This window comes from Astatotilapia calliptera, chromosome 18 (assembly GCF_900246225.1).
Source record: "Astatotilapia calliptera chromosome 18, fAstCal1.2, whole genome shotgun sequence".
Lineage (NCBI taxonomy): Eukaryota > Metazoa > Chordata > Actinopteri > Cichliformes > Cichlidae > Astatotilapia > Astatotilapia calliptera.
The window spans coordinates 5,627,528-5,740,428 of NC_039319.1; the positions used below are offsets into that span (position 1 = coordinate 5,627,528).

Consider the following 112,901-nt stretch of genomic DNA (forward strand, 5'->3'; position numbering starts at 1 on the left):
CACTCAATCTACAGCAGGCGGTGCTGGACCAAGGCCAGGAAGATCGTGAAGGACCTCAGCCATCCCAACAACAGACTGTTCTCTCTGTTGAGGTCAGGAAAGCGATTCCGCTCCCTGAAGACCAACACAGAGAGACTGAGGAGGAGCTTCTTCCCGCAGGCGATACGGTCTCTCAATCACACCACCACACAGTACTGACCCACACATATGGTTCTTACACACACACTGGACTTTCTGGACTTTGGTTTTGCACAACACTGGTCACTATATTCTTCATTTCCGGTTAATACTTGTACAGCTGCTGTTATTGTGTATATATTTATTTATATTTAGATTTCTTCATACATTCTTATATAGTTCTATATTGTGTATTGTGTATTTTGTTGTACAGTTATTTTATTTTCAACTTTAATTTATATATTTATCTTTATCTTATTCTTCCCAGTTAAATTTACCCTTCATTCTAATTTGTGTTGTACAGTTATTTCATTTTTAACCTTAATTTATATTTTATTCCTTCCTAGTTAAATTTACCCTTTTTAATTTTTCATATTTATTTCCTATCTTATTCATAGCCTTTTCCTTTTTTGTTCTCTTTAGGTCACGAGCAGTTGTCCAAGCATTTCACTACATATTGTACTGTGTATGACTGTGTACGTGACAAATAAAATTTGAATTTGAATTTGAAACAAAGGAAAACTCGCACTCCAAGTGCAGTGACGTCTGGTCTGTGTCGTACCGAGGCCTTCCTACAACAACAAACCTGTTATATGCTTACGTATTGACTGCTATGCCGGTCCAGCTTGGTTGCTGTGATGTGTAAAAGGAGCTCCTCCTCTTAGTCATGGAGAACATTCTTGTTATCCGGTCTAGAAGACTGGCAAGCACAACAGAACACACACACATTCCCCTCCGCCACTGAAAGTCCAGTTTACAGCCAGTCACAGAGCTGGACTTCCTAATTAGTTTATTCATTCTGTTGGTGTTTCCTGCTCTGCTGCTGTTCTCCCAGCAGACCACAGCTAAGTACACTGCACCTGCCACAGCTGACTGATAGAAACTCTCCATCATTCTGCTGCTGAAGCTGAAGGATCTCAGCTTCCTTAGGAAAGCTGAGCCCCTCCTTGTATACTGCCTCTGTGTTGATCCACTTCAGTTCAGCCTGTACTGTAGTGTCTGTGGGTACTTGTACTCCTTCACACCACCAACATCCTCCCTCAGGAGACACATGGGCCGTGTAGCTGTACTTCTTGAAGTCAGTCGCTCTCTCAGGTCTTTCTCACATTCAGAAGGAAATGATTTCTCCCACACCACTCCACAAAATTAACCATTAGTGCTCTGTTCTCCTCCTGCCCATCACTAATACATCAAACTGCAGAATCATCAGAGTATTTCTGTAGTTGCTATAACCTGACATACTAGGAGGCAGACAGACATGGAGACGGAGTAGATTTTAAGCCCAGTTGCATGATGGGAGACAGAATTAACTTTTGATTTTGAGCCAGATATTTTATACATAATGGAACCGAAAGAGTTAAATGCTGATAAGTTAGCTGCATGATATTTTATATATTTCCTAAAATAGCTCCTGTTTTGTAACCATTTTTACAAATTGGTCCAGTCCATGCACGAGTCCTGACAGAATCACAAAGTTCGGCTTTTATTGTAATTCCAGCCGGAATCAACACACTAGTTTTGTTTCGTCCTCACTTTTTTCCACTGCACATAACATTTACTGAAAGTGTGTTTAAAGGTCAACTTTAAAGGGGAACTGTCATGCATTCAGCTAAAGTGTGGCTTCAAACCTCTACGTCTGGATTCAGTGGGGATTACCAGAACCCCCCCCAATCCTCCATTATACATGCACTCACAGCTGTGTACATGGTTTCTACCTTGTATAGTGAGCTAATGAAAGCAGAGCCAGGATGAAGTGGCACATATTTACACAAAGCCGGGGACCATCGGGAGCTCTGCTGTGAGCAAAAGTATCAACAGTGCATTACAACCAGCAGGCACAAAAATGTAAAACAGCCATCCAGCTGCTTCAGCTGCTTTATGGCTTGTGTATAATCCAGATATTAAACAGTTTGGCTTCACAAAATGTGCCTTCCTGATACAGATGTGAGGGAATGCATCATTCTGTCTTTTAATTTATTGTTTCTTTTCTCTTTTTTTCTTTTTTTTACTTTTAAAAGCCTCTCTCCTCCTCTTGAAGATTTTAGGCCAAGGTTCAGTGGAGCTCACCAAAAAAATGATGTGATGTAATGATAAAAACTGATTAAAATGACAGTGGAATTGAAAGATTTGCTCACATAAACTGTTTTTAATGTAACAGGATTTGATTAAAAGATAAGATTATTTCAGGCATGTTATTTAATGAAAATAGGCTTAATTTAATCAATCATTCATGTCAGTTATGAACTTTGCATTGATGTCACGATGCAAGAGAAGGACTGAAGGACAAAACTTCATAAATCAGAAGTTTTAAATTCATGAACAGCCATGCTTATCTGTTATGACCCACTACCTGCATTCCACTGTATCACATCAAATCATCTACTAACTAGTTTCTTGAATTCAACAAGGAGTTCACTGTGCTCAAATGGCCTCCTCAGTCAGCAGATCTCAGTCTAATAAAGCACCTTTGGGAGCTGATGGAACAGATTCACATCATACATGTACAGCCAACAAGTCTGCAGTAACTGCGTGAAGTCATCATATCCATATGGACCAAAAATTCCGAGGAATGTTTCCAGCATCTTATTGAATCTATGGCACACAAAAAAACGAGGCAGTTCTGAAGGCAAAAGGAGGTCTGACCCAGTGTTACATAGGGACACAGAGCTTACATGCATTAGTTTTCTGTGTGAGTTCACAGAGCGCGTGAATGTGCAATCTGGTTTGGAGTGTGCATAATTTTCTCATTACTGAAAACAGCACAGAGGGTTGTTATCTGAAAACAGACACCGGTTTTGCATTTAAATGCAATGATATATATTCTGTATGTGTGAGATGAAGGCTTAAAAATAAGAAAGAAAAACACATTTTTCCCTTCAAGCTAATGGAACAGTTTCCAAAATTAGAAATTTTGTGCAAGCACTGCTAAACAATAACATGTAGCACTATTCTTGGAGATAACAGTGTCCAACGCTCCATACGCCCAAACACCCAGACACAGGTATCTACCAAGTCAACATAATGTTTCAGCCTCCAGGCACTGCTTTCAGCAAATTCCCAATCACGTGTTTATGTTTCAAGCGATAAAACTCTGTACCAGAGAAAGGAATTATGGTTCCAGCAAGAGTAGAGGAACAGGCTCTGTGACAGTTTTATAACACAAGAATGTAGGCAGAAAGAAAACAACTCTGGAGACCTTTGATAATTTACCATCTCCTTCCAACAACCAATATTTTGTTTCTTTTAACCATAACAGCAATTATTCCTTAACCTTTAAGAAAGCTTTTTTTTTTCTTTTTTTTTTGGCAGCATTGGACCAAAATGGAAAAATCTTCATAGGAAGAAAAAGGTCACATGCTGCTGCTGTTCTCCTACTGTTCTTTTCTTTAATTAAGAACTGCCACACGGGGTATTGATCATGAATTCTTTTTGGGTCACAAACATTTTTATTCGTATTCCTTTTTTGTGCTGATAATACAGTGGTAATATCGCTGTGTTTGGCAGAGCATATCGAGGGTTCCAATCCGGGTCTGGACTTGCTTACAATAAGAAGACCAGGTGATTGATAGATGTATTTTTTGTCTGCTTATTTTGTTGTTTTTTGTTTTTTGCCCTTTATCCCCGTCCCTCTTCCCCGCTGTTTGTCTTTCCGTCTTGCTTTCTCCCCTTTCTTTTTCCCTTTCTTAGCAAGTGAAAATAAAATAAAATAAAATAAAATAAACAATAAAAGGTGAATCAAATGGACCATTACGGCAAGGCTGGGATGGTCCATTTGGTAAAGTAAATCCGTTGGGCATCTTTCTTCACCTTTAGACAATAATTCTGATGGCAAAGGAGCCAAACGGGACAGGCAAAAAAAAAAAAAAAGAAGACCTTATTGATCCAACCAAAAGGTCGCACAGCAATTATTCATAGAAAATATTCTGTGAGTACAGCTGTGTGCGTGTGGACTGCTACCTAAAGCTAACTTTAAACTTAACCCAATCTTAAATAAATGATGTTTTTGAAATTCACCGAGAAATTCTGCCATCTTTAGTATTGTTATTATTATTCAAAACAGACTATTTCTGCAGTACCTATTTTTTCTCAAGGGGAACTTGGCTTTGAGCTTGAGCTCCTTTCCTGCCTCTTACCACTTTTCTTTCTCCAAACCTGAACGGTGCACACAAACAGGATGTGTATTGCTTTGCTTCAGTGGAGTTGCAAATTGCTTGTTTCCCACCTTCATTTTGAGAAGCACATTGTTCTGCCTCGTTTTCATCATCCGTGTCTGCCATCACTCCGGCAGCAGTCGAGAAAATGAAATGAGAATAATGACAATAACGGCATATATACCTTTTTTTCATGGAACGAAAAATGCTCGTTGTAATGTCTCAGTTTACTTTGGTCTGCAGTGACCTAAACTGAAGAGTGGATCTTGACCCAAACTAAAAGGGGTCTTTGCTGAGGTATCCAAACATCAGAGTGCACGTGGGAGATGGACTGTGAGACACAACATAATCTATTTTATTTATATGGATTTCGTTGTAAGAAAACAGTGGAGGTCATAAAATGTCGACAGAAAACTCAGGATAGTGTATCATTAACCTTCTGATGGAAAAACACTTATGTGGGTTGTTCTTCTGAGGCTTGAAAACAAGCCCAAGACTAGGTGCGTGTATACTGCCTATAATAAGGATGTTCACTTGGCCAACATGCACATCAAGTTGTCAGATCTAGTTACAGCCCAGTGGCAAAACTAATCTCATTACCAATATTGGCTGAGAGAGGTTGGACTCAGAGACTTTGTAATAAATATATAAACTCATGTATTGGTATCAGATTAGTGGTGGGGACAATTTCAGGTAATCACGAATTATGCCCAGTCCTGAAAAAGACACCAGAGCATGACATTGTCAAAAAATAGCGATAGTCTGTGGATCTGCGTCACCTCCGGGTTGACGTTTTGTACAAAGTGTCACTCACATTCAGCTTACCTACACCTTATTCAAAAAATATCCTTTTGTTTCAGCCAAATGTGATTCAGTTCAGTTCAGTTTTATTTATATGGTGCCAAATCACATCAATAGTATCTTTCATTTATATTTCTCTCTACGATAAAAGAGAAAACTTATTTTGTTGGTATTTCTTTTCTTTCCTTTTCTTTATTTATATCTATTTACTAACCTTTTCTACTTTCTGAGCATTTACATATTGTTTCTTTATTCTTATTACTTTTTTTTTTTACTTTTTTTTAATCTCCTCTAATATCCCTGCAGACACAAACACCTACACTTGTGAGTAAATGGAACGTCTAATTAAAACCCACTTCTTTCTGTTTGTTTATCCTGCCGCATTTACATGTTCTTTCTCCTTCTTCACGTCTCTCCCACTGGACTTTATGACTGTCATGCATAATTTAATACACCTTAATAATGTATATATCATTAATGCCATATAATCAAGAAATAATTGATTTATTCATTACGAATTATGAATGCAACATAAATGTTGGGCCTGTATTACGTTAATGTGAGAGATTAAATGAGATTTTGTTCGTATTTCTCTGACTGATTTAACAGACTTTTTGGGATGAGCAGTTCTTAGTTAATAGAAATTAGATGACATTTAAACCTTTTCTCATTTAATGCTACACACACACACACACACACACACACACACACACACACACACACACACACACACACACACACACTTCCAGTTACAGATGGATGGGCAATAGCTAACCATGGTTTAAATATATATAGTATAGTATATAGTATATATTTCTGGTTTATATACATACAAGCAGAGACAAACAAAGGAAGAAGGTCATAGTGATAGATGTAGCTATAGAGAGTGAAAGCAACATCAGGAAGAAGGAACACGAGAAGTTCAAGAAACACCAAGGGCTGAAAGAGGAGTCAGAGAAGATGTGGAGATTGAAGTTAAAAGTGGTCGTTGTGGTTATCAGAGCACTTGGGGAGTCAGACCTGCCCCTGGATTCCTGGGATCCAGCAGATTCCAGAAACGACAGCCAAGATCTTTGTGCATCCTTTGTGAAGAGCGCAGTCGTAGGAACAGGAGATCTAGCAACCCTCAAGCTCCCTGACCTCTTACTAAGGACCTCAGCTTGAAGGACAAAGACTCCCCACAGCGCGAGTGGGGTGTTTGTTTGTTTGTTTGTTTTATATTATATTCAAAACACAATCATATGCAGACTCAACTTTATGGAATGTCCTCCAAGTGGCTTTAACCTGGTTTTACTGTTTCATGTTAAATGTTCATGTCTGGGGTGGCTGTAGCTCAGACAGTAGAGCAGGTTGTTTATTGATCGGAAGGTTGGTGGTTCGATTCTTGGCTGTCTGGTATCTTGGCCAAATATCCTTGGGCAAGATACTAACCCCAAATTGCTCTTCGATACATCCATCAGAGTATGAATCTGTGTGTGAATGTTAGTTAGAAAATGTGCTTGGGTGAATGCACAAGTTGTATAAAGCACTTTGAGTGCTCAGAAGAGTAGAAAAGTGCTATATAAGAACCAGTCCATTTACCATAAACATTTAAACTAATCATTTTCAGGAACACTAGATAAGGATGGCAGGAGATGAATATTGTTCCTACTTTTCTTTCTTTTCTTTTTTTTTTTTTTTTTTTACAAAATCTATGATATGTATCTTTTTTTAATAAGCTTTCTTCCTAATTTATGATCATACAAAAAAAAAATCCAATAAAAGTGATTAGCTGATTTCCCATGTTGAGTACAGTTTGTTTTTAGTAAATGACATGACAACATTTTTATTTAACTTTATGATTTTCTTTTCTATGTAACTTGTGTTGTAGGATAATCTGGAAATTTCACTAACTGAAGATTGACACTGAAAAATGCTAATTCTTAAGATAAGAAAAGAAAAGTGAATTTAACTTTTTATCACCTGATACCAGATTGTCTACACGTGTCTCTACAGTAGCTGTGATGCTTCAGTTTACAACACTTTCATGACCTCTAGTGGAGAAATGGTTTCTGTCTGCTGTAGTAGGCACTGAGAGCAGCGACGAACTGTACAGGTAAATTTCTTCCACTACACCTCATAATGCTGCTAAAACTATCTTCATTTATCTGGGCAGTTTTCTTACCTGCTCTAAATAATGCTGACTAGTGATGGTTAACATGGGTTTAGACTATAAGATTACTATAAGGGATTGCCTGCTGGAAGATGAGCACATCTGCTATTTTAGTGTCGCATCTGGTTCATAGGAAAAAAAATACATACAAAAATATATCAATGAATTATAAGAGAAAACATAGTTTACATCCTTTTATTATGGAAATTGTGTTTGCTTCCATGCAAAGGTTAGGGTGACTAAATACATTTTTTTTAGATCACTTGTGCTTATCTCGAAGTTGGAATACTGGAAAAAGACATCTTAATGGTTTAGATAGCAAACAAAATTGTTATGTTTTTCTATTTTTTATGGATTAACACAAAGATATTTTAAAATTCATCCATCGATACATCCATTGTGTGAGCAGCAGTCTAAGCAGTGACACCACTGACAACAAGGTAATCCTAAGGCACAAGGATGCCAATCAGTTTGATGAATTTCCACCTTATTGTAGGGGAGAGCTTTATGCACCTGGATAATCCCAGGAACCATATTGTTGTGGGCAATTTACACCTGATTGGTGCGCCCAGCCAAATTGGCCCTGGAAGAGAAACCAAAACAAAGAGTGTCAACAATATGGCTTGTGGTATAAGTCTGCAACACCAGATTTTTGCTTGGAATATCAAGTTTCAGAGTGCATTATTTACTTAATTTTTATTTACATATCTATGATTCTCATGGCATAAAAAGCTTAAAAATGATATCTCAGCTTTGTAACACTTGTAACACTTCGTAACGCTCTTCATCCTTCTCACCACCCTAAGGAAGTTTAGTGTTCATGTTCTCTTCACTGCCATCATGCCATTAATGATTGTAAATAATGCAGTTATCTTGATCATTTTGAAAGCGTCTAAATCCATTTTCTATTAGTGTTCATTTGATGTCATCAAAGGGAAAGGTTGTCTTATAAGGAAGTCCAATGGTCTTGTGGATATATACAGTTATTAAATAGTACCATGCTGTCTGATTGCATCCATAGCCGTATAAATGATTATCTACAACAGGGGTCGGCAATCCTGGGCACGCGAAGGGTTAAGTGATGGCACGAGCATAGCTGGACTGGCCATCGGGCATACCGGGCATTTGCTCGGTGGCCGCCGGTCCGAGTGTCAGGTGAACTGAACTTCAGGTAAGAAGTTATGACCTGCAGTCTATCTGGGTCAGATATAAACCAAGTTTAGGTGGAGTTTGTTTTCCTTGTGCTGACTTTTTACAGTCAGTTACAATAACTCATACTGCGTACTAGCTAGCATGACGGAGTGTCTATACAGCTGGGTGGGTGCTATGATCTTACTAATAGTGAACTTTATTTAATTCATAAGGTTAGTTAGTAGAGTTGCCAACCGTCCTGTAAAAAGACGGAATTGTCTCGTATTCAGAGAAAATATTACGCGTTTGGTGTTGAGCTGAAAAGGGACGCAGTTTGTTCCGTACTTCAGCTAGAATGGAAAAAGACACAAAGGTGGATTTATTCTGTTACACTGCACAGCTGCCTTTTCTCTCATTCTTTCCCCTCTCTCTCCTGTTGCTACTTCAATCTTGAAACTGATCAATGATCAGCTGATCGGCTTTTCTCTCTTGTTTGTTTATTGCCCACTTTGCGCCAGAAAGAGGAAACCGCCGGATGTCCCGCTAAACAACAGCAGCATGTTTAAGCTTGATCAGCTGTTGTTAGAATTTATTTAATAACCTGCTGGTCATGATATCTGGTGATATCAGGACATCTGGTGAGAGGGAAACATGGAGATGAAACCAGGAGATGTCCTTACTGAATCATCAGAGCTGAACAGGTGATGGAGAAACAGGTTTACCTTTTAGGTGACATGGGTGAGAGGGATTGTAATGAATGAGCTCTCCCCCTTTTAGTGTCTGGAGTTGGGAAGGAGCAGTGTGTGTGGTGTGGGGGTATACCTGGAAAGCTGGCTTCCTGGTTGAACACAAGGTGTCGAAGCAGTGGGAAACGCTGTGGGTCAAAATAAAAGAACTGCAACTGACAATTGAACACTGTGTGGGTCCTGATCATTTCACAGTCAGGTTACTAGAAGGCTGAAGTGTTAAAATAGTGTTTCAGTAAGTTATAACGTAGACCTTTGAAGTGTAATTCAAGTAGAACATCCACATGGATGGAATGACTCAAGGTTTCCCATGAAAACATTGCCTGAAGCATCACACTGTCTCCTCTGGCTTGCATAGTAAATCATAGTCTCAGATGTTCCTCAGTAAAGAAAACACACCACCATCCACGTGGTATAAAAAAAAAGGTCAAACCAGACCTTCTTCCTTTGCTCCGTGTTCCAGTTCTGATATGCTCACATCATTGTGGCACTTTGGTCTGTGGACGGGGATCAGCATGGGCACCCTGACTGGTCCACGGCTATGCCCCATACACAACAAACTACGATGCATTGTGTATTCTGACACTAGGGGGTATCCCACAAGGATGCCTTCCCCTTACCCAGTATTGACAAGTCCCTTGATGCTTTGTCAGGTGTCATCCTGTTTTCAACTTTGGACCTTGCAGCAGGTTATAGCCAAGTCCCCTTCTGTATTCCATTTAGGTTGTTTGAGTGGAATAGACCCTGTGCACGAGAAAATGCTAACTTCCTGGTTTGAGACCGGATGTAGGGTTGTACATTTCCGGTAGCTTTACCTTGCGGTCAATCGCTACTGCGAAGATATACTCCAAAATCATGTCCAAAACTCGAAAACGGAAAGATCGCGTTAAGTTACAAAGAGCAGAAGGTGGGAACACTCACCACTGTTGTGTCATAAAAAAATCTAATGATCAATTTTGACGTTTAAACAGTTTAGATCGATCAGTTGTTTACATCACTCAACACAAGCAGAACTGCATTACTGCAGCAGAAGACACATCATCCACATTCAGAAGCACATCTCTGTATAGTGACTGGTCTTATGATTTAAACGGGCAAATGTTCAGCATTCAAACTACAGGTGAAGAATAGTCAAACCAGATGTTTCCCCTTTATGTCGATATCAGCTAGTCAGGTACACACCTACACAGCATGTTAACAAACCGTGAAAAAAGCCACACAAAAAGTTAATGATTGCTGGTAAGGGTTTCTATACATTAGCATTTATGAAGGGTATGTTGTGACTTACCTTCAAAACTACAGTGGTCCCTCGCGGTTCACCTTTCACCTCACTGTTTCGCAGATTTTTTTTAGTGCAAGTTTGCATGCCTTTTTTTTTTACATCACATTGTGTCCTGCGTCCTGATCGTTGCTCCTCCTTGATGTCTCTCCTGTACAGTACAGAATCGCTGCATGGCTAGCAGTGTGACTCTGAAGTGCAGTACTATATGTCCACGATGTCCACGAAACGTTTTGCACAGTCAAAAAATAAAATTGGCTCCTTGATTTCACCTATCGCTGGTTATTTTTAGAACATAACACCCGCGATAAACGAGGGGCCGCTGTTTACAGATACTAAGAAATATAAAATTTGAATCCCTTTTCTCTTTTGCTCTGAGGCGCAGGGGAAAAATATCGACAAGTCGATGAAAATCATTTACAGATATATTGGGTAAATGCCCAAGACATCTATAGAAATGTAAATCGCCGCTCGATTCATTCATTTGCTTAACTTGTTTTGGACCGTAAACAAGGCGCGAATAGGACACCGGAAACAAAGCTCCCCACAGGAGTTTCCACACCGGAAGTAGCATATGCTAACGCGCACATAGTCTATAATGCCCTTTTAAGTTGTGTAATGCCCCGAGTACATTTCAGAAATTAAGGGACAGCATATTTGGGGACCAGCAGTCATTACTGCTCTACTTGGAAGATGTCATTGTGTTCTTTCTACAGTGGAGGAGCATGTGAGTTGTTCTGGGCCATCTTCAGTAAGAAGGTCTCAAAGTAAAGTTGGAACAGTGTTCCTTTTTTCAAGCTATTTGTGTGTGCCTACAGACACTAATAAAATAGAAACCGTTTCTAAGTGGATTTGAGTTCCTTCTTTGGCTCTGCAAGCTACTATTGCTGTTTTGTTGAAAGATTTGCCTAGTTGGCTGCTCCTTTGCATTGCTTAATAGCTGAGCTGACTGGTACTAAGTCTAGGAAACTCAAGAAGGGTTTTGTCTGCAGTATGTTGGGGGAGATTAAGCACTTTTGGTGAGGTTTCCTCTTATGCATTTGAGGGTAAACACCGGAATATGAGCATAAAACCCCATTTAAGTTGCAGCGAGAACTGCAGTGCGAATCTCGGGTATCTGGTAGCACCCCTTGGGCACTCCTCCCTGGCCTCTCCGAGTTGCCTGTCTTTAACTGCATTAATCAATTAATTTTGTTGTTTTTAAGCAATATCTGGTGTTTTAATTAAATGTCTTGTAGTCTGCTACTTAATTTTCAGTTATTTTTGTTTAATGAGTGATTGCCGCGCCTCTGTCTTTGTCAATAACAAACCTGTGTGCCTTCGCAAAAACTTTTGCACTAGTTAATATTTCCTGGGGTGAATCCCACCCCCAGGTGGCGTTGTCGGCACCTTTTAGTTGCCTTTTCAGTTTTCTCCTCCTTGCAGCCACGTAACGTTATACCTGATGGTTTGATATATGAGTTGGACTTAGACCGGGGAGGAAATGCCAAGGAGGGCTTTAAATCTAGATTAGGCATGTGACACTTTAATAGTCACTATTTTATACAATCACTTTTCTCTATATATACAATGATAAACCAGCGTTGAACTGACAAAAAAATCGCATCACTTTATCTGTGAGCACTGTATTTATAAAAATAGAGAAAGTAAAATGAATCAGAATCAGAATACTTTATTGATCCCTGGGGGAAATTATTTAATTAAAATGGTCAGTTCAACATGCTAAACTAAATCTGTTTAAATTTTATTTTCTAAACTTGAATCTTATCATTTAAAACTAGTTTTCTTTCGATGTCTGTGGTGGATTTTCCGCCACCGGGTGGCACCCGTGTCTGCTGCTGTGCTGTGCAGTTTGAAGCTCCCTCCCTGAAGGAGGCTGACCTCTTTCCCGCGATGACAGTTTCCTGCAGGCTTGCTGAGGCGGACTGCTCGCCCTCACAGTAGGATGTGCTGACGGGGAGCAGGGTTAGAAAGAGTTGAGCTGCTCGGCATGCAGTGGACGAAGCGGACAAAGTGATTATTAGTTCATTTTTCAAGGAGCAGCGAATGTCGCAGGTGGATACCGGTGAGTGTGACGCTTCCTTGGCGGTAAGGGAAGAAAAAGAAGTTGTTTTTCGTTGGTGTTTGATGCACGTATTACTGGTAGGTGAAGTCCTAGCCCTAATACGTGTCACTCTGGGGCGTCAGACTCCATCTAAGAAATGAGGATTTAAGACTTGCACTTTTTAACAGTCAAGTTATGTGCGTTTTTATGAATCGTGTAACTACACTCTGATTTAATCATTGATGCTCTTTTATTCGGCTTGCATATAGCCACATAAAATAACACATTTAGCAGTAAAGAGTGTACTTTAATGACGCCTTCACACTTGTCGGTGCTAGCCACTGCACTGTGTTTTGGCAGCGCAAGGCTGAAGCGAGGACGGGTGAGGCACTTTTCAAAGTTGAAGTACTCTCGTAGAAATGCGAGGGGATGCAATGAATATATGCCGAATTAAAGAGTGACTCTAATTGTTTTGCCACAGGTAATGAATTCGTTTCTATCTAAAGCGTACTCTCCCCCTGTTCCTCAGAGACAAAAAAAATGGCATTTTTGTAAGGGAGTTTTGTGCAAGAGAAAAAGATAAACGACAGCTTAGCCTGTAGTCTGTATTGATTTACACTGCAGGCCAAGAAGAAGATTTTCTTGTCTTGTACAGATTTGTTTAACGGGGATTAGTTTGCAGCTTTAATGTATTTTTCTGTCATTTGCATCCAGGCTACTACAGCCTGCTTGTTGAAGGGGAATTAAGACAACATGGATCCTCTGGAGAAGGCCCATTACTACTAAATTGGGCATTTTTATATATATACCAGCGCTTTACATCAAAATAAATGTTACTCTTTTTATACTTGGTCCGAAAACCTTCTAGTGTTTACTTTTGAACATAGAAATCGTGGTTGTTATTACTGGATTCTTTTCTTTCACCATCATTTCTCATCCAGTTCTAAATACTAAAGTCAATTCTTAATTAAAAGAGATGACTACATAGCAATCTTGGTGTTCATTTGAGGGAATCATTTCTCAGTTTCATGTAACACTGTCAAGCTTAAAGTTGTTTTATTCCTTTGGGCATAACTGTGTCTCCATTCATCTCTTATAATTTGGTTTATGGAGATGGAAATCTTGCAGCCACAAGGCCTTTTCTTTGTAGTATTGTAGTAAAAAAAAACAGTTGGAGCTTTGTCTGCTTCTGCCTCTGTAGCGTGTGAATAAGCACTAACATTTTCTTGTAATTTACTGTTTTTCCAGAGGGGAAAATGAGTAACAAGATGGACGGTCCAGCGGGAGAGGGTGCCAAAGCCAATGGGCCCATTGCAGCACCTAACACCCCCACAAGTACAATGGGCCCCCCTCTGTCCCCAGAAGAGCTGGCCGAAGAGCAGCAATCATCCCTGACAGATGTCACTCAAATGTGGATTAACTTTGCCAAGACTTTTGCCCTAATATTTCCTATCTACGTCTTGGGATATTTTGAATTCAGCTTTAGCTGGGTTCTGATTGGACTTGCAATGCTTTTCTACTGGAGGAAGAACTATGGCAACGGGGACTACAGGATAAACCGTGCCTTAGCGTTCCTGCAGCAGGAGGAGAAAGCGGTGAAGCAAAGTGTGCCAACCACAGAGCTGCCACCATGGGTATGTACCGCAGTGTTGTTGTAGTCCGTATATTATCACAGTCTTGTTATGGTTTATTTGCTTTCCTATTCTCTCAGGAGTTCTCACAGTCAACATCAAATATAGGATGTCTGCCAAGATGGCTGACATGGATGACTAATTTCCCTGCAGCTCTGCCCACTGATTTTTTGTTTTGTTTTGTGTTCTTTTTGCTTCTTTACTCAAAATACTTGACAGACATCCCAGCTCACATGCTTGTGTGTCCAGTCAAATTAAAGGATCAGACAAACGCCCTGTAATTTCCATGTTTGGGATATTTTCTGAAGTCTTGCGTGCAAGATGATACAACGGTATTGGCATTTGTTTTTCTCATAGGAAAGACTGCTGCAGTTTATTGCAGATTGGTTGACCAGAAGTTTAAGCCATAAAGTTTAATTTAATTTCCCTTAAATTCCTGAGCATCAATAATAAAATGCATAAAAGTTGCAAATAGCATAGATTTTATTGGCTGAATCTCTGCTAGGTCTTCATGAAGGCATCACTTTTTTGCTGTCTCCTGTGTCCTGCACATCACCTACATATAGGGCAGGTTGTGCACACATTGTCTGTTTTTGCTGTTTGTTGCATCACCTTCCAGGAGGTATTTCTCAGATTGTCCATGGAATGATCAAAATGGCATCCAGACTGCAGCATGTCTGACATTTGAAACCCTGACTGGGCAAAACAAATTTTGTTGCTTGTTAATGTTGGCCTCATAAATAGCCCCTGGAAAGGTCACATTCTGCCCTTTTGTTGACGGTCCACATCATCAGTCCTAGGATTTAGTCAGCATTAGGCTCATTTCAGTGTTTTTAAATGGCCAAAGAAGTTGGAGATGTCAGTCAATTAATCTCCTACGTGTGACTTCACAACCCAGTGTGCCCCTGAAGCTTTTTAGGAGAGTCATCAAACCTGTTCTATTTTTCAATTTCTCTCTTCATTCCTGAGATGTTTGGTGTATTTGTCTGTTACGAAATTAGTGTATAAAAGCAGGAGGCAGACTGACTGCACATCTTTAACACAGCTGTCATTCTCTCCATTTACTTGATCTTTGCTTATAAAATGTGACATTACTATTTCCCATTATACCAGGAATGGAGATTAGTGTTGGGCATGTGCACACAGGTTCCAATGAGAACTGAGAAACGATGTGAACTCTGCAAATTTGTTCGTTTGGCCCGAGGTGGTAGATAATCCTTAAGAGCACAGTGTTCTCCCATGATGCTTTTTCTTTCGTTTCTCATTATCAAGCTTAACGAAATCCATAAAAAAAACGTAATATCACAGTCTGTAATTTCCTTTACTGCAGAAGGTCACATGAAAGCATCGTTTTATGTGGTCATAATGTTGAGAGAATATCATTTTTGTTTTCATTGATTGTCTAGTTTGTCAATGTTCTTTCTGACGTCTAGTATTCTTTTGGGTTAAAAATGTCATAATGTACTTCAGTTCAATTCTGTTTTTATTATATAGAGCCAGAATAAAATCCTGATAAAACCAAAATATTAGATGGGCAACAATCTGATGAGACCCTGTGAGCAAGAATTTGGCGATGATGGAGAGGAAGAACTTCTCTTTAACAGGAAATACTCTGTGGTAGGACTAGGCTCAAGGAGGAGGAAAGCTTTTTGTAACTACTCGTTGGTGAGATGTTGGGAAAACAATGACAGAAAAGCGACTGATTTTTCTAAGAAAAAAATCAATGGCCTGATTAGCATATTGAGCACCTTGGTGTGTGTCTTTGAATCCTGATGAGGACTTGATAGATCTCTGCACTGCATGCTCATCCTGTAGTGACTAATCAATCCTTCTTTTTGACTTTCCCCCGTTTTGACTGGGGGAAATGATTAAGAAAAAAGTGTCATGCTGACCATTAAATGAAACCATAAACTTATTAGAAATGTGATTACTGAGGTCATCGATCAACTGAGCCAAATTCATGCCTTCCCATAGACCTCTGTACAATTAGACTTGTGCAACCAGAGGAGTCAACGCCTGCTGGCCATGAGAATTCATATTAAGGGACTTTTTACATTAGCTTCATTTTTCAGATACAAAAGCTCTGGCCATCTTGTGTCCAAAGTTTATGCTAGCAGACCGTGGCTGACTTACCTAGCATGGGCTCAAGGATCGCTTGTTAGCTCAGAAAGTAGTAGCAGTAGTTACAATATTACGTTCACTATTAATAGTTCTACATGAAGATAAGCTCCACTCTTGTCTGTGTTCAGCCTTCCTTTCTCCTTTAATACAACAAAAAGAAATGAGGCGTATCCTTCTTTGTGTGTTAAAGTACGAAGCAGGTACAAAAATAACACAAAGGAATTGTCCAATAAATACTAAAGCATTTATCCAATTCTTCAACCCTGTTTTGTTTATAATAAGAGATTAACAGATAGCTGTCACTTATTGTTAACAGTAACAAACGGTCACACTGTATACCTGTGTTTTTCCACACTTGCAAACTGCACAATTCATCAGCCATCCTTTCCAAGGCTTCTGTGATTTGAAACCCGCTGACACTGTAGTGAAGAGGCTTCTGTTTTTCTGTCACATTTACTATTATCGATGATGATGCCAGAGTAGGAACTGTAAGAGGCTGAGTCGATGGCAGGATGCCAGGCAGACCCAAACACGGCCCCCCTCCCGTCACAGAGCAATCCATCAACACAGCCATTGTCACACAAAAATGATGCCCGGCAATAACAATAGGTGAAAAATAAAAGCTTACCTGCACGCAGAAAGATCAGTGGATTAAGATAAGAGAGATAAGATAAGATAGAACTTTATTAATCCCTCGGGTGGGTTCCTCTGGGAAATTCGATTTCCAAAAAAGCACAGCACCGACAGAAGTTACAGCAGCTGTGTGGAAACCGCATGTTTTCTCTGTGTGACACTGTGAAACCTTTAAGTAACTTTGTGTTTAAGAAGAAAATGTGAAACCAGTGAAAGGATGTTAAAGTATTTACACGTCCCAGTGATAATCGGCATCAGTGGGACATAATCAGCTGTGAACTTTGACCTCTGAAACAGACACGGTCTGTCACTGCCTGTCATACAAGACAGTTTATCTACGTCACCTATGTCACATTAACCTCCAAACTAAATGATTAGGAGCTCACTGTGAGTCCTGAGACGACATAGAGGAAAAAAGTGAAACAGTTTTCTTAGGTTGTTCTTTTCTCAAAGGACAACATTAAATCTTCAGGCTGCATTATTTAAGCAGCAGACCAAAATCTGGGCATGTAAGAAACTAGAAACATGGGTTGTTTCTTTTTGAGTTGATCAATTGTTAATTTGTTCAAGTATTTCTGTCAGACAGGAAGAAAGTCCTGCATCAGCCCAAGCTTATCGTAGCATAAATAAGTGATAATTCAGGGTGACTTGGTTCAGCCTCAACTATAAACTTCATCAAAAAGTTTCAAACCTATTCTTAAAAAATCTAAAGGGTGTCTGTCTCTCAAATCCAAACTGGGAGTTGGTTCCAAAGAGGAACTGATAACTGGTAACTGAAGGCTCTGCCTCGCATGCTTTGAAAGCAAAGTGTCAGAAAGGCACACGGGAGCAAAGATAACGTGAACTCTTGGTTATTTAAGTAGGGCTGCAACTAGAGATTATTTAGTTAGTACATCGAATGACCTTCTCAAAGCTGAAGTTGATATATTCACATTGCTTATTTTGTCTAACCAACACAACAAAACATGGATATTGGAAAAATGTATCAAATCTTCACATTTAAGAAGTCTGAGTGTTCTTGGTTAATCGTTGTTTTTATAAAAGCAGCAAACCTGAACCTCAGTAGTGAATTAATTTAATAGTCAGTGAAATAGCTGTGATCATCTGTGAAGTATAGATTTTGTTGGAGCTACTTGTCTACTATTTCTCACCCTCCTAGGAAATATGCCTGGAATGAGGCTTGATAGGCAGTGTGGGCACCAGCTCATAGTTAGCAGGCCAAGAATGCTGGAGGATAATGCTACAGTTTTATCTTTCTGAAGACAAACCAACACCGTTCACCTTGTTCTCTCAGCATCGTTGGACACAAAAAGATGTATCTGTTGTATCAGGGCTTTTGGAGTTTACAGCAGAATTTAACTCAGTCAAGACTCTGAGTGAGACTGGATTTTAAGAAGCAAAAGTTAAGAAGAAAATTCAAGATAAATAAAAATCAGGGTTTATGATTATGTACTTCCAGTACAGTGAACCTACTCTTTCAACTTCCTCTGACAACTGCACTCGACTCCTATGAGGATGTGTACAGTTTACATGTGTTATAAGCATTACCAGCTATTTTAAACAAATACTCACCCTTTTATATTCTGTTGTGCAATATTAAATAACTCCCAGCGCATAGAATAAACTTTGATTCAATGCAAAATACTCTCATAACAAACTAAGTTATTAAACTTACATCAGAGTTTGTAAATTGATCAAATAACAGGATATAAACCTATTTCATTTGAGGCTGTTGTTTTGCGACTGGCTCTGAGTTCTAGCTAGTTTTAACTCAGGCCACTTTACCTTTTTTTTTTAGTTTCTTTAAGATGTCAATGTCCAGCTGGGTGACGTTGATTAAATTGTCTGATTAGATTTTTGGGGATTTTTTTTGTCCTCCTTCCTTATCATCCACTGTGAATGTAAACAATGGCAGAAAGTGATACGACAGTACTAGACTGATGCAACAATACTATCATGTGTGCTTTTGAAAGACACCACATACCGTTTTTTGTGCATTCTTAGTACTCCATTGTCCTGTAATCTCTTCATCCACATAAGCTGGAAAATCAGATGTTTTGTTCTTCTGCTGCTTATCTTTGCTCTGCTTTTCACAGTCTGCAGCCTCTAAAGCTTTGAATGTGATTACTGAATGTTAAAAGGCAAGATAATTTTATTTTTTTGTTTTTTCCTGGACAGCATCATTCAGAAATCATTCAGCAAAATTACTTCAACATGATCCTGCCACCAGGCCTAAAATATTGTTTATTATTTAGCAGCCAGTTTATGGTCTTTAATCACATGACAATCAAAAGGGGTTGACCTCAAACACAGACATCAAAAGTTCAGACTACTGCTGGCTGCTTTTAAGATGAGCGCGGTGATCAAAGGAGAGGTTTGAAATGACTGTCGCTACAGCAAAGAAATTAGGTCAGGGTGGTAAACCGACAGGCTGCAGGTTTAGGACAGGCGAACCAAATTCCTGTGGAGATAAAGACAGAGCTGATCTTTGAGTGTCCGACTCGGACCTTTGCTTACCAAGCTGATAATGTGCATTATGTGTTTTAAATTGAATCATGCTTTCCTCTGATTGGCTGACTGCCATAATTGATTAAGTATTTAAGATAACCAAAAAACCCCTTTTTTTTTTTCAAGCCAACATGCAAAACAGTTGATGATTCCATAATTTCATGTGTGGCAGTTTTACACTCTTAACTTGATATTTATGACTTAATCCCACTATTTCACCCTGGTATTTGTTTCCTGATATTTTACAGTATAAACCATGAACCAGGAAAATAAGTCTAGAAATAATAGTTGGTGGAGTCACTGTTTATGTGATGGAAAAACAGCAGGGATAATAGCAAGTGACGTTTCTGTGTTTAACCATATTAAAAATATCCCCCTGTGTTTGACAGCACACATAGCAAAGAGTAGGAAAGCCAACTGTGTGTAACTAAGTGTAAAGAGCAGTCTGAGTGTTTGACAGCGAAGAGTTGAGTTTTGCACTCCTGATTTGATTGATTTATTACATTTAAGTTGACCAACGTGAACAGCAGCGGGGAAAAGGTGAAGCCTGTAGGAATCAAAACACACAAATGAAATCCAGCAGGTGGGGTTGTTACTGAGTGCTGAATAAAAGCTCATGTGTCCATTTTCCATGAGAACATCAAGTAGATAATTTGTGTCATCTTCTGGTGTTTCAATCCACATACCAGCAGTAATGTGGAGTCGTGGACGGGGAACAGAGGCTTCAGAAAATGACTGAGCTGAAAAGAGATGTGCACTTAGAGAAAATTATTACTTTTCTTTTTTCAGGCAAAAGTCATAAACTGATGTAGCTGTAGAAGCAAATACATCTGTGCAGCCAGTTTCATGGCAAAAGAGGGTATTTTATGATGCACACCCTAGTGAAGGTAAACCACATGATCAAAGATCATTTAAGTCTTTGTGTGAAGCTGTTAAATTATCAGAGTCATGACCAATTGAAGCCAGAGAAGAGGAGCAAAGAGAGACGGTGAACAACTACAAGAACTGGCGAGAACAGGCACAAGTTATTGATGTGAAATGGTGGCGTGTACATGACTGGGAGTGAAAAAGAGGGGAGTGCAGGACAAATGTTGAGTGTGCCATCCAGCAAACTGAGCCTGCAACTAAAACACGGTTCCATGCTCACCAGTTTTAAGCTTATTCTTAAAAGCAGAGAGAGCGTGTCTGTGTCCTGAATCCAAACTGTGAGCTGGATCCAAGGAAGAGACGTCGGACAGCGGAAAGAAACCACAAGTCAACCTTCACTCTTTGTAAAACACGGTGCTTGGTCTTCAAGAAGCGATGGAACCTGGCAATTCAGGACTTTGTATGTGAAGAGAAAGATTGTAAATGCAGAGCCAGAGACGAGAAGCTGATATGACACGTATATGATCTCTTTTTCGAGTCTATGCTTTTGTTTTGTAAAGCAACCTACGCTACTATCAACTGGAAGCTTGTGAAACAGGTTGTTATGAGATGGCTGTGGAGTTGCTTACATGTCAGACTGTAATGAGAGGGAATTCGTTTGCATGACTAATGGTATGATTTTTATATACTGTGCAGTACTCTGGTTATATTTGGCTTTTTTTATGGAGGTTGGAACCATGCTCATGATTTGTGGTTGGGTTTGAGTCAGACGAATTTGGCTGTGTTGGGTAATTCCTGGGTGGGACCATGAGTATGAACGTTGTGGAAAATTTCAGCCAAACATCTTCTCTTCTTAGTCCAATGTTCCAGTGACCTGGTTTAATGCAGCCCGACTGCATTCTGCCTTTCAAAACACAGACATAGGAAGTTGCTGCATTTGCAGTGTAACTGTTTCCCTCCGTGTCCCAGTGGCTTTCTTCTCCTCCTCCTCCCTCTCTTCATCTGTGTGTGCTCATATGACATGGGATGGGTAGGGATTCCCTGTTCTTTTGAAGTGCCAGAGGGCGGGGCTGTGCTCTGCAGCCCAGAACGAAAACAATGCGAAGGAACAGAAAGGCCTCGGCTGCTCTGCCCTGATTCAGGTGTCTATAAGGTTTTATTTAGTTGTGAAAAGAAACATGAGGTGTTGTGCAAAAAGTGCGAGCGTTTATCTCAATCTGGGTGCGTTTGAATCTGCATATTTATTGCAGTCGTGAAGGAAATATTTACCCTACCACCCCTAATGATAAAAATGAATGCATCGGCCTTGTTATTGTTATTCTTTTAAAATATAGTTGGAGTAGAGAGCAGCACTGTCCAGTGGATTGGCTCTCTATTTTTAAGAAATTAGAGAGCAATGTTGACTCGATACAGACACGCAAATGAATTAGACCTGATCAAAGCTGAGTTTCTGAAACCTGCAGTGAACATGGATACTTTTCCTGCTTTTAGATATTTAGACTCTTGTGATTTGCAAAAACACTTCCGCTTGTGTAGAAGTTTATCAGAAAACTGATCTTACTTACATTGACTTTATGGGCTAAATTGCTATATTCAGGTCAGGTACTAGTATCATTTGTAAATTATGGTCACTCTGAGAGTCAAAAAGGCGGATTATCCAGGACTATCCTGGCTAACAGTTAGGTAATCACTTGCTTACAGACAAAATTTAACAGCAACAAAAATTTCTGTGAAGCTGAGTGACATACAGGCAATATCGTGCGTTCGCCGCAACCCAAGTTAGGATATTGTTGATGACTACAGAGGGGCTGTTGCATGCTGTCCTACAGCATTAAAACTGAATGCATATATTCCTCATGATGGCCTGTTCTGCTCTCTCAGCCTAAATATAGCCGTCAGTGGAGCAACTGTCTCGTCACATCCACCTTTCGACATCTTCTGTCGTGTAAAGAGGACATGACTAAGCACATTTTCCTGTTTTGTTGTCACCTTATAGATGTGCAGAGTCACAGTCTTCCCACTTTTTATTCTTTTTTTTTTAAATTATATCCACTTTTTTTTTAAAAAATTTCAGCCAGATGGACCCAGAGCAAACGTTTAGAATTTTCTGCTGTAGAAGGATTTTTTTAAAATATATTTTTTGTTTCATTTTTTTCTATCATTTTTATTTGAATTTGTTACTCTTTTCCCACACCTCCCCCTGCTCTCTCTCACACAGACATGCTTTGTGTTTGGGGTGTGGCTGGGGAGGAGTGTCAGGATTTCCTAACAGCTGGTGCATAGTTGTGCTGTGAGTCTCTTCGCCCATGTCGCACATTTTGGCATGAACACGCACACACGTGACGGAAGGTGACGCTCCAGTCTTCTGCTAATCCTTTGTTGGTTTTACAGAAGACCTGCTGTACAAGGCGAAAGCCAAAAATGTTGCCCGACATCGGATCCATGTTTTTCTTGAGTATAGAGGGGCAGGGTGACAGGAAGCAGAACTGCAGATCAAGATGCGCAGGTCTGTGCTGGTGTGGGCGTATCGCTCCAGGCGTATAAGATAAGATAAGATAAGATAAGATAACCTTTATTAGTCCCACACGTGGGAAATTTGTTTTGTCACAGCAGGAAGTGGACAGTGCAAAAGTTATGACGCAAAAATTAGAATACAATAAGAATAAATACAGTACACAGCTGTACAGAATAGAATAAAATAATATACTATATACAGTAGAATAAAATAGAATAAAAATATACAATAAGATAAAAATAGAATACGAATGCTATATACAACTGAGTAAAAATACAACGATGCCAGAAAAGATTATTGCACTTAGTGTTATTGCACATGAAGCGCAATCCAGGAAGGCCTGTTTGAGAAATATATCCATAAGATTACAAAAATATTGACAGACACTGCTCAGTATAACCTCTCAGACAGGATTTGACTGGAAGTCTGGAAGGCTTACAGCAGTGCTAATTTTCATCATTGGATTATAAGTAATGATAATGCAACATTTAGACGAAGCGGGATTTGCTTGTTTGCTGAAAGTCTTACTGAAATAAATGAGGACTCGCTTATTTGATTGCTGACATTTAGGGAAACGGTGATCTGTAAGCTGTCAGGAAACATGTTTTATTTACTGTATTTTGTAACTGATTAATTGTTTTAGCCATTTTTTGAGGAAAATGGTTCTGCTTAAACTAGATTTCCTTCCATTTTTAAAAGTGTGCACAAGTTATCCAGTACTTTGAGAACCCGTAGGTGCTTATTTGTAACACCAATGAATTGTGATGAAGTTACGATTAGTGATGGCTCATATTGGTGTGTCTGTAATGTGTTAGTGCGATGAAAAGTTATGAATGCATATTTTCCTCATGATGGTCGGTCCTGCTCTTTCAGCCTAAATATAGCCGTCAGTGGAGCAACCGTCTCATCACATCCACTTTTCAACGTCTTCTGTCGTTTAAATGAATAGACACTGGGAATCGCAGTGGTCCAAACTGTCAATGGAAACTTTATCATTATTGTGATGAGGTTTATGATGGTGTTATCTTCCACATGCTAAAATAACCCCAGAGTTTATATTAGAGCTTGATTATGGTAAAAAAAAAATTACAATCATTTTCTAATCCCCCATCAACTCACCGTAAATCACTTTGTTAATTATTATTTGATCTTTTTACGGCAGCCTTTCTACTTTAAATATTTTACTTGAAAATCTAAAAAGAAAGTAAGTAAGAAGGTGTTCTTGTCCATTAAGCCCATCTCACATATGCAGTTATCACTCCTTGGCAGCTTGCTTCCACTGTGGGACGTCTACGGGTGCTGATGGGGGTCAGAGGAAGCCCCAGGTGGCAGAGGACTTGTGCACCATTGGAGATTTTTGTAGCAAGAAAGTTTTACACCTGTATTCTTGTGGAAATTTGAACAACTGCCAGTAGTAATAAAATAAAGGCCTTTACTTCTCCAAACCTACTTTGAGTACCTGGAGCTGGATGTTTTGGTCAAGGACTTTTTAATTGGCCTGGTCCCAGTTTACTCTATGGAATGTTGCTGACTGTGTTTAACTTTGAGTAGAGGACTGAGCAGATTATCAGCTCCTTCATGCATTTTTGAAGTGCATGCTGCTGATTCAGGGGATTTAGAGAGAAATCTGCAGGAAGAGCACGCTGAGGTCAGTCGTTGGGAGTTTCTGGTGACGTTATACTTGAAACATTCAATGAACAATCGTGAAAGATCATTTTCCTTCCGTTACCTGGACCTTGTGCTGCCATTGTTGCTCTAAAAGAGGAAAATGTTCCCAGTTTATTGAGGAAATAAATATGTTTCCTTGTTTTGTTACTCTCTAGAGAACTCTGCATTATTGAATACAGAATAAAAAAAACATTTACATAAATTAAATGTTTCTTCTTGTTACAAATAAAAGGTTGTATTGCCCTTTAGTTTCAGTCCTCAGACACAGTCTTTCCCACATTCCTTCTCTCGTGATAGTTTTATGCTCAGTTTTTTTAGTACCTAACCTAATTTCCTGTGTAATTCATATAAATGAGGGAAAATTAGTAATTTGCTGTACTTTCCTCACTCTCTTATCAAGATGTCCAAATCTAGATTTTTCTTTCAGTTATTTACCCTAAAAGTAAACTCTGCTTCCTCAGCTGTTGGCTTTTTATTGGCCAGATGAGTCATACTTTCCTTTTTTTATCTAGTTCCAACTCTGTTGTTTTGGTTTTCTGTCATCTGCCAAGTTGCAGACTGTTTATGTGACAGATGTGGTTAGCGCTGGGACTAAGGAAAGAATGGCGCAATGACATGTCAGGGCCATATTTGGAGCAGCTTTGCCTTAAGTGTAACCTGGAATAACTCGCAGAAAGACACTGTCACCAAAAACAAACAATGATTTGTATTTCACTTACATGTAAAGCTCCACTTTAATCCCTGATGGAGCGCTTTGGCCTAACTAACAATGGGATGCAGTAGCAGTATTTTCTTTCTATCAGCCTTTTGCCTGCTTAGCTCATAATGGCATCTTCAAAGATGCTGATGTTTCGCTATCCATAAACCCCACAGGAGTATTGACTTTTTGTGTTTTAGTAATTTGAGACAGGGGGCCCGGTTCTTAGAAACCATGTGACATTCCAGGGGAAAGTATTCAAACAACACTAATAAAAAAAAAACACCAGAGAAACAGTCATTTGCATTAGTCACATGTTGTTGTTGTTGTTGTTGTTGTTGTTGTCTTTCCATTTTCTATACTAGCTGCACGCCTGCGCTGACATAACGAGATTAACGCTGACAGCACTAACTTATCTTTTAAATAGTTTCAGCTTCTTAGTGGTGAAAATCTGCTTCTTATCTTTGTGTTATGTAAAAGAACACTGAACATAGTTGGTAGTTTGCGTTGTTGATTGAAGAAAGAAAGACATTTGAGGACGTCATCAGAGGCTAAACTGAGATGGACTTTTCACTATTTCCTAATCTTTTTATGGCACGTGAAATTAATCAGGGAATTCAGAACCGATTTATCAGTGCCAATACTGCTGCACTTCTGTCATGTGTAAATGGGATTCTATACACTTGGCAGTAAATGGTGAGCATGACATCAAGCAGGTTTAGTATAAAAACAGAAGTTTGTTCACGTGGTTCATTAAATGCAAACAGAAAAATGGTGTCGTCATAGGAAATGCAATCCACAGTGGGATGGTGATGCCATCATTAGCTTTTTCAGTTGTAGGATGCATGACTGCATGGTCATGGTGTGCAAAGCATGCATAACTTGGATAGCTTCTTGGGCCACGTTGGGCCACATGTGAGACTCTGTGACTCTGTGATGCTTCTGTATGCGACACATGCAGCATTCGGTCATGTCTCTGTACCCATTTAGATGTTTATAAAGACACTCGGCTGTCCCTTTAAATTTCTGTGAAGGCTTTCATGTATTTAGATGTTCATTTTTAACACAAAGTACGTATGGTTCGCAGGTCATCTATGCTTTAATTTGTACAACTTTACATGTGTGAGAAACAGTTGTGAATACATCTACTTTAAGATCTACTTTAAGTTCAAAGACAGATTTGTCTTTGAACACATAACAATTTCAGTTTTATTAAAAATATCTTAGAAACTTTTGGAGAATCACAAGAACATAAGCAAATATATGTTTTATGTCTTAACTCCTCTCTTAGCTGTGATGTTTGGTCCTTGACTTCCTGAGTAGGATCAGCTTTGGTCAATTTCATTTTTCAGTGAAATGGACTTTGATCTTTGAGCATTCAAATACACTTAAATGCAAAACACTGAATGAGGAAGCACATGCAAAGACAAACCTTTTATTTATGCTTGTGCTTTGAGCCTTACCAGCCTGTATTTAAATGGACTTTGTTTGTGGCCCCTGCCACTCGTGTATCTGCCTCGGGCCTGAGTGTTTCTCCCGAATCCTCTCAGCGTGCCCATTACGTAACACGTCTGCCACAGTCTACTCCCTGTCCTCCAGAAGTCCTTTGATGCTGCTGCACTGACATCCTGGTGTTCGGCATGTCGCAGCACTTAGCCTCTGAGTTATATTTTCCTATGAGACATCCATCATTTGTCAGAAAATGATACTGCACTTAGTGAAAACATACAGCAGCCACTTTGCCAGGCTGCCAGCATGACTGGCTGGATGGCAGTACAGGTCTGTCAAGTCGGGTCTGTAGCTTGAAGTCGGATCATTTCAAGCCTAAAATGATGAGTGCATGCGTCTAAAATAAGTTGAAGTCTAAGAAAAGAAGTGAAGCTAGCTGGATTTTCCCTTTTTCCCATACCTAATGGCAGCAGCAGTGGTAACTTGAGCTGAGCTCTCACCGTGAGCAGTGAGCCCAAATGGCATCTGCTGAAGACATTTTTGCTTTTCTTTTTGAAGTACAGGGCTCAACAGTTCCCCATCTGCCCAACAGTAGCCACCAACACAGCTACTGAAGAGGCCTGTGAATAGACTATATATGATACATACTAGGGCTGCCACAAACGATTATTTTGATAGTCGATTAGTCACCGATTAATTTTGCGATTAGTCGACTAATCAGATCATCATCCACTGGACGTAAAGCGTACAGCTTATTGCACCAGCATGCAGCTGCTCTTATATAACTATCATTAGCTTACAGCTTTAAGTGTTTAAAAGTATGTGCTAACTAAAAATAAAGACAAGATGATAGTTTATTAAATTTTAATGAAATTTGCAGATTGTTTCGGTGAAGTTTAATAAACTCCTTGCTTTCTAAAATATAACAGGACACTGGAGTATATTCTCGAGCATCTCACACTTCTGATAATCAGCTGTCTGCTTGACGTTTATTCAGCTGTGTAAAAACTATAACTTTAATCTCAGCCAAACCGATTTACTCAGGAACAAATAAAATGCTAAAGAAAGCCAAACAATAACAACAAGTTATCTAAGTGAGTTATATATGTTTAACCTGAGTAGCCAAAGACGGTGGTGGGTTTGAAAACTATTTGCCGGGAGTCCGGTGTTCTCACGGCTCTAGTGAGCCTTGCCCCCAGCTAGCTATCGAGCTAGTGGGTAACAGACGTCTCCGAAAACGTCGGAGCGCTTTTGAAAATATGTGGCGTCTTGATAAACTGAGCCGATATTTGAGGTTTACACAGCTACATTCTCGCCTGAAAATATGTTAAATGTTTATTTTGTGACCCAGAAAGAATAATAAGAGTAATATTAAAACTAACTAGCTGCCGCCATTGTTGGAAACTGAGCTGGGCTGCGCTATGAATTCTGGGACAGGGTTACTTCTTCTTCTTCGGGGTTTAACGGCAGCTGGCATCCTTGTACATGCAGTGCTGCCATCTTCTGTTTCAGTCCGTTATTACACTCTTAAATCCTACTACTCATTCCTGCGTCTTTTGGGATCTTACAAAGCTTCAAACGAGGCGTCGACTATTAAATTAGTCGTCGACGATTTTGATAGTCGACGTAATCGTGACTAGTCGACTAATCGTGGCAGCCCTAATACATACATAGACATAGGCTGGATGTTTGGCATTTAGCGGGGTAATTGCTAATGCTAATCCATTAAGCTTATTATTCATATTGTGTTGATGGGGTGTGTCAGTTCACTATAGTTTTTTGTTTTTTAGATGTTTTGCAGCAACTCGCACAACATCTTTCTGTCTCTGTGAGTATTAGAAGATCTCAAGGCGGCAGCACAGTTCTGCTTCACTTGGATCTGGAAGGTGAACAGTTGTTTGTAGGCTGATTCATATTGTGGAACATGTCACCTCATTCTGCACAGGCATGTAGACGTTTGAAAAGAGGGCTGAAAGTGCTGACACGGTCTGTGTTTTAAAGTGTTTTCTTGCTCTCCATGTAATATTGTATTTACTAGCAAGTTAGTTGTTAGGAAGAATCCCTAGTTATTGTAGCTACTCCAACGTCTCAGCTGTGATGGGATGAATTAGGATGAGATTCAGTGCAGATGTTCATGTTCCCCAGAGGAAGAACTCTAATTACTTTGATGGCTTTTCATCTTGTAAACAATGATGTACACATTGATGGTTTTCAGAGAAATGTCTGTTGTAGCCAATTGGTTTGTTTTCACCTCAGCAACTCAACTGAAGTTCTATCATGAACAGTTCTTTGACATCAACACCGATGAGTGAAAAGTGGAGGTGTGTGTGAGTCTTTACACGCAGCATCAAACACTTCATTACGGTGTTTTCTCTGTGGCTCGCTGCTCTGCCAAGAGAACTGGCATGAATCAGTGGGAAAAGTACAGGAATGTGAGGTAACACGATGCCAAAACAAAGGTACGAGCTGTCACTGATATGCTGCAAGAAGCCTCGTTGTAAACTCAGACCTGCACTTTCCTTTTTCCTTGTTTGTTTTTGCACCTTGGTGTGATGCAGTGCAGCTCAACAGCAACATTAAGCTTTTAAAATTGAACCAGCGCATCGTTTAAGCTTACAATTTTCTGCAAGCGCTTTATGTTTAATTTAAAATGGTTTAATTTGTTTTTGCAAGGTTTACTTCATAATAGAGGTGGGAATCACCATACATCCCACGATACGATATTATTGCAATTTTTAAAAATATTTTGCGATATTCAGATTCTGTACATAAAGGTAAACTTTATCAATATTCATTTTATCTAATATCAAAGTCTCGCACTCAGTCTTTCTCTCATTTCAGTCAGTTTTATTGTTGACAAACTGAACGGTTTGTATTACAGTCTAGTCCAACTTAACTGAATGCAACCATCTGGTACAATTATAGCTATTCTGAACTATGCAATTTATGAAAACTATGCAGCCCCTTCAGCAACTGAAGAATTTGAAAGTAAATTAAAACAAAATATAATTTTACATTAAATAAAAAAGTTTTAAACTTAATTAAAATAAAACATGTCTTAAATGAAAATAAGTAAACTGTCATGTTTATTGCTGCCATAAAAAAAAGTTAAACACATTTGGACAGTGAAGGAATGTCAGGAAAAAACCTTTTTTGTAACAAAATATCGATTTCTGCTGTCCCTGTATCGATACATTATTAGCAAACAAAATATCACGATACTACACAGTATCGATTTTTCCCCCCACCTCTACTTCATAAGCTGACAAACAGGAGTGCTACAGTATGCTTCATAGTTACTAAACAGACTGAAGCATTTCCTGTAATTTTTTTGTGGCCTGACCTTTGAACTCCTTACTGTTTATCTCCTCGTTGACCTTTGACCAGCAGCATGTAATATGTATTTTTTTACAGGTTATTTTTTACAGTTTCATTGCTTTGTTTTCTACCTTGCAGCCTAATGTAAGAGCCTGTAAATTCATGCCACAGATTACAGTAGTTGTGATGTAGTTTGTGAACCAGAAGTATAGAAACAATGCGTCCTCTATAGTAATGTCAAGAAACGGAGAGGAGACACAAATGAGGGCACGCCTAAAGAAAAGCATGACCTTTCCATTAGAGCTGTTTAAATAAATGTAAATCGTGTTTTTAACTGATACATTTCCATCTTCTATTCCAGGTCCATTATCCAGATGTGGAAAGAGTGGAATGGCTGAATAAGGTATATACACCTCTTTCTTTTTTTCTTTATATTATATTTAAATTAATTTTTGTGCTTAGACACCTACTCGCACACCGCCTTACATCCTCAACAGTAGTCTGCCAGCTAGCAGAGGCAGACAGGCAGGGTTTATAAATAGGATCTGAATCTGGAGCTCTGAGAGACCCTGACCCAGTGCTTCCACCTCCCCAGAGAGAGACACGGAGGTGGGGAGAGCGTGAAGGAGAGAGATGCAAAGTGAACTAGAGAGGGAGAGAGAGTGAGTCTTAACATCAGAAGAGCACCACTTACTGTAAATGTGTACAGGTCCTTCCAGTAAAAAGGTAATGGATGAAGATGAGCAGGAAAATATCTTTTTAACATCTGTTTATGGGAACACAGAAAATCATTTGAAAGGCAAATAAAAACCAGAGGTATTCTCCTCTAAAGCAAAGAAATGGCCATAACTTACCTGTAACATGGCAATCAATAGTTCTGATTATCACCACACAGATGGGCCCTTTCATAGGAGGATGGAGTGAGGGACAGCCAGGGCTTTGGTGGCTTACTCTTTATTGGATTCAAATGTCTTCTAAAGTATTGCTAAATGTTTCAATAAATGTTAAATTAGGATATAAAAAAATAATTTCTTACAAAGACCTTCATTTATTTAGTAAATGTACTGTAAATGTCACTTCATTTATTAAATGTGATGGTCACCAGTGAATGTATGTGATGGATAATTACTCCCTCATTTCCCTCAGATTAGGATTTTGACATGTAGCTGCGTTGCTCAGCTCAGGCAGATTAGATGATTTTACATTTTTCGCACCCAAACACAGAAGTGAGGAGCGTGCTCCTGTACAGAAGCCTGAAAAGTCATGTCGTCCGCTGCCAACAGATATCGCTCAGTTCATTGCTTCTTCATCTGGATCAAATAGGTCATAATGAGCAGAACTTTACCTGCCATAACATCAGACCTCTGTGAACCTTTAATGCTCCTGGTCACTGTAATCAAAGGACGGTTTATAGCAGTTCATAGTGTTCACCTGAGGGCACAGAGCATTTTTACACTTTTAGAGGATTTTACAGGGAAGTTTGCACTCATAATATGACTCAGTCATTTCTGTGGTAGTGAAATTTCTGAGTGTGGCTTAGTGAATGGATGTTAAAGCAACAATCTGGTAACTTCTTAAGGCATCCGTAACGTTAGTGTGTATGCTTATTAATGCTGACATATTCAGTGTGTTTTGTTATGTGACAGGAGACTCGGTTACACTTGGACTCAAAATGCTCGTAATAATTAGAAGTGTCGTGCAAAGTTTGAGTGCATTATTTCTCTCGCTGTGATTGCACAAGGAATTTTTGCGAGGTGATATTATTTTAATGCGTCAGCAGCAGCAACTGAAGGTCAGGTGAAGGAGCAGCTGAGAGTAATTGCAGGGTGGTTTCTTTTATCCCTTGGACTATAAAAATGACCTCGTTTGGCAAAGGTGTTGGTAACACAACACTGATGATAAGAAATACAGCTGTAAGACATATTTTTGATTGATGTTTACCTGCAATGGCTGTGAGGGTATAATATTATACAGTGTGATGTAATATGATGTAATGTGAAGCAATACGTTTTATTGCCCGTCAGGGGGATTTCAGATTGGGCACAAATGGTGCAAATAGCTGCACATGTAGTTACAGAAACACAGGAGTCTTGGTAACAGCTTCTCAATTGCAGTAGTAAGTATAGACAATCTAAAGTATGACAAACACAGTGACAGTTTAAAGTACACCGATCTCTGCATTGTTTGTCATTTGAACTAAATTGGTATAGTGCAACAAACACACAAGCGTTTGCAGAGAGATGCCAGGTAATTGTTTTTCACCAGGTCTGCTGTAAAACATGAGGCTTGTCCAGCAGCTGCATGCATCAGTGCTCAGTGACTGACTTCAGGCTGTGGGCTGAAGGATTTTGGGCTGTGGGATTTGGATGTCTTGTATCTGTCTAATTCTTTCTCCCACATGATTTTTCTCTTTTCCCTTCCTCAGACAGTGAAGCAGATGTGGCCGTTTATCTGCCAGTTTGTGGAGAAGCTGTTCAGAGAGACCATCGAGCCGGCGGTGAAGGGCGCCAACCCTCATCTCAGCACCTTCTGCTTCACCAAGATTGACATGGGCGACAAGGTGACAAGATAAGAACACAGTGTTGTGAATGCACTCCAAAAGGCCATGGCAGGACACTTCTGTAATCTGGGTTATTCGTACTAATACACCAGCTAGCACTTTGTTTTATAGGCTTTTATTGCCTGTAGAATAACACTTTTATTTTTAGATGTTAGCTTTGTGGGAAATCCTGGAGAATTAGTGTCATGGACGTTTTAGGCAGCACCATCTGTCACAGTGTACGTGTTCAGATCTTTTATCGCATGTTTCTATTTGTGACTCCTTCGTTGACTCACATGAACTGATTTAATCAGAACTGGAAAGTTTCTTCGCCACGCACCCAGATTTACCTCACACGTAGAATTATGCAGAGCTAGTAAACATTAAATAAAGCTTTTACTGCAGGTCTGATTTCCGTTTTGTCATGTCCTCTGTTTTTTTTCTGCAGCCGCTGAGAGTGAATGGAGTGAAAGTTTACACAGAAAATGTGGACAAGAGGCAGGTTATCATGGACCTGCAGATCAGGTAGACCGCTCAGATTCATTCATTGTTGAATTTACTTGACTTTGCCAGTGATGTAATCTTAATTGCACTTGTTTCTTTCAAATTATGACTTCTTATGTACAAATCTTAGCGTCAGGCTGTCGTTTAAAACCTATAGTTTGTTTAATTTGGTCTGAATCAGTTGATGAGTTTTTAAACTCAAGTGGTTTAGTTTGTTGTCACACAGAGAAAACTCGTTACTTCAGTAAATGTTTATTAAAGTGCTCATTTTGTGCGCTTCCTTTTTCTCAGGATCATAATTGGTAATAATTGTCAGTTGTATTACCTGATTGGAACATTTCCACGCACTCGTTTTTTGAGCCCATGCAGAAATGCTCACTGACACATCAAATGTAGATTAAGTCACCGTCAAATTAGTCAAATAGATTTGGATGGTGGAGGTACAGCACTCTCATCGGTTTGTGTGTAAACTTGTCCTTTAAAATCTGAATAAATGCATGATGAGTTTTTTATTTTTATCTTCATATGAATACACACATGAATCCCCTTCTACGTTCTTCTCGCCCTTCCTTTCAGTTTTGTCGGGAATACAGAAATTGACGTGGACATCAAAAAGTACTACTGCAGGGCTGGAATCAAAAGTATACAGGTACGAATCCAAGATAGATGCAACATGTTAAGGTCAGTAGTTGTATGGCTATTTATCCCATATAAAGACATGAAAAATACAAAGTCCGTTGTCACAACACTTTCTGCTACAAATGGTAAATGGTCTGTATTTATATAGCGCTTTACTAGTCCCTAAGGACCCCAAAGCGCTTTACATATCCAGTCATCCACCCATTCACACACACATTCACACACTGGTGATGGCAAGCTACATTGTAGCCACAGCCACCCTGGGGCGCACTGACAGAGGCGAGACTGCCGGACACTGGCGCCACCGGACCCTCTGACCACCACCAGTAGGCAACGGGTGAAGTGTCTTGCCCAAGGACACAACGGCCAAGACTGTCCAAGCCGGGGCTCGAACCAGCAACCTTCCGATTACAAGGCGAACTCCCAACTCTTGAGCCACGATCACCCCAAACAACGAGTCCCTCCATCTTCTGCTTTTCCAGTTCAGGGCCCAGTAGGAGTATAGATAACCAGTGTAGATGATCAACAAACAGTCACACCTACAGCCTGTTTACTATAACCAGTGACCCTAACATGCGTGTCTTTGGACTGTGAAAAGAATGCCAGAATACCCGGAGCGAACTCATGCGGACACGGGGAGAACGTGCAAATTCCACAAAGAAAGGCTGGTGGATTTAAACTCCGTGGTGTAAGGTGACAGTGCTAACCTCCACACTGCTGTACCCAAAACTACAAGTCCATTAATTCAATAGTCTGAAAACTGAAAGTGCAAAAACTGAGACAGGAAATCAGTCATGTTATTTATTTTATTAAGACCTCCTGCATGAGTCATCACCGTTCCCTTGGAGTCCAATGACGACTCATCCAGTAACTTTGGGCGGATGGCCGTTCCTGGGAAGGTTCACCACTGTTCTGTGTTTTGTCCATTTGTGGTTAATGGTTCTCACTGTGGATTTCTGGAGTCTCAGAGCCTTAGAAATTTTTTTTTTTTTTACATAGTAAATTTTAGGTGCCAGGAACAAATGAATGTCTGGAAATTCTCCCTAATAAATAAAGTGGCTGATTTAATGGACATAAAGTTGTTATTCAAGTTTGATCCTTGAAATAGTCCTAGTGGTAGCAGAAGTAGTAACAGTTTCTAAAAAAAACAAATGAATGAAAAACTTAAAAACACACACTGTACCCCAGCGGTGACTTCTACATTAAGTACTGACCTCTGCGGAGAAAGTTAATTGCATCATGTGTTTACACAGAACTGATAACGAGACGTTATCCACTCAGCTGTTGGCACAGGATCAGACCATATTTGCTGACCAGAGATCAGAGTGGGAGAGAAGACCCAAAGATTTACAGAGAGAAATGGCTACGTGTACGAAGCCCAGTCGATGTTTTCCTTTTGTGTTTGGCTCAGATTGTAGAGCTTCAGTCCCCGACGGTGTGTCAGCATTTCATAGGCTGCTGAAGATATAAGTAGTTTAAATGGAGAAGATGTGAACTGGGAGCTTATCATGCTTCATGAGTCATTCGGGTTTACTCTCCTCCACTCGCTGGCTGTCGACTTATTTTTTTCTTTTCTTTTTTGCTGTCACATCTTTTATTTAAAAAGGTATCTTCTTCGTCCCAGCGGGCCTCTGATGGAGCATTATCAGCTGCACATGACTTCTAAAGCATCCTCCTTCAGGGAGAAATGAGCTGCAGGACGGAAAGTGGTATAAACAAGAGGCTATCTGCAGTCTTTCCGCTGCACGCCCGTTTCGATGTGCAAAATGCTGGTATTTGATTACTCAGAGCAAGCTACAACCAAATTTGGTGCTACAGACGGCCAGTCTGCATGTCTGAGGTTTGAGTCACTGCAGCCTCTGAGAAACCTGCATCCAAAATAAAGAAACATTCACTTAACTGTGAAGTTTGTGTTGCAGACTTTCTTCATTCTCAGGGCCTCAAAATTAGGATTACAGTAGGCTTAATGATTACAGTATATGTGAGTCTGTTAGTACAGCCGATCTAGTTATATTTTGTGTTCTTGCAGGAAGTGGGAAATAAACTCGCTGGTTCTTTTTCCCTCTTTCACCAACCGTGTATTTTGAGCTGCTGTTCCACTGTTCTGTGTGGATAACATTACATACACTCAACCACCACCCACGCCTCGCGGATGAACACAACAGAAATCTGAATAGACTCTGTATATATGGTAAAAAAAAACTATATAGAGACATTATTCCTCAGTATTTTACAGATTTTTGACTCACAGTCTGAAATAATTGCTGCTCGTTCAACAAGAATTGTCAGAATTTAATCAAATTTGTCTCTTAATGGGTCGTTGCCCAATTTGTGTTCACTGTGCATTTTTACCACAGTATTGATCCGATTCTACTCAAACTAATGGGTCCTCACACAATATTCATTGTTGCTGGTGGATTTTGGTCATTATTTCTCGTAATGCAGCAAAACGGTAACAAGAAAACATCACTTTCTCTCTACTTTAAACATTACAGCAACCTGTGATGGATTGTGGGCTGTGAGTGGGGGAAAAAAAGTCAAATTGAATGCAAAACACAAACAGGAGAAGAAAGACCGTCTCCTGACTGACAATCCTGTGACTTATTATCCCACCCATCCATTCACCTAAGCTGGACTTTGTAGATCAACAGAATCATGTTTTAGGGCTCATCGATGTAACCTAGACCTGGGGGTCATCACAGGCTAAAAAACAAAAGACTCATTTGTGATGTTTCTTTCTTTTTCTCTGTTCAGCTTCATGGAGTGATGAGAGTGGTGATGGAGCCGCTGCTGGGGGACATCCCTCTGATCGGAGCCCTTTCTGTCTTTTTCCTCAAGAAACCTGTGAGTACTTTAACTTTTGGCAGCCTCTAAAATGCTTTCAGGTTTTGTTGTTTCCATTATGTTTCCTGGTCAGATTTTTACATTAACGAGTCCCCAAATGCTTTGTTTTCGTTGCGCCTTGATCTGCATTGCAAAAAAGGGAAATATCAAGCTTTTTACATGAAAACACACGCACACGCAAACTTTGAGCTAATAACTTGCAGAGTTCTAGCATACCAGCACCAGCTGTTATCACTGAGATCTTATTGGTTTTCTTTGCCTGATGGTGGTCCTGCTGGTACTGTGCACTCTGCCACCTACCACAGCGCTTTTCTCTTCAGTCTTCTTGAAGGCAGCCTAACTCAAGCCCTCCTTTATCAGTGCATTCCTTCTCTTTGACTGCTGCCTTCCTTCCTGTGCTTCAACACGGTCCCTCTTCTAGATTCAGTCTTTGATGGTGGCACTCAGAGGAAAAATATTTGCTATCATAATCTTCAAATAGAAATGTGAAATTGCCCCTGTCTCAATAAACATACATCTTCAGTCTGGAATTAGTAGGAGGAGGCTTTTGTGGAGTTTTGAACTAAACGCTGAAGCTTGTGGTTCAGATGTGAACCAGGAAGAAGTCAGGGCGGTTACAAGTGATTTTATCTCTCTCTGCTGTCAAACAAGGTGTGGAGAGCTCAGGCAGATCTTTGCTGACATGGAACATACATCAAACAATAAAGAGTTTCAGATGAGGCCAGAAAATGAAATCAAATTTTTGATTTTCATAGATGTTTTTGTGCAGAATTAGAATAAGACTGTTCAAGTCTGTCAGATCATTTATGTCATCTGCATATGTGTGAAGTGCCCTGACAGGGTCCCTCTTCTAATCTTTTACTACAAAGGATCTAACAAAAAAGGAGCGACTGCTGACACATTTATTATGACATTGTGACATCAGCGTTGTCTCTTGTAAAATGTATTTGTAGGACTTCAACTTAGAAACTGGCTTTTCTAATAATTTACTACAGAGATGTCCTAGGGCAAGGAGCCAAACACTGATACGCAGTGTTCACTTCAAGCATATAAGGTCAGATCCTGTCTGTCAGGAAGCTTTTTACCTCTTAAGGCATTTTAATCATTTTCCTTTTCGGGAGGTTTTAAAAATCCTTCCTGATTGAGTTGTATTGTACTTCCGGATGTAATGAGTGTAGTAATGTGTAACGTGTGAATTTACACAGTGCAGTTTTGTAAGTCAAAGCAACAGATCACTCGCCAAATTTGTCCTCTGCTCTGTAGTGTCGTTTATCCTCATTGATTATTTTGCTATAAATTGCCCAGTTCCAGAGATGACGCCTGCCCTCTTTTGATGATCATGGAGCTTGATGACATTCACCAATCTGGTGCAACAATTGTATTTAACGAGGAAAAAAAACAAACAAATCCTCAACAGCTGTGTCTCTTTCCAAGAAATAGTGACCTGATTATTCAAATAAGCTGTTCTGTGTAAGAACTATTGTTTTTCTACAAGCTAGCTATATGCATGCTGCTTTGATTAGCAGATGTCGACAGTAGAAAAATGGTTTCCTCCAGCGTGTGGTGGGTTTCAAGTTTCACCAATAGTTAAAATTTAGGAGGAAATATTTCCCACCTGTAATAATCATTAACAATGAAAATATGAAAGAAATAATGAGAGAATCTGAAAATCCCGCCCACTGTGCAGGTTTTCTCTTCTCTCTCTGTCTCAGGCACCGCTCACCTGAAGCACAGGTTTGCATCTGTGCATGTAACGCAATGATTGATTGTTAATTTTGACCCGAACTAAAAGTGAGGCAGCCCGGGAGTTTTTTTTTTTTTTTTTTTTTCCCATAATCCTGTTTTTTGATATAGCAAAATATTAAGTAAGTTCATATTAATGGCAGATTTTATAAATAAATCTTCACAGATTCTGACAGATTTGTCTACATTTGAAAGACATCTAATAAAGTCCCGTGATTGGCCGGTGCCTCGTGTCATAGGGTAGATTTCTGTTGCTTTGTTGCGAATCAGAAAATTGCAATAAATACCTTTAATTAATATGTATTTCCTGGAATCGTTAGTTAAACCGCTGAGTAGTAGCAGCAAAGAACTTTCTTGGCTTGTTAAAAATGTCTGTCAGTTGTGCTTCCAGACTCAGACTAGCAGCATTGCTTCCACAGCTATAGATGGTATATTGGTGTTATCATTACACCTGGTCGATAACAACCCTCACACTGACGTTTACCTGCTGCTGTACTGCCACAAATAAACCAACTCGTCACACCGAGCGTGACGTTGCTGATATTTCTTCACTGTTGTTGTTTCTCCTTCCCGTTCCTCCCTGTGTGCCACAGTTGCGTTGTGACAGGTTGCTTGGCTCCAGGCGTGACAGCTGTGTTCTGACAATGCGGCTAATCAGGAAACTGAGCATTGGTGTCAGTTAGTATCAACCACCAGCCACCTCTTTGTTTTGGTTTATTCTGGTGTGTCTCGTGCCTTTGATTTCATCAGGGGCAAGTTTGAGGCTTCGTGTCGGTTTAAATGTTTGTATTCATCGCACGACGCTGCACAGGGCAGGGTTTGTGCATTAGTCGGTGCACCACTTTTATCCAGTGTTGTATTATCAGGTCAATATATATGCATAATAGAAACATCCAAAACATCATCAATGTTCAGATAATAAAGCAGACTTTATTAGTATTGTCACAGATTTAGCATCTGACATTGTGAGCAGGTTGACTGCAGTTGTATAAAGTAATTGTTTTATAACAGAAAACATATTTTAATATAACTTGATTGAAACTGGCTTCCAAGGGAAGGTTATTAACAGAATTGATCAGTTTTCTTTGTATAATTTTTTTTTCTTTTATTGCAATGAAACATAAATATAAAACTTCCAGGAACTGCTCGCCAGCTTAAAAGTGCAGCAGACATTTCAGTAACTGTAACAACGAATACAGTAACTGTAACATATCATTTAGCATGCACTTCATAGTAGCTACAGCAACATTACTGAATGCCTAAACCCAACCAAACGACAAAGAAAGTGTAGAGAAGTTGTAAACTTTAAAATGTAAAAATGTACTATTGTGGGATATTATATGGACGTCGGTCAGCATCGGTAAATCAAGCCAAAAAAGGTCATCCGTCACATGTGAATATGGTGAGAACAGGAGTGGGAGTGCGTTTGACGGCTACAGTTATATTTAAGTGATGTTTTTGCCTGAGCCACATGCTGTCCAAAGTGACATCAGACCTGTCCAGCGTAACTCTAAGGGCTGGTTTTACATGTTTTACACATGTAGATCGGTCAAACCATCCAAACAGGTCCTCGAGTGACGCAGCGCTTTGACACAGCAGTTTTAAATAGCAGCCACTCTGACTTTGGCTGTCCTGACATAACAGGACAAAAGATTGTGGTGGTTTCGGTGAAGTCATAAATCATGATACCCGGCAGTATTTCTATTTATCTGCTATGAACGGTTTGCTTCTACAGCAGCCAGCAGACGTTTTTACTTTGAATGAATCAGATTTACAGTACTGGGCTCTGTTGAGCACAAGGATAAATCGCTGATGTGTTTCTCTGCTAAGAGAATGTAAATGTGCTATAAAGTGTGGGTAGTGGGCGACGTTTAATAATTCAAAAATGGTCCAATAACCGAGGATGGGCGGTATTTTAGCGCAGGCACAGACTTTTTGATGGGCGGAGCAATGCAATCATGCACGGACGGACTTGCATGTTTAGAATTTAAACGTTTTGTTTGAAGGGAATATTTTACCTTCTTTTTTGTTTGTTTCAGTATTAAAATAGCTACTTTTGGATTCTTTATTTATCTAATTGACATGCGCCAAATTGCAAAAAAGAGATTTATCTTTTATGTTCACTGGAAGAGACATTTTGATTTTTAACTTACTTTTTGTTTAATTTTGTATTTGTTGTTTGGTCGAGTGTGTAAGACACAGAAACACTGGAACAGCCTGTAAACATGGTTGTAGTGGAAAAAGGAAACCAGTTTCTCTTTGTTTCCCTCCCCACCATTGTGGTTTTTGTATTTAAATAAAATGTTTTTGTTTTTTTCTGAACTGCCTTTCTTTCTTTCTGTTATGAGTTTGAGTGCATGTATTGCTGCTGCATTTGGGTGCAGTCTGAGGAGGGTGCATTGGTTCGCAGCTGGAAGAGGGTGCCATTAAAACAGCACTATTAATTTTTTCCATTGATTGCCTCTCTTAGCTTCAACCAGCATTATTAGCAAACTTACTCATTGGCAAATAAATAAATAAATCACCCTTTAAAACAATCGTCGAAAGGCTCAGCCTGTCATCAATAGTGGATATATTCGTCCAATCGCCCAACCTTAGTAGCGAGTGATGCCGCCTGAAACTGAGTGACGCTGTATTCTTCATCTTCTTTTTTTCTATACCCGAAATAACAGCTTAGCAGTGTCCACACAGTAAGTTGTGGTTAGTAAGACACCATCTTACGATCAGATGAAAGTAAGGGCAGCTCTTTCTCACACTTCACACAAACACCTCACTGAAGAAACCTGAAGAAACGTTTACTTTTTCAGTCCGAAGCTGATACCGTGGTTTTGGGTGTTTGTCAACATAAAGTATCTGATCCGAAACCAGTGTGAGAACAATAAGCTGTATTTCTCATTTTAAAGAAGAGGAGGGGAATATTTCCTGTCTCTGTAATGCTGTGTCTGTCTGTAATCATCCATCTATAAATTCGTTCCACCTGCCCAATCTGACCTGTGCAGGGTGTACCCAGAGTGGAGATTAGGTCATCTGTAATCAGATTTAACTTGTTTAAAATGAAAAGTAAACACAGAAATGCTTTCAACAACTATATTTACTGAATAGCAGTGAACAAAAAACAATTGGAACATGATAAATGCAATAAAGAAAACATATAATTTGAATTCACTTGAATTATTTGTGCTAATTTTTTTTCTCTGTCTGTGGACCTCACATTGGCTTTTGACACTGTTTCCACCACATCCTCCTTGAAAGTCTTAAACATTGGGTTGGTGTATCTGGAACTGCCTTAGAGTGGTTCTCCTCATATCTACATCACCGTTAAATCCTCTATCAGGGATTTAGGTGTCACTTTTGACTCGACTCTTACATTGGACGGGCACGTGAATTCTCTGGTTCGGTCTTGTTTTTATCATTTAAGGAATGTGGCTAAGGAATGTGTTTTATCTCTGAACTGGAGATTGCTGTACATGCATTTATTTCCTCACGCTTGGACTATTGTAACTCTTTGTTTATGCGTCTAAGCAAAGGTTCTCTGGATCGTCTGCGGGTTGTGCAAAACGCTGCAGCTAGGCTTTTGACAAAATCCTCTAAGTGTTCACATGTGACACCATTGCTATCTCAGCTACACTGGCTTCCTGTTGAATTTGGAGTCCATTTGAAGTTCCTGGTCTTGACTTACAGAGCTGTGCACGGACTGGCACCAGCCTACATCTCTGATCTGATACAGCCCGATGTCCCCAGCAGGTCCCTGAGGTCATCTGATCAGGGCTTACTTGCTATAAAACAGACTAAGATGAGAACTAAGGGTGACAGAGCTTTTGCCACTGTGGCCCCGAGACTGTGGAACCGTAAGAACTGTGGACTCAGTAGTTGTTTTAAAAAAACAACTCAAAACTCACCTTTTTAAAACTGTTTTTCATAAAATTTGTGCCTGTTTTGTATTTTCTGTTTTACCTTTTATTATTTTTTTTATCTTATGTTCATCACTTTGTGACTCTGTCTAGAAAGGTGCTATATAAATAAAAACAATTTTTTCAAATTTATTTTATGTTGGTGTGAGTCTCTGCATTGCTGACATTTATGGTAGCACAAGTTTCTTTTTCTCTATTTTCAGTTTCACTCAGAGAAACTGAAAATACTTCCACTGTTCATGTGGAGTGGAGCAGAAAGGAGGCCGATGTAATGAAGATACTTTTTATTGAGTCTATGGCAACTGATGATATTAATGCAAAACAACCTGTTCGATGGGTGTCGAGGCCAAAATAGCAAAGAAAAGAGAGAGAGAGAGAGATGAAGGGAGAAGCCAATGGGAATCGACTGTAGTCAACATAAATTTCTGCAAACACGCTAAACACATGGATAGCACATCAAGCATGAAACGCCTTTAAACTGCAGATGCACAGAAACAAATGAAAGCATTTCAGTATTCAGTCCAGATTTTGTGCATTCATAAAAAAACGATAAACGAGTAACCTTACACCTACACTACGCTGTAGGTTTCACTCAGAGTGAAACCTACAGCCTGATGCCTGCATAGAAACCCACAAATAGCAGTTGGATGACACTCAAATCAGTTGTGGTGTGAAAATGAATTCTAATGAAATAACCTCCTCAGCCAGTGCAGAGAGCAGTTTTGCATGTTTGCAGACTGTGTTTATACTTTGCTTTTCAAAATAAAATAAAAAAACACTTCTGAATCTTTTGCTCTTTTTTTGTGATTTCATTCATTTCTAATGTGTTCTTTGAAATCCCCCAGCTGCTTCGATGCTCTTCCTGTGCCAGCCTGGCAGAGCATTGTTGTGGTCCACCATGTTCTACATAGAGCTAACTAGGCCACAGAAAGACATGCGTTGCTGTTAATCATTTGTCTCTTATGGTAATGACTCTGAAAAGAAGAAAAGACGCACACCTTTGAAGTCTTATTAGGTGTATAATTTGATTTTTATCCATTTATTGTTTAAATCAGTTTTACGTTTGTAAAGCGTAGTTTTGTTGCTTTTATTATGACTCATTTCCTGTTATGTGTACATATATCTTACTCTGTGCTAGAACTTTGCCAGTTTCTCACGTCAGTTTTCCCTCATTGCTACTCAGTCTGCTTCTGATGTAATGATGTTAGCCAACATTTCACATTTGAATCCTCTTTTATAATCGTCTTCACAGTTTCCTTATCTCACAGATACTGACCCACTCCTGCAGACGCACTCTTCTCCCCTGACACTAAAATATTATTGCTTTTGTTAAAAGTAGCATGTAATGATTTCCTAATAAGAGTCTGTGCAATGCAGTGCAGTCGTGTGATAGTGAACACTAACTATCAGTGAGCTGATTGTCGTCCCGAAAAACTGAGGACAGAGACTGGTCCTTGTTACTCTCTGAAAAATCAGGTTTCTAGATCAGTGGTTTCCAAATGATGTGCCTGGATTCAGTTCCACGTGTGCGATGGGATTTTCTAACTGCTAGGTCTCTGAGGTCAGCTGATCAATGTTTGTTTGTGGTACCCAGGTCCAAACTAAGAACTAAAAGAGGCTTGCTTTGGAGGTTGTGGGTCCGAGTTGTTGAACTTGCATCTGTCGGACTTGTTCAGACACTGTTGATACCTTTAAGAAGAAACTCATGATCCACCTGTTCAGGTCTCCTTTATGTCATTTTATCTGTTTATTCCATTTTAATTGAAAGCGTTACACAGATACATTTTAAAGCACAGCAGTTGTAAATTCATGGATTCATTTACTGTTTGTATTTTTTTTTCATGATGGTTGGATCAGAGTCCTCCTGGTGGTAGACGGCAAACAATTTTGGCCTTAATGATTCAAAGTGTTGGCATAAATTTTTTTGTAGGGTATCACATCCAAATCATTATCTGGTATTAAAGAGACCAAAGTGTGTCATCAAGTATTTCCATCACAGCTGCTCCACCTCTACCTGTCGAGTCTTGGGCTGTCCAGTTGTGGTAAGCCTGCGCTCGCTGCAGCCTTAGATGGATTTTCTTGGATGACGGGTTAAACTCTAACGTATCTTCTGCTCTTTTATTCCATCCATCTTGACGTCTGATGTTGCAGTGAGAGGACCTTTTCCTTTTTATCGAGGTTTTCATTAGTAATTATATCTTGACACCCTCAACTCAAACCAACCATCATAGCATAGCAACAGATTTATTTCAATCTTTCTGACTAACGCTGACTTGTATGACCTGCTGCATGATTTGAGGATTAGATCATTACATGAATAAGCAGGCGAGTGAGTGCACACACACAAGTACTACCACTGGCTTCATACTACTTTACTTGGGCGTATCAGGAATGTGGGGTTAGAATCAAAGTGGTTAATTACTTCTCCTTGTTATCTGGTTATTCAAGAAACCCTGTTAAAGTTCCAGTACAAAAGCCTCATAACTGGGTTAGAAATCCATGTTGAGCTCTCTTTCTGAATATGAGAGCCCTGGCTAACGCCCTTTGCGACTCTTTTGTGGAATCAGTTGCTGTACGACGGGAACATGTTGCCGCTTGCATCAAGGGAGCATGCTGGCAACCTGCTGTGTCATAAAAACACATTAAATAGCAGTGCCTTCAATAAAGTTTCATGCTAGCATACACACGCTAGTATACAAACACCATGTTAGGCTAACAGCTGACATATATGATCTTGTCTAAATTTAAACACACTGCTTGAACTTCCTGTTGTCCAGATGCTAACTGTGTTCGTATCATTTTCTAGATAGAAATGACTGGTAACTGTGACATTAGCAGTAATACACATTCAAAAAGTGCAACATGTTCCAAGGACATTTACAGCAAGTGACATTTTACTACACAATTTATTTATTGTTCTTTCCTGACTGTTGGAAAAACTAAAAAGCAGAAACACAGGGAATTAAAACGGCTTGACTGTTTGTTTTGTGGTAATGAGTAAGAGGAAGTTCGCTGTTTGTCAGGAGTTTGTCAAATGTTATGATGACATTGATCTCTTTTATTAGCTCTTATAATGTAGACTTAATGTCTTGCAGCTAATTATTTGTTAGCATAAAGTAATGCCTGCAGTCAGTGCTGTGTGCGTTCACACGGGAAGCATCCGTATCGATTATATCGACTGAATTTAGAGCTCGGCTCCTTGGCCGTTCCCGTCTTTGAGGAGAAGATCTCAGAGAGACTCTTTATTGTTTCAGCATCTACATCGAGCTGCTTTGGGCTGCTCCCTTGTCACACATTTGATTTGGCAGTTTTACACCAGATGCCCGTCCTGATCTGACCCCCCTAAGGGGGATATGTTTCTCCAGCTGCAGTCAAACTAGCAACCTATCAAGAGTTATCTACTGCACTGTGGAAGCACATGATTTCAACATCTGGCTTCAACATCTGTATGAAATGAAAAACAAAAGTATACCGTTAAGAACTGTCATATAGTTGAAAATTGTCTGGTTTATTATTTGGAGAAAAAAGAATAAATCTGTGGTTTTGCTGAGATTATATTTGGGTATTGACTCATTCACATTTTTTAATTTTTATTAAAATGTTCACATTTAGTATGGCACAAAAAGCTTTTTTAAGCACTATAAAGCGTGAGTGCAGAGGGAATTTTTAATCATATTTCCTGAAAATTCTTAGACTTGCCGAACTCTGAAACCTTCAAAAACCCAGTCTAAACATGTTCTATCTTTCTGTGTCGTCACATTTTCATCAGGAAGCATTGAGGTTTTGAAAACACCAAATGGCCTTTTGCTTTGTTTTCTCATCTTCTAATTTTCTTGTTAATAAATCTAAGTCTAAATTGTAGTATTTGTCTGTTTTTCAGTTGCTGGACATCAATTGGACTGGGCTCACAAATATGTTGGACATTCCTGGTGTCAAGTAAGTACCTGCGGATAATTATTTATAAATAAAATCGGTGTGATTTTTGAGGGTGTCATGCAGTGTTACAGGCTGGATTGACAGTTATTTGCATTACGAAAGCAGGAGACATTCTATAAGTTCAGTTCAGTTCCAATAAACTGGAGAGACTGGCATCCCCACACTGCAGGGAAGGGTTTGTTATGGGAGAGCAAGATGGCTAAAGTCAAATAGAGAAGTTCGGTCTTCTGATTGAATTTTTTCAAAAGCAATGACTGTCACACGCAGCGATGAATCACAGAGCAATGACTGCTGTCCCACTGAGGCATCGTAATAGTGTCACTGGATGTTTGAGGCTATTTGTTTCACCTAAACTGTGTTCTACTGGAACTATTCTGTCTCTCATGCACAAGCACGCAAACACGCACCTACCGTTCTCTTCCTGGTGGGGGCGTTGTCACCCACCATGATTCCAGAGTGTTTTGTGTAGCTCACATGCTGCCGCGGAAGTTGTTGAGCATGATAAATGTTTCATTCCTGTTTTAATGCCGTGTAAACTTTAATTCCTCGTCTAACATAAAAACCAGATGTGCATTATTATGACATATTGTGAGAATTGCTGGGCACGTTATTTGAGATGATTTAAGAGTCTGTGAGTTAAAGTTGGATGCTGTGGGAGCCGAGAGCGTCTAATCTGTAGTGAGAGGCAGAGAGATGGCTTACCCACCTTTAATAAAACCCAGTTGCTTTTCACTGCTGTGTTTTGTGAGAAGACTTGTTTTCCTTTTTGGTTTCCGTTCAAGAATATTTTCCTTATTCTGCTGAGCTCATGGAAATATTAATTGACCTGGACATGACGCAAAGATTTCAGCTTGCTTCCAGCTGCAGCAACTGCAAAATATTAGTGTTTAACACAAAAACAGCTATTAGTTCCTTTAGAGTTGGATTGTTTATTAAAATAGCTGTGAAAACTCTTATTTTGCAAAACTGTGGGGGGAAAAGGCACAAATTAGAAGTGTAATTTGGGCAATTCAAAGCAAACTGCTTTTTTATGGGAAATGAAAAGTCTTGTAACACATAATCTTTTATTTAGTATTCATTCAAGATTCATGATTTCTCTTTTCCCAGCTGCCTGGAAGTATGAGCTGAAAACAGACACAACATCAAAGTCTGGCTGAACTAGGATCACTTAATTTTAAATCAGAAAATATCTCACTTTCGATGAGTTTCACCACGTTACAGTTTTGGAAGCTCAAACATGCTGATCACTCGGAATCACGTTAAAGAGACACGCAGCCCGAGCAGGCTCTCGGGCTCTGATGCTCAAACTATTACGTTAAAAGCAGGATCGCAGAATGGATTATAACCATTCATTTTCCTCTAAGTGTTGATATTTTTAGCTGTGTTATTATGAAAGGAGACCTGCCACAGACAGAGATGGGATGTTGGTTGGATTTGTGGGAAGATTTTCCAGACAGGAATTCTTTTTTGCATCTTTAGGGACACAGAGAAGTCTTTGGTTTCTAAGCTTTAGGTCTTTTATTCCATTTTAAAGGGAGCAAATGTGTTTGCCAGATCCAGCTGTGTGGTCATTTGTTCCCTTAGTTGAGTGAAATAGATGTTCAGCAGAAAAAGACACTGAAATCTTTATCACTACATGTGCTTCATTTTATGCTTGTCTTTTATGCCTACAATAACTTAACTTCAGAGAAGACCTTCAGGTTGTTGCTTTAACTCGTCTGCCAAAGTCGATGATACGTGATGAAACTTTATGTGAAAAGTGTCTCTGATGCATTAGAGGATTTTTATTTTATTTCCCCCTTAAAGTCAAAATGTAACAACAAACTTTGTCATTATTGACTTTTTCTGGTTTGTTTTGCCTTTAGCTGAAATTGAATTCACAGACGTGTGTAACCTTAGATGAAAGTAATTGTCAAAACTTCTTCTTATTTTAACTACCAATTTGTATTTTTTACAAGAGAATAATCGTCCTAAATGTTAACAAGGTTTATGTTAATGAATTTTACAGCCTGTGAGCTTCCTGCGGTTTGTGCTTTTACCTTTTGCAGCAGTGGAGAGAGCTCAGCTGAAAGCAAAGGCACATGAACATGCTTCATGTTTGTACAAATGTGAGCTGACAGCTTATTACATTAACCTCAGTCTAACACTAATAACAGTGATCAGTGATGCAGGTTATTATCCACTTCAGGTTAGTATTTAACCAGGCTTACACCACTTTTACGAAAACGGCATGAAGAGTTATTTTGACTTTTTTGACTTGTGAAGGCAACAAATATAAAACCACGTCGTGTTGGCAGAGAAACAGACAGCAGAGTCCAGCCCAGATCCTAAGACCCGAGCTCTAATTGTCTCGCGCTAACATTGTGGTGTGTTTGCTAGATGGCGTTTAAAGCATCTTCTGTTTAGTTCGGCTTCCAGGTTCTTGCTCTTGTCCGATGGTGTTGCCTTTTAACATCACTGTGCTATTAAACATAAGTGTACAGTAAAGTGTATATAAAGGGCTGTTAGGAGCCTTTATGCTCTTGATGATTTGATAGTGGTGCAGCAATTTTTTTGTCACACAGTGTGAGAGTGCATCAAAGTGTGCTTCAGAGAGCCCAGTCTTTATAAAAGTCCATCCAGTTGTTGTTGGGATGTCAGTCTGCACCAGTGTGGGGTTTTTTTTTCCCCACTGACTTTTAAGTTCTTGAAGTTCGCTTCATTTAAAACCCTTTTTAGAGCCACAGCTCCCTGCCCTGCCTGCTGTTAGCACACTGCTAGCTGTGTTGTTACGCCTTCATTGGCATGTTGCTGCTGGCTGGTGGTTTACTATTTGTTGTCAGCAGAGAAACACTGTGGTTTCCAAATAACTCCACCCTGTGAAATGTAACTATCCTTGTTCAGCAAGTTCAAAGAAAGTGTGTGTGTGTTTGTGCACTTTTGTGTGTGCACGTGTGTGTGTGTGGTGATTGAGCTACAGACCTGCGATAGCCCCACCCACCTCTTCCTGTGCGTGAGGGCGCTCATATTTCCTCACTGAGTATTTGCATTTAGGCCCGAAACAGTAGGAAAACCTGAGGTCACCCCTAGCTGCTTCCTTTTTGAATAGCAGCATTAATGCCACACACACACACACACACACACACACACACACACACACACACACACACACACACACACACACACACACACACACACACACACACACACACACACAAACACACACAACGTTCAGTCTATTACCAAACCGAGCTCCTTTTATAGGGTTGATGGGATGTGTTGAAACTTCATTGAGTCTTTAAGCATGGGCCTGGCAGCAGAATTGCACCACTTAATCTCATCTGGAGACAGTTATGTAGTTAAGCAAGCAGCTCAGGAATCAGCGTGTCGACACTAAAATCAAGTTTGCGCTGATGTGAAATCCCAGAGTAAAGCTGACCCAGAATCAGCTGCTCCAGAGGATTAAGTCATCCCTTCTGAAAGCAGCCGATGCTGTTCCTTACACAGGATGCTGCTGCCACCTAGAGGAAAGAGGTCAAATATCAAAGGATGATCCATACACAGTATTTAGTTTGCTGTCAAATAGAGATCATTTTGGCTTAATACCGAGGAGGTGATTGAACTTTTACTATTCAGAAATTCAATAAGAACATGATTCCTCCAGAAACGGTGTCTTGATTACTCCTATCTTAGAACAGTTTTACCTGGAGGTAGTTGCCACCAAACAAATAATTCCTGCCAAGCAGTTGCAGCTCATTCAGAAGGCAGAGCCTTTCTGTCTGCTTGCTTCTGCACAGGAAAGATGGTTGTTTGTCTTCTATTTATTTGTTAGCTTTTTTGTCATCTTTGCATCTGAGGATTACTTCAGAATTTATGTTCTTCATAATCAGTGTGCCGTGTGCTTCTTATGGGTGTGGCTCAGATATGTGACAAACTGTATGGTCACCTGACTCTGTCACATATACTTAGACATACCACAGTACTGAATCTGTACACAAACAACAGCTGGCATTTACTGCTGTCTCAGTATACTTGTTGGCTGTTTCCATTCTGGATGGGTAAAGATCTGTTTTTCAGCCACTAAATGCATTTCTGGAACCAGAGGGAAGCATGCCTGAGCCCAGGGCCTCGCTTTGCACAGCTGGATATTTTAACACAATATAACATCAGTTTTAATGATTTCTTACATTTGTTCGTCATCTTCCCTCTCTCCTTCTCTCCCCGTCCATCACTCTGTCAGTGGGTTATGTGACAATCTACTGCAGGACATCATCTACAGCTACCTGGTGCTGCCAAACCGCATCAACATCCCGCTAGTGTCAGAGGCCCAGATGGCTAGACTGCGCTTTCCCATTCCCAAGGTAACACAATGCAGCCAAGTAAATTATAGCTGCTAAAAAAATATATAAATAAATAAATTAAACGGGTGAATAAATCTGTAATTTAGATGATTTCCTCAATGCCCTCAGAAGCTCTGATAATAATCTTTCTGTGTCCTCAGTGCATCCTGAGAATCCACTTCATCGAGGCTCAGGAACTGCTGCGTAAGGACAAGTTCCTGGGAGGGCTGGTCAAAGGGAAGTCGGATCCGTACGGAGTCATCAAGATTGGGACGGATCTCTATCAGAGCAAAGTCATCCGCGACACCGTAAACCCAAAGTGGAACGAAGTTTATGAGGTAAGCTTCAGAAGACGCTGCACGGAGTCACTGGTGACAAGATTAGAGTGTAATATTGTCCGATATCTTTTTTGTTTTGTAGGGTTGTTGTAACATATAACAGTATTTAATATGGAGGTTTTTTCAATCTCCTGATTCCGTTGAGTTTTTAATTAATAAAGGTAATATAATGGGTGCACATTTTCGGCTAAGAAAGCTGTTTCCGCTGGATTTTACATGTTATGCTGCCCCAACTGCACCATTAAAATACACAAACACATAACATGTAGTGACAAGATTTAATATTTAATTTTTAGATTTTAAAGAAACTAAAAATCAAGACTAAATGATGGGTTGGGTTTTTTTTGTTCTGCGCTTTAATATTTTGATCAAAAAAGAGACCAAAGATAAATCTGTCCATGAGTTTGGTTTTTTAGGATGTGATTTAAATATTTATCATGTTCATCTGGTTTGATTTGTGAGCCACCGAAACATATTTTATTTATCTGTTCCCTTCCCTTTGTCTTTGTGGAAGAGGTGAATGAGCAATAATGATGAATAAATGTTTCTCCTGACAGTAAGAAATTAGTAACTTCATCTAATTGGATGTAATCTGTTGTCTTGTTTTGATCTGGCACCAGCAGTGGACCTGCTCAGTACAAAGTCAATGTGTTTCCATGCAGTCTGCAGCCGCGCCTTCTCGTTTGTTTGTGTGTGTACTGTGTGTGCAGTATGTAGTAATGCAGTTTATTTTCAGGCCTTGGTGTATGATCACTCGGGGAGCAGTATGGAGATTGAACTGTTCGATGAAGACCCTGATCAGGACGACTTTCTGGGAAGGTAACGCTGCTTCTTAGGCTGGATTTTAGCTGAGTCACAGAAGACTGTTTTAAAACGACAGCTGTCAATTTAGCGTTTTACTTTTCTAATTATGTGATGGTTAAATAATTATTCATCTATCAAGTCAAATGCAAAAACAAATTCTTCTTTAGTGGCTAAAAATAAATAAATAAAAGTGTGGTGCTTTTTCTGTTTTTCTAACTTCTTTTTTTAAGTATATTTGTTATTTTTGAGGATGCCACCTTGGCTTGGAGAAAGCATAATGTTTAGATATTTTCAGCTTTATTTACTGTAGTATTAAGTTGATGACTGGCGTTCTAAATTGAAACACGCAATTCATATTTAAAGAAAACTTCTTTAAAAAAATCTTATCAGTGTTTTTCTCACTAACTTTTACTGTTTGCTGTTTGATGTGATTCGTAACAGGTTTTCATCAAAGGACGAGGCCTCTGAAAGCAATCGCAGCTTTCAAGCCGAATCCTTGGTGGCGTTTAATGAAAGCAGCGCTGCGTGTCTGAATTTCATTTCCCACCAGACTTCATTATTGCGCAGCGTCACGACACAGTGTGTCGTGTGCTGTGATGAGTCAGCTTCATTCTGAAACCCTCTGTGAAAATTTAATCAACAGAAGGCAAAAATAAGGAAATTCCATCAGCAGCTTATATTTATAACTAATTCATTTTTTTCCCTATAAAAAATGCAAACACCCAGACAGTCTTTGATAAATGTGAATTGCTGATATTATTTAGGACTGGGCGTTTGGCAAAATGAGACATTTGAGGATATTACACTGCGATTTTAAATTTTATTTGTATTTAAATTCTTCATAACTTGTTTTTCCAGTCTTGCAATCAACATGGCCGAGCTCCAGAAGGAACAGAAGGTCGATGAGGTGTGTGCTGCATTCAATGCTTTTGGCACGCTGCTGGTTTAAAGTAACATTTCAGTCGTTTAATTATCCAGTTAGCAATTTTATTCACTTATCACATTAGACTTTAATGCTGTTTTCTTGTTTCTACACATGCAAGTGGAAACTCTTGGGTTTTTCTTTTGCACTTTGTAATAATGTTATGTTTTTGTAAGTTTCAGTAGGACCCTGATGCACAGGCATATGATGTCATTTGTTGTGTTTTTGTTTGCTTTGCATTATCTGACATCACAATAGCCAATCAAACTTAATGATGTCAAACAAATAGATTGAACTAGTGAATTTAAGTTGCATTTTTTTAAATTAAGAATTATTTTTATAACTTGCATCATTTTAAGTAATTCAATAAAAAGTAAATGAGTGATGATATTTGCTGTAATTACAATTTTGCTCTTCCTGAAATATAACAACAACTTTTCTTCACTTCAGTGGTTTCCATTGGAAGATGTGGCTACAGGGAAGTTACACCTCAAACTGGAGTGGCTGTCTCTGTTGTCCACCCCTGAAAGGCTGGACCAGGTACAGTCGCCAGAGGGAGCTTAAATCCAGCACTCCATTTACATTTTTAAACTCGCTATGTGAGATGTTGTCTTGCTTGGTTGGAACTTTAACTCTGCTTGAGCCTATCTTTGCGTTTTTCCTCCCAGGTGCTGTCGGGCATCAGAGCAGATCGCAGTCAAGCCAGTGACGGCCTCTCGTCTGCGGTGCTCATTGTCTTCCTGGATTCGGCCAGAAACCTTCCGGTGAGTCGACCCGGCCGAACGTCGCACTCATGAACAGCAGCAGCGTTAATTTACTCAAACAGAAATTAAATCCTAAATGTATGGAGCTGAAAGACGAGGATGATTATGTTGATATAGCTGCTCTGTTCATTGATCTAAGCGTGTTAAAGCTCAATGAACCAGTGTTTGCAGTGTTTGCTGAGCTCTTAGTTCTTCACTGGGATTTTGTTTTTTCTGCAGTCTCTGAGATCAGTTTTATGTTTAATTTTTGCCTGTATCACTTCGGCCTCTTGCTTTTCTGCTTTCTGAACTTTTTTCTTGTTCTTCTCTCTGTCGTAATATCTGTTGTAATAACCTTAAGCTTTTCATATTTTTTGCAAGCACACAAGTAAAAATCAAGCTCTGAAAAGTTCATGTAAAAAGCTGAAGATTGAAAATTGCTTTGGAAGAGAAAAATTGTCTTTAAGTCAGAAGAGCAGAAGTGCTGCTCAGTACTGACTTCACCTCCAAAGCTCAGCAAAGAGTTTGAAGTGAATGGTTTATAATATTACTGAAGATCTCCATTAAAAAAATAAATTAAACTACATTTTATATTCTAAACATATTCAGCATATTTCCTTAATGTGGTAGTTTTACTTTGTCGTCCTACACAGAGAATACCATTTCAAATTCCCTGTACGGTGGAAACATACATGAACTCACTCGCTGTTTGTGACAGGTGGTAAAAGGCTAACTCTGTTAAGAACTGTTCATTTCTGACTTCTGTAGCACAGACCTGACCTTCCTCTTTTCAGCCTCCTCTTCTCTGCTTTTCCTCTTGCTTCCTCACCTCCTCTTCCCTCTGAAGAGTGTCTTCGAGGGGAACTTGGGCTCTGGCTACTTAAAAGAGAGGCGCGCGTCGGGCCTCGTGTTTTGCGAGAACACGGCTTCTCTCTATCGGAGCTTATTTGTGAGTCCGCTGGCAGTTTTCTGCACCCTGCAGTGTGAGAATGGCATGATTAGAGAGCTTCCTTGTTTGTTTGCCTGATGAGCATGGATCCCTACGTGTGCTTGGGTTAGATTCCCTAATATAATTATTGTTTGTTAAATTGTTGTTGATTGGTTTGACTGATTCCAAAGCTGAGGAACATGAGAAAAGGGTTTGGCTGGAAGATGATCAAAACCACAATGATGGTTTATATTTAAGGCCTGTCAAAAGCATCCTTCCTCCACCATTATTGTGTATTACAAGATATTAGTGGTCTCGCAGAATGAGTAGACTTATGGTACATTGTTTCTACTAATCAGGTTTCATGTTCTCTTCACCGCAGCTAATTCAGTGTCTCAACGGCTCATTTCCTCCTAAGAAGTAAGCCATGCTGATGTTTTTCTGTTTGGCTGCCGACACAGATTCCATTTTATCAGAGCAATTGAGTTTTACTGTAAAAGGGTAAACAAATCAATACTGCTCTGTGGATACTGTTAAAAGCTATTCAGTCTTACTCTGTGTTCTGCAATGAGACAGCATAAAAAACAGAAAATAGTTTGAACCATTTCGATGTAGTCTTCTCGAACACATCAGACATCAAAAGTTTACATTTAAGTTCATTTCAGTGCTCACAGACTTGATTTAGTCCAAAAACAGGGGCAAAGTTACTGATCTCAGTTGTTTTGAAGTGTGTAAGGAGGAAGGCATGCATTTTGACCACTGTGAGATTTTTAGGTTAGGGAGGCTGAATTCTCTGTGGATTGCTTCCCTCCATCCTTCCTGTTTAAGCCCATTGTGTGTTCAGGTTTTCCCCTTCCCATGTGCCCACTCACTTCAACTCTGACATCACAGGCCAGAGCTCCACAAAAACCTGAAGCCAGTGTGATTATTTTTAAAGTAATGCACAGACTGTGTAATGGTGAATGCTAAGATGGCATTTAATTTATAGTAGACATACGTGTCTCTTTTCAAGGAATGATAATGTGAAATGTGAGAAGCTTCTTTTCATATGTTCCTGCTGAATTCAATCTTTTATCAATACAATGTGTAGGTGTGGCTGTAAACGATTTTTATTTTGGGTCAGTCCGTTCGGTGAGGCCTGAGTGTTTTGGGGAGATCTGAAGATGGCGCACTCAGAGTAGCCTTTAGCTGAATCATCTCATTCATCTAACTATTGACTTGACCTCAAGGGTTTGCCTCAGGGTCCTCCTGTTAGAATTCGTGAGGCGTCTTTTATCGGATTTTTATAGATAGTAATGGACCTCATTGGAAGAAATGGTTAATTATAGAATGAGGTATAAAAGATCTGAGAGGATAAACTTCAATGATCATAGGTTATCTGTCCTTGATATCAAGTATCTAACTGTTATTGCATACAAACAAAACTCAACAATAACCAGGTTTTATAAGATTGACCAGTAAAGGTATCAGCATGTGTATATCTGTTAGTTTAAATGCCAGATAAGCGCACACCCCTTGAGGGTTAGGGGGTTAGGGTTAGGGGGTAGTTACATCAAAGCCATTTTATTCCTACTGAACCTTCATATTTCTAACCCAAGCTCATCCCAGGGCGTAACATATTTATTCTGTCCATGGTTGGGCTGTTAAAGTCTCTCACTAATTCCCAAAACCTGACGCATGAAGGCCCACCCTGAGCGTAAACAAGCCATCAACATGATGTTCGATGACAGCCTTACAGTAGCATGTACAGCTACCCTTCCTTTTCCCCAACAATGCTTCTTCTGTCTAAATGAATTGGTTTCTGTCTTTGATGTAGTTGAAAGTTGAATAACAAGGATGCTACATTCTGTTTTGTTGCCATTTCACTCCATTCTGTTCTTGCTCAACACTGAAACACTTTTCATTGGGTTTGCTGTCCATGGTCTTAATATCATTGTTTTCATTCCATTTAGAAATCTTTATATTTGTTCCCCAATCATTACTATATCACAAATCATCTGACTTTCATTTTTCTCTGACACCCATGTATTTTCTTGTCCATTGTATCCACTGACTCTTATCTAATGCTGTGGTATTTTCACTAGAGTCCAATCAATGTGTTTTGGCTGATATTTTTGCATAATAAATGAACTGTAGATCTAAACATCTTTTAGAATCCTCAATATTTCATTAAAACAGAAAAAGACGTGAGTTTTTAATATCCAAACTATTTAATAGTGTCTAAAAGTAATGTTATATCAACGCGGTTAATAAAAAGTTAAATGTTTTCATTCATCGGTGTATGTCAGCCTGAATTTGCTGTTGGTTGAGCTCTAGTTTTAACTTCATGTCACGGTTTAATTGGGGAATAACACTAACCATGTGATCATTCATGTTGTCTCTCTGTCTTTGTCACTGTGCGGTGCATCCCGATACATCTGGTGATGCCGATGGTGTTGATGTGCTGACACCAATCCTTCCTCCACCTCTTCCCGGCATGCTCCTCTTTTCCCAAATAACCTGGTGGTGTGTGTCTGTGTGTGTCTGTGTGTGCTGTTGTTCGCTCTCTCCTTCCTTGTCCCTGTGGGAAAATCAAAGCGCAATCCGTTAGAGTTCAACCAAGCGGGGCTGAGGAAGGGCTCGGTCAGTAAGGCCATCAAGGTAATGCCACGGCAACCAAGCACACCCATCCCGATCAGACACTGAGGGGAAATAATATAAAGGAAATACAGTAACGCTTATGCACAATGTGACCAAAAGTATGTGGACTCCAATGTTTTGTTTGAGAAAAGTGTCTTAATTGTTGTGAAATAAACAAAAGAGCTCGACAGATTGCCAGTGGATGTTGGAGTGTCTGTTTTGGAAAGTTACAGATATGGTTTCTCCGACTGTAGATGTTGATAAATTCGATGTCAGACATCAATTTGGGGGATTTCTAAACAATTTTTTTTTATGTATGTAGCTTTAAGGTTGAGGGCAATGTTATGCTGAATAAGTGGAAAAAATGAATGCTGCCATTAAGTTAAAGAACGCTCGCATTAGTCAAAATAGCATTGTTATATTACTTACGGTCATGTTTATTTGCCGTGTGGCTCTGTTCTGTAACCTCTGGGCATTTCTGCCCCTACATTTGGCAACCATAAAGTCAGGGACCCGAGCAGCAAGATCCCCTCACCCACAACAGTTTGACATTGAAATGTAAGAAATGGTGAAGCTGGAGATGAGGTGGGTTACAGAGTGGCTTGCAGAAGCAGCATAATGACAATTCACCATGAGAGAATTGCAAACCAGCTGAGCCATAAGCTGATGCAAGCTGGCACGTAGATTTACTTTTATTTAAATCACGCCATATCACAACGTTGCTTCAAGGCACTTTGTATTAGGAGATAAAACCTCAGTAATCCGATGAACAACCACTTGGTGACACTGGGAAGGAAAAACTCCCTTTTAACAAGAAGAGACCTGAGCACAGGGAGATGGGGGAAAAGCTGCTCTACTGGGATTTCTGCTGAAACTGAAGATAAAGGGTGTCCACATACTTTTGACCATGTAGTATATGAAGCCGTTAAGCACATTCAGGGAAAAACGTCTAAAACTTAAAATACTGATCTGAGTAGTCTGATTTTTGTTTCTCAGTTTCCCGTTGCTACAAGTTTTGCTACTGATAGTTATTTTGTAGTTCTTCTAAAAGTCAGAAGTCACGGCTGATTTGTGGCGATACCCTTTACCAATCCTGTGGATACTGTTACTGATTTAGACACTCAAGACAACCTTTAGGGAAAGTTGTGGCAACCTTAAACAGTCAAGGAGTTTATTTGAAATGGTCAACCAAGCTCCAAGAATTGCATTTAAAATATTTACAGTGAGACTAACATGTCTGTTGTGATGGTTCACAGACCCACTATTAAGAGCTTTCACTGGAACTACTTTCGCCAGAAGAAAATAGTTCCTGTTTGAAGTGATTTGCAAAGAGGTCTGTGGGGATTTTCAGCAAAGACATGCTTCTTTTAAATATTTTAATGTTACTTTTATTGCTGTTCGCAGACTAAATAATCACATCAAACATCTAAAAATCTGGATTGTTGTATTAAAACTCATTAGGTCATGTTCGCATTAGGAAGTGCTGCTGTAGCATCCAGAGCAGCTTCACAACTGATCATGTTTCCTGTTTTTAAAACTCATTAACAAACTCCTCTCATCGTGTTTGTTGACTAAAACCGATTCTAACAGCGTGTGCTGTCAATAACAGCGTTGTTGTCTGAGCTACAGTTGAAATTTTTTTGGTTTCTAATCTTTTCTTTTACAATGATCTGGTGTGGTTTCTACACTAACTGGTTCTGGGCACTTTTACCTGTTGTCCTTTTTTTTTTTTTTTAATTCCTTTCTTGAAAAGTCACAAAATGACACTGTGTGAGATAGAAATTAATTTAATCAGCGGAGTTCAGTGTCACTCCTTTTGTTTCAAACTGAAGTCCAAAGAAACACTCACTCTTGTTATATATAATGCTAGCATACCCAGTCCAATATTATTACTGTTTTTTTGTTTGTCCTGCTGTAGTCTGGTAAGAAGGTGACCAGTGATCCCAGCCCGTTTGTCCAGTTCAGAGTGGGACACAAGTCCTACGAGAGTAAGGTGAGAGCACGTAAAATCCACATTTGGTTGATTTATTAATTTCCCAAGATGCCAATTATGAAAATTGCAGCAATTTTTTGTACATAAAAGACTGATAAATGAATTGAATCAAAGCTTTAATAAATGTAAATAAATGTACGTTCAGGCTGTGATTGGTTCACAGCACGTGAGCCCTGTACCTGTACACTTGCTTCTTGACTTTGAATGTATGATCCATCTTGGCTTGATACTTTCTTCTTCTCTTCCTTTCTGTCTGTTTCCAGACCAAGTATAAGACTCATGAACCGTTGTGGGAGGAAACCTTCACCTTCCTCATCCACAATCCCAAAGTCCAAGAGTTGGAGGTTGAGGTATGAAGACATTCAGCTGATTTTATAAACAGTTAAATGCTTATAAAATGGAATATATGAACTGTAACTTACATTATGCCTTAAAATAAAACTTCATCACACTTAATATTTCAGGTGAAGGATGAGAAGCACGATTGTTCACTGGGGACATTAACACTGCCCCTGACTCGCCTGCTGGAGGCAGAGGAGATGACGTTGAACCAGAGGTTCCCTCTGAGGAACTCTGGACCGAGCTGTACCCTCAAGATCAAAATGGCTCTGCGGGTAAAGGAGCAATGATTTTTTTTTTCCTTAAGGATGATTTTTTCAGATCTAAAATGATCCAAGCCAATTTCCTTTGAAGCCATAAAGCTCGCCAGAGACGATGCAGGTCCCACTCTGTGACTTGAGAATTTGGGTTTCTAGAGATTCTGATGAAGAAACGCATGTGATGATAGGCTAGGGGAGAGTCTTTGTACATACTGCTCCACTACCATGACGATGCATCGCATTGCTTCTATAAAACATCAAAAATTCAAACTCTTGACCTTATGTACAGTACTTTTTTGCCCCACTGTAATTCAGTGAATCAAATTCAATGAGTATTTTCACATTACATGTCTTGCTTCTGCATCACTTATTTATAAAGTGTTATTGTTAATGACATTTTAACCTTTTCTGAGGAATCATTTCAACTATGTACGAGTAATGATTTGGATTTTGAATTTCAGCACACTTTCTGCAGAACAGAAGGCAGTGCCTGCACAGGCCTCTGTTTACCCTCATAGGAAAGCTTATCAGCAGTTCTCAAGTGAATGCTAACAGTACTGCTTAACTAAACAGAAGATTTGAGACTGTAAGGCAGCAGTAACATTACCCATTTTTACATCATTAATATTAAAACTAGTTAACCACCTGGTGTCTCTCCAGAGTGGAAAACAGTCTATATGATGCTTTTCTTTTGTGATTAAGTTTACAGAAACCAAACATGCCACAGCGCACGTCTGTGTTGAAATCTTATTTGTAGGTAAACTGACATAAAGATCCACTGACTAACTTTTCCCTAGAACTCTTTCTCAAAACAAAAATATAGAAATGCCTTTCCCTAGGTTTGTTTTTTGTTGCTGTTTATGCCATTCAAAACTGTGAAAATAATTATTCTGATAATGATTTCAGGTGTTGAGTCTAGATAAGGGCACTTCAACAGCTTCAAACTCCACCCCGTCCTCAGTGCAGGTCCGCAAATCCGAGTCCTCCAACTCGACCCCACGGCCCTCTATCTCCTCAGAATCGCCCAAGCCTCCCGCCTCTACCTCAGACATTCCCAGATCATCCTCCGTGTCAGCCAAGGAGATGCTGAACAGGCAGAAAGAAGCTAAGGAGACTATGAGGACCCAGCAAAGCATGGACTTTGGGCAGGATGGCAGTGTAGGTGGAGGAGGGAAGAGCTTGGCGGAGACTGGGAGAAGCACCTCAAACCTGGCCATCTCGGGCTCCCAGCAGTACCTGGCCAGTGGCAAGGAGCCAACTCCCAGCATTGCTTCAGACATCTCCAACCCTTACGCTGCTCAGGAGCTGCAGCAAAGACTCGAGCAGTTTCACAAGTATCTATCAGTCTTTATCAATAGTTCCTAATATTTTTACATCTTATATCATGATTTAAGGACATGTTGAACAACAAAGGCAGCTGTTTGGTTGGTGTATAAGTGTGTTTTGATAGTGTGCAACAACAAACCTAAGAGGTCATTACAGCTCGGGTATCGTGAGCATGTTTGATGTATTTTCTGTCTTCATAGTGGTTCAGGCCCCAGTCTTTTCCCCCTGGGGGAGATCCAGCTGACGATCAGACACAGCTCCCAGAGAAACAAGCTCATCGTAGCTGTTCACAGTTGCAGGTAATTAAAAAAATGGGGTGTTTCTTCCTCAGACACATTAGTGTTTTGACTCTTACCCTTTGTTGACTTCCTCAGAAACCTCATAGCTTTCACTGATCATGGCTCGGATCCTTACGTCCGGCTCTACCTGCTTCCCGACAAGCGGAGGTCAGGTCGAAGGAAAACTCCAACAGTCAAGAAAAACCTCAACCCGGTCTACGATGTGACGTGAGTCCACCCCTCTCACTTTTTTTTTTTTTTCAGCCATTTGATAAGCAGAGCAAAGCTCAAAAAAAATTCACTGTGTCATTCTGCCTGTTTAGGTTTGAGTTCAGCGTTTCCCTCGTGGAGCTCCACAGGCGGAATCTAGATGTTGCCGTGAAGAACGGTGGAGGTCTGCTCTCCAAACACAAAGGCCTGCTTGGAAAGGTGCAGACATCTTTAATTTATTGTCTGTATTTATGTGTAACTGAAAAGCATTTCTTTAACACAATGAAGCCATCAGAGTGGAAATTTCGCTGGTTTTGAGAGAAGCCTCATTTTGTTAGACTTTGTCTAAAAGTTCAAGTATTGCTGTTCTTTCTGCTTCTGGTGTCATATTTCTATGAAGTGCATCATTTTGACTGTATAAGAAAACGTTGTGGGTTTTTTTTTGTTTTTTTTTAATCAGGTTATGGTGGAATTGACTCATGATCAGATCACCAAGGGTTGGACACAATGGTTAGTCGTTGATCTCACTTCAAATCTATTTAAAACAAATACAGTTTACTTTATTATGTCATATTGAGTTCATAGCATGGCTTGGAGAATAATGAGTTCAAATGTAAGTTTGCTTGTATTTTTTTTTTTTTTTGATTGAGTAGATTATCATGAAGTTATTTTTTACATTATATTTTTTGAAATTAATATTGTGAATGCATCAATAGCTTGGATTAGAGCTAGCCTTACCTAGAAACACATCTCACGTGAATATATAAAAAAGGCCTTTCTGTACTATTTATTTATTTAAGTTGTATTGGCCAGTCATTTTTGTGCAGACTGTTTAGAGGCTATTGGCTTTGCCAGTGGGCTATCGTCTAAAGCACAGGTGTCGAACTCCAGGCCTCGAGGGCCGGTGTCCTACAGGTTTTAGATGTTTCCTTGATCCAACACAGCTGATTTAAATGGATAAATTACCTCCTCAACATGTCTTGAAGTTCTCCAGAAACCTGGTAATGAACTAATCATTTGATTCAGGTGTGTTGACCCAAGGTGATATCTAAAACCTGCAGGACACCGGCCCTCGAGGCCTGGAGTTCGACACCCCTGGTCTAAAGTCTGTGGATTACAAATGCATGTCTCTAGGCTTATTTACTGGATAAAATGGCCACTGTTGCTCATCCATCACTAGTTAGCGAAGACTTAGTTCTCAAGTGAAAGAAGATTAGTCAATTTTCTGCTTAAATATTGTGAAATTGATTTTGTAAAAAAGGCACAGACCTGAGGCCAAACATTCAATAAGCTGTATGACAGTAAACATCCATCAGTAGTTTATAAATCACTGGTATAAGGACAACAGTTGGAGAAAGGGCAAATGTGCCTGTAGTGGAGATAAATGAAAGCGATGTGACGTTAAAGGTTGCAAAAAGCTAGATTTCATGGATTATGAAGCAAACTCTAAACTACTTTTTCCCTCCTGCAGGTATGAGCTGAGCTCAGATGGCCTGGCCAAGTCCAACCAACTTTAAGTCGCCATCATTAGTATCGTCATCATATCACCACACTTCCACTTTATATTCACTTCACTTCCATCTCTACAGTACGATGTGTTTTCTAATAATTTTCATTATTTCTAACTGTAAGAAACAAACTGATTAAGAAAAGCAGCTTTTGACACTCATTTAATCACATCAGTCGCAAGGCAAACCTTCCCTTTAAGAAGTGAGTGATTGGCTAAAGGGAGTATATACATGTAGAGAACTATACTACGTTGTGTAGTGCTATGGAAACCTATATTCTATATTTAGAGAAGTGACTGTTTTTTTGTTGTCTTTCCACAAAGAATGATAGTGTACAAGTGTGTAAATAATGTACAGTGATGCTGGACAAATCAGAGTACAGGGGTGTATTGTAGAAGTGAGAAGGAGTCGTGGTGTCTTACTTGGCCAAATGATTGTTTATAATTTTATTTCATTTGATTTAATTTTTATTTTTTAAATGCAAAAACATTCTGGACAGAGTCGCACCAAAGAGTGGAGTATTTTTATTATTTAGCACAGTTGGGGTTTTGGGTAACACAGCAATACACTGGCTTTATTTCACCGTAATAACGAGTGTGTGTGTGTGTGTGTGTGTGTGTGTGTGTGTGTGTGTGTGTGTGTGTGTGTGTGTGTGTGTGTGTGTGTGTGTGTGTGTGTGTGTGTGTGTGTGTGTGTGTGTGTGTGTGCAAAACCCAAGCAAAAATAATGATATGCACACACGTGTGTTGTTTTATTTGGTGGCATGTTTCTGGGTTTACATTGAAATAAGGCCATTATTAAGTGTTACCTGTTTGTTTTGTAAAAACTGAATATGAATATTGCACTTTTTTTTTTCTTTGTTTGTTTGTTTTTTAAAATCTGTTGATTATCATATTTACTCAGTGCAAACATCGCCAAAACTCATCTATAGACAAGTACAATTTTTTTAAACCATAAGAGGTGGTAAAAAAAATAGTGTTGAAAGTTCATGGAATAGTTTAACATTTTGATGAAAATGTTTTACTCACAGGTCTCTGCAAGAAGATGTTTAGCTTAGCTTAGCTTAGCTTAGCCTAGTTTAGCTTATCGTAGCTTAGCCTAGCTTAGCTTACTTTAACAATAAAGTTTGTGTGTCCTTTTGGGGGGATTTCTTTCCTCACTGTTTGGGTTACGTTTAGTCACCACAACTACAGGTTTGCCCATTAAACCTGGACAAAAAAAATGCTGAACAAAACCAAGTAACTATTTGTAAAAAGTGTAGAGTGAGACCTATTTCACTCTAACTATTGGCCATGGCTGTTGAGTCAGTGCACAGATGCCAAACATCTCAATGCATACCCGAGACATCGGTGGTCTGGCATTATTCGACACTCTGGGAATGGAAATGGTCCAAATGACCTCAAAATGATCTTTTATTGTACCATAAGGTGCTGTGTTATATACGTTATCTTTCCTTCCTTACAGATAATTTAGTGTTTTGAAATCAGTAACCTTATTAATAAACTAACAGCTGGCTAAAATGATTATTTACAGCAAAGTTGTGTGATGGGACTAAAGACCACATAGAGGAACCCCTTTTTTTTTTATTAGTGATAGCTGAACATCGGTAAAACTAATTAACAAGCCGTGTTTTGAAAGTTTAAGATGTTTTGGTTGCAGAGGGAGGCTCATCAGAAGACTAAGCTAAACTAAGCTAACTCATCTCGACAGTTGCTGGTTTTAAGTTTTACAGGGTTTTTTATTTTTCTCAAAATGTGTTACTATTCTATCATAAAACTGTATTTTAACAGAAGTGTTTTAAGGATCACCCACTCATCCTCCATGTACGTAAAGCCACTATGTGTAGAAGTGTAAATTGTCCACGGACAGTCTCCATTGGTCGTATGGAAAAAGACATAATGACAATCAATTTTGGGTTTTTTTGTTTTTAAACTTTTATTTACATTTTATGGTAGAAGCTTAACATTATAGTGAAAAATCCAAAAATTCTTTATGAGGAAACCTTAAATTATATAATTGTCTGGTTTGAGAAGAAGCCAGTGGTAGCCCCAGGATTTTTTTTTTTTTCTTATTAATTTATTATTGTCCCCTGTTGACTTCCTGTTATATGTGTTGATAAAAAGCAGTAAAAGTCTTGTTTTTCCTGCATTGATATAATAAAGTAATTCATCATTCTCACTTCACTGATGCTCTTCTTTAACTGAAATTCTGTTAATGCTAGTTCTTTGCAACAAATGTTTTGGCTAGTGTTCATTTATGTCACCCGATTTCACAGGGATTACATATTGGAAGGCATCTACACATAGTGGCTTTAAAAATATTTGGCAACATGATTTTCTTCAGTGAAACAAATGTTTCTTTTAAAAATTTATTCGTAACACTCAGAGCAGGTTTTGTTGTTGTTGCGGTAGCATTCATATTTCCACTAGCATCAGCTGTTCAGTTTGTTTATGAATCCACTTAAGTCTTAACTCCGAATGCCATCTGAAGGAAGGTGCACAGACACGAGTTGAAAATGATCTTCCGTGGTTTTTTTTTCTATATCTTTTTAAATACAGTTTTGACTTTACAGCACACAATCCGAAGGGATTTATATCAGAAAGAAATGCAAAACAACCATAGCTTTTGTGTATGTGACCCGACGCAGCCAAAGAACAGCAGATTTTCTGTTGATAAAAGTTGGGGTAGTTTGACCTTGGATTCTCACAATATAACTTCTGGATATTTGCCTTGTGCTCACATCAAGCATTGACAAAGTATTTTACATTTATATATGTTAACTGCATTTTAATGTCTTGATGTTTTTTTTATTTATGTTTCCCGTCTTGTCTGTAAAGCATCAGATTTGAAACCTGTGCCTCTGGGGTCAAGTTTGTCTTCTCCCATATGGAAGTAACATAACATAACTAAATGCTGGTTTTACATGTATTGTGTGTGTCCGGTGAAAATGACCCTTACTTTTTTCTTTTCCTTTTTTTGTGTGTGTCATGCAACATAATTATAAATATTCTGTATGCAAGGGGAAAAATTCACAAGTAAACTATAGTATATGACATGTTAGTATTTTGAGACTTGTGTTACATTTGCTGTTAGAGAGAATGGGAATTTTCTTTTTCTCTTCTATTCCATATGGGCTGAAAAGCGATTTCACTTCTGTGTCTTCTTAATTTATCTCGTGCCTTAAAATGTACATGACCCAGAGATATTTACATGTTTGGAAAGAAGCAACAAATTGCTAAAACAGCTTCCTTGTTCCTGAATGTCTCCTAAATGTCTTTTAAAATTAATAAAGAGCTTTGGCTGGCTTATAGCAGCATGAAGCTGTACAGGACTGTGTTTTTTGTTGTCATTTTTAAGACTATAGATGTGTTTCTCTAGTGGGTGTGCAGCTTTTAAGGAATTTCTGTGTAAACCTTACAATAATTTATTATGAGAAAATAAACAATAGTCATCTTTATATCTAATCTATTGATGGAAATTATTACATATTATATGTATTATAGAATCTGCCTTTAATAAGATATCAAATGGAGTATTCAGGACGTGTTAGCGATTTTAATTTTTATAGGCAAAAATTACCTAAAAATTGCAAGTGCAATGCAATTAAGATTAACAGCTAAGGACAATAACAACAGATAACAGACAACAGTTAAAATAATGGTGTATTTAGGAAATATAAAACAAGGGTTAAAACAAAGGACACTTTTTATCATTATCCAGGGGTGAGGTCATTTGCTTGAATAGAGACCTTTGGCATAACTTAAACTTTCATTACCTGTAGGGATTCAATATGGGTAAAGATGAGGCCTTGTAAATAAACAAAATCTGGCTAGAAGAAATACAACATTAACCAACAGATCTACCTTTTTTAACATGAATAATCTTGAACTCTACATCAGGTACAAATGGTTTATTGCTCACCCATTTCCCTTGTGCTCACAGTACTGATGGGTCCTCTAGGTCAGGGATGTCAAACATGAGGCCCAGGGGCCAGAATTGACCCAGTAAATCTGGTATCAGGTTATTTTTAAAATCACAATTTCACAGCCCACAATTACAGAAGAATCTTCAGTGCCATCTTAAATGTGCCTGTGTAGTATTTGTCGACTTGCCAGTTCTGCACAGACCAATTGTTTGAATGTATAACTGTCTTAATACTGCAGCTCTTCTTGCCGTAGATACTTGTCTAACAGAAGTTAGCGCTGAGGTAAAGGGTTTTGCACTGTTACCTCACAGCAAGAAGGTCCTGAGTTCAATTCCACCATCAGCCCAGGGTCTTTAGTTTGCAAGTTCTTCCTGTGTTTGTGTTGGTTTTCTCCAGGTATTCTGGCTTCCTCCCACAGTCCAAAGACATGCAGTTAGTGAGAGTAGGTTAATTGGAAACACTAAATTGCCCATAGGTATGAATGGGAGAGTGAATTGTTGTCTGTGTCTATGTGTTAGCCTTGTGACCTGTCCAGGGTGTACTCTGCCTCTCACCCAAGACAGCTGGGATAGGCTCCAGCCCCCCATGACCCCAAAGCGGATGGATGGATATGAGGTTTTGAGGTGAAGAGCATAGTTACAGTAGGGAGTAATTTAAAATGCTTTTGACCACAGAAGCCTGCTGTGTGTTTGATAACTGTTGTCATGTAACATTGAACTGTGTCATTACCAAGCTGTTACTGTGACACAAAAATGACAAAAGTTTGGTTCAGGTTTGACGTGTACTGTGGATTTTAGATCAACTGTCACCAATAGAGTAAATTCCTACAGTGTAATACAGGATAGTAAAGCTCACTTAGTAAAGTTTCACACACCCAACATAAAGTGCCAATCTCCTGCACTGCATTGCTCTCAGTAAACACTAGAGAATGCTGTTTTGCTTTATTTGTCTTGTAACTCATTTTACATTTTAAACAGGTTCTTGTGGTTTATTCTTAAATGTTTGTCAGAGGTCAGAAATAGATCTGTAGCCATGTTTTCCTTAAACATGTGCAAGATGTAAATAATAATCCACTACTTCGATATCTGTTCAGTGTAACTCAGAGTGTAAAAAGGCTGCTTTAGCTTACATTTGTTACTCTACATATGGCAGAAAAGAGTGAATTTCACCTTTAAAAAAATCCTTTTAATGGACAGAAAAATGTCATCCTGTTATTTTACAGGGAACAAATAGAAACGATAAAATTTGCTCTGTTTCATCTGTTTATAAAATGAATCATCCAAAGCTCTTAGATTTGCCGTGTAACCCACTGTGAAGTCATGGGGCCTGTGTCATAAAAACACCATACCCATCAGTGCTGCTTACGACATGGCATTTATCAGTGATAGTCTTTGTGTCCCATGAGGCTCTTGCAAGCGCATGGGCTGTGTTATGTTGTTTGTTTTCAGTAGGTCTTAATATGAAAATTACAGTGTGAGAGGAAATTATGTTTTAAGTGAAAGGTGCTCCAATTATCCATGTTAGCAACAAGCTGAAATAGGCATCTTCTCTGTGGTTTTCAGTTTTATAAGGTTTTCAGGTTCTGCAGAAGATTGTCTGAATTTGTTCTTTATAAGGAGAAAATAAAATTATGCAATATGTGTTCAGACTGTGTGAAAGTTTTTGCTGTCATTAAAATGAAAAATGAAGGGATTGCATGATTTGTTTGTTTAATCATCCAAAAATGGATTTAGGCTGGTAAGATATCACATTATTTACTTTCTGCTCAAAGATGCTGCACTTACAAGTGCTGCATTTTCCAGCCTTTCCAGCACTAACACAGCTATCCTGATTGTATACGTTTCTCTATGTGACCCTGAACACACCACAAAGTAGGAGGTCAAAGAGTTTGACAGAATCAGTCAGTGATTTGTGTGTGCTTGTGTCTCCATTTTGTTCCTGTCCTGAGTGTAAACGTCAGAGATGCTTCAGTATTTACCTACAGACTGATAAGGCCTCTGCAAGCACTGATTTGCTCTTCTAGATGGAAAAACCTGTGTGAATCGCACTCTGACCCACTTTGATTGCTCCTAGATATGCTGACACACACACACACACACACACACACACACACACACACACACACACACAGTACAATTAATTTCATCAAGTTTGTCATAAATGACCTGAGCAGCAAGGTGGCAAAGGAGAAGCTTTTAATCTCTTCAGATAGTTCTGACTGGTTAAAACCAGTCACTCCAATCTTCCCATGGAGTGACATAAAACAGAAATGGTTGATGAAGATTCAATAGTTCTTTAAAAGAGATCTACCAGGATCATTTCTAGCCCATTTTATTTATTCCTGAGCCCTTGTAGAGTCGCTTTTTTCGCTGCTTAAAGTCCCTCATCCTCTTCATTGTCTGTCTGACGCAAGCTGTTTTAGCTCCTCTGCTTTTATGCCAACTTTCTTCAAACTGGCTGTTCCTGACAAACAGTAGGTTTGAACAATGAGTGATTGCTGGGGTTTTCTCTGTAGTAATGTAAGAGTATTTCCTTTGCAGTATAAAGCATCTTGAGGTGATTATTGTGTGGGTTGGCATTATGTGAATAAACTGCGTTGAACTAAGGTGCACTTCACTTCTCAAAACAATGTAGAAAAGTGTAGTTTAAAAGCAAATTAAACACTTTTGCAGTATTTTAATCATGTTCCCTTCACTTGGCAAATTCCTTTCACATCTGAAATGAAAATTATAGATTGAGATTGACTGAGGCTTGCTAATTCTTTTGGAAATGACTCCATGACCTAAATAGAATGTTAATTTATCAAGAGGAGTCATAGATGCTCATCCAAAATGTTTCTCTTGTGCACCCAACATCACACATTTCAGGTTCTTTGGCTCATTTCCCCCCCCCCATGTCTATCCCCGGTTCTTCAAGTCTGACGTTTCTCGGTAGGTAGATATAAATAACGTCCCTTTTCCCATCTGCCTTCTACTCAAAAACGGGATTATCTCCGACAGCACCTGAAGGCAGCGGTAGTGCTGAATCAGAGTTCCTTGTTAAATCATCAAGTCAGAAAAAAACTAAATCTGGATATAGAGCGATGTAACCTTCAAAATAAAAGCTTTAAAGACGGTTGTGACGTAAAATTTGAACCTTGCAGTGACGGTTAAATACGTCTATGCGTATACATATAAAGCAAAATCATCAAAAATATATATATAAAAAAGTATTTTGATCAATTTGATCAATTTAAATGTTTTTCCTAAATACTCCAGACAGTCTACTATGCCTCCACTAGGGTCGATGTGCATATAGACAGCTGTTAGAGTGTTTATGTTTGCATCTGCATTTGTATATAAGCAAAAGGTGAGATAAATGTGCGCGATGACCATCTATCTATCTCCATGTAGTTTGTGTGTGTGTGTGTGTGTGTGTGTGTGTGTGTGTGTGTGTGTGTGTGTGTGTGTGTGTGTGTGTGTGTGGCATGTAAATCAGGCGGGGTGGCAAAATAAAAGGCACTTCTTTACACATATGCAGGTGTTACATTCTGTAATATAATCTATATATGGTTAAAATGCATCAAATGCAGTAAGTATACACGTTTCATGAAACATTGCCTGTAATTTTTATTGGCTTAAACCCTAGCATAATTAAACATTTCATTCACAAAAACATATGTGCAGTTTACTGACATTTTGTGTAAATTTAAGTATGTAATCAAATTGATTACATACTTAAAGTTACACAAAATGTCATTAAACTGCACTGTCGGTTCAGTCTTACTTTTAAAGTATTAATGAAAGCTTATTTTTTAAAAAGAACACTATGCAAATTAAGGTGGCACCCCATGCCACCGCAGTAGATCCGCCCTGTGTGTGTTTCTAAAGTTTTAATAATTATTATTTTAATTTGAGCTTTTATTTTGGAAAATGTCTATCGGAAGTACAGTGTGTGAGTGCTTGTGTTTTGATGCTGCGAGAGCTCGAGCCTCCAGCAGCAGAAACGCCCAGCATCCTCTCTCCTCTCCTCCAACATCCATCCACCGTCTCCTCCGCTCCTCCGGCTGCGAAGGGGCCGCTCTGACTGGGAAAGAAGAAGAACCAAACCAAAAATGTCCTTTTAACACTTGAGAGAATAACCCAGACGAGACATGGATCCTTTGCATTTCTCTTTCCTCCACCATCTCCTCCTCCTCGCCTCCCTGAGCTCCTTCCCCGCTTCTGCTGACAGGCGATTCGGTGAGTAAATTAACGGGTGATTATTTTCTCCGTGATGAACAGAGCGGAGCTCCGTCCGCGCCCTGTGGAGTTATCCTCAGAGCCATTTTGGAGAGAGACCTGGGGGGCAGACTGTTTCTGTTGTGGTCTGTGTAAATATTGTATCAGCGAACTGCCACGAACCGGCAGGCTGATTCACCGCAGCTTCACCTGAGCGCAGGAAAAACAAACACGGCGATCCTGCGATTCATTTCCAGCGCAATAATCCGCTGTCAGTGTGCCAGAGCTCCCAGGAACATCACAGGAAATCTGCTAGAGCAACACACCATGACACAGTGAAGCGTACACAGCTAAATGAGCTTTTTTACACTGTGAAAACAGGCCTAAATCTGCCAGTCCTGAAGTCTTTGTGACAGCAATGGAACTATTGAATAATCTGAAGAATGCACAAACCAGAAACTCCTGCAAAATATGCTAGTTAATCGTGGTTAGCACATATATTTACATTTTTAAAAAGGAAAGAAATGTAAAAAAACCCAAAAAAGAACCTCAAATATTAAAAATTGGTCTCGGGCATCATACATAAAATACCTAAAATAAAAACTATAACAGCCACAAATTAAATATTTAAATTAATGTAGAGAAAATACCAGATCTTATTAAAATATTGTTTTAAGAATATATTTATTTTTAAAAAAGACTGAAGCTAATGATTCAACACTCAAAATGTAGAAATTAGAAAGAGGGATCGTACACACGGCCCTTCTGGGTTGTTTACACCCGCTTGTAAACAAAAGCAGCCATCAGTGATAACATCACTGCAAAGCAATGAAAAATGGGATCGTACATGCACTCTCAAATTTCCAGCTCTGCGCTCCTGACAGAGGCAGCTATTGATCGGAAATTTAAACATGTGCGTGTGTCTGGAGAAGAGTGCACGCACTCGCTTGCACTGTAGAGTCTATAAATAGAGTCAAATAGCTCATATTCCCCCAATGACTTGAGACCTGGAGCCTGCAAGCATGACTGATACAGAGATTTGCTGTATACGATGGTGAGTACGGGACGAACAGCAGGAAGAAGCTGGTGCTGAGAGGGAGGTGTGTGTATCTATGTATCCAAGACCCTCCTCCTCTTCCTCCTTCTCCTCTTTCCCTGTGATTACATAACCAGCATACAGAGAGTATGGAGACGAGCAGCAGAGACAAAGTCTCCATTTCAGCGTTCATGTGAAGGAGCAGGAATAAACAAATCTGAAATACATCAGACGAGAGGGTTTTACTCATATTAGCAGCACCTGTTATTACTGCTGTCACGTTTGTAGGGACCTGTGGTGCTGTTTTGACATTTCTTCCTTAAAATGCTGTACTGTACCTTTACATTATTTTGCTACTTGACAGGTCTCCAACTTAAAGGGACCATTTAGAGTCATTGAACACCAGCGGCACTGTGAAGCTGGATGCTGTTTTATTTGCATCACAAGAATGTAGGTGGCGTGATTTATGTCCTGCGTCTGGTTTTGCGCTATTTGACTGATCAGTGAGCAGTCGGTGGCATTAACAAGCCGACAGGTGTAGCAATGTTCCAAATGGGGCAAACAAGAAATAATCATCGCTTTGCGTCATCAGTGTCAGCTGGTGGTTCTTGCTAGTGGTCATAATTATCATCTGTAAATTAAGGTCCATCGCATTGTTAGTAGGAAGTTGGGTGCATGCTATGGGTCTCCCTTTGTTTCAGTCTTTTTCCGTCACTGTCTTGGAGAAATATGATTCCTGGGCTTGTTTGTGTAAAGTTGCAGTTGCCACACAGCGCAGAGCAATTTCCAGGAGCTGGAAGCAAATTAAACATGTAAGATTTCAACTTGCTGTTTGTTTTTTTCACGACTGGTTTTGATATTGGGAATATGCTCATAAACATGTACCTAGTTTGATATCCAGAGTTGTTGAGCTGCAATATTTTTCACTGGAGTTATGTTTTTTGCATCCCTGAGTGCTTTGCTCCCATTGGTCACTGTCTTATAGCTCTGGCTTTGGTCTCCACCATGTCCTCAGAGAAATGCCTGGAGTTTATGAATGCTCGGTTATGTTCACCGCTCAGGCTTCTGTTTCTGTATGAGTTTTAGTACTCAATAAGTAGATCTACTCTTTTGTTTTGTTAATATTTTGCATTGAAATATCAAGTAAATCTAGTTTTCTGTATAATTTAATAAAAAAAAAAAGACATTTGTTACATGTATTAAACCTCAAGGGAGACAAAGTGAAAGTAAGTTTCTTTTTCTTTGCTTCTGGCACACTCTGGCAACAATAACCGTCTACTCTTAAACTGCTTCCATCGCAATACTGTTTAAGGGAAACTGAACATAATATTGTGTATCAGAATTGATTTATTTTTCCTTATGTACCCGGACAGTTATTGCACAACTGAATTTATCTTACTTAGGGCCTGGCCATCATACTACAAGGCAATTAAATATATAAAAAAAAGATCATTTAGTTAATCATTTGTTTTACATTTTGTTTCCTTCAATTCAATTTTATTTATATAGCTCCAAATCACAACAACAGTCGCCTCAAAGCGCTTTATATTGTAAGGTAGACCCTATGATAATACATACAGAGAAAAAACCAAACAATCATATGATCCCCTATGAGCAAGCACTTTGGCAACAGTGGGAAGGAAAAACTCCCTTTAACAGGAAGAAATCTCCAGCAGAACCAGGCTCAGGGAGGGGCGGGGCCATCTGCCGCGACCTATTTCATTGGTTACTTTCTCCTAAATTTATTGGGATATCTTAGATTCTGGGATCTCACTAATCAGACTCTACGTTTTAGCAAATATATTACATTCGAGAACATGTGTGTTTGTTAAGAATGACTTCTGAGTATACCGCTGCTATATGACAATTTGGGGTGTTACTTGAAAGCAGCATTAACTTGTTTCATGTTGAATCTATACTCCATCTGTCAGATAAATGTAGGATTGAAGTGAAAAGTCCAAAAATGGAAGTATAGAAAGTGAGTCGCATCTATAAACAGAGACAGTGTTTCCTGGATTTCAGTTAATAACGTTCTCTTTTTTTTTAACCCGCCTCATAAAAGAACTTGAAACTGTAAACATGGATTATATTACCCTGAAAGTGGAGTGGGTTTCATTATCCCTTATGGGACCTGTATATTTTAATTTCTAATCAAAAGTGACTTTACACTGACCTTGTGCACATAATATTCTTTGGATATTTAAAAAGTTTCTGTAATATGCCTTCAGGGACCGGTAGCACCAGGGTGCAGAGGGGATATCAAGACCCAATACTTTCCCGGTATCTCTCATCTCCTGTGTTGCTGCATTACAGCTGTAATATTTCATGTAACATTTAAGGATTGATGGAGTAAATTCATGAGTAGTCAGCAATGACTTTACAATGATCTTGTTAAAAATTTTAAGGCAGTTTATCATGTTGTAATCTCTTTTGCTCAGAGGAAGATGATCAGTTTGTTTAAAGGCACGGGCAATCTCTCGCTTTTTCTCACATGTGTGTGTGTTTTTTCTTTAATGTGTGTGTGTGTGTGTGTGTGTGTGTGTGTGTGTGTGTGTGTGTGTGTGTGTGTGTGTGTGTGTGTGTGAGAAGTCTTGAAATACACAGATAGCTTTTATAAAGACAGGTTTCCACGGTTGGAAAAGGTCAGACAAAGAGTAGATTAGGAAAGATTTTTGCCACTGAAGGAGTTCGATGGAAAAAAGTGTGGGTGGTGAGAAGCGTTTGCCTTGAAAATGAAGGTTTGGTTTCAGTTATTATTCTCTGAACTTTTGAACCAAAACCTCAACATAATGCCAACAAGCTGCTTAAGCACGATCTTTAGCAGACTCTTTCATGTGGCAAGCAATGAAAACTACAGTAATGTTCTTATTGCCCTTCATGTTATTCATTCATTTTGGGCAGTTTAGCTTGTAATCCTAAACCTGAGTAATATTTAGCTTGGCCTGAGAAAGGCAAAGCTAAACTCCTACAGTAAATATCAAATACTAAGCTGCATAGTTAATGTTTACACTAATTATTACCACCTTTACAGTGTGTAATGATGTAATGAAGCAGTTAGCTCATTCTGCCTTTTCCGATTGTGTTTTTAATGAATACAAGTGAGTCAAATGACATTTGTGCTTGTCTTCAAACACCTGGCTGGACATACTTGCTTATTATTTAAAGTATCAGATATTCAAAGACGATGCCTCATTTTCTTTCTCCATCAAAATAACCCAAATCTTCACTTTCTTTGCATACACCTCGGTCTCACACACACTAGAAACTTAAAAAATTCTAGTTTTAAAGTTCAGAGACTGAATAACTTAAGTGAAATATTTTTGCCTTGCAGAGGCAGCAGCAAGATGCTGCAATCCTACCACAGTATTCTACCAAACATCATCCATCACTGCTGATAGTTTCTCTTATGCCCCCTTAGCTGGAATCATCTGTGCTCAGTGATGAAGTGGAAGCTCTTGTGTGGGAACCGTGCCCAGACATACCGCTTGGATCGCCACTTTTTGGGTTTCACTTTTATCTATTTTGTGTTTTGGCTTTGAAGTAGAGATCGGTTGAACAAGATATAGAATGAGTCTTCGATTTCTTTTGATGGAATGGGACATCATCCTGTTAAAATATTGTATCATTTCTACTGGATATAAAATGTGGGCCATTTACTTCAATTTTGAACTTGTATCATAGATGAATGATCCCTGAGAAACTTGGTAATCAATAACACAAAACCAAATAAACAAAAACATTTTTTTTAATCAGAAAAACTCAGGTATCCATTGTTCCTATTTTGTCCGATCAAAGGCCCAAACCAAAAATAATGCAGCTGCTTTTTGGGTAATTAAACAGTTCAAATAATTACTATGTTGTCATAAATGTTATTGGTAGACCAATCAGCTTCTATCATCTTATTAATCTATCATTTATGTTCATGTATCTTGTGCTGGTCACAGTGAGTTTTTGTTGTAAAGGCTCTTTGTGAGTCAGATTTTCCCTCCTGGGATTCCAACTAGTGACTATGCTGAGATGTCATTCTTCTTAATCATTAACCTGGATGTGGAGAAGGTCATCGCTTGTTCACCTGGTGTGACTGTCACCATGGCAACGCTCATTAACTTTTCATTTGTGCTGATAGGTTGGTTGGGTCGGGCCAGGCCTGCAGAGCTACTGAGGTGGTTTACTTTAACTGTAGGTATTTGGCAGATCCATACTGGCTTTATAATAAAGTCCTATTTTTTTTATTTCACTGTCCTTCTTTCATTATTAAATATGCTAATGTTGTTTTTTGGATGATGTTTGGGAAGAATAAAATGAGTGATTATAAATCTGACATCATCATGTGGTGAAGTCTAGCTGGTGTTTCATTTGCTTCAAGGATTTGCCAGAATGACTTGCCATTAATCAATATATCAAGTAATCTGGAGTCTTCTGGAGTCAGTGCAGAAACTGAAGGTGTGATGAAGAGCCTGCCACACTCACTGCTGCCCTGCTTCTTCTTAATCCCTGCCTGCTACAGATTGCTGTTTCTGGCTGTGTTGACTAATATCTCCCCGTTTTGCTTTTTTGTCACAGTGCAGGTGAAACTGAATCTATTCTCAGTGTTATCTCAGTGAATTGTGTCTGCTTGGCCCTGCAGGGTTTGTTGTTCTTCCTGCGTGCAATGATGCTTGGATTCACCAGAGTGCACCCAGTCAGTTCCTGGATATTTATGTCTTCCAACAGTTTCCACACTGAGTAAATGTGTCGTTTTTTTCCATCACTGATGTACATGCTAAACACAATAGAGAGGAGGGAGTCATCAGTTACATGTATGTTTGCTTAGTGTATAGCAGTGATTAGAGGTTACATGTACCTTCAATATCACACCGCTTACATGTGTAATCATATTTATACAAATCGCAGTACAGCTTTTGGCAACTGCTAAATGTAATTTATGTTGTTGAATTTGAAAGTTGTCGCCTGAACATTTGATTGATAGTTCTGGTTTACTACACTTTAAATCTTAAGGAATTTGTACTTACCAGAAAGAATATCAGCAAGTGCTACAAAACAAGAGGTTGAAGAGGAGTATTCATGAACATATTCTTTGCTTATCTCTCAATGATTATTGCTTTTTATGCTAGCTAGCCGTATGATTTTTTTAAAACTTTTCCAGGAACATAGCTTGAAGTAGCTACCAGTGGTTAGCAACATGGCTAATGCTAATAGCAGTGCTACTGTACAAAGCAATACAAAATCCTGTAAATGCCCTTTTTAAACTCCAATAACACATTTTTGCAGTGTGCTACAGTCATATGAAAATGCTATGTTGGAAAGTTGGCAGGCAAGTTTTCTTTTAAGGTAGAGATCAAGTAGAGATAATGAAGCGCTAACGCTAGGCTACGATAGTGCTATATGGTATCATGATTCATCGGGACCATTTAAACTGAATTAAGGCTTAAAGCCGTGCATCATTAGAACTGAGGATACTTTGACTTACTGTATAATGCAGATGGCACCTGTCTGTGTTTTACATATACAGTCTCTGCTGCAATTTAGCTGAATATGAAAAGAAGTTCTAGCAGATAAAGTTTAACAAGTAAAACTTTGTTCAGTGTTCCCTGAAATATTTATTTATACCATCCAACAATGTGCCCTGAGCTTTCCTGTGCATTAAAGTTTTAGATCCAACATTTCAGGTGTTTCTATGTTCTGTTTTACCTCTAAGTAAAGTCTTTTTGAATGCCATTCAAGCTTAACCAAAATAACAATAGAAGACTAAATGATTCAATGTGCCTGCACAAAAAATGCACATTTGGTTCTTGGAAAAATAAAAAATCCACATTCTGCACGGTGCACTCCAGATGTAATGAAGAGCGACAGTAAAGCAGTGCTTTGCTGCTTCATTCAACTAGATGGATCAATGCTGTGGCTTTGAAAAGTCTGTGGAAGAGATGGATAGAGGTGGATGTGGATGAAAAGGATAATAGGAGTAGAGGGAAGGGGACGGAGGGAGTTGTTTTGTGACTGTAGGAGACCGAGGCGGGGATGATGAAGAGAGATTACTTCCAATTTAAGAAGGGGTGTTTGTGCACACCTCCAAATTGGGAAATGGATTTCCCTGCTTTGCTGCAACAAAATAATAATGATTACAAAAAAAAATCCAATACTGTCTTTCCTTCCAAAACCTTCTTTTTGTGTCTGTCTAAATTGTTAGAAGTCATGTCAGGCATGTTGTGATTGATCTTTTCTCTCAGAGCTGAAGCCCAGACAAAATGGGCTGAAAAAACAAAGAGAGAAAAGGAAGCCATAGTACACTACAGGATGCATGTGCCACTTACACATATATACAGTGTAGGTAGACAACACACAGGCTGCCACGAAGGAAGCCCCTTTTTTATCAGCTATGGGAAAAACCTAAAAGTGAGTCAGCCTTTAGACAGACTAAAAATAACAGTACTAAGGCGGGGAAAGCTTTTAAAAGGCTGCGTCTTGCAGCCTCCACTTTTATCTGCTGTCCGGAGATGTAAACACTGCTGCACAGATAACATTGTGTGGTGGAAAACAGAACATTAAAGGAGAAGGTTGAAGGAAATGCTGCGAGTTGTCTGCTGTTAAAGAGACAGAGGGCAATAATTGCACATAGTCAATTCGGGAGTTTGAAAAGAACACGCCTCGCTCCAATGCATAAAGTTTAGCTGCTAGTAAAGTGTATTTAAAGGTTTTATGGGTGCATCTGCTTTGAATATATATAGAAAAAATACCATCCATCCATCTGCCAATGCAACGCTTTATCCAAGTATCTTTCTAATGAATGCGCTGAGTTAACTCTCTGGCCCCAGCCCCTTTCCCTCAAGATCAACAGGTCTCTTATACAAACAGACATATGGCATTGTGGGACATGTAGTGTTTTTTTTCTTCTTCTTTTTTTAAAATGGCCCTGTCAGGAGGCATTAAAGGCCACAGCCTGGACACTGGTCTTTGCTCACAGGGTGAAGCTGATTGAAATTCTGTTCCTCCCGTGTGGCCGCCTTGGCTTCAGTCCACAGCGCGATGCTGCAACCTATTTCACACTCGGCTGCTAAAGAGGGAGGAAACCAGAGAGAAGAAACTTGGGGTGGCAGCAAAAGTCCAAAAGGAGCATGCAGAGTCATCTTCTTTATCATCACCCTCCGACTGACTGGAGAAGCCTTTTACTTGGGAGTGAAATGGGAAAAATGTTTATATTTCCTTACTTTTGATTTTATTTGTTTTATCTTAGTGTCTTCTTTTGGAAGCACAATGAAGTTTATTGTGGACATTTACATTGACTCTGTCATATTTAAAATGTATAGTTTAGACATTAATGTATTAGCAATAATTATCAAAAGAATCATCATCATGATGTTTGTACCCTGTTTGACAACACTTAATATCTTTTAAACATACATAAACGAACTCCAGCTTGTAAAGGAGGTTTTTGTAGAACAGTGAAGTTTGGGTCAAAGAAAAGGACAAATGACTTTTTGTGCATTTCTGTTTATGTGTGCTTTTACTGCATTGGCAGTGTTTGCAAACATTGTTAGTTCAAACCATGACACAGCCTCCACTGTGCTTTACAGACAGCTGTAGACACTCACCTCTCTCTCCAGCCTCTGTACATTAAGAACAATTTGACCCAAAAATCTTATATTTGAGTTCATTACTCCTTCACAACCCGTTGCCACTGATTTTAAGGCCAGTTCATGTGCAGTTTGGCATACCTCAGCCTTTTCTCCTTAGTTCCCTTCCTTAACAACATCTTTTTGAGAGCTAATATTGCATTGAGACCATTTCGGATGAGATTAGCTGAAGCGAGAATGCGCTTCTCAGGTCCTGTTGTAGGTCTTTGCTAATTTTTTCTTAAGGACATTTCTTTTAGATAATGTTAATTGGCTGTAGACAGTTAGACAGTTTAGGCCTGGAACTTTTGTCCTATACTTTCCCCAGAAATGTAAGGACACAGTGCACATAATACAGTGTAAAAAGTGTGAAAGTAGCCAATGTCCAAAGAAAGAGACCCTGGAGAAAGTGTGAACCAAAGTATAAAGAATTTAGAGGTTTGATGCGTTCACATAGTTTTAAACATGTGAGATCTACTCTGACACCCCCCCCCCCCCCCCCCCACGCACACACAAAAAAAACAGTGACACAAAAATCAACCAAAAACCCAGAAAAAGCTAATCTGTACAGCGTTTGGTTTTCCAACATTGTAATTCCCTGCTATTTGTTAGCATCTTTGTATCCATTTACTTGCTTGCATATTTTTTTGTTCTTTTTATGCTTTTTATGCAGAAAGTGGTCCAAATGCTGCACGAACGCCTCAAAGCTGCCGTAATGAAACTCGGGCTCTTTGTAAACAGCATTTCTTTCTTATGTGTCTTGGCTTTTAACAAGGTTTCCTCTGCTGGAAACTGCTGTGATTTATTCATCTTTTTTTCCGCAGAGATGTAAACAAATACAGCTGTGGGCGATTCTCCTTTTAATTACAAAAAAACAGAAACATAAAAAATATCCGGAAAACAAGACTCAAGCTTATGGCAAATGGCTTTGCTCTGTTATGTCTCCATCAGACACAAACTGCATCATGGGTAAAAAGAAGTGAGCTGGAACTCCGAAAGGGTCCTTGATTTATTTTCACTTCAAAACAGCAAATAAGTTGTTGTGCATTTCTTCTCTAAGTAAACTTTTCGCATGTAAACAGATTTTTGTTAACAAAAGTTATATTTCAGACATTTACAGTCTTGTTATGACGCAGCATTTGGCACAGAAAAATTAGGCTTCTGGTATTTATGCTGCTTTTAGATGTTCCCCACACATTTATGCAGCACATTGCAGTGATACATGCCATTTTCCACTTGACAGATACAGTACAGTAATACAGTAAGTTTAGCGTCCCACGTCGTGCAAGTTCATGTAATATTTTAGAAGTTTGCTTCTGTTTGAAAATGAGTCAACTGGAAATAATAAAAGTCAACACGAGGGGATTTTTGAACCTTTGTTTTTCTGGTTTGACCTACTGAAATGTGTTATGTAGTGTGTTTATAGCACTTAATATCATGTTAGCTTAATTATGAGCTAGCTAGTTTAGAGAACATTTGTCAGTAGAAAAATCTCTATAGATTTTATCTCATAAATATGCTTGACAAATTTAAGGTTTTTTAGACTGATGTTGATATTTGGTGATTTAGAAATCAGATTCACAAAGCATATATTATATGCAGTTATTTATTAGTTTTTAATAAGATGATATGACAGGTCTGTTTAAGAACAATCTTGTTATAATGGTATAATAAGTGGTGGATTACTGGTTTGTGCTCTACTTGACTCTGCTCACATCAGCTGCTTGTTTGTAAAATTTGAAACACGTCTTGCCAACAGGGAGATTGCACAGCGCCCTCCGGTGGACAAATTGTGCAACATCTACACTAACTTTTCAAGGGTGTTTTCCTTTTGTAATGTTCCTTTATAATGTATAATGTTCATTTTGGATAAAAAGTTATTACTTTTTATAGCAAAACTGAGTTGTAAATGAACACAGATATACAGTCACACACTTCTTGTCAAATCTGTAATTACGTTTTTTAGGCTATTCTTAATATAAAATGAACGCTTCTTGTATATGCATTGGGAATAATTTGGGGAATTGTGGTTTGTTGAACCATAATCGTGAAAAGGTGACCAAATGTCCCGCGATCTGTGTGTGACACTGTGGATGGAGCAAAGCTGCACCTGCAAAAAAATAGAGCAACATTGCAGGTGCAAGTTTAAAACCAAAAGTCATCATCTGGAGAAACGTGGGCAGTACGGTCTGTAGTCTAACTTCTGATTTCTGAGCTGCGGTTTTGTGCAGTGCTATGTAGTAGGAGTACTGCTAATATTTATTATAGCTGTGGGGGGTAGAGGATAGTGGTAGATTTACAGTTACAGTGTGGTTAACCTCGCTGACTTTTGTTGTTTGCAACAATCAGACACTCTCAGGTTTTCTCGGTAGAAGGCTTTTATTGTCAAGCCGTTTCAGGAAGCAGACTTAATGCACATGGCTTACACCTGCTTCTACTAAACAGATCCACTCAATCCTCTGCAGCACTTTGTTTTTCCTCTGTGATGCTTTAGGTTAAGGTTTCTTTTAACAACATACACACAGATAGTTTTCATATTTTTATCACCAGAATCTGAGTCAGATGTTTGCAGACAGAGAAGACTGATTAAAAACCTTAAAGCAATATCTCGCTCCATTCTTATTGAGCTCCGTGGAGAGCACCGAGCCAACTGCTGCCCAACTAATCAACACTGCTAATGTATAATACTGTAAATCCTGTTTGTGTTTGCAGAACATTATGTTACACAGCTATTTCAAGATTGCAGGACAGAGACGGGCAGGCACAGAGACATCAAGTGTAACAGTATCCTGTATGCTGCCAGATCTCCTGCAAGTGGATAGAATAAAATATAGCTGCCTCTTCTCCTTTCCCAGCGGAGCAGTGAAGGAGCTGGTTCGATGCATCATCCTGTTCCCCCCTCGCCCCGGAGTTAACTCTTGATAACTGCAGGCTTTTGCTGCCCACGGCTGACAAATGTAGCAATATATAAAACTCCCCAAGGGATGACGTCTTAATAAGTCACTTATTCTCACTTTGCGGTCTTAAAATAGAACAGTAATTGAGAGGTGCACATATCTCAGTTACTCCAGTAAAGCCAGAATTAAAGAGCTGTTTCAAACAGATGTTGTCTTTTGGAATTTGCATGCAAGTAGATTTGCATGAAAAGTTTCGAGAAAGAAATTTGTGGAAAAATAGTATTCGACTGAGAATACCCAAAAGAGGTAATATTGCAAACATCTGTGTAAACTAGTTCCATGTGAACCTGCTAAGTAGTTGTTGTTTGTATCTTTCTCTGCTAACAGGTTGCCTTTTCGAGAACGAGCTGTGTTCACCGTATGAGATCTGCGTCAACGGTAAGCAAGCTTTATCTAAGTACAACTAAACACATATCGATTGCAGTATACATGAAAAGGCACTACAGATGGTTTCTGATGCTTGGGAGGAGAGAAAATATGTCCAGAGGTTTCATCTTATCCAGCTAACTTCAGGGTTAAGCCTGGATTTTCAGTTCTACAAAAGTGGTGGAGATCGCCTTGGTAACTTATGCTGCGAACCAGAGTGATTTTTCATATCTCCAGATTAGAAATCAGCAGATAAGAAATCCTTGGTTACTGACAAATCAATATTCTGTTAAATGTCTGTGTCAAATCTAATGTCTTTGTTTTTCCTGTTGAACATCAGTATTGAATATAGATTTTTAAATGCAACTTTGTTCCATGATTGTTTGTAATAATAACAATACAATTAAGTAATACTTAATTAATATACAGTTTAATAGTACAGCTTCATCTTCCTTTGAAAAATCAGCCACTCTGTTGCCACTGTACATATCAAGACTTGTGATTGGTCAGATGCTGCCAACACTACTCTTTTCATGCGAACGTAGAGGAGAAACCTTGAGTTAGCTGAGTTAGCTTAGCAAGATAGTAATCAGCATCATGTAAAGCTTGGCCTTACAGCCAGTGTTAGGGTAAGTAAATCTAGATAACAGAGAGATGCCCTGGGTATACTGAACTTGTTAAACACCAAAATTTCTAAAAATTAGTATTTCTGATGCATCTTTTATGATCACTACTCAGAGCTCTATGGCAAATTTTGCTATTCCTATCAACTAAATTACACCTATATTCTTTGAATGGCATTTTTTAAATTGGTGAGTGATTATGAAAAAACCCATTGTGTTTTTGATGTCTTTTTGTTCTGCAAAATGCTCTGAAACATTTGAACTTTCAACCCTTGAAAATTTATTAGCCTTAAGCTGGTGAAAAACAAAATATCAGATTAATATGAGAGAAATGAGAACAAGTGTTCTGTTGCACCACTTATCACTCAATTATGCGTTATGATTTTAGATATAAAGTATGTCTGATATTACATGATTGAGTTAGATACATATTCAACTCCCTGGGAGGGAATTAGCAATAGACACCAAGCAATTTTCTTTATTCCAGGTGATAAACATGTTTATTTCTGCTTTGAAGTTGTGTATTTTAAGATGAGTACTTGTGACGATTAACTCACTTCTGGGGTCAGCATCAAGAGGCCGTTGATGGAAATGCAGTTTTCTGTATTTACGTGTGTAATTTATCTTTTTAAACCTGGAGTTTGTGCTCAGATTAAGAAAACACCTGGACTTTGTAGTAGTCAGAAGGCCCCTGAACAACACTGTTGTCCATAACAACTTTTCAAATGTTGGCTTACTATTCACATTATGCAAACACGGTGTCAATGTGTGCATTATTAGAAAATTCATGCTGCCCTCTTTAGAATCAAGTGTTGTGTTTTATAATTACACACAGTCACAGCTGCCTTACTCTTTCCCTTGCTGCCTCTCTGGCTACGAGAGGAAAGACACCCCTGCTGAGAATCAACCTAGAATTTAAAAAAAGAAGCCCAAAACCTGAAAGCCGGTCACAGAAAATGTCTTTTTGAATCCTGGAAACGTTTTTATCTCATACTTAACTGGGTCTGGTGGGAAGATAACCACGTTACCCTGCAGAGTTCATTCTAGATCTCTATGGCCAGCCTTTTGTTTTCTGTAACCAGCGATCATCAGGATGCATCGGTTTACTGGGAAGCTATCAGCTGTGCAGAACAGGCTTCCCTTATCAACAGCTCTGCAGGATTTAAGGCACAGACAGAGCCAGCAGAGATAACAGAATGGAATAATATATGTTATGATGTCATTAAGCATGTGAATGGTCTGTTAGGAGGTACAGGTGCGTGCCCAGCTGACCGGCAGGGTGTGTGTGTGTGTGTGTGAGATTTATTCGCTTGGTCATTTCCTGTCCTTTTAAAAATGCGCTCCGTAATCTTATTCTGACAAAACAGGAGGGAGTGAAAGACAAAGCGTGTGTCTCCTGTGGTGAGAAAATCATTATGTCCACGGTGGATTTTATATTTAGCTGAGCTCAGGCGGGCTCTCCGTCTGTGTTGTTGTGACTGCCTCCAGTAACATCCGTCATGTGTCATCTGCAACATGTAAATTGGGTCTCAAAGAAGTGATGGAGGGAAATGGCAGCTTTACAAGTAAAAACATGTTGATGGCTGTATACAATAAATAAACTGCATCATGTTTCTTTTTCTATTTTAAGGTTAATTCAATCTAAAGCAGGAAACCTTGTTTTTTTTGACCCGATGACTTGCTTTGTCAAAATGATGTAACGTTGGTGGCTTATGTGCCCAATTTGTTTTTGCCTTTTTATTAGATAAATATGTATGTTTTCATGCCTGATAAGGAGATATTGGCTGGAGCCTGTGCCAGCTAAAACTGTGCAGCATGATTTAAGCGGCAGATGAACGCACATCAGAACAGGCTTGCAGCTAAATCCTCAATCGCCACCCTTGTAGTTTTCAGTCCTTGGTAGGCAACTTTCTCTGACTCAGACAAAGAAATGTCCTTTTTTTGGTTACGTGGCAAAATTACGATACTAACAGCTAATTTACTATTGTACTGAAAGACGTTTGTGTCCTCAATTGTAGAATATAAAGTACAAATTTTGCCTTTATTTTGAGCTTAGCTTTACATTTGTTTTACTTCATGAGTGGGTCTTGTATGGCGTGGGAATGGGCCCTGACCCTTTAGTGCTTGTCCCATTCTTTGGTAGCCCCTAAGCATATTTATGTATGTAATCGGTTTAGTTATCTGTTTGTCAGCAGTATAACGTTGGTCGTTTTTAAGATATCATGTTTAATTTTTATGGGATGGTAGATACAGATGGTAGAGCTCAAGCTCAGTGCAGAGGGTGAGGCAGTGGTGGGTGTGGGGTCTTGTGCGTGAAGATAGAATATGATAAAGGTTATTTTTCTTGTTTTGTTGATATCTAAAATTTAAAAGTAAAAAATGATGAAACTGAAAACAGCTCGAGGTGATTTAATTTTGGTGAAAATCGGGTCAAAGTCAAAGTCCAGTTCACGTCCTTCAGGGAAGTTGCATTCTCCTGTTTTTCTGTTAACCAGCTTTAGAATCACAAACTGAAGACCATAGACAAGATTTTTTAAAATTGTATAATTACTGTTTGTATTTTGATCGTGAGAATTTGCGTAATTATGATGAAGGAACTGACCTCCCAGCCCACTGTTCCTTCAGTGGGCTGGGAGGAATTTCCCCACGGGGATCAATAAAGTATACATTATTATTGCTATTATGATAAGCCAGCAGAGCACTGTTCCTCTGAGGTCTCATGGTGTCTGAGGGAGCTGTGATGGACTGTAAAGTGTTTTCAAATGTGATGCTCACATGGCGAAGCATGACTCTACATGAGAAGGGTTGACTATGGTTCAGGAGGTAGAGCAGGATATTTAACAATTGGATGGTTTGGTGATTCAATTCCTGGCTGCTCCAGTCTGCAAGTGTCCTTTGGCAAGATACTGTGTTCATCATTAGAGTGTTAATGTGTGATAGAAAGCACTAAGATGTAGAAAAAAAGCGCTTCTGTGTGAAAATTGGGTGGATGAAACATCCATTTACCATTTATAAGTTGGCAGTGTTGGCTGTTGAGCTAATATTCACGAGTCAAACAACAACAGCATCTGCTGCAGACCTGCAGAGTCTTGGAACTGTTTGGGACTCTTGCAAAGCTGCGAAAAAATCTTTCCGTATCCGACACAAAACACTTGCCAGAGCACTCAAAAGCGCCTTTGTTATTGTTCTTGTAACAGTAGGTGTCTCCAGGACAACATTTTGCAAAAAAAGCATTCTCAGCAGGTCAACCCAATAATGGTCTCACTGTTTCAAATGGTAAAAAGAAGCAAAGTTGTACCTTTTTTCATCACGGCTCTGTAACTATGGTCAGACAGCAGCTAAACAGGGGGAGAAGGATCTCAGCTCTTCTGCACATTTCACTGGTGCACACAGTTTTGTGAAGTGTGTGGTTTTTTTGCCTCACTGCCTTTGGGTAGTAAATACAATTTATTGCTTTGCCTCTTTCATAGATCTTTAGGAGCCTCTCGGCTCTCACTTAGATGGTTGTTTAGTGTTCACTGTGCTGCGTTTCTCCAGACGAAAAGGTGTCCAGCTTTTGAGTGGTCATTTCCCAACACTAACACGATGTGTTTCTCCTTATTTACGTGTTCACATCGCATCTATCAACTTGGGCATTAAAATGATTTACTGGCATCACTGTGGGGGTGCTGTTTGTCAGTTTGGCCACACTTTGAGTTTGAAAGAGACTGAAAAGCTCCTCGTAGCTGAGTCATGTGAAGCGAGGCTCTCATGGGGGAGAAGCTACGGTGACTGCACCTCCAGCCATTGTTCTCATGCACAGTGTGTCTGACCTGCCTCAATAGCTGCTGTCAAGCTGCTGCCGTAGACAATGCGAGCCTGTTGTGTTGGTGATTGGCAGCTCAGGCTCTATGAAGACACACCGCAACTCTGATTGCCTGAGCTGGCCATATACTCTTTGCAAGAAACAACAAAACACTGACTGAGCCTGATATTGTTTAGCTGAGGACATTGTCTCCCTCACTACATTTTTCTGCATCAAAAAGAAAGTGTATTAGCTGAAATGATATCTCAATACTCTCAGGAAGCAGGGTGTTCGTTTTATCTGACGACTGGGAACTATTTGAATGCTGGAAAAAGGTGACAGCTGCTCGTAGATGAACACTATAAAAAGATTATGTAAAATAAAAGGTAACCTAGAGTTCAGGCTTTTTTGTATTATTAACTATATTTCCATGTATGTTTGTACACTTTTCTTTTTAAAATTTATGACCGAAACAAGTTTTTTAACTCTCCTGACATTGGATCATAAAATCAGGAATAGATGTTTGCTAGATTAAATAAGTAATAATAATAATAAACACCTTCACTGTAACTTTCATACATTGCAAAGTCACCCAGTAAGGTGAATTGGACCCTTTGTAAACTAGAACTGGAGGAGTCCAGAGCACCCACGGTATCACTCAGTTTCCATGGATTGACGCAATACTCCACAGTTCAGTAAGAAGTGATGATGGAGTCCACCCACCTCTGTGGACTTTTTGCTATTTTCAAGCAAGTGACCTTGACATTAGCGGGTATAAAAGGAAAAAGGGCGGGCAAACTGAGCAGCACGACGCAGCTTGGTCGCCGACTTGACATTTTCATTGTGATTGTCATTTCAGCATTGCCGCATTTAGAGCCAGAACATTGAACGCCGGGGTCAGCTTTATTACGCTGCAGAAAGTCCCTGTCACAACAACAGACTGACACAGTAGTGAGTTATCAGACAGTGTTATCTAAGTAAGAGGGTCTAATTTACTCCCGTTGGAGGTGTGATCAGGAATTAAGTGGTAATATTATGAAAACAGGCCATTTTATCACTTCACGTATCGTATACGGTAAACTGTCTAAATTCAGTCAGATGCAGCGATTTAATACATAACCATCTGTACAGACAGACATTTTTTGTAGTGTAGAAGCTTCTGCTGGTGTTCATTTTTAGCCCCAGCATGCATCTGAGTCTGGCCATAGAGATAAGAATGGCTGCTTGAACTTACAGTTTTCTAACAGTTTTTGAAGTAAGGATGCAACTGTGAGTACTTTAATAAAGTAATAATGTAAAGATTGTATTTTTTATTAATTTATATTTTTGATATTTAGTCCATTGACTATCCAAAAGCAAAATACTTAATTATTATTCATCAGAGCCTTACTGGATCTGAATTGGAAATGGTGATTCTGGTAACCCATTTCATCAGCTGTTAATCAATTAATTTTATTATTCATTCCTTAAAATGAAGCTGCCTACTCACAATCTCTACCTGAAGTTTTTCCAAGTTTTTCTTCAGTATTTGAAAAAGTAAAACCTCTTTGGCCCCAAAACATTTTCAGAAAACAGACCAAATGCACAACCAGCCTAATAAAATATTCAGGTTCAAGACTCAGTTTTGGCTCCGATGGATTTAGACTCCTGGAGGGTTCATATTTGTAAAACTTGCAGAGCTCCAGCAAAAGTATTTCAATATAAAAGTGGTAACGAGTACGACTGCAGTAAAACAACTAAACACAATCGAAGCAGGACATTTGCTTTCCATGTTAAAAGTGCTGTAAATAATAAAACTACAAACCCATTAAACTAGCTTCATTTTAATCCTATCCTATTTTAATCTTTTACAGTCTGTTTTTCTTTTTCATTTTTTGTAGCTCAATATCAATTTTAGATATTGAGGATATAAATGTATTATGTCCATCGACAACATCAAAGTGCTGAAATTATTAAACTGTTATTAAATCCAATATTGACTTTTCTTTTTGTTGAGGTCGTGTATCACTGAGCTTCTGAGAGCAACGTGTGACTCCTTAGATGTTTTGCTTTCTTCACTAGGAGGTTGCAAATTTAATGAGATGTTGATGAAAATGGCTCCACGCTGCTCAACGTGATTCATAAAGTGAAACATACCTGATTGAATACACAGGTGAAAATCAATTGCAGATAATCCTGTAAACTTCACATCGGTGATTTTGTCTCACATCAAACTGCTTGTCCTGTGTTATAAATTCAAATTTCACCTAGCACCGCAAAGTTAACGGGATTCGACACACAGGTATTCCTCAGGATACAGCTCCCATCGGGTTCATCGGTACAGACTGTGTTAGAACATCAGCGTAAGACAGACAGCAATCCAGGAGAAAAAACAATTCTCACCAAACGTGTGGACGTCTGTGAGGAAAAAGGTGTTTTTTCCAAGCTTATAGTCCAGTTGGAACATGCCTTTCATCTCCCGCTCTGTGATGGAGTCTGTGCTGCCCTCCAGGTGTTGATTGGGTCCCTTGGCTTTACTGTCAGAGCTGTAATAGAGCTCACATTGAAGAAGCTTGCTCAGCACAGAAATACTGATTTCCAGCAGAGAGTATGGCCTCCAGGCGCTCTTTAATTGACATTGGTTAACTAAGCTATAAGAAAGCTTATTCTCAACTGCTTACTGCAGGCTGAGTGCTGTTGTGGCTTTGCTAATAAGAGTGTAAAAACGGTAATAGCCTGTGATTTTTAGTTTAGGTCAAAAGACCAGGGGGGTCTTCACAAAAGCTGATTATACAAGTACAAGAGTGCAAATATGATGTGTTTTTCTAGACTGGTTTACTTTAACCATATAGTGTTCTTTTTGTGAACATCTAAACAAAAGTTAGGACACTTTAACAAATTACCTGAGGAAAATTTACGTGACTTCACCCCTAAAAAGCAAGGTGAACCTTCAAGGGCGTGCACTCCTGGACCTCTGCTTTCATAGGTCCCTGAAAGTCCTGCTTTCGCTACTCGCAGGTGCACATCAGCAATTTCACTATGGATCTTAAACTTGTACATAGGACAAACATCAAGTTTTGTGTCACAATGTCCAACAGAATAATAATGAGAGCTGGCTACAGTCCTGTGACCAAATGGCACAGTGTCCAAGTCCAAAGGCAGTGCGTCATGCCAGGGGCATGTCATTTTATTATCACCAGTCACTGGATTTTGCCTTCCAGTGTCAGCCTGTCCGTATGCAGTTCGGACAGTTCGGCAGTCCCTGAGGGAGAACGTTCTCCGCAAGCAACATGAAATGTGCCTTCATGTGCTCTCACACAGCAAATTGAAAAGGCAGGAGATTTTTGGCAAGAACAGCTCAATCTTCACTCACCACCTGCCCCACACACCAGATTCTCTTTATTTATTTTTATTTTATTTATTTTCCACTTTAACACCAAACAGCAACTCTTCATGTTTTACGAGGGCTCCATAAATATGCAAAAAAAGAACCTCAAGCTCATTAATAGAATAATAATAAGTTGTTTGTCCCAAAACGAATTATTGTCATATATGTATATATATATATATATATATATATATATATATATATATATATATATATATATATATATATATATATATTAGGGGTGCAACGATACACAAAATTCACGGTTCGGTTCGGTTCGATACTTTGGTGTCACGGTTCGATATTTTTTCGATACAAAAAAAATGTTCATGCATTTTTAATTTGTCATTTATTAAAATTATAAATATATATTTTAACTCAAAAGTACATGTGGCGTGGGTGTGGTCCTTGGCCAGCTGCAGAGGAGGCGTGACGCAGTGAGCTCCCGGGGCGGCGCAGGGGCGGGGTGAACAGGTGTGCTGGGATCTGACAGTGATTGTGTCTCTTTATGTGTTGGCAGTGACAGACGGAGACGGAGGTGACAGCAGAGAAAGAGAGCGCGGAGTATATGTGTCTACGTACAACCCCGAGCTTAATAAAAAGTTCTGCACTGTCAAAGTCACTCCGGCTGGTATTTCTTGGGTCCACCGTTACAGTACAGTTTTTAAATTTAACCCTAACCCTAACCCTTGTGCGCGTTTTTTATTTTGACAGCGAATGCGCACCTGCGGACCACTTATGTGCAGCCCTGGTTATTTAGCTCGTCATATTGCAGCCACAGAAATTATTTTGTCCATGAAACCATAAAGCTGCACTTTCTTTTTGCCTTATAGTCTGATTTGTCATAACTTCTCCGTTTTGTGGTAAGCTTTTATTTGGCTGTCACTTCTTCACCCTGACCTGTCTTATTTGGCTCAGCAGAACTGAAATGCTTTTACACGCGCACTCACATAAGCTCAGCGATTCTCTGCGCGATCAACCTCTCAAATGTTTAAGCTTGCTGCGGGAGATTTCACTTGTCATGTTTGCATAGTAAGCTAACGATTAATAAGACGATGTCAGAGGAATTGGTGCACAAATTATCATCACTCACAGATCAGTGCTGTCGCTCTCTATACACAGTTCGCACGATTGCAAAGTGAAAGCAAAAAAACAAGCGCAAATTCAAACGCGACTTCAATATGTCACATATTGACAGTGGCTCACCGATGCCAATGACATAATTACCCAGCTACATTTCTGAAAGAATGCAAAAGCATTGACATATATTTTTCCTACAATAGCCCGACGGGCAGGGAAGAGATAGATTTTGGTAGCCCGACTGAAAAAATCGCTAGCTCCGGGACGTCGGGCTAGCGATATTGCGAGCCCTGTATCTGATTGAGGAATCACTCATCTTTGGAAAAGAGAGTTTATTACAGAGAAATGGCTCTTTCCAAAATAAAAGCTATACTATCCGCTTCTTCTGGGCTATATTCTCAGCAGCATAAGGAGAATCATGTGCTAACGGCTGTTTAAATGACCCGGGTAAAGTTAGTAGCATGCTTGTTGTTTTTGTCTTTGCACTAGGATGATGTCGGTGTAAATGTGCAGTCATATTCGTTGTGTTCCCACTAGTGCTTTCAGGTTAATCTCGTTGAAATGACCTTAACGCCACAACACGGCAAATCTCTGTTAACGAGCTACCGCCGATCGCTCCGTGCATGGGGCTAGACGGCCAACACGTTAACGAGCTAACTGCGCTAACACACTAGTTCACACCAATGTAATTGAGCATTGCATGGCACATCCAACATACTGTTTTACTTTAGTCCATGACTCGCTTACCTTCAGGGTCATACGTCACATGAAAACCAAAATAATTCCAAACGCCAGATCTGAATGAGGGTCAATTTGCCTGTTGCAAGGAGAGCTTAACTTCTGTCTCGCTAGCTTGCCCTGTGCTCTTCCTTCTGACTATGCTGTCTGTGTGGAGCGCTCAGTGGATCTGCGCTCGACAGTGCAGCCTAGGCGGAGTAGTCGAACACAGATTCACTGAGCGCTCAACACAGACAGCATCGTCAGAAGGAAAATTGATAAAATAAATTACAAATGTTGTATTGTTCGATACATATGCGTACCGAACCGAAAGCACTGTATCGAACGGTTCAATATCGATACGAATATCGTTGCACCCCTAATATATATATATATATATATATATATATATATATATATATATATATATATATATATATATATATATATATATATATATACATATATATATATATATATATATATATATATATATCCTTGTATCAGCCAAGATGGGCAATGTCAGCTCTTGACGGAACAACAACAACACACAGAAGGCCCTGTGACAAAGGAGGGTGCTCTGTTTCGCCCCCTCCACCCTGTTTCTCCTTGATTAGCTGCGAGGGAGCTAAAAAGCACTCGGTGGAGATTGCCATGGCAACAGGCGTGAGAGGAGCAGGGCTTTACTGGCCCATTACCCATCTGCGCCCTGTTGCATACTGTTTCTCGAACATCCATTTCAACAGTCGACATCCCGCCCAGTCTGGAATCTGACTCAAATCTGAATTTGCTTCTCACTGGTCATATTGTTGATTTTCAGCATATCTTCTTTCATTTTTAAAACATGTATAAATCAAAACCTTTACCGCTAATACATGACACTGCATGAAGTCGCTTCACTGGAAAAAAAAAATTCAAAGTCAGATCAAAGCAAAACCTCCCTGAAAAAGAAAAGTTCTTGGTGCTTTTGCTGTCAGGAAGTGCTTCATTAATGGGAGCTGTGGTCAGGATGCGGCGTTAACGCTCAACACTTCACTGGAGTTGGAAGCATATTTGTTTAATGATTTCACACAGCCCCCACCGTCACTGGCTTATTTGCTCTATGCCTGTCTGATTTGACTAATTGGCCAGTGTGGGTGGTGTTATTGATCAAACGTGTGTAGCTTGAGAATCTTTTGAGGGAAATTTCTGCAACTATACTCCCTTCATCTTATAATAGAGCTGCTTTGAAGCCATGTCCTTGTAAACAAACTAATGACAAAGTGATATTTGTTTGAAAATTGGAGACCATCTCATAGGTCAAACTAGACCAGGGTTGGTTGATCTGTGGATAATTTGGTCTCTAGGTTTGTTGTTATATATACCAGGGCGGTGCTCATCAAATTGCCATACCGCATGTTGGTGGCTGATGGATTATTTAGTGGCCAAATGAAGAGTTCCTGCAGTTGCTGTTTTCACCCCCATACAATGTTTAGTCGGCTTAAGTGAATGCTTACATTGGCTTAATCTGCTGCTGGATACTATCCCTGGTGGGAGATATACGTCTTCTTCACTTGACAAAGTCTTGGGTTTGACCACTTCGTTCACCCCATTAAAGTTTTTTCCATCTCTGCGATCGCTGTCCTCTGCCTGGTGGTCTTGGGCCTCTCGGCTAGCTTTTTGAATTCTTTCAAACCATCTTGGCCTCCTGATCTGACATCCGGTCTTCTTGTACAGGTACTCATTAGAGATCTTTTGTAGCCAGTAGATTTTACAAAGACAGCTGTTGTGGAAAGTGTCACTTTTGTACATGTCCTTCTGCACTACCCCCCCACACTCAGATGAATATAATAATACTGACATAATGTTGCTCATATAGAGTTTCATTATGGTTTTGATACTATAAATCAGTGTTCTTCTGAACACCTTTGGGTCTTATACGCATAAGTCAGGCCTGGTTCTGTCAGACATTTCTTCCTATTAAAAGGGAGTTTTTCCTTCCCTCTGTCGCCAACTGCTTTCCCATAAGGGGTCCATCTGATTGTTGAGGTTTTCTCTTTATTATGATCTTTACAGTACAATATAAAGTGCTTGGAGGCAACTGTTGATGTGATTTGGGGCCAAATAAGTAAAACTGAACTGAAATGAATAGAATTGGATAGATGGATGGATTAAAGTATGGATCAAACCAAGCAAAGTGAGGTGAAACCACGGGAGCTAAAGTCAGTTGATGACATGTATTTAGGAAAACCCTTTACTTTTCTTGAGCCAGTAAAAGCAGCCAGATCCTTGGCAAGTGATGCCAGATATCATTGATCTTGTGAAGTGCAGTCTGCGAAGGAAGGACTTGTGCAGGTCCCCAGAGGCAGCAGATCCATTAAGATGTCTTAATCCAGTTCATTAGGCAGGACTGAGGTTGCTGCTTTCCGCCAGTGTGTCCCAACGGTGCAGTCCAGAAATGCACAACAACACTGCATCTAATTTCAGTTGGAAGAAAGTTGTGACTGCAGCTTTTGTCAGTCACAATCAAGTATGAAAACACCGCGTACTACACATGTAGATTAGACTTCATGCTGACAGCACATACACATTCAAAGACAATATCTTTTGTCAATCTTAGAGCAGGCATTGCTAAGCTCAAGCATTGTGTATTATATAACTTCCATCCATCAAAGGTTATTTTTAAGTAGCAGCTGCTGGTCAGCACTGCCAGTCGACCTCCTTCGTCTTGATACAGCCTCTGTTTCTGAGAATGGCCCGGTGAATCCTCTCAATGCTCTAGTCTCGACTATAAATCACAAGAAGACATGTCTGGCTCTGAATTATGGCCCTCTGGCAGTGAACTGGGATAAATTGCAGAGACTTGGATATGCATGAGCATAATTATGAGGGATAATTCAAGATGTTCCTTCTGGAAAATGAAGAGAAATGGCGTTTTGTAAGATCTAAGCTGAACAAGAGACAAGGCCTGTGGCACGGTACTTTACTCAGGATCTTGTTTGTCTTTGTTGCACTTTGTCACAGTTAAAGTTTGAAACGCTTAAGGATACTAGCAGTATCACTTTAGCCTCAATTAGTTCTCACTGTTTCCATTTTACTTCCAGGCATCGGGATCGCTTTGGAAAGAAAAATGTTCCAAGATTGCCTCGTCAGTCCTCCTACAATGCTGAGGACTGAAGGAGACACGCATTGTATTCAGAAATATAGATTAAGTATTGTAAAGGGAAATTGCTATTGGCAGACACTGAGTCGACTTATTGGAATGTTTGTTTGGAGGAAAATATTGGATCAGTATATCCTTTGTGAATTGAATAAACTGTCTGTCAATTAACGTAACTCTGTAATAAACTGACAAATGGTCACCGGGATACAGAACAAGTGGTATTGGCGTTTGGATCTTGCATCCTGTAACAAATGTACTGGCACTGTGTTTAAAGACAGAAGATCAAGCATTTTCCAATCTGTTAAATGTAGTTAGAGTTTTCCGGAAGCATCTAGAATAACCATTATAAAAACTGCAGTCTAAAAATGTGAATTTATGACCTCAAAAAGTCATGCCTAGTTATTCATCTTTGCACGAATCTTACTTGGAGTTTGTGTTGTTGTTCAAAGGCACTTCAACATAGCTAGAAATCACAGATGATCCTTGACTTATCCAAAAAGCCTCATCTGTACCTTGGTAGTTCTGTCACACAGTGTTTAAATACCTGTTTTTTAATATTGGTCGTGATGCTGTCACACAACTTTAAAATATATAAAAAGAAGTAAACAACAATGACACGCTAGTTGCTAGTGTAATGTTGGTATGTCCCAAGTTACTCAAAACTGTTATAGTATCGCAAGATTTATCAGTATTTTCCACACAATTTATTCAGCAACAAAGTAGCTTCAAAGAGCCCGAAACATGTGTAATCTTAAGGACGTTTATTAGTTTGCAGCGATAATATCACCAGATATCTTTTATTTTCTTGCCTTCTCACTCTCTCACACTGCATCTCACTCTTCAGTCTGATTTTTAAAAAGAACAGGCGTCCAGTGAGACATTTGTGAGTAATTACAGCAGTGCAGCCCAAGCACTTGTCCTTAGCTGCCCGTTAAATGCCCGTTTCCAGTTTGACTGAGAAGAAGCAAGTATTTATAGACGATCCCTCACCCATCACACATGCAGACAGACGGTGACAACAAAAGGCGACATAAAAAACAAAAATAACATTTTGAGGTCTAACAAATATCTCAACCTCTGAAATCCCAAGAATTACAAACCAGAAGGGTAAATGGTAAATGGCCTGTATTTGTATAGCGCTTTATATAGAGCCACAAAGAATATGATCCTTTTCTCTTTTAGCTCAAGGTTGATAATTCGACATTAGAGGCTGTGTGTTAGAAGATAGTCCAGCTTATTTTTGTAATTTGACTCATCTTTTTTGGACGCTTTCTCAACCCACGGTTTCCTTTTCCTTCAGCTCACATTAACACAACCCACTGTGTGGCTTTTTGGAAGGAAGTATGAGTGAGTGAGAGTCACACTACATGTCATTGGGATCCATGTTTAGCAATAAAAGGATAAAAGAGGATAAGGATAAAGGAGATGAACTTCCATGTGAAATTAAAGTGTCTGTTTGTTGTCTGTTCAGTGTTTTGCTTGAGTTTTGGAAAATACTCCTAAAATTGTGCGACACTGTTACAGAATCACAGTATCAAGGATTCTGTGAAAAGTGACACAGTTCAGTTTCGTTGCATGTTTTTGAGCACATGAGCTTTTCTGATTCTTCTTCTTGGATTTAAATATTCATTTTATTGTAGGAAAACTTTTGCTTTTATCACAACCCTAACCCTCACAATAAATTGGCAACAGTGATTTACTTTGCTTTCAGCAACGTTAGCCTAAGGTTGGCGCTCACATGCTGAAATATAAAGACCCATTAAAAGAGGTGGCCGGGGTTCGCGTTTTGCTGTTAGGTAATCAAGAAACTTGTATGTCTGAGTTCATTAAATATCAGTTCAGGGCAAAAAAATCCTCCCAATACAACCTTTAATTTGATTTAGTTTAACAGTTTGCTAACAAAATATGCTGCTTTAAATGTTTTATGTTTTACAGTCCTCGTTAGTTTTTACTCAAACTGCCAATTTTTTATTGGTCCAAACTCCTGGTTTTCTGAACGTTTAGGTCTTAAAGAAGAACTTTAGTACATTCATATTTTTATTTTTGAACTTAACTGGAATAGATTTGCTTGGTTCACAGTTTGGATGCAATCCCTACTGTATGACACAACCAGTCTTAGCAACCACCCTTCCTTTATGGTTGCTTTCTTATGATTAATTTTTGGCTGTGATGAATTACTTGCACCTATGCTGACCTCAATATCTGAAACTTTGACCATGTTTAATATAACATGCGCCACTGTAAAACTATATTTACATCATTTAAAACAAGGGCAGTCAGAATAGATCCCCTTGAAAGAAACTGTGTGCCTTTCAGTGTGAAATTGTGAAATGCAAAATAGAAACACGAGTTATAATCTCTGCTGAAAGTGTCTGTTTACGTGTTGACAGATGGCATGTTTGGGAGGTGTCACTCTGTTCCGGTGAAGGAGATTTACACCTACGATGTTTCCCCATCTGTAGTGCAGCGCTTCAGGATGCTGCTGGAGAAGCTTTCCAACAGAGGTAAACACGTGCACACATGTTCTGCTTTCCTCAGCCCAAATGTGTATGTACGTTTGCACAGAACATGCACACGCACAAAGTGGCGTGCCGTGTCAACTTCAAGTTCATAATCTTCATAATCATGGTCCTGTGCAAATTATATGCACACTCAGCTCTGTGGCTTTTGTAGGATATAATCACAAACTGATTTGAGATTATTTTTCAAACCAAGGTAGAATAAGTGTGTTTAAACTTGTCATATAGGAACACAAGACTTGTTCCACCCAAATACTGTAATGTCTTTTCACTCGGTCAGATCAAGATTGTATGCATGCATCCACAGTATGTATTTATAAATATACAGTGGGAATAATATGTGCATTTTACCCAAATAACCTTGACGCCTGTGAAGCAGATGTGTTTTCTTGATTTGTAATTACTTCCCCAGGTTAGGGGATTTTAAAGGCAGGATTAGGGATTGAAGGAGTTGAGCTAATGCTGTCACTGAGAGTGCTAAAAAGAGCTGCATGGTTCAGTACGACACATTTACTACTTTCCTACTTTAGTTTCCATTCACTCACTCAAACCCAATCAGAGATACTTGCATGTTATAAATGTGCACACTCTGTTTGGTGTGCATAAAGCAGTGTGTTAAAATAAATATGTCTGTTATTTTAAGTTTAAATAGTTTTAAGTGAAATAAATGAAAACTCATTATTTTACCTTTCTTATATATTTTCCAGAGAGGATTTTTTTGCCTCTTAATTTCCTTTTTTTTTGGCTTCTCAGCATTAAAAAACATCTAAACTTTCACAATGGATCCCCTCAAATCATGTTCTGTTTTTCAGTCTGTAATGATGAGTGCTAACTCATTCCTCTTCTTCCTGATTTACCGCAAAGCTATTTGTTTTCTGCCCTGCACAGATGTAGTCAACATAAGGCTCATTCACAGCATATTAGCAAGTAAAGAGAGAGAAAGAGAAGTAAGTGTTGTTTAAAACTGTGCACAGACACAGTGTGAAGTGAGGCTTTTAGACATTTGTCACCATTGAGGAGAAGCGGTGTAGTGAGAAGGACTAATGGGAAATTCTACTGTTTTGATCAGTCTGAATGTGCTCGAGGTTCTGGTGACTGTTACTTATTGACACAGCTACTACATGAACTGCATTAAAAGCTTCTGGGTTAAAGAAAAGACAAGAAAAAAAAAGAAAAGACAAGAGAGCTGCTGCCATTGTAGACGCACCTTCACACCGAGGCCTGTCCTGGTGAAAACATCATGTTAGCAGACTTACTGGAGGAGTTGAAGGAGACTGGACTCCAAGCTGCTCCTGCTGATCATTGCTATGCTGGACCTGAAGATGTGGCCTGTGATGTCTGCACTGGAAAATAGACACAGCTGCAGCAGAAAGGACTGAGAGGCAGAGAGAGCTGGAGGTGAGTCGACAAAACATCCAGCAGAGAATCCAGGACAGAGAGAAAGATGTGAAGCTGCTTCAACAGGAGGTGGAGGCCATCAATCAGTCTGCTGATCAAACAGTGGAGCACAGTGAGAAGATCTTCACTGAGCTGATCCATCTCATCCAGAAAAGAAGCTCTGATGTGAAGCAGCAGATCAGATCCCAGCAGGGTGCAGACTTTTCTTCTCAAGTCATATCGCACTGATCCTGTCGGCAATTTTTCGACAATATTAAGTTGTGTGAGGTCAATTTTGTGTAGTTTATGTGCTGCCTGCCCCAAATGTTAGCTGCCAGTCAGCAAGCTTGCAGTTGTTTAAATTGTATTTTCTGCTGGAGTCTGTACAGGTGGCTGTCGCAGTCATACTGGCAATTACTGCTAAAGCTAATAGCTTTTTTTAGCTTCTGCTGTTGATTCTAAAGCAGAAATGTCAGAAATTCAGTGCAGTTTACATTACTGCAGTCTGCAGTATAGGTTAGTCAAATGGATATTCATTATCGACAGAGACATGCTTTTATGGTGAATAAACAAAACAGTCTCATGGGTCTTGTGCCTTATCCTGATTATCCTAATACTCTGATGTCATTCTCATCACAAAAGGCAGAGATGAAAAAATGTAACGTTCTGTCTCTGTTGTCAAACAGATGTTTTTTTCTTTTTTACCTGGTTGTTCAAAGAACAATGAGACCAAAGATTAAAGCTAAACTATTCTCAGGAACTTGAACTTGTTTGTGTTTTGCACTTGTTGATTGAGAAAAGCCAAATAAAGTCAATAAAGGAATTATTGAAGCCTTTGAATGATACAACCAGGATAATCCAAAGTTATATATATCTCTATATAAATTTGTGTGATGTATTTTCCTTTAATTATATGTTAAATATCTTATAGATTTAGATCTTAAATTTATTCCACTCTTGTTCGCAAAACTCTGTATTTTCTGTCAAAGTTTAGAATCTAATTTGGTGGCTTTAAACCACAGTTTGTCTGAGTTTTTAATGAATGGATCACGGTTCCGAGGAGATTAATTGAATTAGTTATAAAGTGGTTTACTTTCTGCCAGAGTTCACTGTTGCATCCATGCTTACAGTAATACATCAATATAGCTGTTTATCCCACAAATGAATGAACTAAAAAGGAAAGAAGGAACGGCCCGAGTGAGCATTATGGCGTAAATATTTGTTATTTGACTTTTTGGTTTAATCAGCCTTTGCTGTGCCTGTGTAGAAACGAACAGATGGATCAGTTGTCGTCTTTCCTGCTGCACTAAGTTGCTGTTAGTGTGCTGTACCACGAGAGGGAGGCAGAGACCTGCGTAACCTCCCACTGAGCTGGATTTCATCCCCTTTCATCATCCAGCTTTGCTCTGAATGACAGGACCTCATGTATGCAGGAAAAAAAGAAAGTCCAGTCTTTTGTGCTTGACCACTCAAAAGAGAATGATTTCAAAAAAGTACATTTGTTTTGGGAGGAGTTTTTCTCTCGTGTTTTTATTACACCATCCTTCTTTTGAGCTCGATTTAGTGCATTTCCTCCCTTTCCTCTACCCACCCCTCTCCAAAAAAAGAAAAAAAAAGTCCTCTGGTTTAATTCTCCGAATCGGAGCTCAGCGGGAGAGCTAGAGAAATATTCCGATTTCACAGAGGCGACAAGTTTGGAGGCATTTGTCAGGAGCTCTGAAGTGAAATGAATTATGCAAATGAGATGTTTGGGCCCGGCTGTCTGCAGAAGCCATTAGGGAGGACAAAACTCTAAAGACACTAAAGCATCTGCATTTCAGGCTCGGCTAGTCCACTAAAAAGGTAACGCGGTTTACTGTGTCCTTTTGCTTTCCCTGTTACAAACACGATCCTACGCCCATATGCCCATCAGCTCTGTTTTAGGATATGGGAACTGATGTCCTGATTCACAAAAGCGCACGTGGAAAGAAGAGTCCACAGTCAGACCGATATCTGGACATTTAGGCAAATACTTTATGTTTATTCCCTTTGACATTGAATTTCTGTTAGGGTTTTCACATCGCAAGAGTCACTGGGAAGCTCTAGTCTTGTTTCCAGTTTTCCCAATAAGCTGAGCTGCTGATGGTGTTTTGGCTGCAGCTTCATGGAAAAAAATAGTTTGTTTCTTCAAAATGTTGATCTGCTCCAAGGAGAAGCAGGTGATGGATAAGCTCAGTGCATCATGTCCCATGATAGCATGACACTGTTTTAGCACATGAAGCCGGTTTATGATCAGTCAGCTGATCCAACATGCAGGAAGCTTTTCACCCAGATGATTTCACTCTTAACATCTTATCTGATGTACAAATTAATATGCACATGTCTCCATTATGGCATACACCTGCCGCTTTTTAATCTGTTTGCAGGGCAAACACATAATGATCAGTCGTCAGTCACTGCTGCGCCGAGCTTGGTGCTTTCCAGCAGGGAGTGACGAGCAGCCTCATTTATAAAAGAGTGCACAGGAACCATATTAAAAATAGTAAGTAAGTAAAATGTATTTATACAGCACCTTTCTACATAAGGATCACAAAGTGCCCCACAGCCACAATCAACAAATATAAAATACAAATATTAAGACATAACAGTATCCATTAAATGCTTAAATAAACATTTCAGTAATTTCATCAGATCTCAAATGTAATGCTCATGCATTCCATCTTTTAGGAGCCACAATCTTGCATATCAATGGATAGTCTCCTTTGGTTTTCAGTGTAGAACAACAAGATTTGGTCTGAAGTCTGAAGCCCTCAGTGACCTGCATATTATAGAGCAGAAGCAAGAGCTTGCTAATGTGAACAGGCATTTTACTGTACAGAGCTCTGAAAGTGATCAGCAAGATCTTAAGCTAAAGCAGGTGCAAAGATGACAAAACACATGAAACACTTAGAAGACCTATTAAGTGCAGCAGCTGGATTTTGGACCTTTTTGTAAGATGACTTAATCATTTCTTATTCTGATTTGGACACCATTCCACTGATGGGGTCAATACTTCATAGATGAAATATAAAGATTATCAATATAATTATTGAAACTAAGAGCCTGGTCAAATGTGACACCAAACTTTATGGTGGAACCGCCGATGATAGAAGTGCACATAAAAGGCCAAAAATGGAATTGGCCAATTTTTACAGTCAGGCTTCAGTCCACACCTTACTGTGGGATCTTCTCACAGGCTCTTCTGATTATTTTTGGTTAATTATTTACGTTGGTTATTGTTCTATAATTGAGTAACGCAAGCTAATTTGCAGCTCTCACTAATGACACAACATTTTTGGGTGGCTATTAAACGGATGTCAAAGAGAGACATAAAAAAGATGTCAATTTTGTTTTTATAAAGAACTCATTTAATAAATGGATAATGTTATGAGCTCATCCATAACCAACCCAGATGTTTAAGTCAAACAACTAGTTTTTTTCCCACCTAGTTAACCTATAGGTCCAACCCTGTGAGAGAACAAACAGGTTCGCCACCATCCCACAGACGTTGGACTGACCACAGAACCAAGAGTTGCCCCTGATGTGAATGAACGTCAGATAAAAAAGCGCTTGAGCAAAGATAAAAGTGCTGTATGAATGTGTGTATAGTAAAAAAAAAAAGTGTTGTGAGTGCTCAAATTGAGTCAAAAGGCACTATACAAATACCAGTCCATTTACGCACATCCTCATAAACTCTATACGTCTGTCACTGTAGAGCCTGTCTGTGTTTTCTGAGTGTAGTTAATGTCACTGTACGCCCATTTAGTAACAGCGTTATTATTATCAACAGGGGTAATATCGAAACTACAAAAATCAGACGAGATTTAACCTTTAGCACACAGTACATTTGCCTCTCTCTTTCTTTGTGAACGGTTTGAATCTTTCACAAAGTTGTTGCTGCAATTCTGTTTCTCCCCCTTTAACCACCCACACACACACACACACACACACACACACACACACACACACACACACACACACACACACACACACACAGACCCTCTTCCCACTCGCACTGCTCACTTAAGGCCCTGCAGATGTGAAGTCATTTGAAAAGCCACCTCGTCAGGGTCACAGCTGCTGTTCGCCCACAGCAACGATGGTCCTCTTTAGTTCGCACACGACATCAAAAACACACTAACCTCCCCGCACCACCTTTGAGAGACTTAACAGTAGATAACTCTTGCCTTTATCATTATTATTATCATTATTATCAGTTGTCCCATGACTCCTTATGTTCTACAGCTCCAAATTCACTGTAAGTCATGCCACGAGTTCCCTTCCTCTTTTCCCCGTGGGATCTTTTGCTCATGTTGCTAAAAAACTGAACATTTTCACTTGGAAAAATCAAAAACGTTGTGATTCACAATTTTGTATCCCACTGCTTTCTTGTGTTTTTGCTGTGTTTTATCCTATTTAGTTCTACAGCATTCGTTCATTTAAGCATCTGTCACATAAACAGTATGCCTTCAGGGATAATCAAAGATCTTCTGAATCTGAGACTAAAGTGTGATTCTTTGATTCTTTAGTAATTTACAAAAAATATATACACACGGTTGAAAATTGTCAGCATTCTACATCGCTTCTATTTTCAGAGTGTTTGGGATTTGTTGGCAAAGACATGTCGTGACTTTTTTACCCAGTGATCCAAAAAGTTTCTCACCTTGCTGTCTGCTGTTTTGTAGGACCGCAGTGATTGTAATTGGACTTCAGGTTGTGGAAATTAAATTTGCATAAATGCGGCTGATAAATCAAGTTCTAAACTGGTGGAAGGCTGCAGTGTTTTTGCCCATGGTTGTAATTAGCGTGACTCTTAGTGAATACGGCCGATGGTATTTGTGGAGCAGGCGGGCATCATTTAGCAACTGTGGAGGACGTGCAATACAAAATTGTTGAGAAAATGCAAACTGAACTGGAGCATTTCCAAAACGTCTTTTTCTGACCTCTAACCTCCTCAAGCTACATGCATTTCATTTTCCAAAGACTTTTTATTTAAATAACTGTAATCACAAAGGTTTTTTTTTATTACAAAATTGCCTTAAGGGGCTTTACAATCTAACAACCTGTTACAATGTAACAACCTATGTCCTTAAGCTTTCCATAGTCCATGAGTCCTTGCAGGTACATCATCGCATTTTAAATTCAGTCCAATTTCTTTCAGGACCACAGTCTCATTTATTTAGTTGTGAAAGCTTCAAACTCTGATAGACCTTCACCTCATACTTCAGCTGGCCGACAACCTCCTGCCCGCTTTTCTGTGGTCGGTTAAGTCTGTGAGATGCGCGGAGTCACTCTGAATATCCTGGCAGGGGCTCCAACGTTTATTAACCTGTCGTGTCAGATGCCGTCTGTTCACCCGCCGCTAACGCCCGTTTTCTCTGCCACCGTGGCTGCCATTAAAGGCTCGGTTTTATGTCTCTTTGATGGCGAAAGCTGGCCTGACACGCTGTGCAGCTGTTAAAGAGAGGCTTGTGCCTGATTCGTGGCAGTTGGGGTTGTAATTCATTTTGCGGGGGTCTAAAGGAGGTTTCTCGGTGCTGAGATGCTCTGAAATGAGTTGAGCTTGTTTAATTGGATTCGCAAATGATACAGGCAGAAGTGTAAATTCAGTTGGAAAAAAATGGTGCTGTTGTTGGTTAACTAGAAATGGTATGAGATCTTGGCAGCAATGAGATTATTGCTGGCAGCGCTTTCCAGTTTCACAACATGTTGATTGTTCTGCAGTGCGTCTTATAGAGCTAAAATCTTAGGAATGGACATTTTAAGTAAAACTAACAGTTAAAAAAAAGATCATTTCTACTGAACATTTTCAAAATTTTCGTGTTTTTTTCCCAGTATGCTAAATATGAAAGGAGGCTAAATGTTTTTATCTTGTTTCTTCCTTCATTTTAATGTTACGCCGAATTTTTTCTGTTGCTCTGGAGGCTGTCTTGTTTTCACAAATTGGGTTTTCTCAGTAAGAATTAGGCTGCGACACAAGTTTGCTCTTCAGTGGGTCTGATGATGATGATGATGATGATGTTCTTTTGCTGAGATTTGTTGGGGATTTAAAGCAACTCTTAACCATTGGTGATAGCTCACTGTGAGAAATGACAAAGCGAAAGAGAATCATCCTGTGAATCACCTCTAAAACACCATCATGCACTCCCTGCTCAACAGACGGCTACAGGCAGACACGAGCTGGTGAAAAGTGGTTATTAACGTCACTTGGGAGTTGGTGGAAACTTTAAACAGAGCTAAAAGAGAGAGAATGTGACTCTTCTCAGAACTCATCGCCTCCATCTTTTGTCTCCAGCCTCGTTCCTGTTTACTCTCGACTCCGGCTTTTTTAAACCTCGGGAAAGACTTAATTTTGAGCAAAAGCATCCTCATTTCAAAACGTGTTGCTCCGGGCAACCTTTTCTACACCTTTTACATTCAGGTCTTCTCTTCTAATGTTCATTTTGCATTCTGTTATCATAGTTTCAAAACTCTCTAAACCCGTGTGGTAATTCATATTCCTGCTGTCGGATTGTATAACCTTGTAATCCTTTTCGTCTGGTTCTCATTCACGTGAATGATTGAAATGCCTCTTTTGAAAGACTGCCTTTATCTATATTTAAATATCTGTAAGTTATGAAACATTAATGTTGTTACTGAAGTTTGGGGCTTATTCACACTTACGGCTGTTTTGCATGTCACATATTCAGATGGAGGCAGTGGTATGTAGCATTAATCATTCAGGACAGGAATCCTATATTAAAACAGTAAAACGCTGATATTCTGTCTCTACAACAGGTGTTTTTTTGGCAGTAAGATGGTAGCTTTTAACTTTTAGTTCAACTTGGTTTGAAACAGCTGATGCACGTCTAATCTGTTTGGCTGCGTCCCTGCTGACTTTGACTTCATGTAGTCGGACTTCTCCATGGTCTGCATTGCCAATGAGGTTGTTGCTGTCAGGATTTAAGGCTGCTCTTTGCCATCATGCTTCATGTTTTTTGGTTATCTATCAATATTTTCCCCAGTTTTCAGTTCCCTCAGCTCAAAATGTGCTATCACTTTTTTGCGTGTGAAGCTGACAGGGATGATATTTCCCTTCTCATTTCAAGTGCACGTCCTCCGTGGTGGACCCACATCTTGTGGCATCACAGCTGGAGCTACAGTCTGCATTACTTGAATCTTTCAGCAACGTCATCGCTCATCTGCCAAATGCCTCCGTTCGTGTTGTGCTTTGCGCAGCGCGGCCATATTTCCGGTAACATTTCGTTCCGCTACCCCATCTGGTGTTGGCGCCTGCTCCTCTGTTCAGTTGCCAAAAAACTGTGTTTGAATGCATGTTAAGTATAAGAAACAGACGTGAATGCCCAAGCAGCTCATCAGCCTTGTCCTTTTGTACACTTGCTGAAATGCAACACTTTTTTTTGACATGCCCAGTAAATCCACAAGAATGTCTGGCTGACATTGCTGCAGTGGCAGCTTGACAACTAGGTAATAAAATCATTACCTAGAGGAAAATAGACACAAACGTCCAAACTACTCATTTGTTCTTGCTCTTGAACACTTGTTTAAACAGCAGATACAAATAGCTTATGCATAAATACCAAATAAGGACACAATACACAATCAAATATCAGAGATGTAAAAAAAACAACTAGGTGGTCAGGAGATTCACTGAAACACTTAGTGAAATTTTCACTTAATGAAAATTCCAATAATATTTCTTTCATCTCAGTGAAAGAAATATTGAAATTTCTTTCATTGTGCATAAATATACATGTGCATAAATTCTGTAAAATAGCTCTCTTTAGAGCTTCGCCCCACCTTATTCATCACATTTGTGGTTTGCTTATACTAAAACAAACATTAAGAAACCTTCAGGTGCCGTATAATGATGTAATCTAATAATATAACATGACTATGAGTCAGCTGCTTTCTAAAGTCTGCGTGTTTTCATTCCAACACCTGTGCTCACTTCTGTAAAGCTTGCCTCTGACACGTGCGCTCTATAGAGTAATAATTAAAAACACTAAAAAAAACACTTAAGCTAATAAATGTAAACCAAAGTTAAACATTTTCAAACAACAAAAACTAAACAGAAACAAGAAAATCCACTCTGGAAACTAACTGAAACTACATGAATATTATAAATGTTATGTATGCTTTTAGTTATAATGTTTTGCGTGTTGTGATCATCTTTGATGTCTGAAACAATGGCTTCTTTCACAGATGGCCTGGGTAAGTTTTGGATAGAAGTACACAGAATAGATAAAACCACACTGCAGTTTATGAGCGGTCAGAAAAAGACGAGCAAAACTTGTTTATGTTTTAAAAAGGTTCATGGGAAAAAGCATGTCCAAATCAAATCAAATGAATCAGAATAATTTTCCCTCATTAGGACGTTATTGCAGAGATGGTATTACTCGAAATTTGGTGTGAAATTTGGGTAATAAATGCAGAACACAAAAGCAAAGCCACATCTCTTGGCAAGTAACAAACATCTTACTAGTAGTATTTATTGTTTTATTTGGTTCACTGTACTTTATTTACTGTTTTTACGTGGACATTGATCTCACTGTAGGATGTACACATTCTGGGTTTAACCCCTGACCTCACTTTTTCATCATGGCAGTGGTGTAAATATTTAATCGTTTGTTTAAGTAAAGATGTGTAAAAGAAATTCCCAAGTAGCTCATCATGTTGTACAACTGAAGTGCAGCAGGAGAGCTAGAGGAGAGACGGTTTCTGCTTAGTCACTGAAACAGTCTCTCGCCGGAGTCTCCAAGGACGACCCGCTGTTTCCTCGTCTCCTCTGCTAATGAGTGACCTAATGAGTTTAGGGAAATTACTGCATGCTTAGCAATTTCTTCTCCGTCTTTCTATCCCATACTCACCACGTGTCGGCTACACTTTGCTCATGCATACAACCCACTTTTTCTGTACTTCAGTGCAGTTTTAATTCATTCGAGACTTACAGGTGCACAGTAGATATGCACCTGGGCAATACTGGACTTCCTGCTTGTGTCCTGTTAACATATGTATTCCTGTCTTTCTAGTTCTAAAGGGTCCCCTTGTTTCTTTCTGTAGGTTTGACCTGGGAAGATGATACCACCCAGCAGGTTCTGTCCAAGGAGTTATCCAAACTGAGAAGGATTCCCTACAGACCACAGCAGACTGGGTCGTTCTACACCACTGAGATCAGGTCAGATGTTTATTTAGCTCAAATAGTTTTGTGACCAAAGGACATGTAGATTTGTAGATTTGCACTTCTGTTTTATCTTACTCCTAATAATTTTCATTTAGTTTTGTCGTCACCCCACTTGGCAGGCCGGCAGCGTGGACAATAAACTTTGTGAACACGATGCCTCGAAAATGAGACGGCATAGGGCTTGATAGCATAGGTGCATCTACTAAACATTTTGGACAAGTCAGAATCCCGGTGACCTTGACCTCAAGGTCAAGTTGTCTGAAAATCTTGTGAAAACAATAACTCGAGAAAGATAACACTTAGGATTTTCAAATGGATACCATTGGTGTATCTGCTAAAAATCTTCAACGAGTTCAAATATCAGTGAGGTGAAGTTTTCTGTCACCTAGGATTTTAAAATTTATACCACAGGTGTATCTACTGCTGTCGGAGGCTGAAGGGTAGCACTGGCTGCTGCCAGTATTTTAATTTCTTACTTTTTATTTTACTTTGTGACCTTTTTTTTGCCTTTTTTCTAATACTAATATATGATATATGAAAATTTTAGAATGGCATCATGTTAATAATTCCATTTGGAGGAAAAACAATTCATTTGCACGTCTTTGCAATGAAGTTATCTGACTGTGCTACTCTGAAGTGACTAATTTCTGCATTTTGTTCATCTTTTTCTCTACTCTCACAGGCCAGTAGCTCAAGCAATGGACCCAGTGGACCAAAGGGTGAAACCGGTAGAGGTAGAACTCGGCAAAAATCTCCAGATGTACCTGCAGCGCCTTGGCCTCCTTCCCAAGACATCTACTTCCAGCTTGAGCGCACCAAGCAAGGTAAACATTTACTCTGTTTGGCTTCTGGGACTTGGTTGTTCCGGTTCATGATTTTCTTGCCATTTGTTGGAATTTCTTTGCCTCAAGCAAGTAAACAGAAACTATTATGCTTTTTATTATTTTCTGTTACATATTATCTTCTTCAAAGGTGGGAGCTTTAATTAAACATGGGTAAAGTTACAAACAATGAAGGCAAAGATCTTCAAACTAAACTTAAAAGCACCACCCACCTGCTGTACTTTTGTTCATGAGAAATAGCTAATCAGAAAGAAAAGGTCGGTTTAAGTTGGGGTCTGTTTGACAGTGAATGATCTGAGTTGCACCAAGGCCCAGTATACTGTGAATCATGCAAAGTTCCTCTTGTAGAGTCCAAGTGTGAAAATATGGAGCTGTTAATTCACCTCTATACATCAATTATCAGTGTGCTAATTGAAAGGATTCAAAAAAGCCCAAAAGTAATGAAGCGCAAATGACAGAATATCGCTGAAGTGCCACATAAACCTCAGCTCCCGCTGGTCCTGTTCTCACATTTGAAAACCGAAGAATATGTGAGGAATTTGTTTTTATCCCAATGACTGCATTTAGCCTCGACCTCCATTCGAGGCCACCTGGCTCAGTTTGAAAAGAAACTGTGCATACATACAGTGCACGCTCGCACAACACGCTGAAAGGACACAAACGCGCACACCTTCACAGCAGGTGGTCCGCTGTCATCCTTCGCTGTCGCTTCTTTCTTGCTTCTCTGTCCTAACTGATGACTTCTCCCAGCTTGACCGTTATGAGGGAAATAATACCAGCCGAGAGTTCAGGAGTTCACCGCTCTAATTAATAACTGAAGGCGCGACTGCGTCCCTCTGCTGTGCCTGCAGAGGCCTCTTTCCAGCTGGGGAATTGTACTGAGGACCAAGCGAGTACGACTGCGTGGAGCCTGCAGGCATCGCTTGCAGGCTCATGGCCTTTTCTATCCAGGTTCACCTGTTTGGTGGCAGCCAAAAGGAGCTGGAGGGTTGAAGGGGCCCTTCGGGTACGAGTGGCATAAACATCACCAACTGAGGGATGTAAATGAATAAAGATACTGCCAGCAACAAATACCAGAGGGGGCCTCGCACACACAAATCATAAAGAAGTATGACAACTGTGAGGAACGGCTTATGTCTGTATTGTTATGATAATTTTGCCGTTACTCAGGCTTGTGCCATTTCTGTGCTCTTAGGTGGGCGTTAATGGAGCCGGCAGTGACAATTTGCTTTTGTTGTAGCTGATGGATCTGTTAATATGATTGCATAAATGGATTAATAACTTTTTTTCCCCAAAAATGGCCTTTTTCATCTCAATAATCATTTTTGTTCAAATGAAGCCTTTAATAATAAAGCAAAGTGCTTCTTCATGCATCCAGATACTCTCTCTAAATCTAGTGGAAGAACAAAAACAAGAAACGTTACATTTAGATGTTTTCAGCAAATGCACATCTATTTAATTTTGCATACATTTTGTCTAGAAGTAAATTGGCTACACTAACACGAAGGTTACTGGATTGGTGGTGTTATAAAGAAAGAAAAGCCAAAGTGTGTCGAAAGAAAAAAGGCAGGGTGCTTGTGTTTTGTACTTTGGCGTCAGGATGGTTTGCATTCTTGTCACATACAGTTGGTCCCATTATTTTAGGACGTTGTCTCAGCCTTAAACGTGTGACGAGCAGATGGGACATTTTCTTGGATCCAGCATCTGCATAAATAGTAATTCTGCATGACTCATATTTTTTGGTCAGATTTTTTTTCTGTCGCAGCCAGTTTTTTGTCATCATTAAACATCGGACAGAGGGATGACTGGGAATGAAGGGGCTGGTGAGTGAGATGGTTGGCATCTTAAAGTTCTAGGCAGCAGGAATGCTCAAGCAATGCAAAGTAATTATAATTTACTTTATGCTTTACTTTGCAGTTATACTTTGTCCCTTGCGGTCTGTTTATTTCGAGGTCTAATTATTTGCTCTGAGACATTACAACATATGGTTGGGAATTTTCAGGCTTTTACTTAAGCTCTCTATAGTTAATGGAGTTTGGATGATTCACATTTCATAGCCTCTCAGTTCATCCATTGTGTCAAACAAAACATTTGAGGTAGTTTTCCTTTAATTCCACTCCCCTTTTAGGCAGCTTTCTCCTGATTGGCTGCCCCTCACAAACAGCAGGTGGGTGGGACTTTTATGCTCACATCCAGAGTCCTGTTTTGAAATGACTGTATTAGGGGCATGCACTTCTCCTTCAGCCACAGTGTGGCTGTTTCTCAGAAAATAGAGCAAAAGCTCTGCTATTGGAAAGCTGGTGGAAGTGTCTTCAGCATCAGTGTCTTTGTACAGTATGCTTGTGTTTTCCAGAATGACCGTTTCCAGTCCGGCATCCCTGCAGAGCTTTATCGCTCCAAGCCCCAGATTTCAGCTCAGAAATCACCTCCCTCCAGCTTCTCATCTCTTTCATCGTTCCAACCCGTGCAAAAGCAGAGACCACCAGCCAACCAGCTCCTCGCCACGCAGGCTGAGGGTGACCTTCTCCTGGGCGCCCTGAGGCAGTATCTCTCCGGGCATGCGTCCCTTCACAGTGGGGGAGCGAGCCCATTCGAGCGCCTGAGGACGTTCTACAGCAACAGAATAGAGAATTCTGGGCTCAAAAAGGAGACCTCGAAATCCAGACTTGTGAACATGGGAAGGCCTCAGGGGGCCTTACCCAAGGACCCGCTCACGTCTGTTGATGGTATGTATTTTACCCATGATGGATTTCATCATAGTCTGCAGCGTGTTTGAGATGCAAAATTCCAGGCAGGACGTCTTTCACTTTCAATCGTATCTCTTACAACATGTAAACACACACGTGTTGAACTGTCAGTGTTGCCAGATATTACATAATTTTATTACAAGCAACAAGGAGAACCTGTGAGTTATGGCTTTCTTTGAGTGGACTGAACCATGCAGAATACCAGAAGTGGTGCCAGGAAGTTAAGAGAATCGTTCAAAGTAAAGCAAATTTGAATAGAAATAAGGAAATTGTAGCACAGCGTGGTTACACTTAGAATCAGATAGCATGTTTCTGCCTTAGCCTGCTGTCAGACGCTGGCTGGGTCTTCATTATAAAGAAGTTATTATTATTTCTTTCTTTCTGTGGCTACACTGAACACACAGGGCTTGTGGTGAAAACCACATTGTACTCTTTTTCCATAAAGATGAGCATTATTTGCATGACTTTGGAAAAACTAGCTCACAGCAAGGACCATTAAATAATTGCTATAAGGCTTTCAAAGTTAACTCAAAGGTAAACTTAATCACGTGTAGTGCGCCCAGTTCTTATGATAGTTGTAGATGTTCAACTTTCATTTTTATCTGTGCATTAAAACCTGCACACACTGACAGGCCCTCATACTTTAACTTAGCAAACTTGTTAGCGAACATGAACTCATATAAGCATCCAGCAAACAGAACAGCATTAAATTTAGTCCAGTGTCCACCTAATGAATATAACTCTTGTATCGATTCTCTGTGTCTTTTTTGAGTCCTGAGGGAAATATCTGTCTCCTAAATTCTCCACTGTGTGCTCA

At 39.4% G+C, this 112,901-nt stretch overlaps 2 protein-coding genes across 7 annotated transcripts in view; both read left to right on the top strand.

Moving 5' to 3' along the window:
- Positions 1 to 10,999: 10,999 nt before the first annotated feature.
- Positions 11,000 to 63,225, top strand: esyt2a (extended synaptotagmin-like protein 2a). 5 transcript variants are annotated; one of them, XM_026148859.1, is made up of 26 exons: positions 11,000 to 11,164; positions 12,338 to 12,502; positions 13,730 to 14,115; positions 30,250 to 30,291; positions 32,314 to 32,448; positions 32,876 to 32,952; positions 33,508 to 33,580; positions 36,325 to 36,414; positions 45,949 to 46,004; positions 50,224 to 50,344; positions 50,485 to 50,661; positions 51,398 to 51,480; positions 52,324 to 52,372; positions 52,838 to 52,927; positions 53,056 to 53,151; positions 53,978 to 54,079; positions 56,636 to 56,698; positions 58,596 to 58,670; positions 58,934 to 59,020; positions 59,135 to 59,284; positions 60,176 to 60,603; positions 60,796 to 60,894; positions 60,970 to 61,101; positions 61,197 to 61,302; positions 61,544 to 61,593; positions 62,555 to 63,225. In XM_026148859.1, the coding sequence occupies exons 2-26, from the start codon at positions 12,484 to 12,486 to the stop codon at positions 62,598 to 62,600; spliced, it is 2,832 nt and encodes a 943-aa protein (XP_026004644.1). In that variant the 5' UTR covers positions 11,000 to 11,164; positions 12,338 to 12,483; the 3' UTR covers positions 62,601 to 63,225. The 5 variants fall into 5 exon arrangements, with proteins under 5 accessions (XP_026004644.1, XP_026004646.1, XP_026004647.1 ...); XM_026148860.1 differs by lacking the exon at positions 11,000 to 11,164 and having other exon boundaries at positions 12,482 to 12,525; XM_026148861.1 differs by lacking the exons at positions 11,000 to 11,164; positions 56,636 to 56,698 and having other exon boundaries at positions 12,274 to 12,502.
- Positions 63,226 to 70,452: 7,227 nt separating this feature from the next.
- Positions 70,453 to 112,901, top strand: part of LOC113010403 (receptor-type tyrosine-protein phosphatase N2-like) — a 233,130-nt gene continuing 190,681 nt past the window's right edge. Inside the window, exons 1-6 of one of the 2 annotated variants that reach the window (XM_026149408.1) lie at positions 70,453 to 70,736; positions 82,646 to 82,696; positions 97,788 to 97,901; positions 108,375 to 108,489; positions 109,178 to 109,319; positions 111,691 to 112,063. In XM_026149408.1, coding sequence (XP_026005193.1) covers positions 70,649 to 70,736; positions 82,646 to 82,696; positions 97,788 to 97,901; positions 108,375 to 108,489; positions 109,178 to 109,319; positions 111,691 to 112,063 — 883 coding nt within the window. In that variant the 5' untranslated portion in view covers positions 70,453 to 70,648. The remainder of the gene's footprint in view (positions 70,737 to 82,645; positions 82,697 to 97,787; positions 97,902 to 108,374; positions 108,490 to 109,177; positions 109,320 to 111,690; positions 112,064 to 112,901) is intronic. The other variant, XM_026149409.1, reaches the window with a different exon arrangement.

Excerpts from the sequence above, each read along its gene's own strand:
- esyt2a (XM_026148859.1), top strand. Across the intron at positions 50,345-50,484 it reads TGCGCTTTCCCATTCCCAAG|TGCATCCTGAGAATCCACTT; the intron begins GTAACACAATGC and ends CTGTGTCCTCAG. Across the intron at positions 58,671-58,933 it reads ACAAGTCCTACGAGAGTAAG|ACCAAGTATAAGACTCATGA; the intron begins GTGAGAGCACGT and ends GTCTGTTTCCAG.